The 144,179-nt window shown below is 44.3% G+C and overlaps 3 protein-coding genes and 1 pseudogene across 10 annotated transcripts; 3 read left to right on the top strand and 1 right to left on the bottom strand.

Annotated features, from left to right (window-relative positions):
- The first annotated feature begins 31,099 nt into the window (after nucleotides 1-31,099).
- On the top strand, nucleotides 31,100-33,331 carry LOC118938093 (annotated as a pseudogene).
- Nucleotides 33,332-50,787: 17,456 nt separating this feature from the next.
- On the top strand, nucleotides 50,788-77,046 carry LOC110486774 (small G protein signaling modulator 3). 4 transcript variants are annotated; one of them, XM_036941464.1, is made up of 21 exons: nucleotides 50,788-50,970; nucleotides 60,346-60,438; nucleotides 60,799-60,884; nucleotides 61,175-61,238; nucleotides 62,624-62,823; nucleotides 65,492-65,614; nucleotides 65,915-66,058; nucleotides 66,567-66,762; nucleotides 67,096-67,241; nucleotides 67,478-67,741; nucleotides 67,803-67,985; nucleotides 69,069-69,224; nucleotides 70,684-70,738; nucleotides 71,419-71,468; nucleotides 71,596-71,748; nucleotides 71,827-71,897; nucleotides 72,005-72,053; nucleotides 73,586-73,671; nucleotides 73,760-73,882; nucleotides 74,210-74,270; nucleotides 74,713-77,046. In XM_036941464.1, the coding sequence occupies exons 2-21, from the start codon at nucleotides 60,432-60,434 to the stop codon at nucleotides 74,794-74,796; spliced, it is 2,301 nt and encodes a 766-aa protein (XP_036797359.1). In that variant the 5' UTR covers nucleotides 50,788-50,970; nucleotides 60,346-60,431; the 3' UTR covers nucleotides 74,797-77,046. The 4 variants fall into 4 exon arrangements, with proteins under 4 accessions (XP_036797359.1, XP_036797361.1, XP_036797360.1 ...); XM_036941466.1 differs by having other exon boundaries at nucleotides 67,508-67,741; XM_036941465.1 differs by having other exon boundaries at nucleotides 65,492-65,599.
- LOC110486776 (GTP-binding protein 1) lies at nucleotides 75,615-86,792 on the bottom strand. Of its 5 annotated transcripts, none has more exons than XR_005035595.1 (15): nucleotides 86,316-86,513; nucleotides 83,815-83,926; nucleotides 83,485-83,665; nucleotides 82,976-83,159; nucleotides 82,630-82,794; nucleotides 82,141-82,264; nucleotides 81,815-81,929; nucleotides 81,565-81,709; nucleotides 81,296-81,478; nucleotides 80,740-80,875; nucleotides 80,447-80,625; nucleotides 80,003-80,167; nucleotides 79,466-79,516; nucleotides 76,634-79,164; nucleotides 75,615-76,459 (listed from the first exon to the last, which is right to left on the bottom strand). XR_005035595.1 is itself a non-coding variant. In XM_036941468.1 (14 exons), exons 1-14 carry the CDS (start codon nucleotides 86,511-86,513, stop codon nucleotides 79,051-79,053), a joined length of 2,052 nt encoding a protein of 683 aa, XP_036797363.1. In that variant the 5' UTR covers nucleotides 86,514-86,792; the 3' UTR covers nucleotides 75,615-79,050. The 5 variants fall into 5 exon arrangements, 2 of the variants coding, with proteins under 2 accessions (XP_036797363.1, XP_036797364.1); XR_005035593.1 differs by having other exon boundaries at nucleotides 75,615-76,575; XR_005035594.1 differs by having other exon boundaries at nucleotides 75,615-76,393; nucleotides 76,518-79,164.
- An 8,292-nt stretch (nucleotides 86,793-95,084) lies between these two features.
- leg (Beta-galactoside-binding lectin) lies at nucleotides 95,085-99,154 on the top strand. The gene is given in 4 exon segments (NM_001160662.1): nucleotides 95,085-95,143; nucleotides 97,946-98,025; nucleotides 98,284-98,455; nucleotides 98,636-99,154. Coding segments are annotated over 4 exon segments (405 nt in total). The 5' UTR covers nucleotides 95,085-95,137; the 3' UTR covers nucleotides 98,783-99,154.
- Nucleotides 99,155-144,179: the final 45,025 nt, after the last annotated feature.

Below are 144,179 nucleotides of genomic sequence, written 5' to 3' on the forward strand. Positions count from 1 at the left end.
TGTGACACCCTCCTGGGTATGTAAATCTAGTCAGAGAAAGCTCAAACATCAATATGGATGATGGAGATCAATTATTTAAAATGACATTAGCATGCTAAGCATGTTTGTTTGTTCCTATAATGGCGCCGAAGGAGATGGCTGCCATTTTACGGTCTCCTAACCAATTGTGCTATTGTGTGTTTTTTTATCACGTTATTTGTAACTTATTTTGTACATAATGTTTCTACCACCGTCTCTTATGACCGAAAATAGCTTCTAGATATCAGGAGAGCGATTACTCACCTCTATTGGATGAAGACTTTTTCATTAACTATTCGGACGCCTAGAATTTACTTCAGACAGCCAAAGCCAAGGCCCAAAGAGACAGAGATATCAGGGAGGTAGGACTGGGTGCCTTGTAAGGATTTGACGGCGAGTGGGTAATCTGCCTCTACCATCAGTCTTATTAGCCAACGTACAATCATTGGATAACAAAATAGACGAACTACGATCACGTATATCCTACCAACTGGACAATTAAAACAGTGATGACTTATGTTTCACCGAGTCGTGGCTGACCAAAGACATGAATAACATACAGGGGTTTACGCTGCATCAGTCTGTGTTTATTTGTAAACAACATCTGGTGGAAGAGGTGGCCAAAGGAAGAATTGGCTTTGGGGGTGACCAGAGAGATATACCTGCTGGAGCGCGTGCTACGGATGGGTGCAGCTATGGTGACCAGTGAGCTGAGATAAGATGGGACTTTACCTAGCAGGGTCTTGTAGATGACCTGGAGCCAGTGGGTTTGGCGACGAGTATGAAGCGAGGGCCAGCCAACGAGAGTGTACAGGTCGCATTGGTGGGTAGTATATGGGGCTTTGGTAACAAAACGGATGGCACTGTGATAGACTGCATCCAATTTGCTGAGTAGAGTGTTGGAGGATAATTTGTAAAGCACATCGCCGAAGTCGAGGATCGGTAGGATAGTCCGTTTTGAGGGTAAGTTTGGCAGCATGAGTGAAGGATGCTTTGTTGCAAAATAGGACTCAATTCTAGATTTAACTTTGGATTGGAGATGCTTAATGTGAATCTGGAAGGAGAGTTTACAGTCTAGCCAGACACCTAGGTATTTATAGTTGTCCACATATTCTAAGTCAGAACCGTCCAGGGTAGTGATGCTAGCTGGGCGGGAAGGTGCGGGCAGCGATCGGTTGAAGAGCATGCATTTTGTTTTACTAGCATTTAAGAGCAGTTAAAGACCACGGAAGAGTGTTGTATGGCGTTGAAGCTCGTTTGGAGGTTAGTTAACACAGTGTCCAAAGAAGGGCCAGATGTATACAGAATGGTGTCATCTACGTAGAGGTGGATCAAAGAATCACCCGCACCAAGAGCGACATCATTATATATACAGAGAAAAGAGTTGAGAATTTAACCCTGTGGCACCCCCATAGAGACTGACAGAGGTCTGGACAACAGGCCCTCCGATTTGACACACTGAACTCTATCTGAGATGTAGTTAGTGAACCAGTCAAGGCAGTTATTAGAGAATCCAAGGCTGTTGAATCTGCCGATAAGAATACGGTGATAGACAGAGTCGAAAGCCTTGGCCAGGTCGATGAAGACGGCTGCACAGTACGGCCTTTTATCGATGGCGGTTATAATATTTTTTAGGACCTTGAGCGTGGCTGAGGTGTACCCGTGACTAGCTGGGAAACCAGATTGCATAGCGGAGAAGGTACGGTGGGATTCGAAATGGTCTTTGATCTGTTTGTTCACTTGACTTTTGAAGACTTTAGAAAGGCAGGGCAGGAAGAGATAGGTCTGTAACAGTTTGGGTCTAGAGTGTCTCCCCCTTTAAAGAGGGGGATGACTGCGGCCGCTTTCCAATCTTTAGGATTCTCAGACAATACGAAAGAGAGGTTGAACAGACTAGTAATAGGGGTTGCAACAATTGCGGCAGATCATTTTAGGAAGAGAGGGTCCAGATTGTCTAGCCCAGCTGATTTGTAGGGATCCAGATTTTGCAGTTCTTTCAGAACATCAGCCTTCTGGGCTTGGGTGAAGGACAAGCGGGGGGTGGGGGACTTGGACCAGTTGCTGCGGGGGGTGCAGAGCTGTTGGCCGGGGTTGGTGTAGCCAGGAGGAAAGCACGGCCAGCAGTAGAGAAATGCTGATTGAAATTCTTGATTATCGTGGATTTATCAGTGGTGACAGTGTGGTGCAGTGGGCAGCTGGGAGGAGGTGTTATTATTCTTCATGGACTTTACAGTGTCCCAAAACTTTTTGGAATTAGTTTTGCAGGATGCAAATTTCTGTTTGAAAAGGCTAGCTGACTGTGTGTATTGGTTCCTGACTTCCCTGAAAAGTTGCATATTGCGGCGACTATTCGAGTGGTGCAGTCCACCACAGGGTGTTTTTGTGCTGGTCAAGGGCAGTCAAGTCTGGAGTGAACTAAGGGCTAAATCTGTTCTTAGTTCAACATTTTTTGAATGGGTCATGCTTATTTAAGATGGGATAATGTTGTTAATGTGATCCATGACCAGCCTTTCAAAGTACTTTATGGATACATACGTGAGTACTACGGGTCGGTAGTCGTTTAGGCAGGTTACCTTAGTGTTTGTGGGCACAGGGACTATTGTAGTCTGCTTACAAGGAATCCCTCAGACAAACAGTCAAACAGGCAAAGCAGGACTAAGACTGAATCGTGCTACACTAGTTCAGACGCTCGTTGGATGTGGCAGGGCATGCAAACTATTACAGACTATCAAGGGAATCACGGCTGCAAGCTGCCCAGTCACACGGGCCGACCAGACGAACTAAATTACTTCTATGCTCGCTTCGAGGCAAGCAACACTGAAGCATGCATGAGAGCATCAGCTCTTCCGGATGACTGTGTGATCACACTCTCCGTATCCGATGTGAGGCCCTGGGACAGACGGATTACCAGGAGGTGTACTCTGAGCATGTGCTGACCAACTGGCAAGTGTCTTCACTGACATTTTGAACCTGGCCCTTACTGAGTCTGTAATACCAACATGTTTCAAGCAGACCACAATAGTCCCTGTGCCCAAGAACACTAAGGTAACTTGCCTGACTACCGACTACCGACTAAATGACTACCGACCCATAGCACTCACGTCTGTATCCATGAAGTACTTTGAAAGGCTGGGCATGGCTCACATCAACACCATTATCCCAGAAACCCTAGACCCACTCCAATTAGCATACTGCCCCAACACATCCACAGATGATGCAATCTCTATTACACTCCACACTGCTCTTTCCCACCTGGACAAAAGGAACACCTATGTGAGAATGCTATTCATTGACTACAGCTCAGCGTTCAACACCATAGTGTCCTCAAAGCTCATCACTAAGCTAAGGACCCTGGGTCTAAACACCTCACTCTGCAGCTGGATCCTGGACTTCCTGATGGGCTGCCCCAAGGTCGTAAAGGTAGGTAACAACACATCTGCCACACTGATCCTCAGCACGGCGGCCCCTCAGGGGTGCATGCTCAGTCCCTTCCTGTACTCTCTGTTCAGTCATGACTGCATGGCCAGGCACGACTCCAACACCATCAATACATTTGCCGATGACACAAAAGTGGTAGGCCTGATCACAGACAATGATAAGACAGCTTATAGGGAGGAGGTCAGAGACCTGGTCGTGTGGTGCCAGGATAACAACCTCTCTCTCAATGTGATCAAGACAAATGAGATGATCATGGACTACAGGAAAAGGAGGACATTCTCATCCATGGGGATGTATTAGAGCAGGTTGAGACCTTCACGTTCCTTGGTGTCCACATCACCAACAAACTATCATGGTCCAAACACACCAAGACAGTCGTGATGAGGGCACAACAAAACCTATTCCCCCTCAGAAGTCTGAAAAGATTTGCCATGGGTCCCCAGATCCTCAAAAGTTATACAGCTGCACCATCGAGAGCATGCTGACTGGTTGCATCACTGCCTGGTATGGCAACTGCTCGGCCTCTGACCGCAAGGCACTACAGAGGGTGGTCCGTATGGCCCAGTACATCACTGGAGCAAAGCTTCCTGCCATCTAGGACCTCTATAACAGGCGGTGTCAGAGGAAGGCCCAGCTACCCTAGTCATGGACGGTCTCTCTGCTACCGCACGGGAAGCGGTATCGGAGTGCCAAGTCTAGGTCCAAAAGGCTTCTTACCAGCTTCTACCCCCAAGACTACTGAACATCTAATCAAATGCCCCACCCCCCTTTTTACACTTCTGGCACTTTCTGTTAATTATCTACTTTCACTCTACCTACATGTACTGTACAGTTGTGGGCAAAAGTTTTGAGAATGACACAAATATTAATTTCCACAAAGTTTGCTGCTTCAGTGTCTTTAGATATTTTTGTCAGATCTTACTATGGAATACTGAAGTATAATTACAAGCATTTCATAAGTGTCAGAGGATTTTATTGACAATTACATGAAGTTGATGCAAAGAGTCAATATCTGCAGTGTTGAGCCTTCTTTTTCAAGACCTCTGCAATCTGCCATGGCATGCTGTCAATTCACTTCTGGGCCACATCCTGTGTGATGTCAGCCCATTCTTGCGTAATCAATGCTTGGAGTTTGTCAGAATTTGTGAGGTTTTGTTTGTCCACCCGCCTCTTGAGGATTGACCACAAGTTCTCAATGGGATTAAGGTCTGGGGAGTTTCCTGGCCATGGACCCAAAATATCAATGTTTTGTTCCCCGAGCCACTTAGTTATCACTTTTGCCTTATGGAAAGGTGCTCCATCATGCTGGAAAAGGCATTGTTCATCACCAAACTGTTCCTGGATGGTTGGGAGAAGTTGCTCTCGGAGGATGTGTTGGTACCATTCTTTATTCATGGCTGTGTTCTTAGGCAAAATTGTGAGTGAGCCCACTCCCTTGGCTGAGAAGCAACACCACACATGAATGGTCTCAGGATGCTTTACTGTTGGCATGACACAGGACTGATGGTAGCGCTCACCTTGTCTTCTCCGGACAAGCTTTTTTCCGGATGCCCCAAACAATCGGAAAGGGGATTCATCAGAGAAAATTACTTTACCCCAGTCCTCAGCAGTCCAATCCCTGTATCTTTTGCAGAATATCAGTCTCCCAGATGTTTTTCCTGGTGAGAAGTGGCTTCTTTGCTGCCCTTCTTGACACCAGGCCATCCTCCAAAAGTCTTCCCCTCACTGTGCGTGCAGATGCACTCACACCTGCCTGCTGCCATTCCTGAGCAAGCGCTGTACTGGTGGTGCCCCGATCCCACAGCTGAATCAACTTTAGGAGACGGTCCTGGCACTTGCTGGACTTTCTTGGGCGCCCTGAAGCCTTCTTCACAACAATTGAACCGCTCTCCTTGAAGTTCTTTATGATCCGATAAATGGTTGATTTAGGTGCAATTTTACTGGCAGCAATATCCTTGCCTGTGAAGCCCTTTTTGTGCAAAGCAATGACGACGGCACATGTTTCCTTGCAGGTAACCATGATTGACAGAGGAAGAACAATGATTCCAAGCACCACCCTCCATTTGAAGCTTCCAGTCTGTTATTCAAACTCGATCAGCATGACAGAGTGATCTCCAGCCTTGTCCTCGTCAACACTCACACCTGTGTTAACGATGAAGGCTGCTATTGGAAGTTTGGGGAGACTTGAAAAGGGAATTCACTCTCACAACTGGGAAAAATCTCTTGCAGGTGCAATTGATGTACAACATAATACATGCCAACCTTTTAGGTCGCAGTACGCAGAGGCTCTCATCCCACCCATATGAGTGTTGAACGTTACAGTATGCAAGCTATTTGTCCCTTGATTTATCCTAAGCTAATGCATAACGCAGTTAACCTAAACAGAAGTGTATCCACTTTCAACTGCATTTATTTGTAATGGGATATTTGATGTACAGTGATTGGATCTTATAGGGTGGCATGTCTTTGAAATCAAATCAGTCTTTGTATTAAATCTACAGACTGTACAGATCATACACAAGGCTTTAATATAATGAGCTCAATTCCTTCTGAGCACAATGATATCAACAATCCCAGTGTGAAGCAAACCTGGGTTCCAATAGTATTCAAAATGCTTTCATTGTTTGCTTTAGCCTGCCTGGAGTGCCTGATGGTGGGGTTTATACTTCTAGACATTTCTATTGATTACATTACAACAGGAAAGCTCAATTAAGCACAGATACAGTGTTTGAAATTATTTCCGAATAGTATTTGAACCCAGGTCTGGTGTGAACGAACAAGCAGGGTGAGGCTGGCTATCCTGTGGGACTCTAACCCTCCTGAAAGGTAATGACTTTGACTGTATCGACTGCTGCCAGTGATGCTGTAAGGCTAGATGAATGGATGGACAGACACTCACCAGCACTGTGATCGTTACAGCACTAATCCCCTAATTGCTTTTGGAAATTTGATTTGAAGGCACACACCCAAGCACACACACACACATACACACACACACACACACACACACACATGGCTGTGTGCATGCACACACACACACACACACACACACACACACACACACACACACACACACACACACACACACACACACACACACACACATAGACACACATAGACACACAAACATATCTTGATTCATATTGTGGAGGTGGGAGGGAATTTGAAGTGGCAGACCCTCATGTTGCTTTTTCAATTAGCGCCCACTCAGTCAAGCGGCTGTGTGGCCGTACATTTTACTGGGCCATTTCACTGCCATAAATATGCGTAAGGAGACAGGCTGGGACGCTCTCTGTTTTGTTCAAAAAAGATGAGTAACAGACTAACTGTTGTCTTATTCAATATTTTTACAGCACAGGTGTTAAATACTGTGGCATACATGCAACACACACAGAAACACACAAATATACACTCTCTCTCTCTCTTTCTCTCGTCGTCTCTCAACCTTCCTCGCGCTCTCTCTGTCTAATAGTGAATAACATAGACTGTGAGAGCCTCACCCTGAATGAGGAGAAGAAGGAATTGAAGGAGGAGCTGAAGAACGTGTGGCACATTCTCCCCTGCAGCTCCATGTTTGTGACTGTACAGATGCACCCGTAAGTCAGGCCCTGAAACAAGGAACATGTTGGCTCTCATTTATCTTGCTTATATTATATGCAGTATAACAATGCTGGGATTCACCCTCTGTACACTACTGCAACAAGTCTTATCGATTCTGGAGTCTAGAGACATTATGTAAGTGAGTAGCATGAATATATGATAACAGACATATTTGGTGAGGTTGTCCCAGACAGCCAGGGAACTTCACTGACATTAATACCAGAGCTAGTCTTCTCCACAAGTTAGTCAGACAATCTCCCAGTGTCTTTATCTCCCACCATTTGAGGATCCATGAAATCCATGAAATGATTGACTGTCTGTCAAATTTGCCACTAAGGGCCTTGCTGGCTTTGAAGACATGGAAACTCTTCATCATGTTTTTTTTTGTTCGACTGGTGCTTGTGTGTGTGTGTGTGTGTGTGTGTGTGTGTGCATCATGAGCATGCGTCAGTGTATCTGTTTCGGAGGTGTGGTGTGTGTGCATTCGTGTGCGTTTATTCAAGCATGGGTTTGTGTTCCCTTGACAGATTGAGCTATTGGAAAGTTGGAGGGGTTCCTGTTGCTATTCAATGGAGCCTGCTGTCAAGACTATTTACAGAAAACCAAGGATTCGGAAAGTCTCAAAGGAACATTGCCTGGTTTAAGCCAATACAGGCATTCACATGGCTGAAATTGTATGCTAGATTTAAAGTGAGAACTTGGATCAGGGGCCATAGCGCTGTGGGGGTAGAAGCCACTGAACCCAGGAATGAGCACTTGTTCTGGGCATCACAATCGACCACACACACTGATGAGGTGCTGCAGCCTCAGAGCTCTGAATTAGACTGGAGTCTTTCTTATTCTACAACATACTCCATGAGCAGGGTATTCTATGAGCAGGATACTCCATGAGCAGGGTATTCCATGAGCAGGATATTCCATGAGCAGGATACTCCATGAGCTGGATACTCCATGAGTAGGGTACTCCATGAGTAGGATACTCCACGAGCAGGATACTCCATGAGCAGGAAACTCCATGAGCAGGAAACTCCATGAGCAGGATACTCCATGAGCAGGAAACTCCATGAGCAGGATACTCCATGAGCAGGATACTCCATGAGCCGGATACTCCATGAGCAGGATACTCCATGAGCCGGATACTCCATGAGCAGGATACTCCATGAGCCGGATACTCCATGAGCAGGATACTCCATGAGCCGGATACTCCATGAGCAGGATACTCCATGAGCAGGATACTCCATGAGCAGGATACTCCATGAGCCGGAAACTCCATGAGCAGGATACTCCATGAGCAGGATACTCCATGAGCAGGATACTCCATGAGCAGGGTATTCCATGAGCAGGATACTCCATGAGCAGGATTCTCCATGAGCCGGATACTCCATGCTACATTGCATCTTGCAAAATCCCCACATTCATCAGGAAGCAATATCCCGGTCTGGGACCTCTGTTGTACCTTTTGCCTGGAGAGGTTTCATTCCTTTCATTATGGCTTGGTGACCTTAACACTTTAATTCTTCATTATCTCTCCTTATCTTCCCTCTCTCACCATTCTCTCTCTATTTTTGTCCACTTTTTTTGCTAGTTGTATTGTTAATTTCTCTCTCTCTCTCTCCCTCTCTCTCTCTCTCTCTCTCTCTCTCTACCTTATTTGCTCATTATCTTGTCAAGGTTTTTCTAAGGTTTTGATCAGTAACCATGGTCAAATAGTTAGCCACTGTGGACTGTCAATTTAGGGCCAGATAGCATTGCATTTTGCTTTGTGTTTGGGCTTGTGTTTTCCAATAAGCAACGTAGTTTTGTTTTGACTCTGTTGTAATTTGGTTTATTCTGATTGATTGGATGTTCTGGTCCTGAGGCTTCAGTGTGTTATTAGAACAGGTTTGTGAACTCAGCCTCGGGACCAGCTCTTGGCATTACAGGCTCTCCCTCTCTCCCCATTCTCTCCCCGTTCTCTCCCCATTCTCGCTCTCTCTCTCTGTCTACCTTATTTACTCATTATTTTGTTCATTTCTCCCTCTCTATCCCTCTCCCCCATTATTTATTTATTTATCTCTCTCTCTCTCTCTCCCCATTCTTTCTCTCCCCATTATTTTTCTCTCTCTCTCTCTCTCTCTCTCTCTCTCTCTCTCTCTCTCTCTCTCTCTCTCTCTCTCCCCATTCTCTCTCTCTCTCTCTCTCTCTCTCTCTCTCTCTCTCTCTCTCTCTCTCTCTCTCTCTCTCTCGCTCTGTCCTCTATTTCCACTTGGAGTCACATAATAGCATCATGTCTGATCAATGATATTGATATACTAGTCTTCCTCTAGTCTTCCATTCTCTAGGACGCGCTATGGTGTTAATGCACTGAGGTATGCAGTCAAACACCAGCTAATCTCTTTCTGCCTCTACTGAAATGTAGTAGCTGGTGGGTGTGTGCGTGTGTGTGTGTGTGTGTGTGTGTGTGTGTGTGTGTGTGTGTGTGTGTGTGTGTGTGTGTGTGTGTGTGTGTGTGGGTGGGTGTCTCCTAGATTTCCAACAAGTTGCTTGATATCCTAGCACCCCCATGTCCCTGTTTTTATTGGATAATCTGGGACAGAAGTACAGAAGTACAGTGATGAGAAACAACTGATTGAACATGCAACGCTTTTTAAAAACTTCTACAAGATTCTAGTGATGACATCACAAACACAACTCTTAAAGGAATAATGGAGCAATTATTTAAAAAGGAAATTGAGTTTACTATAAGTAGAGTAATGGTGTCCATTATCCAACATGACTGGAGAGGTTAAAGAAAAGGTTTCCCTGTAGTCATATTACAGTAATGTCACATTGTTTAATCACAGGAAGTAAGGAAGAATTCTTCCCATCCCTCAGTGCAGTATGACATCTTTATGTATCCATAGAAGCAGATAGACTGTGGGAGTTTGTGTCTTCATTGTGTGACATTAAAAAACATGAGCTGGCGCACACCCAGAATAATAGTTTGTGTGAAGGTGCTGACTAACGGCGAATAAACTACAAACTATCAAAATAAAGTAGCACACTCCATGTATAAACTCCCAGCAAGTGAATGGGTATTTATCAATGTTTCGGCATCACTGTGCAGGGTGAAGACGTCAAAACGTTGGTAAATACCCATTACATTTCTGGGAGTTTATACATGGAGTGTGCTACTTTCTTTATTTTGATAGTTCATTGTGTGACATGACACATCTCCTTTGTCTTCCCCTTCTCCCTCTGTAGCTGATGGTCATTAGTCGGGATGTGGGACATGACACATCTCCTTTGTCTTCTCCTTCGCCCTCTGTAGCTGATGGTCATTAGTCGGGATGTGTCATGACACATCTCCTTTGTCTTCCCCTTCTCCCTCTGTAGCTGATGGTCATTAGTCGGGATGTGTGACATGACACATCTCCTTTGTCTTCTCCTTCTCCCTCTGTAGCTGATGGTCATTAGTCGGGATGTGTGACATGACACATCTCCTTTGTCTTCCCCTTCTCCCTCTGTAGCTGATGGTCATTAGACGGGATGTGGGACATGACACATCTCCTTTGTCTTCTCCTTCTCCCTCTGTAGCTGATGGTCATTAGTCGGGATGTGTGACATGACACATCTCCTTTGTCTTCCCCTTCTCCCTCTGTAGCTGATGGTCATTAGTCGGGATGTGTGACATGACACATCTCCTTTGTCTTCTCCTTCTCCCTCTGTAGCTGATGGTCATTAGTCGGGATGTGTGACATGACACATCTCCTTTGTCTTCTCCTTCTCCCTCTGTAGCTGATGGTCATTAGTCGGGATGTGTGACATGACACATCTCCTTTGTCTTCCCCTTCTCCCTCTGTAGCTGATGGTCATTAGACGGGATGTGGGACATGACACATCTCCTTTGTCTTCCCCTTCTCCCTCTGTAGCTGATGGTCATTAGTCGGGATGTGTGACATGACACATCTTCTTTGTCTTCTCCTTCTCCCTCTGTAGCTGATGGTCATTAGTCGGGATGTGTGACATGACACATCTCCTTTGTCTTCCCCTTCTCCCTCTGTAGCTGATGGTCATTAGTTGGGATGTGTGACATGACACATCTCCTTTGTCTTCTCCTTCTCCCTCTGTAGCTGATGGTCATTAGTCGGGATGTGTGACATGACACATCTCCTTTGTCTTCCCCTTCTCCCTCTGTAGCTGATGGTCATTAGTTGGGATGTGTGACATGACACATCTCCTTTGTCTTCCCCTTCTCCCTCTGTAGCTGATGGTCATTAGTTGGGATGTGTGACATGACACATCTCCTTTGTCTTCCCCTTCTCCCTCTGTAGCTGATGGTCATTAGTCGGGATGTGTGACATGACACATCTCCTTTGTCTTCTCCTTCTCCCGCTGTAGCTGATGGTCATTAGTCGGGATGTGTGACATGACACATCTCATTTGTCTTCTCCTTCTCCCTCTGTAGCTGATGGTCATTAGTCGGGATGTGTGACATGACACATCTCCTTTGTCTTCCCCTTCTCCCTCTGTAGCTGATGGTCATTAGTCGGGATGTGTGACATGACACATCTCCTTTGTCTTCCCCTTCTCCCTCTGTAGCTGATGGTCATTAGTTGGGATGTGTGACATGACACATCTCCTTTGTCTTCCCCTTCTCCCTCTGTAGCTGATGGTCATTAGTTGGGATGTGTGACATGACACATCTCCTTTGTCTTCCCCTTCTCCCTCTGTAGCTGATGGTCATTAGTCGGGATGTGTGACATGACACATCTCCTTTGTCTTCCCCTTCTCCCTCTGTAGCTGATGGTCATTAGTCGGGATGTGTGACATGACACATCTCCTTTGTCTTCTCCTTCTCCCTCTGTAGCTGATGGTCATTAGCCGGGATGTGTGACATGACACATCTCCTTTGTCTTCCCCTTCTCCCTCTGTAGCTGATGGTCATTAGTCGGGATGTGTGACATGACACATCTCCTTTGTCTTCTCCTTCTCCCTCTGTAGCTGATGGTCATTAGTCGGGATGTGTGACATGACACATCTCCTTTGTCTTCCCCTTCTCCCTCTGTAGCTGATGGTCATTAGTTGGGATGTGTGACATGACACATCTTCTTTGTCTTCCCCTTCTCCCTCTGTAGCTGATGGTCATTAGTCGGGATGTGTGACATGACACATCTCCTTTGTCTTCCCCTTCTCCCTCTGTAGCTGATGGTCATTAGTCGGGATGTGTGACATGACACATCTCCTTTGTCTTCTCCTTCTCCCTCTGTAGCTGATGGTCATTAGTCGGGATGTGTGACATGACACATCTCCTTTGTCTTCTCCTTCTCCCTCTGTAGCTGATGGTCATTAGTCGGGATGTGTGACATGACACATCTCCTTTGTCTTCCCCTTCTCCCTCTGTAGCTGATGGTCATTAGACGGGATGTGGGACATGACACATCTCCTTTGTCTTCCCCTTCTCCCTCTGTAGCTGATGGTCATTAGTCGGGATGTGTGACATGACACATCTCCTTTGTCTTCTCCTTCTCCCTCTGTAGCTGATGGTCATTAGTCGGGATGTGTGACATGACACATCTCCTTTGTCTTCCCCTTCTCCCTCTGTAGCTGATGGTCATTAGTTGGGATGTGTGACATGACACATCTCCTTTGTCTTCTCCTTCTCCCTCTGTAGCTGATGGTCATTAGTCGGGATGTGTGACATGACACATCTCCTTTGTCTTCCCCTTCTCCCTCTGTAGCTGATGGTCATTAGTTGGGATGTGTGACATGACACATCTCCTTTGTCTTCTCCTTCTCCCTCTGTAGCTGATGGTCATTAGTCGGGATGTGTGACATGACACATCTCCTTTGTCTTCCCCTTCTCCCTCTGTAGCTGATGGTCATTAGTTGGGATGTGTGACATGACACATCTCCTTTGTCTTCTCCTTCTCCCTCTGTAGCTGATGGTCATTAGTCGGGATGTGTGACATGACACATCTCCTTTGTCTTCCCCTTCTCCCTCTGTAGCTGATGGTCATTAGTTGGGATGTGTGACATGACACATCTCCTTTGTCTTCCCCTTCTCCCTCTGTAGCTGATGGTCATTAGTCGGGATGTGTGACATGACACATCTCCTTTGTCTTCCCCTTCTCCCTCTGTAGCTGATGGTCATTAGTCGGGATGTGTGACATGACACATCTCCTTTGTCTTCCCCTTCTCCCTCTGTAGCTGATGGTCATTAGTTGGGATGTGTGACATGACACATCTCCTTTGTCTTCCCCTTCTCCCTCTGTAGCTGATGGTCATTAGTTGGGATGTGTGACATGACACATCTCCTTTGTCTTCCCCTTCTCCCTCTGTAGCTGATGGTCATTAGTCGGGATGTGTGACATGACACATCTCCTTTGTCTTCCCCTTCTCCCTCTGTAGCTGATGGTCATTAGTCGGGATGTGTGACATGACACATCTCCTTTGTCTTCTCCTTCTCCCTCTGTAGCTGATGGTCATTAGTCGGGATGTGTGACATGACACATCTCCTTTGTCTTCCCCTTCTCCCTCTGTAGCTGATGGTCATTAGTCGGGATGTGTGACATGACACATCTCCTTTGTCTTCTCCTTCTCCATCTGTAGCTGATGGTCATTAGTCGGGATGTGTGACATGACACATCTCCTTTGTCTTCCCCTTCTCCCTCTGTAGCTGATGGTCATTAGTTGGGATGTGTGACATGACACATCTTCTTTGTCTTCCCCTTCTCCCTCTGTAGCTGATGGTCATTAGTCGGGATGTGTGACATGACACATCTCCTTTGTCTTCCCCTTCTCCCTCTGTAGCTGATGGTCATTAGTCGGGATGTGTGACATGACACATCTCCTTTGTCTTCTCCTTCTCCCTCTGTAGCTGATGGTCATTAGTCGGGATGTGTGACATGACACATCTCCTTTGTCTTCTCCTTCTCCCTCTGTAGCTGATGGTCATTAGTCGGGATGTGTGACATGACACATCTCCTTTGTCTTCCCCTTCTCCCTCTGTAGCTGATGGTCATTAGACGGGATGTGGGACATGACACATCTCCTTTGTCTTCCCCTTCTCCCTCTGTAGCTGATGGTCATTAGTTGGGATGTGTGACATGACACATCTCCTTTGTCTTCTCCTTCTCCCTCTGTAGCTGATGGTCATTAGTCGGGATGTGTGACATGACACATCTCCTTTGTCTTCCCCTTCTCCCTCTGTAGCTGATGGTCATTAGTCGGGATGTGTGACATGACACATCTCCTTTGTCTTCCCCTTCTCCCTCTGTAGCTGATGGTCATTAGTTGGGATGTGTGACATGACACATCTCCTTTGTCTTCCCCTTCTCCCTCTGTAGCTGATGGTCATTAGTTGGGTTTTGTGACATGACACATCTCCTTTGTCTTCCCCTTCTCCCTCTGTAGCTGATGGTCATTAGTCGGGATGTGTGACATGACACATCTCCTTTGTCTTCTCCTTCTCCCGCTGTAGCTGATGGTCATTAGTCGGGATGTGTGACATGACACATCTCATTTGTCTTCTCCTTCTCCCTCTGTAGCTGATGGTCATTAGTCGGGATGTGTGACATGACACATCTCCTTTGTCTTCCCCTTCTCCCTCTGTAGCTGATGGTCATTAGTCGGGATGTGTGACATGACACATCTCCTTTGTCTTCCCCTTCTCCCTCTGTAGCTGATGGTCATTAGTCGGGATGTGTGACATGACACATCTCCTTTGTCTTCCCCTTCTCCCTCTGTAGCTGATGGTCATTAGTTGGGATGTGTGACATGACACATCTCCTTTGTCTTCCCCTTCTCCCTCTGTAGCTGATGGTCATTAGTCGGGATGTGTGACATGACACATCTCCTTTGTCTTCCCCTTCTCCCTCTGTAGCTGATGGTCATTAGTCGGGATGTGTGACATGACACATCTCCTTTGTCTTCCCCTTCTCCCTCTGTAGCTGATGGTCATAAGTCGGGATGTGTGACATGACACATCTCCTTTGTCTTCCCCTTCTCCCTCTGTAGCTGATGGTCATTAGTCGGGATGTGTGACATGACACATCTCCTTTGTCTTCCCCTTCTCCCTCTGTAGCTGATGGTCATTAGTTGGGTTTTGTGACATGACACATCTCCTTTGTCTTCCCCTTCTCCCTCTGTAGCTGATGGTCATTAGTTGGGATGTGTGACATGACACATCTCCTTTGTCTTCCCCTTCTCCCTCTGTAGCTGATGGTCATTAGTCGGGATGTGTGACATGACACATCTCCTTTGTCTTCCCCTTCTCCCTCTGTAGCTGATGGTCATTAGTCGGGATGTGTGACATGACACATCTCCTTTGTCTTCCCCTTCTCCCTCTGTAGCTGATGGTCATTAGTCGGGATGTGTGACATGACACATCTCCTTTGTCTTCCCCTTCTCCCTCTGTAGCTGATGGTCATTAGTCGGGATGTGTGACATGACACATCTCCTTTGTCTTCCCCTTCTCCCTCTGTAGCTGATGGTCATTAGTCGGGATGTGTGACATGACACATCTCCTTTGTCTTCCCCTTCTCCCTCTGTAGCTGATGGTCATTAGTCGGGATGTGTGACATGACACATCTCCTTTGTCTTCCCCTTCTCCCTCTGTAGCTGATGGTCATTAGTCGGGATGTGTGACATGACACATCTCCTTTGTCTTCCCCTTCTCCCTCTGTAGCTGATGGTCATTAGTTGGGATGTGTGACATGACACATCTCCTTTGTCTTCCCCTTCTCCCTCTGTAGCTGATGGTCATTAGTCGGGATGTGTGACATGACACATCTCCTTTGTCTTCCCCTTCTCCCTCTGTAGCTGATGGTCATTAGTTGGGATGTGTGACATGACACATCTCCTTTGTCTTCCCCTTCTCCCTCTGTAGCTGATGGTCATTAGTCGGGATGTGTGACATGACACATCTCCTTTGTCTTCCCCTTCTCCCTCTGTAGCTGATGGTCATTAGTTGGGATGTGTGACATGACACATCTCCTTTGTCTTCCCCTTCTCCCTCTGTAGCTGATGGTCATTAGTTGGGTTTTGTGACATGACACATCTCCTTTGTCTTCCCCTTCTCCCTCTGTAGCTGATGGTCATTAGTCGGGATGTGTGACATGACACATCTCCTTTGTCTTCTCCTTCTCCCGCTGTAGCTGATGGTCATTAGTCGGGATGTGTGACATGACACATCTCATTTGTCTTCTCCTTCTCCCTCTGTAGCTGATGGTCATTAGTCGGGATGTGTGACATGACACATCTCCTTTGTCTTCCCCTTCTCCCTCTGTAGCTGATGGTCATTAGTCGGGATGTGTGACATGACACATCTCCTTTGTCTTCCCCTTCTCCCTCTGTAGCTGATGGTCATTAGTCGGGATGTGTGACATGACACATCTCCTTTGTCTTCCCCTTCTCCCTCTGTAGCTGATGGTCATTAGTCGGGATGTGTGACATGACACATCTCCTTTGTCTTCTCCTTCTCCCTCTGTAGCTGATGGTCATTAGTCGGGATGTGTGACATGACACATCTCCTTTGTCTTCCCCTTCTCCCTCTGTAGCTGATGGTCATTAGTCGGGATGTGTGACATGACACATCTCCTTTGTCTTCCCCTTCTCCCTCTGTAGCTGATGGTCATTAGTCGGGATGTGTGACATGACACATCTCCTTTGTCTTCCCCTTCTCCCTCTGTAGCTGATGGTCATTAGTTGGGATGTGTGACATGACACATCTCCTTTGTCTTCCCCTTCTCCCTCTGTAGCTGATGGTCATTAGTCGGGATGTGTGACATGACACATCTCCTTTGTCTTCCCCTTCTCCCTCTGTAGCTGATGGTCATTAGTTGGGTTTTGTGACATGACACATCTCCTTTGTCTTCCCCTTCTCCCTCTGTAGCTGATGGTCATTAGTTGGGATGTGTGACATGACACATCTCCTTTGTCTTCCCCTTCTCCCTCTGTAGCTGATGGTCATTAGTCGGGATGTGTGACATGACACATCTCCTTTGTCTTCCCCTTCTCCCTCTGTAGCTGATGGTCATTAGTCGGGATGTGTGACATGACACATCTCCTTTGTCTTCCCCTTCTCCCTCTGTAGCTGATGGTCATTAGTCGGGATGTGTGACATGACACATCTCCTTTGTCTTCCCCTTCTCCCTCTGTAGCTGATGGTCATTAGTCGGGATGTGTGACATGACACATCTCCTTTGTCTTCCCCTTCTCCCTCTGTAGCTGATGGTCATTAGTCGGGATGTGTGACATGACACATCTCCTTTGTCTTCCCCTTCTCCCTCTGTAGCTGATGGTCATTAGTTGGGATGTGTGACATGACACATCTCCTTTGTCTTCCCCTTCTCCCTCTGTAGCTGATGGTCATTAGTTGGGTTTTGTGACATGACACATCTCCTTTGTCTTCCCCTTCTCCCTCTGTAGCTGATGGTCATTAGTCGGGATGTGTGACATGACACATCTCCTTTGTCTTCCCCTTCTCCCTCTGTAGCTGATGGTCATTAGTCGGGATGTGTGACATGACACATCTCCTTTGTCTTCCCCTTCTCCCTCTGTAGCTGATGGTCATTAGTCGGGATGTGTGACATGACACATCTCCTTTGTCTTCCCCTTCTCCCTCTGTAGCTGATGGTCATTAGTCGGGATGTGTGACATGACACATCTCCTTTGTCTTCTCCTTCTCCCTCTGTAGCTGATGGTCATTAGTCGGGATGTGTGACATGACACATCTCCTTTGTCTTCTCCTTCTCCCTCTGTAGCTGATGGTCATTAGTCGGGATGTGTGACATGACACATCTCCTTTGTCTTCCCCTTCTCCCTCTGTAGCTGATGGTCATTAGACGGGATGTGGGACATGACACATCTCCTTTGTCTTCCCCTTCTCCCTCTGTAGCTGATGGTCATTAGTCGGGATGTGTGACATGACACATCTCCTTTGTCTTCTCCTTCTCCCTCTGTAGCTGATGGTCATTAGTCGGGATGTGTGACATGACACATCTCATTTGTCTTCCCCTTCTCCCTCTGTAGCTGATGGTCATTAGTTGGGATGTGTGACATGACACATCTCCTTTGTCTTCTCCTTCTCCCTCTGTAGCTGATGGTCATTAGTCGGGATGTGTGACATGACACATCTCCTTTGTCTTCCCCTTCTCCCTCTGTAGCTGATGGTCATTAGTTGGGATGTGTGACATGACACATCTCCTTTGTCTTCCCCTTCTCCCTCTGTAGCTGATGGTCATTAGTTGGGATGTGTGACATGACACATCTCCTTTGTCTTCCCCTTCTCCCTCTGTAGCTGATGGTCATTAGTTGGGATGTGTGACATGACACATCTCCTTTGTCTTCCCCTTCTCCCTCTGTAGCTGATGGTCATTAGTTGGGTTTTGTGACATGACACATCTCCTTTGTCTTCCCCTTCTCCCTCTGTAGCTGATGGACATTAGTCGGGATGTGTGACATGACACATCTCCTTTGTCTTCTCCTTCTCCCGCTGTAGCTGATGGTCATTAGTCGGGATGTGTGACATGACACATCTCATTTGTCTTCTCCTTCTCCCTCTGTAGCTGATGGTCATTAGTCGGGATGTGTGACATGACACATCTCCTTTGTCTTCCCCTTCTCCCTCTGTAGCTGATGGTCATTAGTCGGGATGTGTGACATGACACATCTCCTTTGTCTTCCCCTTCTCCCTCTGTAGCTGATGGTCATTAGTCGGGATGTGTGACATGACACATCTCCTTTGTCTTCCCCTTCTCCCTCTGTAGCTGATGGTCATTAGTCGGGATGTGTGACATGACACATCTCCTTTGTCTTCTCCTTCTCCCTCTGTAGCTGATGGTCATTAGTCGGGATGTGTGACATGACACATCTCCTTTGTCTTCCCCTTCTCCCTCTGTAGCTGATGGTCATTAGTCGGGATGTGTGACATGACACATCTCCTTTGTCTTCCCCTTCTCCCTCTGTAGCTGATGGTCATTAGTCGGGATGTGTGACATGACACATCTCCTTTGTCTTCTCCTTCTCCCGCTGTAGCTGATGGTCATTAGTCGGGATGTGTGACATGACACATCTCCTTTGTCTTCCCCTTCTCCCTCTGTAGCTGATGGTCATTAGTCGGGATGTGTGACATGACACATCTCCTTTGTCTTCCCCTTCTCCCTCTGTAGCTGATGGTCATTAGTCGGGATGTGTGACATGACACATCTCCTTTGTCTTCCCCTTCTCCCTCTGTAGCTGATGGTCATTAGTTGGGATGTGTGACATGACACATCTCCTTTGTCTTCCCCTTCTCCCTCTGTAGCTGATGGTCATTAGTCGGGATGTGTGACATGACACATCTCCTTTGTCTTCCCCTTCTCCCTCTGTAGCTGATGGTCATTAGTTGGGTTTTGTGACATGACACATCTCCTTTGTCTTCCCCTTCTCCCTCTGTAGCTGATGGTCATTAGTTGGGATGTGTGACATGACACATCTCCTTTGTCTTCCCCTTCTCCCTCTGTAGCTGATGGTCATTAGTCGGGATGTGTGACATGACACATCTCCTTTGTCTTCCCCTTCTCCCTCTGTAGCTGATGGTCATTAGTCGGGATGTGTGACATGACACATCTCCTTTGTCTTCCCCTTCTCCCTCTGTAGCTGATGGTCATTAGTCGGGATGTGTGACATGACACATCTCCTTTGTCTTCCCCTTCTCCCTCTGTAGCTGATGGTCATTAGTTGGGATGTGTGACATGACACATCTCCTTTGTCTTCCCCTTCTCACTCTGTAGCTGATGGTCATTAGTCGGGATGTGTGACATGACACATCTCCTTTGTCTTCCCCTTCTCCCTCTGTAGCTGATGGTCATTAGTTGGGATGTGTGACATGACACATCTCCTTTGTCTTCCCCTTCTCCCTCTGTAGCTGATGGTCATTAGTTGGGTTTTGTGACATGACACATCTCCTTTGTCTTCCCCTTCTCCCTCTGTAGCTGATGGTCATTAGTCGGGATGTGTGACATGACACATCTCCTTTGTCTTCCCCTTCTCCCTCTGTAGCTGATGGTCATTAGTCGGGATGTGTGACATGACACATCTCCTTTGTCTTCCCCTTCTCCCTCTGTAGCTGATGGTCATTAGTCGGGATGTGTGACATGACACATCTCCTTTGTCTTCCCCTTCTCCCTCTGTAGCTGATGGTCATTAGTCGGGATGTGTGACATGACACATCTCCTTTGTCTTCTCCTTCTCCCTCTGTAGCTGATGGTCATTAGTCGGGATGTGTGACATGACACATCTCCTTTGTCTTCTCCTTCTCCCTCTGTAGCTGATGGTCATTAGTCGGGATGTGTGACATGACACATCTCCTTTGTCTTCCCCTTCTCCCTCTGTAGCTGATGGTCATTAGACGGGATGTGGGACATGACACATCTCCTTTGTCTTCCCCTTCTCCCTCTGTAGCTGATGGTCATTAGTCGGGATGTGTGACATGACACATCTCCTTTGTCTTCTCCTTCTCCCTCTGTAGCTGATGGTCATTAGTCGGGATGTGTGACATGACACATCTCATTTGTCTTCCCCTTCTCCCTCTGTAGCTGATGGTCATTAGTTGGGATGTGTGACATGACACATCTCCTTTGTCTTCTCCTTCTCCCTCTGTAGCTGATGGTCATTAGTTGGGATGTGTGACATGACACATCTCCTTTGTCTTCCCCTTCTCCCTCTGTAGCTGATGGTCATTAGTTGGGATGTGTGACATGACACATCTCCTTTGTCTTCCCCTTCTCCCTCTGTAGCTGATGGTCATTAGTTGGGTTTTGTGACATGACACATCTCCTTTGTCTTCCCCTTCTCCCTCTGTAGCTGATGGTCATTAGTCGGGATGTGTGACATGACACATCTCCTTTGTCTTCTCCTTCTCCCGCTGTAGCTGATGGTCATTAGTCGGGATGTGTGACATGACACATCTCATTTGTCTTCTCCTTCTCCCTCTGTAGCTGATGGTCATTAGTCGGGATGTGTGACATGACACATCTCCTTTGTCTTCCCCTTCTCCCTCTGTAGCTGATGGTCATTAGTCGGGATGTGTGACATGACACATCTCCTTTGTCTTCCCCTTCTCCCTCTGTAGCTGATGGTCATTAGTCGGGATGTGTGACATGACACATCTCCTTTGTCTTCCCCTTCTCCCTCTGTAGCTGATGGTCATTAGTCGGGATGTGTGACATGACACATCTCCTTTGTCTTCTCCTTCTCCCTCTGTAGCTGATGGTCATTAGTCGGGATGTGTGACATGACACATCTCCTTTGTCTTCCCCTTCTCCCTCTGTAGCTGATGGTCATTAGTCGGGATGTGTGACATGACACATCTCCTTTGTCTTCCCCTTCTCCCTCTGTAGCTGATGGTCATTAGTCGGGATGTGTGACATGACACATCTCCTTTGTCTTCCCCTTCTCCCTCTGTAGCTGATGGTCATTAGTCGGGATGTGTGACATGACACATCTCCTTTGTCTTCTCCTTCTCCCGCTGTAGCTGATGGTCATTAGTCGGGATGTGTGACATGACACATCTCCTTTGTCTTCCACCTCTCCCTCTGTAGCTGATGGTCATTAGTCGGGATGTGTGACATGACACATCTCCTTTGTCTTCCCCTTCTCCCTCTGTAGCTGATGGTCATTAGTCGGGATGTGTGACATGACACATCTCCTTTGTCTTCTCCTCCCGCTGTAGCTGATGGTCATTAGTTGGGATGTGTGACATGACACATCTCCTTTGTCTTCCCCTTCTCCCTCTGTAGCTGATGGTCATTAGTCGGGATGTGGGACATGACACATCTCCTTTGTCTTCTCCTTCGCCCTCTGTAGCTGATGGTCATTAGTCGGGATGTGTCATGACACATCTCCTTTGTCTTCCCCTTCTCCCTCTGTAGCTGATGGTCATTAGTCGGGATGTGTGACATGACACATCTCCTTTGTCTTCCCCTTCTCCCTCTGTAGCTGATGGTCATTAGTCGGGATGTGTGACATGACACATCTCCTTTGTCTTCCCCTTCTCCCTCTGTAGCTGATGGTCATTAGTCGTGATGTGTGACATGACACATCTCCTTTGTCTTCCCCTTCTCCCTCTGTAGCTGATGGTCATTAGTTGGGATGTGGGACATGACACATCTCCTTTGTCTTCCCCTTCTCCCTCTGTAGCTGATGGTCATTAGTCGGGATGTGTGACATGACACATCTCCTTTGTCTTCCCCATCTCCCTCTGTAGCTGATGGTCATTAGTCGGGATGTGTGACATGACACATCTCCTTTGTCTTCCCCTTCTTCCTCTGTAGCTGATGGTCATTAGTCGGGATGTGGGACATGACACATCTCCTTTGTCTTCTCCTTCTCCCTCTGTAGCTGATGGTCATTAGTCGGGATGTGTGACATGACACATCTCCTTTGTCTTCCCCTTCTCCCTCTGTAGCTGATGGTCATTAGTCGGGATGTGTGACATGACACATCTCCTTTGTCTTCCCCTTCTCCCTCTGTAGCTGATGGTCATTAGTCGGGATGTGGGACATGACACATCTCCTTTGTCTTCCCCTTCTCCCTCTGTAGCTGATGGTCATTAGTCGGGATGTGTGACATGACACATCTCCTTTGTCTTCCCCATCTCCCTCTGTAGCTGATGGTCATTAGTCGGGATGTGGGACATGACACATCTCCTTTGTCTTCCCCTTCTCCCTCTGTAGCTGATGGTCATTAGTCCGGATGTGGGACATGAAACATCTTCCCTCTCTCTCAATCTCTCATCTCTCCCCAACCCTTTGTTTTTAACGTTCGTTAGCTGATGCCATGACGGGTCATTAGCAACGTCGGCTAACGGTTACAGCTCTACCCGGAGGGGATGCAGGCAGAGGGTATGGAGATGAAACAAGCCATCGGAAGCTAACACTAGCCTAGCGTTAGCGCTGTGGCTAATTACATCAGACAGCTGCCTGACAAAACAGAAACAGAAAACAGCACTTCTCTCTTCTAGCTGTCTGTCTGTCTGTCTGTCTGTCTGTCTGTCTGTCTGTCTGTCTGTCTGTCTGTCTGTCTGTCTGTCTGTCGGCTACTGCTACAGCACCTCTCTTTTTCTTCCAGACTTGTCCTCTTTTCTCTCCTCTGCTCCTGGCCTTTCACATATCTCTCTATCTTAAACACCTCTGTAGTCTACTGTAGCAATCTCCAATAGAATCCATTTCATGTTTCTCCATCTGTCTTTTCGCAATCTGTCTGCTCCTTATTGAGGCCGCAGTTTCACCTTGTTTTAATGCTGGCCTTGAGATCAATAATTCAGACCTCCCTGCAGTGAAGGCAGCTTGACAGACTGATTAAGCATGAGAGGGAGAGAGATGGAGTGTGGGAGGGGCAGAAAGAGGAAGTGCAGGGTGCTGTAGAAACAGGGGATATAGAGAGAGAAGGAGAGAACAGTGGGAGTGTTAGAGTGAAACTGGAGGGATATACACTGAGTGTACCAAACATTAGGAACATCTTAATAATATTGAGTTGCACCCCCTTGTGCCCTTAGAACAGCCTTAATTCATCGGGCATGGACTCTACAAGGTGTCAAAAGTGTTCCACAGGGATGCTGGCCCATGTTGACTCCAATGCTTTCCTCAGTTGTGTCAAGTTGGCTGGATGTCCTTTGGGTAGTGGACCATTCTTGATACACACAAGGAACTATTGAGTGTGGAAAACCACAGAACCTGGCACCTACTACCATACCCCGTTCAAAGGCACTTAATTATTTTGTCTTGCCCATTCACCCTCTGAATGGCACACATACACAATCCATATCTCAATTGTCTCAAGGCTTAAAATCCTTATTTAACCCGTCTCCCCCCTTCATATACAATAATTTGAAGTGGATTTAAAAAGTGAGGGATCGTAGCTTTCACCTGGATTCAGCTGGTCAGCCTATGTCATGGAAAGAGCAGTGTTTTATCCACTCAGTGTAAAACAAGGTACGAAAGGGAGGTGAAGGGAGAGGGAGAGAGAGAGAGAGAGAGAGAGAGAGAGAGAGAGAGGACAAGAAAATGGGCAGAGGGAACTGGGAGTGAAAAAGTAAATGTTAAGAATGGAGAGAGGAGGTAATGAGGAAGAGAGGGAGAGAAGGAGAGTGACTAAGGGGAGAGAAGGAGAGTGACTAAGGGAAGAGAAGGAGAGTGACTAAGGGGAAGGCCGAGGGAATTCCGCAGAGAAAAGATGAAAGATGGTGAGAGCGACAGAGAGAGCAAAAGAAAGAGCTATAGAGAACAGGTTGATGAGGGATGGTGAGAGCGATGGAGGGAGTGAGGGAGAGAGGTGGGGGAGAGGAGCGTTTGTGGGGATGATTTACAGTAGCAGGGTAAAAGCTTATCTTGGTCTATAATGGCCACATATGACACTGACCTTTCCAGAGGTCCCAGTGGGGAGTTGTGTTATTATCAACAGCAAGAGTTGTGGAAAACACCTGTGTTTACCAATTAAATTCTTACAGTGACACACACACACACACACACACACACACACACACACGCATGCACCTACATACTAATACACACACATTGTGACCAACCAGCCGTTATATATGTGAATGTTATCTTTCATCTTTCATCGCCTCACAGTCCTTTCTGTACAACACACTCACAAATGAACTAAGAGTCATTATAGACTGTAGAATCTAGACCTTCTCAAAGAACCCTGGCAGGACTGATACATCACTGACAATCACAGATGTTCTGTGAGTGTCTCAAATGAAACTCAACTGGACTGAATTACAATGGCAGAGAGATTATGAGATAGAGAGAATAAAAGGCAGAGAGAATAGAAGGCAGAGAGAATAGAAGGTAGAGAGAATATAAGGGAGAGAGAATAGAAGGTAGAGAGAATAGAACACAAAGAGAATAGAAGGTAGAGAGAATAGAAGGTAGAGAGAATAGAAGGTAGAGAGAATAGAAGGCAGAGAGAATAGAAGGCAGAGAGGATAGAAGGCAGAGAGAATAGAAGGTAGAGAGAATAGAAGGCAGAGAAAATAGAAGGGAGAGAGAATAGAAGGCAGAGAGAATAGAAGGTAGAGAGAATAGAAGGTAGAGAGAATAGAAGGTAGAGAGAATAGAAGGTAGAGAGAATAGAAGGCAGAGAGAATAGAAGGCAGAGAGAATTTAAGGCAGACTGAGTAGAAGGCAGAGAGAATAGAAGGGAGAGAGAATAGAAGGTAGAGAGAATTATAGGTAGAGAGAATAGAAGGCAGAGAGAATAGAAGGCAGAGAGAATTGAAGGCAGACTGAGTAGAAGGCAGAGAGAATAGAAGGCAGAGTGTAAGGGATTTCCTCCTCTTCTTCCGAAGAGGAGAGGCGAAAAGGATCAGAGGACCAATATGCGGCGTGGTAAGTGTCCATACTTCTTTTAATTCGAAAATGTACACATGAACAACTGAATACAAAAACAATAACCGTGGAATGAACGAAACCCAAAACAGTACCGTGTGGTGAAAAACACAGACACGGAAACAAACACCCACAAACACACAGTGAAACCCAGGCTACCTAAGTATGATTCTCAATCAGAGACAACTAATGACACCTGCCTCTGATTGAGAACCATACTAGGCCGAAACATAGAAATACCCAAATCATAGATAAACAAACATAGACTGCCCACCCCAACTCACGCCCTGACCATACTAAATAATGACAAAACAAAGGAAATAAAGGTCAGAACGTGACACAGAGAGAATAGAAGGGAGAGAGAATAGAAGGCAGAGAGAATAGAAGGGAGAGAGTATAGAAGGTAGAGAGAATAGAAGGGAGAGAGTATAGAAGGTAGAGAGAATAGAAGGCAGAGAGAATAGAAGGTAGAGAGAATAGAAGGTAGAGAGAATAGAAGGCAGAGATAATAGAAGGCAGAGAGAATAGAAGGCCGAGAGAATAGAAGGTAGAGAGAATAGAAGGCAGAGAGAATAGAAGGTAGAGAGAATAGAAGGGAGAGAGAATAGAAGGCAGACTGAGTAGAAGGCAGACTGAATAGAAGGGAGAGAGAATAGAAGGGAGAGAGAATAGAAGACAGAGAGAATAGAAGGGAGAGAGTATAGAAGGTAGAGAGAATAGAAGGCAGAGAGAATAGAAGGTAGAGAGAATAGAAGGTAGAGAGAATAGAAGGCAGAGATAATAGAAGGCAGAGAGAATAGAAGGCCGAGAGAATAGAAGGTAGAGAGAATAGAAGGTAGAGAGAATAGACGGCAGAGAGAATAGACGGCAGAGAGAATAGAAGGTAGAGAGAATAGAAGGCAGAGAGAATAGAAGGCTGAGAGAATAGAAGGTAGAGAGAATAGAAGGCAGAGAGAATAGAAGGGAGAGAGAATAGAAGGGAGAGAGAATAGACTGCAGAGAGAATAGAAGGCAGAGAGAATAGAAGGGAGAGAGAATAGAAGGCAGAGAGAATAGAAGGGAGAGAGAATAGAAGGTAGAGAGAATATAAGGCATATAGAGTAGAAGGTAGAGAGAATAGAAGGCAGAGAGAATTGAAGGTAGAGAGAATAGAAGGCAGAGAGAATAGAAGACAGAGAGAATAGAAGGCAGAGAGAATAGAAGGAAGAGAGAATAGAAGGCAGAGAGAATAGAAGACAGAGAGAATAGAAGGCAGAGAGAATAGAAGGGAGAGAGAATAGAGGGTAGAGAGAATAGAAGACAGAGAGAATAGAAGGCAGAGAGAATAGAAGGTAGAGAGAATAGAAGGGAGAGAGAATAGACTGCAGAGAGAATATAAGGGAGTGAGAATAGAAGGCAGAGAGAATAGAAGGCAGAGAGAATAGAAGGGAGAGAGAATAGAAGGGAGAGAGAATAGAAGGCAGAGAGAATAGAAGGCAGAGAGAATAGAAGGTAGAGAGAATAGAAGGCAGAGAGAATAGAAGGCAGAGAGAATAGAAGGCAGAGAGAATTGAAGGCAGAGAGAATAGAAGGTAGAGAGAATAGAAGGTAGAGAGAATAGAAGGCAGAGAGAATAGAGGGTAGAGAGAATAGAAGGCAGAGAGAATAGAATGTAGAGAGAATATAAGGTAGAGAGAATAGAAGGCAGAGAGAATAGAAGGTAGAGAGAATAGAAGGTAGAGATAATAGAAGGTAGAGAGAATAGAAGGCAGAGAGAATAGAAGGCAGAGAGAATAGAAGGTAGAGAGAATAGAAGGCAGAGAGAATAGAAGGTAGGGAGAATAGAAGGTAGAGAGAATAGAAGACAGAGAGAATAGAAGGTAGAGAGAATAGAAGGCAGAGAGAATAGAAGGTAGAGAGAAGGCAGAGAAAATAAAAGTATGAAACACTAAACCGGGTGTACCATTCAGAACTAACAAACAGTTCATCATCATGGCCAGATTTGAAATGAGATAAACTGCTATCAAACAAACACAAATACAATCAGACCACAGGAGGTTGGTGGGACCTTAATTGGGGAGGACGGGCTTGTGGTAATGGCTGGAGCGGAATGAGTGGAATGGTATGAAACAGATGGTTTTCAGGTGTCTGATGCCATCCGTTCCAGACATTATTATAATTCGTCCTCCCCTCAGAAGCCTCCACTGAATCAGATACGCTGTGTGTAACAGTGCAACTATTGGACTGTGACAGTGTTTAAATAACTGAACACTCCATCCTCTCTGAATCCATACACCCCCCTAGGGTATGTTTCTGACAATATACAATCTAATCAATAATTCATAATGAATTGTGTGAAGGGATAGATGGAAAGAAGCAGCATTCCCAGCAGCATTCCCCAAGTGAGGATGGCTTTCACTTCAGCAGTAATAAATTCATGAACTTCTTTGAGGAAAAGATAATAATTATTAGAAAGCAAATTACGGACTCCTCTTTAAATCTGCGTATTCCTTCAAAGCTCAGTTGTCCTGAGTCTGCACAACTCTGCCAGGACCTAGGATCAAGAGAGACACTCAAGTGTTTTAGTACTATATCTCTTGACAAAATGACGAAAATAATCATGGCCTCTAAACCTTCAAGCTGCATACTGGACCCTATTCCAACTAAACTACTGAAAGAGCTGCTTCCTGTGCTTGGCCCTCCTATGTTGAACATAATAAAAGGCTCTCTATCCACCGGATGTGTACCAAACTCACTAAAAGTGGCAGTAATAAAGCCTCTCTTGAAAAAGCCAAACCTTGACCCAGAAAATATAAAAAACTATCGGCCTATATCGAATCTTCCATTCCTCTCAAAAATTTTAGAAAAGGCTGTTGAGCAGCAACTCACTGCCTTCCTGAAGACAAACAATCTATACAAAATGCTTCAGTCTGGTTTTAGACCCCATCATAGCACTGAGACTGCACTTGTGAAGGTGGTAAATGACCTTTTAATGGCATCAGACCGAGCCTCTGCATCTGTCCTCGTGCTCCTAGACCTTAGTGCTGCTTTTGATACCATCGTTCAACACATTCTTTTGGAGAGATTGGAAACCCAAATTGGTCTACACGGACAAGTTCTGGCCTGGCTTAGATCTTATCTGTCGGAAAGATATCAGTTTGTCTCTGTGAATGGTTTGTCCTCAGACAAATCAACTGTTTATTTCGGTGTTCGTCAAGGTTCTGTTTTAGGACCACTATTGTTTTCACTATATATTTTACCTCTTGGGGATGTCATTCGAAAACATAATGTTAACATTCACTGCTATGTGGATGACACACAGCTGTTCATTTCAATGAAACATGGTGAAGCCCCAAAATTGCCCTCGCTAGAAGCCTGTGTTTCAGACATAAGGAAGTGGATGGCTGCAAACGTTCTACTTTTAAACTCGGACAAAACAGAGATGCTTGTTCTAGGTCCCAAGAAACAAAGAGATCTTCTGTTGAATCCGACAATTAATCTTAATGGTTGTAGTCGTCTCAAATAAAACTGTGAAGGACCTCGGCGTTACTCTGGACCCTGATCTCTCTTTTGACGAACATATCAAGACTGTTTCAAGGACAGCTTTTTTCCATCTACGTAGCATTGCAAAAATCTGAATCTTTCTGTCCAAAAATGATGCAGAAAAATGTATCTGTGCTTTTGTTACTTCTAGGTTAGACTACTGCAATGCTCTACTTTCCGGCTTCCTGGATAAAGCACGAAATAAACTTCAGTTAGTGCTAAATACGGCTGCTAGAATCCTGACGAGAACCATTTTTTAAAATCATATTACTCCAGTGCTAGCCTCCCTACACTGGCTTCCTGTCAAGGCAAGGGCCGATTTCAAGGTTTTACTGCTAACCTACAAAGCATTACATGGGCTTGCTCCTACCTATCTCTCTGATTTGGTCCTGTCGTACATACCTACATGTACGCTACGGTCACAAGACGCAGGCCTCCTAATTGTCCCTTGAATTTCTAAGCAAACAGCTGGAGGCAGGGCTTTCTCCTATAGAGCTCCATTTTTATGGAATGGTCTGCCTACCCATGTGAGAGACTCAAACTCGGTCTCAACCTTTAAGTCTTTACTGAAGACTCATCTCTTCAGTGGGTCATATGATTGAGTGTAGTCTGGTCCAGGAGTGTGTAGGTGAAGGGAAAGGCTCTGGAGCAACGAACCGCACTTGCTGTCCCTGCCTGGCCGGTTCCCCTCTTTCCACTGGGATTCTCTGCCTCTAACCCTATTACAGGGGCTGAGTCACTGGCTTACTAGTGCTCTTTCATGCCGTCCCTAGGAGGTGTGCGTCACTTGAGTGGATTGAGTCACTGATGTGATCCTCCTGTCTGGGTTGGCGCCCCCCCTTGGGTTGTGCCGTGGCGGAGATCTTTGTGGGCTTTACTTGTCTCAGGATGGTAAGTTGGTGGTTGAAAATATCCCTCTAGTGGTGTGGGGGCTGTGCTTTGGCAAAGTGGGTGGGGTTATATCCTTCCTGTTTGGTCCTGTCCGGTGGTATCATCAGATGGGGCCACAGTGTCTCCTGACCCCTCCTGTCTCAGCCTCCAGTATTTATGCTGCAGTACTTTATGTGTCGGGGGGCTAGGGTCAGTTTGTTATATCTGGAGTACTTCTCCTGTCTTATCCGGTGTCCTGTGTGAATTTAAGTATGCTCTCTCTAATTCTCTCTTTCTCTCTTTCTGTCTCTCCCTCGGAGGACCTGAGCCCTAGGACCATGCCTCAGGACTACCTGGCATGATGACTCCTTGCTGTCCCCAGTCCACCTGGCCGTGCTGCTGCTCCAGTTTCAACTGTTCTGCCTGCGGCTATGGAATCTTGACCTGTTCACCGGACATGCTACCTTTCCCAGACCTATTATTTGACCATGCTGGTCATTTATGAACATTTGAACATCTTGGCCATGTCCTGTTATAATCTCCAACCGGCACAGCCAGAAGAGGACTGGCCACCCTTCATAGCCTGGTTCCTCTCTAGGTTTCTTCCTAGGTTTTGGCCTTTCTAGGGAGTTTTTCCTAGCCAACGTGCTTCAACACCTACATTGCTTGCTGTTTGGGGTTTTAGGCTGGGTTTCTGTACAGCACTTTGAGATATCAGCTGATGTACGAAGGGCTATATACATACATTTGATTTGATTTTATTTGAGAGAAGTTCCCTCAAGGGAAAAATCTAGTTATTCTACTTGATTCTGTAAAATTATATTATATTTTAATATATTCTATTAATTTATCTTCTATCCTATTCTATTGCGTATATGGATGTGATTGAAAGGATTACAGTAGCTAGAATGTGTAATGGCGTAGCTGACTTAACTATGTTTTAGAATGTTGAAGAAATAACATTGGAGAGGATGGGAGGTTCTTGGGAGAACAAAAACCGGTGCAGTTTTAAAAGTATAGAAATGGTATCAGAAAGCTTTATGTTAGTATTTTTGTACCCTAACCTTGCTGATGGAAGCACACTAATAAAGTGGAAGGAGAAACAAATGTAAAATGTTGTTTTGATAGATGACATTCTTGATACACACTCTTTATGACATCACAAAGTGCCTGTGACATAGGGGTTCCAGAATCAAACTTGTTGACATCTCATGTGCTGGAACACTCATTTGTCTTGCATGCAAGGTATCTATCAAACTGTTTTACTGAGAAGATATTAGACTGTCAAATTTGTTAACCCTTGTATGGTCAACATGGACATGAGGGTGCCTTTGGTCTCCTTATATGTAGGTCATTTACATATTCTTACGAATGAACATACTTTATTCCATAAATTCAGTCCAAAAGGGACAATCCACTCAATTAAGGTCTACGAAGACAGGAAGACCCAACGATCCTTGGGATATACTGTAGATATATCAACTTTTACCAAAAGGATGTTGAGTCTGCCTTGGACAGTATGAAATGGAATGTGACTCATGTGGAATCAACAAGATCCTTCTCTGAAAAGAGCATCGTTGTGAATATTATCGTCAAGAATCTGGATAAGCCAAGCATTAGGGGACACATTTTATATTCTGTCCTCTAAGGTTGTTTGTGATACTAAGGGCATATCCCGAGGGTACGGTTATGTAGATTGCACAACCCAGGACGCTGTTGAACGAGCCAAGAGATTGAATGGTAAGATGTTGGCTGATGAAATAGTGAGCATTGAACCATTTAAATCATGTAAACAGCGAGAGGCTGAATTTGGATCCAGGGCCAAGGAGTTCACCTATGTGTACATCAAGAACTTTGGCATCAACATGGACGATGACAAACTGTGAGAAATGGTTGACATGATGAGTGTTTGTCTGATGTGTCTTGTGTAGCCTACTGTTGTATATTCTCTTCTTGTTTCGTGTCTGTTTAGTTGACCTTTTTATTGAGTTGAGGACGATTCTGTCCTTTTCAGCTCCAGGGACTGTCATGGTTGATCACAGCATGAAATCTAGAGGATTCGGCTTCCTCAGTTTCAAAAGGAAGGAGGATGCACAGAAGGTGAGAGAGGTCATCCATTATTGTCAGTGTCTAGATGTGTTACGGAGCTCAGTGTCTGGGAGACCAGTGTGTCATTGGAGTGCATCTGATTTTGTCAGGCTGTGGATCAGACAAATGAGAAGCAGGTGAACAGGAGGTGGATCTATGTGGGCCACAGCCAGAAGAAATGCGCAACAAGCTCTCACAATCTCATGTCAGAATTAGACGTTTATCCATGTTTCTCAAACGTCAGATTTAGAAGTTGTTCCAAACTTAAAATTTAGAAGTGTTTAAAGGTTAAGTTTAGGCATTGACTCTGAATTTTTAAGGATAGGCATTAACTGTGAATGGTTAAGGTAAGTGTTAAGGTTTGAGATAGGCTTAAAACAAAAATCCAAAAAGTGGCCAGTTTCTACATCATCTCCCGACATCCTCAGATATGGATGGACATCTAATCCTTGTATCACCGGTGACCTGGCTGGAAATGCAAGTGCCAGACGTTGCTAATGAATAATATGGATGATAGCTGGGACGGTCATCATCTCCAGAAAGAGCTTTGCCACTTCGGAACAATCACAAGCACCAAGGTGATGATGGAGCACGGTCGAAGCAAAGGCTTTGGATTTGTTACGCCACCAAGGCTTTGTCGGAGATGAATAGTCGCAGAGTGACCAACAAGCCGCTATCTGTGGCTCCAGGCCCAGCACAAGACCCTACAGCAGGCGTATCTGAAGAACCGCTGACTGCAGAGGATGGCTAGCGTCATGGCCGTCCCAAACCCAACCATCATCAACCCCAACCAGCCTGCACCCGCCATTATGCATGCATGCAACATGAGTGCCTCATCCTCCTATCAGATGAGGGAGTATATCTGATGATGCAGCATACAGTGCCTTGCGAAAGTATTCGGCCCCCTTGAACTTTGCGACCTTTTGCCACATTTCAGGCTTCAAACATAAAGATATAAAACTGTATTTTTTTGTGAAGAATCAACAACAAGTGGGACACAATCATGAAGTGGAACGACATTTATTGGATATTTCAAACTTTTTTAACAAATCGAAAACTGAAAAAATGGGCGAGCATGCCTCAGAAAACCTCTCAGCAGGAAATGAATGCCCTGCTTCAGGTCCACATGCAAAAGCCTGCTGTCCATGTCCAGGAGCCTCTGACTGCTTCCATGCTGTCAACCTTATCCCCTGAGAACCCAAAATAAAGTATGTGTGAGTCTGGCATCCATCTCTCTTTTCAATTCACTTCCTCATTCAAGAACTTGTGACCATCCATTCCATGGTCCTTTCTGATGGTTTATTTTATTCTCCCTCCCTCCAAGACAGACACTTGACCTCCTGATCCAACCCCCCAATCTGGCTCCAGAAATCACATGCATGCTCGTGGAGCTGGAAAACTCTGAGCTGCTCCACATGCTGGAGTCCCCACAGACCCTGCACGCCAACCTAGACTGAGGCACAGACACGGTCTCAATGGGGATAGTCAGCTCAGCCTCGATCTATGTTGAGCAAAACAAAACATTGTGGTGTTTGCTTTAGCAATCTTACTGGAATAAACACCTCCTCAATTCCTGTCATTATTGAAAGAGATTGTGATATCTCACATCTCAAAATAGGGTTACTTAATGTTAGATCCCTCACGTCCAAGGCAGTCATAGTCAATGAACTAATCACTGATCAAAATCATGATGTGATTAGCTTGACAGAAACATGGCTCAAGCCTGATGAATTAACTGTTAAATGAGGATTCTCCTGGTTACACTAGTGACCATATCCCCTGGGCATCCCGCAAAGCCAGTGGTGAGGCTAACATTTATGACAGCAAATTTCAATTTACAAAAAAATTAAATACATTTTTATTTTGAGCTTCTAGTCATGAAATCTATGCAGTCTATTCAATCACTTTGAAGAGCTACCATTCCTCACGGAGTTCCCATAATTTCTATTCGACCTTGTAGTCATGGCAGATAACATTAACATTTTTGGTGACATTAAATATTCACATGGAAAAGTCCACAGACCCACTACAAAAGGCTTTCGGAGCCATAATCGACTCGGTTGGTTTTGTCCAACATTTCTCCGGATCTACTCATTGCCACAGTCATACCCTGGATCTAGTTTTGTACCGTGGAATAATTATTGTGGATTAAATGTTCTTCATCATAATCCCTGACAATCGGACCACGATTTTATTACATTTTCAATAACAACAAATAATCAGCTCAGACCCCAAACAAGGATCATCAAAACCGTGCTATAAATTATAAAATTCTCGGACAACCCAAAGATTCCTAGATGCCCTTCCAGACTCCCTCCACCTACCCAAGGACATTGGAGTACAAAAATCGGTTCACCACCAATCTGAGGATTTTAATTGAAAATTCCGTAATACCTTAGATGCAGTCGCACCCCTAAAAATCTGGACCCTGATCTCTCTTTTGGTGAACATATCAAGAATATCTTCGTAACATTTCAAAAATTATAAACTTTTTGTACCAAAATTATACAGAAAAGCTAATCCATGCTTTTGTCACTTCTAGATTAAACTACTACAATGCTCTACTTTCCGGCTACCCAGATAAAGCACTCGATAAACTTCAGTTAGTGCTAAACAAGGCTGCTAGAATCCTAGAACAATTTATAATTTTACTCCAGTGCTAGCCTCTCTACATTGGCTTCCTCTTCAGAACTAATTTCAAGGTTTTACTGTTAACCTACAAAGCATTACATGGGCTTGCTCCTACCTATCTCTCCGATTTGGTCCTGCCGTACATACCTACATGTACGGTCACAAGACGCAGTTCTCCTTATTGTCCCTAGGATCTCTAAGCAAACAGCTGGAGGCAGGGCTTTCTCCTATAGAGCTCTGGAATGGTCTGCTTATCCATGTGAGAGACGTAGACTCAGTCTCAACCTTTAAGTCTTTACTGAAGACTCATCTCTTCAGTAGGTGCTATGATTGAATGTAGTCTGGCCCAGGGGTGCGAAGGTGAACGGAAAGGCACCGGAGCGACGAACCGCCCTTGCTGTCTCTGCCTGGCAGGCTCCCCTCTTTCCACTGGGAGTCTCTGCCTCTGACCCTATTACGGGGGCTGAGTCACTAGCTTACTAGTGCTCTTCCATGCCATCCCTAGGAGTGGTGCGTCACTTGAGTGGGTTGAGTCATTGACGTGATCTTCCTGTCTGTTGATATCCCTCTAGTGGTGTGGGGGCTGTGCTTTGGCAAAGTGGGTGGGGTTATATCCTGCTTGGCCCTGTCCGGAAGTACCGTCAGATGGGGCCACAGCGTCCCCTGACTCACCCCTGTCTCAGTCTCCAGTATATGTCCTGCAATAGTCTATGTGCCGGGGGGCTAGGATCAGTCTGTTATATCTGGTGTAATTCTCCTGTCTTATCTGGTGTCCTGTGTGAATTTAAGTATTATCCCTCTAATTCAATTCAATCCCAGAGCTTTATTGACATGGGAAACATGTGTTAACATTGCCAAAGCAAGTGAAGTTGATAATAAAGAAAAGAGAAATAAACAATACAAATGTACAGTAAACATTACACTCACAGAAGTTACAAAAGAATAAAGACATTTCAAATGTCATATTATGTCTATATACAGTGTTGTAATACTGTGCAAATAGTTAAAGTACAAAAGGGAAAATAAATAAACATAAATGTGGGTTGTATTTACAATGGTGTTTGTTCTTCACTGGTTGCCCTTTTCTTGTGGCAACAGGTCACAAATCTTGCTGCTGTGATGTCACACTGTGGTATTTCACCAAGTAGATATGGGAGTTTTTCAAAATTGGGTTTGATTTCAAATTTCTTGTGGATCTGTGTAATCTGAGGGAAGTATGTGTCTATATTATGGTCATACATTTGGCAGGAGGTTAGGAAGTGCTGCTCAGTTTACACCTCATTTTGTGGGCAGTGTGCAACATAGCCTGTTTTCTCTCGAGAGCCAGGTCTGCCTACGGCAGCCTTTCTCAACAGCAAGGCTATGCTCACTGAGTCTCTAAATAGTCAAAGCTTTCCTTAAGTTTGGGTCAATCACAGTGGTCAGGTATTCTGCCACTGCGTACTCTCTGTTTAGGGCCAAATAGCATTCTAGTTTGCTCAGTTTTTTTGTTAATTCTTTCCAATTTGTCAAGTAATTATCTTTTTGTTTTCTCATGATTTGGTTGGGTCTAATTGTGTTGCTGTCCTGGGGCTCTGTGGGGTATGTTTGTGTTTGTGAACAGAGCCCCAGGACCAGCTTGCTTCTCCAGGTTCATCTCTCTGTAGGTGATGGCTTTGTTATAGAAGGTTTGGGAATCGCTTCCTTTTAGGTTGTTGTATAATTTAACGGCTCTTTTCTGTATTTTGATAATTAGCGGGTATCGGCCAAATTCTGCTCAGCATGCATTATTTGGTGTTATACATTATACACGGGTGAAATTTGTTGCAGAATTCTGCATGCAGTCTCAATTTTGGCGACTGGACCTTTTTTGGAACACCATTATTTTTGTATTACTGCGATTTACTCCAGGGGCCCAGGTCTGGCAGAATCTGTGCAGAAGATCTAGGTGCTGCTGAAGGCCCTCCATGGTTGGTGACAGAAGCACCAGATCATCAGCAAATGGTAGACATTTGACTTCAGATTCTAGCAGGGTGAGGCCGGGTGCTCCCTCCGCTCCCGGAGGAACTGAGCCCTAGGATCATGCCTCAGGACTACCTGGCCTCATGACTCCTGGCTGTCCCCAGTCCACTTGGTCATGCTGCTGCTCCAGTTTCAACTGTTCTGCCTGTGGCTAGGGAACCTTGACCTGTTCACCTGACGTGTTACTTTTTCCTAGACCTGCTGTTTTCGTCTCTCTCTCTCTCTCTCTCTCTCTCTACCGCACCCTCTGTCTTGACCTCTGAATGCTCGGCTATAAAAAGCCAACTGACATTTACTCCTGAGGTAATGGCCTGTTGCCCCCTCTACAACCCCTGTGATTATTATTTGGCCCTGCTGGTCAACTATGAACATTTGAAGAACAATCTGGACTTAAACGGCAATGTACTCTTATAATCTTCACCTGGCACAGCCAGAAGAGGACTGGCCACCCCTCAGAGCCTGGTTCATATTTAGGATTCTTCCTAGGTTCCTGCCTTTCTAGTGAGTTTTTCCTAGCCACCGTGCTTCCACATCTGCATTGCTTGCTGTTTGGAGTGTTAGGCTGGGTTTCTGTTTCGCACTTTGTGACATCTGCTGATGTAAAAATGCTTTTAGAAATACATTTGATTGATTGAAGGTGGAGGATGCATCCGCTGTCTACGAAACGTGGCCCAAGCCAAAACACCTGCCCCAGTGGCTTGAACATTCTATATGGCATTTCATTTTGCAAACATGACAAGCATTGGACAATAAACAATGTATTTGAAGTGAATACATGATTGACTTTGTCTTGTCTAGAGGAGGTTAAATTGAAGTTTAGCTTAAAACGTTGAAGAGTAGTAGGAGCCAGAATAAGAATGTGTGTGTGTTTGCTTTCCTGTGTGCATGGTGCCATAGCCCTTCTCTGACAGCCCTGTGGTCCTGTATCCACTCCTCCAGTTCCTGGGACAGATGTAACTACCTCCAGCCTCCAGCACTATTCTCTATTACAGCAGATCTAATTAGCCATCCGTATCAAAGGAGATGTCAGAGTGACGTTGCCGGCTGTTCTGTCAGACCAGCTTCCAGAACCGGGGCCTGAACTGTTGTCCTGTCGCCGTGGTACATAGCTAGCTATAGCTCTATAGTGGGCAAACATCCAGCTTCATAGTGGCATGGGTTGTGTCCCAAATGGGCCCTGGTAGTGCACTAAACAGGGAATAGGGTGCCATTTGGGCCACCATGCACAATGCTGTATCTGGGAGCGCTAAAGGAGTGGTTTAGTCTACAGTTTCATTGTGTGTCCCAGCCAGGCCTAATCTCTGTTAACCCAGAAGTCAACTCTTGAGTCATTTGTTCAGCTGCATGATCCCCCCCCCCCCCTCCCCCTCAGGGGACTAAAACCCTCAAAACAGTGACGAAAACCCTCAAACTGTGCCGAAAACCCTCAAACTGTGACGAAAACCCTCAAACTGTGACGAAAACCCTCAAACTGTGACGAAAACCCTCAAAACAGTGACGAAAACCCTCAAAACAGTGACGAAAACCCTCAAACTGTGCCGAAAACCCTCAAACTGTGACGAAAACCCTCAAACTGTGACGAAAACCCTCAAACTGTGACGAAAACCCTCAAACTGTGACGAAAACCCTCAAACTGTGACGAAAACCCTCAAAACAGTGACGAAAACCCTCAAACTGTGACGAAAACCCTCAAACTGTGACGAAAACCCTCAAACTGTGACGAAAACCCTCAAAACAGTGACGAAAACCCTCAAACTGTGACGAAAACCCTCAAACTGTGACGAAAACCCTCAAACTGTGACGAAAACCCTCAAACTGTGACGAAAACCCTCAAAACAGTGACGAAAACCCTCAAAACAGTGACGAAAACCCTCAAACTGTGCCGAAAACCCTCAAACTGTGACGAAAACCCTCAAACTGTGACGAAAACCCTCAAACTGTGACGAAAACCCTCAAAACAGTGACGAAAACCCTCAAACTGTGACGAAAACCCTCAAACTGTGACGAAAACCCTCAAAACAGTGACGAAAACCCTCAAACTGTGACGAAAACCCTCAAACTGTGACGAAAACCCTCAAACTGTGACGAAAACCCTCAAACTGTGACGAAAACCCTCAAAACAGTGACGAAAACCCTCAAACTGTGACGAAAACCCTCAAACTGTGACGAAAACCCTCAAACTGTGACGAAAACCCTCAAAACAGTGACGAAAACCCTCAAACTGTGACGAAAACCCTCAAACTGTGACGAAAACCCTCAAACTGTGACGAAAACCCTCAAACTGTGACGAAAACCCTCAAAACAGTGACGAAAACCCTCAAACTGTGCCGAAAACCCTCAAACTGTGCCGAAAACCCTCAAACTGTGACGAAAACCCTCAAACTGTGACGAAAACCCTCAAACTGTGACGAAAACCCTCAAAACAGTGACGAAAACCCTCAAAACAGTGACGAAAACCCTCAAAACAGTGACGAAAACCCTCAAACTGTGCCGAAAACCCTCAAACTGTGACGAAAACCCTCAAACTGTGACGAAAACCCTCAAACTGTGACGAAAACCCTCAAACTGTGACGAAAACCCTCAAAACAGTGACGAAAACCCTCAAACTGTGACGAAAACCCTCAAAACAGTGACGAAAACCCTCAAACTGTGACGAAAACCCTCAAACTGTGACGAAAACCCTCAAACTGTGACGAAAACCCTCAAACTGTGACGAAAACCCTCAAAACAGTGACGAAAACCCTCAAACTGTGACGAAAACCCTCAAACTGTGACGAAAACCCTCAAAACAGTGACGAAAACCCTCAAACTGTGACGAAAACCCTCAAACTGTGACGAAAACCCTCAAACTGTGACGAAAACCCTCAAAACAGTGACGAAAACCCTCAAAACAGTGACGAAAACCCTCAAACTGTGCCGAAAACCCTCAAACTGTGACGAAAACCCTCAAACTGTGACGAAAACCCTCAAACTGTGACGAAAAGCCTCAAAACAGTGACGAAAACCCTCAAACTGTGACGAAAACCCTCAAACTGTGACGAAAACCCTCAAACTGTGACGAAAACCCTCAAAACAGTGACGAAAACCCTCAAACTGTGACGAAAACCCTCAAACTGTGACGAAAACCCTCAAACTGTGACGAAAACCCTCAAAACAGTGACGAAAACCCTCAAAACAGTGACGAAAACCCTCAAACTGTGCCGAAAACCCTCAAACTGTGCCGAAAACCCTCAAACTGTGACGAAAACCCTCAAACTGTGACGAAAACCCTCAAACTGTGACGAAAACCCTCAAAACAGTGACGAAAACCCTCAAACTGTGACGAAAACCCTCAAACTGTGACGAAAACCCTCAAACTGTGACGAAAACCCTCAAAACAGTGACGAAAACCCTCAAACTGTGACGAAAACCCTCAAACTGTGACGAAAACCCTCAAACTGTGACGAAAACCCTCAAACTGTGACGAAAACCCTCAAAACAGTGACGAAAACCCTCAAACTGTGACGAAAACCCTCAAACTGTGACGAAAACCCTCAAACTGTGACGAAAACCCTCAAAACAGTGACGAAAACCCTCAAACTGTGACGAAAACCCTCAAACTGTGACGAAAACCCTCAAACTGTGACGAAAACCCTCAAACTGTGACGAAAACCCTCAAAACAGTGACGAAAACCCTCAAAACAGTGACGAAAACCCTCAAAACAGTGACGAAAACCCTCAAACTGTGCCGAAAACCCTCAAACTGTGACGAAAACCCTCAAACTGTGACGAAAACCCTCAAACTGTGACGAAAACCCTCAAAACAGTGACGAAAACCCTCAAACTGTGACGAAAACCCTCAAACTGTGACGAAAACCCTCAAACTGTGACGAAAACCCTCAAAACAGTGACGAAAACCCTCAAACTGTGACGAAAACCCTCAAACTGTGACGAAAACCCTCAAACTGTGACGAAAACCCTCAAAACAGTGACGAAAACCCTCAAACTGTGACGAAAACCCTCAAACTGTGACGAAAACCCTCAAACTGTGACGAAAACCCTCAAAACAGTGACGAAAACCCTCAAACTGTGACGAAAACCCTCAAACTGTGACGAAAACCCTCAAACTGTGACGAAAACCCTCAAACTGTGACGAAAACCCTCAAACTGTGACGAAAACCCTCAAAACAGTGACGAAAACCCTCAAAACAGTGACGAAAACCCTCAAAACAGTGACGAAAACCCTCAAACTGTGCCGAAAACCCTCAAACTGTGACGAAAACCCTCAAACTGTGACGAAAACCCTCAAACTGTGACGAAAACCCTCAAACTGTGACGAAAACCCTCAAAACAGTGACGAAAACCCTCAAACTGTGACGAAAACCCTCAAACTGTGACGAAAACCCTCAAACTGTGACGAAAACCCTCAAAACAGTGACGAAAACCCTCAAACTGTGACGAAAACCCTCAAACTGTGACGAAAACCCTCAAAACTGAACTAATTGAACAGATAGAACAGTAAATGCTATATTCTACAGGCAGATGATAGATTAAGTTATTCTGGTCATATTTTGTGGTTGTTCTGCAGACTGGATAACACACTTGTATGACATACACACACGTGAAAAGATAGAAGCACACACACACGAATGAATGCGAGTGCACAGACACAAGCATACACGAACGGACACACACACACACACACACACACACACACACACACACACACACACATGAGACACAGAGAAAAGGGGTGAGGGGGAGAGAGAATTACATCACACACATCCATGATTTATGTTCTTCACAGACACATAATGTAAGGAATGGAGGCACTGAGCTGTAAAGCTCCCTGAAGGCTATGATCATCACTTGGTAATGGGATGGTTCAGAGGTTGGTAACACAGCCTGACCCAGCCGCTAACCCAGGACCCAACTTAAGCAAAGTCTGGAGAAAAAATATTTTGATTTATTGTGGCGTTAAGTTGCCTTTTGCTTTAACCAGTCAGCTCTTTTTATGAAAATATGAATTCAAAAATATATTCATGCTGGGCAAGAAGAATTACGTTTTGATTTAATTGAGTATCCCATTTTTAGCTTAGAACCCCTACTGTTTCTGCAAAAGTCATAGTGCTGCATCAAATTATTCCAGACTGTTTGGCAAGATACACACATGCAGAAACAAATACACAGGCTATAGAACCGCAGTTACCAAGATTGATTGAAGAAACACTCTGTGGTGTTGACAGAACTAAGGGTCTGGGGGTTGAAGCAATAAGGCCGAAGCACTGAACTGCTTCTCACCTCAATATCCATATTGCTATGATATCAGCAATACAGTACAGTCCCAGCACATGGCATGATAAACATGAATTATAGAGACATATGATGGATCGGTTGCTACAGCTGTTACCATAGTGACCTGATGTGGCAACCGGACTGGAGAGTGTCTCTGTCTATCTGTTGGTCTCTCTCCCTCTCTCTCTTTACCTCTCTCGCTCTGTCTCACTCTCTCTCTTTTGGTTCCTCTCTCCCTCTACATCATTCTCCGCCTGCCTATCTGTCTCTGTCCTGAACATTACTCTCTTTCTCTCTGTAAATTTCTGCAGTTGTATATCACTCCACACCATCTCCCTTTCCTTCTCTCAATCATTTTCTCTCTCCCTTTTTATTTTGTGCCTGTCTGTCACTCCTTGCACTCCTTCTCCTGCATGTGCACCCCCTACCTTCTCTTACGCTCCTTCCCTTCTGTCCTGCTCCCCTCCATCCCGGTCTCTCCCCTTGCTCTCCTTTATCCCACTCTCTCTCTCTCCCGTTTTCTCTCATTCCCTCCCCCCTCTCTCTCTCTCTCTTTCTCTCTCTCTCTCCCTCCATCTATCTCTATGACAGATAGCTCAGTGTCTCTACACACCAGTAGAACTGAGAGAGAGAAAGAAGGAAAAAAAGAGAGAAAGAGAGGGGTTTGACTTACATGAGCCTGTTAAAGTAAAATAGATACCCCCCCCCCCACCCCCCAGAGATCAACCCACATCAAAAGCCATCACCATTTAAAACACAGTCACACTGCTTTATTTGAACATGTTTTACCTCTTTTACAATAATGGTGAAATAAACATGATGTTATACTAGCCACTTGCCCAGCCTTGTGTACCTTCCTTGTCCAAACACCAAGTCAACCACTGGGCAGGATCATAGAACCATAGCATCTTACAGCAGCCCCTTACATTCAGCCTTCATACCAAAGGAGAGGGTCTCCAGAGTGGGGCAACAGAAGAATTAAAGGCCCCTGGAGACTGGAGCTAGCATTGCCTGCATGTGAATGATGTAACGTGGCCTCCAGGCAAGACTTCATCATGCATGTTACACAACTCCGAACTATTTGTCCCTCCTGGGATCTGGTCTCTGGGCTTGGTGGGGGGTCCAGTGGATATGTGAAATCATTAGCCTATGATGTCCTGTCTATGGACATCTTCAATGGTTCTGTGCTGGTTTCTGTGGAGTGAAGATCAAAGATAAAGATACACAGTGAACAGTGTTGTAGTCAGAGGTTTACATACACTGAGCCAAATACATTCAAACTCAGTTTTTCACAATTCCTGACATTTAATCCAAGTAAAAAATACCCAGTTAGGATCACCACTTTATTTTAAGAATGTGAAATGTCAGAATAATAGTAGAGAGAATTATTTATTTCAGCTTTTATTTCTTTCATCACATTCCCAGTGGGTCAGAATTTTACATACACTCAATTAGTATTTGGTAGCATTGCCTTTAAATTGTTTAACTTGGTTCAAATATTTTGGGTAGCCTTCCACAAGCTTCCCACAACAAGTTGGGTGATTTCTGACCCATTCCTCCTGACAGAGCTGGTGGAACTGAGTCAGGTTTGTAGGTCTCCTTGCTCACACACACTTTTTCAGTTCTGCCCACAAATGTTCTATAGGATTGAGGTCAGGGCGTTGTGATCGCCACTCCAATACCTATACTTTGTTGACCTTAAGCCATTTTGCCACAACATGATGCTGCCACCCCTGTGCTTCACAGTTGGGATGGTATTCTTCGGCTTGCAAGCCTCCCCCTTTTTCCTCCAAACATAATGATGGTCATTATGGCCAAACAGTTCTATTTGGTTTCATCAGACCAGAGGACATTTCTCCAAAAAGTATGATCTAGTGGTTGAAAAACGAGTTCTAATGACTCCAACCTAAGTGTGTGTAAACTTCTGACTTCAACTGTATACACAAACATACACATGCACAAATTTACACACACACACACACACACACACACACACACACACACACACACACACACACACACACACACACACACACACACACACACACACACACACACACACACACACACACACACACAACCCCTACACACAACCTAATAATCTCTCTTTCTCAACTACAGCACACAGACTCACAGATTCGTCACACATTTCCTCATTTATCCAAAGGCGCTCTCTTCTGTCCAATAAAATAACTGCATGACTGCAGCGAATTGAATCTGTGAGAGAACTGAACACTAAGATGTTCTTCTCCCCTCTGTCATTTCATGTGAACATAACCTGCTGATTCATCCTAATGAATGGGATCTATTATGACCATGGTCAATATGACCGTAATCAATATGACCATGGTCAGTGTCAGTGTGCGTGTTCCCACAGCCCTCTCACGTCCACAAGTTGACATGGTACCCTGCACATCGACTCTGTACAGGTAGACATGTTCTTTTTTACTCCTTATTGTTATTTGTTATTCCTCGTGTCTACTTCTCAATTAAAAAAAAAATATATGCAGTATATCTTCAACTCTGCATTGTTGGAACAGGTAAGCTTTTCACTCCACACCTCTTGTTTACGAAGCATGTGACAAATACATTTTGATTTGTTCTATTAGAATGGAAAACATCCCAAAACAAACCCTGTGAACCCTGTCAGCCTGACTCTTCCCTTCCTCTCCTCTCTTCTCTCCCCCTCTCTCTAGCACCGCCGTCTTCCCCTCTCTGACGTCATAGCAACTGCAGTCGAATAGAAGATCGAGCAGAGCAGAACATCATACATCTCTCCATCTGTCTGGGGGCTAGTTATGGACAAAGGGGGATCGGAGAACGGAATGAGGAGGGGGAGGCGGAGGAGAGGTGTGTACTAAACTCAGGCTCTACAGATCACGTCAAAGAGACGCTAGAATAATATTCCCTATAATCTGTCTTTAAACAGACTGGCTGCTACCAGGCTCTGTATAAGTTCCCCTGAGAAGAAGTAAAGTTATTCTATCAGTCACATTTCTATGTCTGACTCACCCCACCACTGCTGCAGAGGACCAAACATGAACCTGCAACAGGACCAGCTAATAGACAGACCAACTTCATAGAAACATGTCAGAGAAAGAGGGAGAGAGAGGGAGAGAGAGGGAGAGAGGGGGGATATATGGGGAAGGGGAAGAAGAGTGAGAGAAAGAAATGTTGGACATAGAGAGGAAGAGAAGGAATGAAAAGAGAGAAGGGGGGAGGAATGGAGAAAGATGGGAAAAGAGAGACGCCAGAGGGAGAGAGAGAGAGAGAGAGAGAAAGAGAGAGAGAGAGAGAGAGAGAGAAGGAGGGGGGTGCAGGTGGAGAGAAACGCTAAGTGATTAGCATTCCAAAGGGATTGGCTGCTGACTCAGGAGACTGTGCAACGCTGCTCTTTCGCAGCCACACACACACACGCAGGCACACACACATTCATATCCTTATCCATGAGCATGCACATATACATTAACAATTACAATGTGTAAACAAACATGGACCTGCACATTTACAATCCAGCTAATCCTTTACAAATCACACACTCTTGATCATACTTTGTTTCATTTACTTACAGGACTCCCTCCCACCCTCACACACAGATAACCACTGCTAGATTCATACACACCTACACACACGTGCATAAACACATGCAAGCACACACACACACACGCACTAACTCACGCAATCTCAATCACTCACGCATGCACAAATGCACTCACACACACACACACACACACACACACACACACACACACACACACACACACACACACACACACACACACACACACACACACACACACACACACACACTCACACCAATAACCAATGCTATATTCAGCTGGAGGTACTGAGATGAAATACGACCTCCCACTGTGCAGATTTTCCAGCCGTATCATTAAAACATATATAAAGGTTGTGCCTGGAACTTCCATGACAGAATAAACTGCTGATAGGATCATTTGGCTTCAAAACCCCTCTTGACTACTTCCATTTCCTTACAGACATGTAAAACACAAAAAAAACTTCATGAAAATACAGATAGAAATGTAATGAATAGAGATTACATGATTCCTTACTCTACATATGCGCTTTGAGAATATTTTCTCTAATGAAAAGTTCTACACAAGTTAAATCAATTATTATTATTATTATTTTGGAGAGGCAAGTCAACTTTCCATAAAGACCAGCAAGGGACCACTAGGGGACATTGTGAATGTCCTGAGGACATCCCCAACCTGGTCTTAGAGCATTTCCTATTATTTAGTATGTAAATCCGAGATACTCTATTGAGTAAGATATGTTACGTTTAGTGTGATATGTATTCATTTGTGGATGTCCATCTCTCATTTTGCATGATATGTTGATGAATTACAATTCGTATTATATGTTGTGAATTTGCAAACTGTACAAAATATTACGGCTTTGCAAAACGTACAATATGTTACGAATTTGCGTGCTCTGTATGATACACAGTGGCGACCCGTCACTCAGCCCCATCTTTTTAGTCTGTTACCACATTGCCAGTGGGTCAGAAGTTTACATACACTCAATTAGTATTTAGTAGCATTTCCTTTCAATTGTTTAACTTGAGTCAAACGTTTCGGGTAGCCTTCCACAAGGAACGTGGTGCCTTCAGGCGTATGGAAAAAGGATGAACCAAACATTTTTTTCTGAGGTCTAGGCTGATTTCTTTTGATTTTCCCATGCTGTCAAGTAACCATCTGTCTTATGTAACCATACCAACATAACATATTATCAGTGGTGTAAAGTACTTAAGTACTATTTAAGTAGTTTTTGTGTATATCTGTACTTTACTTTACTATTTATATTTTTGACAACTTTTACTTTTACTCCACTACATTCCTAAATAAAATAATGTACTTTTTACTCCTTACATTTTCCCTGACAGTCAAAAGTACTCGTTACATTTTGAGTGCTTAGCAGGACAGGAACATTGTCTAATTCACACATTTATCAAGAGAACATCCCTGGTCATCTCTACTGCATCTGATCTGGCAGACTCACTAAACACAAATGCTTCGTTTGTAAATTATGTCTGAGTGTTGAACTGTGCCCCTGGCTATCCGTGAATTAAAACAACTAATTAAAACAGTCTGGTTTGCTTATCATAAGGAATTTTAAATTACTTACACTTTTGATACTTAAGTACATTTAAAACCAAATAATTTTAGACTTTTACTGGTGGTATTTTACTAGGTAACTTTTACTTTTTTATTGAGTCATTTTCTTTTAAGGTATCTTTACTCTTACCGAAGTATGAAAATGTGGGTATTTTTCCACCACTGCATATTATACAATTTTTTATATCTAACGTGTTGCGTCTAGTCTATGAGACCAGGCTGACGTTCCCGGTCCAAGGTCTATTCTACACGATATTTACATCTGAAGGAGGCTTGTTCGCCTCCAGGCTCCCCTTGCTCAGCTCTAATACCTGCCTCCACATTAAGTTCCATTCTGAGGCTGTCCCTTACCGTGATGAACCATAGAGAGTTTCGTCTTTGAGGGCAGGCTGCCAGATCTGGCATTGACATGCAGGGGGTAAATATAGGGAAGGGCGACACCGTGTGGTGATGAAGATAAGTGCTTTATTGAAACATGTTATAAATCCAGCTCTAGCCACAGGTTTATGTTAATTTTATTTATTTTTATGTAACCTTTATTTAACTAGGCAAGTCAGTTAAGAACAACTTCGTAGTTACAATGACGGCCTCCCAGAAGGTAAAAGTCCTCCTGCGGGGACGGAATTGTGATTAAAAATAAAACATAAAATAAAATTATAGGACAAAACACACAAGACAAGAAAGACACCACAACATAAAGAGAAACCTAAGACAACAACATAGCATGGCAGCAACACATGAAAACACAGCATGGTAGCAACACAACATGGCAGCAGCACAACATGGTAGCAGCACAAAACATGGTAGAAACATTATTGGGCACAGACAAGAGCACAATGGGCAAGGTAGAGACAACAACAATACATACAACTGTCAGTAAGAGTGAGTGAGTCTTTGAATGAAGAGATTGAGATAAAACGGTCCAGTTTGAGTGTTTTTTTCCAGCTCGTTCCAGTCACTAGCTGCAGCGAACTGAAAAGAGGAGTGACCCAGGGATGTGTGTGCTTTGGGGACCTTTAACAGAATGTGACTGGCACAACGGCTGTAGTATGTGGAGGATGAGGGCTTCAGTAGGTATCTCCGGTGGAGGGAGTGAGGCCTAAGAGGGTTTTATAAATAAGCATCAACCAGTGGGTCTTGCGACGAGTATACAGAGATGAACGTTTTCCATAGAAGCAGTTTACGCTTCTCCTAAATCTCAAGCAAATCAAATGTAATTTGATTGGTCGAATACACATATTTAGCTGATTCAATTGCGGGTGTAGTGAAATGCTTGTGTTCCTAGCTCCAACAGTGCCGTAATATCTAAAAATACACAACAACACACACAAATCTAAAAAAGCAATAAAATGGAATTAAGAAATATAGAAATATTAGAACGAAAAATGTCATACATATGTATGTATGTATGTACTGTGTATATATATATATATATATATACAGTGCCTTGCGAAAGTATTCGGCCCCCTTGAACTTTGCGACCTTTTGCCACATTTCAGGCTTCAAACATAAAGATATAAAACTGTATTTTTTTGTGAAGAATCAACAACAAGTGGGACACAAGCATGAAGTGGAACGACATTTATTGGATATTTCAAACTTTTTTAACAAATCAAAAACTGAAAAATTGGGCGTGCAAAATTATTCAGCCCCTTTACTTTCAGTGCAGCAAACTCTCTCCAGAAGTTCAGTGAGGATCTCTGAATGATCCAATGTTGACCTAAATGACTAATGATGATAAATACAATCCACCTGTGTGTAATCAAGTCTCCGTATAAATGCACCTGCACTGTGATAGTCTCAGAGGTCCGTCAAAAGCGCAGAGAGCATCATGAAGAACAAGGAACACACCAGGCAGGTCCGAGATACTGTTGTGAAGAAGTTTAAAGCCGGATTTGGATACAAAAATATTTCCCAAGCTTTAAACATCCCAAGGAGCACTGTGCAAGCGATAATATTGAAATGGAAGGAGTATCAGACCACTGCAAATCTACCAAGACCTGGCCGTCCCTCTAAACTTTCAGCTCATACAAGGAGAAGACTGATCAGAGATGCAGCCAAGAGGCCCATGATCACTCTGGATGAACTGCAGAGATCTACAGCTGAGGTGGGAGACTGTCCATAGGACAACAATCAGTCGTATATTGCACAAATCTGGCCTTTATGGAAGAGTGGCAAGAAGAAAGCCATTTCTTAAAGATATCCATAAAAAGTGTTGTTTAAAGTTTGCCACAAGCCACCTGGGAGACACACCAAACATGTGGAAGTTGAAAATTGAACTTTTTGGCAACAATGCAAAACGTTATGTTTGGCGTAAAAGCAACACAGCTCATCACCCTGAACACACCATGCCCACTGTCAAACATGGTGGTGGCAGCATCATGGTTTGGGCCTGCTTTTCTTCAGCAGGGACAGGGAAGATGGTTAAAATTGATGGGAAGATGGATGGAGCCAAATACAGGACCATTCTGGAAGAAAACCTGATGGAGTCTGCAAAAGACCTGAGACTGGGACGGAGATTTGTCTTCCAACAAGACAATGATCCAAAACATAAAGCAAAATCTACAATGGAATGGTTCAAAAATAAACATATCCAGGTGTTAGAATGGCCAAGTCAAAGTCCAGACCTGAATCCAATCGAGAATCTGTGGAAAGAACTGAAAACTGGTGTTCACAAATGCTCTCCATCCAACCTCACTGAGCTCGAGCTGTTTTGCAAGGAGGAATGGGAAAAAAAATTCAGTCTCTCGATGTGCAAAACTGATAGAGACATACCCCAAGCGACTTACAGCTGTAATCGCAGCAAAAGGTGGCGCTACAAAGTATTAACTTAAGGGGGCTGAATAATTTTGCACGCCCAATTTTTCAGTTTTTGATTTGTGAAAAAAGTTTGAAATATCCAATAAATGTCGTTCCACTTCATGATTGTGTCCCACTTGTTGTTGATTCTTCACAAAAAAATACAGTTGTATATCTTTATGTTTGAAGCCTGAAATGTGGCAAAAGGTCGCAAAGTTCAAGGGGGCCGAATACTTTCGCAAGGCACTGTATATATGGACAGTATATGGATAGAATATATAGTATAGCTGAAGAATACATAGGATAGAATAGTATATGTACAGCAATAGTTAAATTAGGATAGGCCTTGAGTAGAATACAGTATATACATATGATGTGGGTAAAATAGTATGTAAACATTATTAAAGTGACTAGTGTCAATTAAAGTGATCGGTGTTCCATGTCTGTGCACAAGGTAAGCACACACACATACACATACTCCCTCTCACTTCCCACTCTTGTGTTCCCATTGTTTATTCTATGTCAAGGGCCAGGCACTCTGTCTGACCACAGCTGAGAATAACACAAACAATAGATGAATAGGAGAGTGCTAGAGGGAGAAATAAGGTGGAGTGGTGGAGCTGGAGAAAAAGAAAGAGGGAGGAGTATATATATCTGAACAACCTTATCAATCAGCCATTATCTATCATCCATCCCATAGTTAGCTAATCACTCACTGGTAATGGGCTGTAATTTGCCATTGCAAGGTCAGTGGATTGACAGGCAAAGAGCAATCCGCTAATGCGTCTGTTTACATTGAGCAGATGTCAGAGAATGTCTGAACAGGAATTTCAATGCCTATTCTTTCGATACTCACTTTATTTCTCTCAAATATCGACATTCTTAATCTTTAAATGTATTCATATATGTTCTTGGACTGAATCACTTTCAAAGTATACATTATATCATTTAAATAAAGACATTGATCCATATTCATTCATGTCAATCCACACTCCACGTCATTAATCGAGTCCAAGGCGGAAGGATATGGAAACAGATTACGTTACGTACTGTAGTTCCGGGATCTGGGACTACTTTTCATATTGGAAAACATTGGAGAAGCGCAGTGATACCAAAGAGAAACGCACCGCAGACAGGTGCATGACGCAAAACAGAAACCCCAGTAGTAGCAGATTTGGCTATTTTTACAACTAAGAAACGCCATCGGAAAACATTGGACAGCCTTTGTAATTGTACAGAATGACAATAAGGTAAGATGCTAGCTATTGTAATGTAGTCACTGAACTTGTTGAGGCCAGAGCCATATTTAACATATGGTTAGCTACCTAGCTAGCTATTAGTTCGCCAGTTAGGTAACATTAGCGTTGTTATCAAGCAAGCTAGAACTGTAACTTACTAGCCAGGCTTCATGCATGTTCATTGAATCTATCTATCATGATTGGCAATGTAGCTAGCTAGCATGTTCTGAACAGCATATTAGTAAGCTGAAGTTTAGCTTGTTAGGTAGCCAATACAATCACGAATCAAATAATATGTTCATGTCAAGTGATGACGAACGATAAAGGTTTCCATCCATCCAAGTCGTGACATGGTTGGACTGTTGGCATCAATATAACGTTAATGTGTTGCTGCTACAATGGAATATGATCATGTTATTTATAACCGACAAATTAAAGTTAACTAACGTTAGTATGGCGAGTTCATTGATGAGGATTTGTGATCGGTGCCATGGCATGGATGATGGTGGTTACTAGGTTTTTCCACACATGCACACTTGTTTGTAGACCCGCGGATATTTGATTTTTTAAATTGTTTTTAGGAACTCAGTTGGTCTTAACTTACTGAGTTAGCATAGTAGAAACACAAGGTACAATTTCGAAATGTGGTTGTGCATCAGTAGTTTTCTCTTATGGCTGTCACAGATGGTCACTCAATTAGCCCATGTCAGCAAAACATTTTTAGATTGGTTAATTTGTCTACCCAGCTGTCTAAACTTGTTGTAATCATGGTCAAATGAGCGACCAGGGGCCCTTATTCAGATATCACTCAGATATCATATTAACTTCAAACATTTCTCTACATCCTATGGCAACGTTTAGAATTGCAGGAAATTATCTGAAAAACTACTAGTGCTTAGTGGTGGGGAGTCGACTCCAAAATAATAGTCAGATAGTCGAGGGGCAGATAGTCAAGGAATCTATCTGCCCCATTCTCTGACATCTGCTCCTCTTGGAATCAACTCCAAATATTCATTATTTTTGCGACGGTGGAAACTATTTGCCATAGTCTACTTCGAGAACACAAACTCTTGCATCTTTCACAGCAAAGAAAGAGCCAACTCCAAGGGAGAGAGTGATGGGTGGGAGCACAGCCAGGCATAGGTAGGTGTGTCGGCCACTAGGCTGACAGCCAGAACCATGTGCATAGGTTATATTTTGGTCATCTGTATCCAGCAATGTCTTGTCTATTAATGCCTCGTAAATTCATCAAATGTATATAAAAGTATAGGGTGAGTATTGTTAAGCAGGACACCTGGCAAAGTGGGAGATGTAAGCTTTGTAATGGATATCCTATACATTTGTACAATAACAATCAATGCCTGTGTGTTATTGCGAAAATATGAGACTGATTAAAAAATTGGTTCAATGGGCATCATTGTGGGCGTGGCATCCCGTGTAATGACATGTCTAGAGGCATAATGGTAAGTCAAATGACATAGGGTTTCTGAGGTAATTGATGTTAAGGTTCTATTGTTTGTTTTTTCACTAAGAAAGGATATTCATTACATATTTTGTAATGGGATGTACATCTAAATGACTGTGCACAGCCTTGATGGGCCCCTTGGTGGACCCTACCTTTTTAGAATAGTGACATTGACAGTATCCCTATCACCTACTGTCGAACTGGGACACTCCTCTATGCCATGGTAATGCAGACAAAATATTTTGTTGATTATGAAATGCATGTTTTCTTAACACAAATCGGTTTTCTAAATGGGACCAAATGTTTAATTTAATTTTCCTTAAGTCTGCTAACTTGCTAGCCTTATCAGGGTAGATTGTGCCATGTCATTCCATGGGGTCCATCAAGGCTGCACACAGCAGATATATCACAGAAATATTCTAGCTCCTACACGTCACCTAGTCCTTTTATAGGCTAAGTTGATGAGCAAAGGGGCAGCATCATGCTCATGTCAGTCCTCTAGAATGCAAATGCAGTCTTCCTAGTAGGACTCAGCAATAATGTGGTGTGTGCGCATCCGTTTCAGCGTATTTTGGAGTCGAGCAAGAGGCGACTCCAACCACATTAGTCGCGCACCACTACTGGTGCTTAAGGATTTAACTGAAGTGTCGGTTGTTTTTCTGTTTTTAAACAACTAGCTAATTATTTAAATCCTTTTTTTTTTCTTTTTTTCTGTCAATGTACTGCAGTTTCTGTAGAGAAATCGGATCATGTCTGAAATGTACGATGTTTTAGTTTCCAACTGGCCAATGTTCTACATAGTTTAGTGCAGAAAACATGATAATGAACTACATTGACCTATAATCCATTGCTCGGCTGCTTGTCCGTTCTGTTTCTTTTATGCCTGCTACTAAGCTACAGATGAATGCAGGAGCAAGAGGGGATACACAGAGAGCAGTTGCTTTGAGGTATTGGTATTCAGCAGTCATAAGTCTGCCTTATTTACTCTGAACTACTAAAATAGTGATTTTTGTCAGACAGCGTAGGCAGCAGCTCTATAGAGATAATGACTTGGAATGAAATGATAGTAATCAAATAAAACAAATGTAATGTACACAACTGAAATATTAAAGTCATGTGAATAACTGATGGTTAATAAGTGATAAGCAGTCACTACCATCGTGGGAATTGTATTAATAGGTTTTTTTTCTGTTACTGCATTCAACCCGCATAATGCGTTTAATTTAACAAAAATCTGCCCCGTGGCAAAAGGAGTAGAATTGCATGAAATTTGTAATATAACCATACATACATACATACATACATACATACATACATACATACTGAAATTAATGGTACCATCTTACTGGCTCCACCACACACTCTGCCTTTAACACCTGTTGGTTAAAGACCACAGTGTGACGGATGCTGTTGGATACTGTGTTCGTTTGGATCAGAGGCAGAGCCTGTTTCCTCAGTAGGGAGTGAGTGATGTGATGACATTTAAGTTCCCTCTAAGCTCCTTGGAAGGCTGTGGATTTATGGAGCTTTCCCCAGAATAGTATTTGGGATTTCAGAGAAAGTGGCATTTCTCGTTGCCGTGTCTCACATGTCTGTGTGTTGGAATAGGTGTGGGAACCTGTGATGGGGCGTTCATGCCACTGTTTGTGTGCGGTGCGACGCAAGCATGCCAAAGAGAATGGGGCCTGCTGATCATAATTTAGCTGTTGAGCAGAGTGGTGTTCGTGGCAGCTAGTCTCTTGCATTGTGTGTGTCCAATGATATAGCCTGCTGTGACTCACCATTTGCTGACGTGACTGTCTGGCTCTGGGGGGACCTGCTGGAGGGAGAGCCAGGGAGTAAGGAGATGGATTAAGGATTTTGAGCAGAGAACAGGTCACTTTAACCAGAGTCTACCGCAGCAGAGAAGGAGAGGGCCCATCGCAGCACTTCCTTTAAGAGCATTGGGCCAGTAACTGAAAGGCAGCTGGTTCGAATCCCAGAGCCGACTAGGTGAAAAAATCTGTCTGTACCCTTGAGCAAGGCACTTAACCCTAATTGCTCCTGTAAGTTGCTCTGGATAAGAGCATCTGCTAAATTACTCAAATGTCAAATTTAGCTGCCATTTAATAATAATACATTTAAACAAATATGTTGTATAGCACCTTTCAATACTAGCAACAGTGCTTCACATCATAAAACAACACAATAAATAAGTACTAACAAAGACAGGAGGAAGGACAAAGAAACTAGATGGATAATTAAAATCATGCATTAAACACATTGTTATAAAAATGTCTTCAGCGGGGATTTAAAAAGGCACTGAATCTGCAAGCCAGATCTCCTGCTCTGGTGACTCAGAGGGCTCACACACAGGGCACTCCCAGCCCACACAGCAGGATCTTCATTGTGTAAAGTGTAGGTAAACACAGGATAGCCTCGCCTTAAAATCTGCCCCTCCATCTCTCTTTTATCTTGCTTTCTTCCAGAATTGTCTTTAAGAATGTAGAAAAGGGATACATTTGCGCTATAAATGTGTAATACCAATCCAACAAATGACTGTGTAGCCTACATGTTGCCCTGTACCCCCGAAGCAGGAAAAACACAAGGACTAGTCTAGGACTGCTCTGGCCATCCTCCAAACCACCAATTGATTTCTCAAGTCCCAAATATCCTCTTCATATGCTGATACTCCATGTCTGGAGGAATGACTGCTTTGTTGCCATGGTGGTTGGCCTGATATGCTTGGCTGGCTGGCTATAGCTATTATGCTAATGTAGTCTGTTTATAAGGAGGTGATAGTGGGGCTGTTTACTGTGAATGAATGGTCTTTAGGAAGTTGTAACAGAAGAGCGAGCCTCCTGCTGTTTAATCATTTCAAGGTGGTCATGTTGTTGCCGCAACGTTTGCTTTCCGACAGTGTCTGTTGAAGCTGTCGTTGTCCATGAAGCTGTCGTTGGTTACCATGGTATAGTTGCCGGGAGTGATTGTCACAGTTCAGCAAGCTAAACAGGTTTGTAAAAGATCTCCTGGTGTTGTAAAATGCATCTGGAAAACTTAGTGGTGTGTGTGCTTTTTTAAATTTTTCTGTGTGACCTGTCCCCACATCACTTCCGGTCAACAAGTCTGGCTGTCGCTGATTACAACTTCAATAGGCTAAGTACTGTTTGTTAACATGGACACTGTTACTAGGGCCCAGGGGCGCTGTAATGTGTTTTTGTCATAGTGATTAGAGAACATGACTTGTTGGCTCAAAGGAATGGCAAACAAACATCTTCTAGGTTACACAGCTCATAAGACTTGAGTGAGCTTTCCTCCCAATCCAAGATTAAGAGACGACACTGTCTCCGGGGGAAACTGTCTCCATGGGTAACCAACTAGGTGTTCTTTTGGCCTGTGATGAGGTAACTGTGTTTGTCTGTAAGCTCTATCTTTACTCGCTGTGATATGAGTCTGGGTATGAACTGATAGGGACACTACTGTGTGTGAGTTGTGTGTTATCGAGTGGGGATTTTCTACTGACTGCATTGGCTGCAGAAGGGTTTCTCTTTCACTCACTCACTCACATGATTGTAGGCTTCATTATTCATTCACCAGATAGTCTAACGCCTGTTGATTTGTCCTTGCAAACGCACATACAAACATACACACAAGCATGGGTAATTCTCACACAACTGACATTTGACCCAAAGAATGATCGTGTTATTTTTCATGACATTTCCTCTTGGATCACTGAGATATTTATATTATTATTAGGATACATTTTTTGATCAGATATGCATTTTTCCACAACTACCAATGCAAAAACTTTCCTTATTGCAACCGTTTTCAAAGTCCCAAAAAGTCGTACCCAAATCTATTTCTAATACTTTGTAACATTGCTCCCCTAATGACAAGGCCTGAGTTAATCACACTGAAATTAAAAATATTCCAAATGGAACTTTTTTCTCATTTCTCATTAAAGTAACAAAACTTTTAAAAGGTTTTTGTCATCACTTGTGAATACAGTTACCAATTTGGAGGACCGAAAAAAGCCAATACCGATTAATCGGTCGATTTAATTAATTAATTTGTAATAATGACAATTACAACAATACTGAATGAACACTTATTTTAACTTGATATAATATATCAATAAAATCAATTTAGCCTCAAATAAATAATGAAACATGTTTAAATAATGCAAAAACAAAGTGCTGGAGAAGAAAGTAAAAGTGCAATATGTGCCATGTAAGAAAGCTAACGTTTAAGTTCCTTGCTCAGAACATGAGAACATATGAAAGCTGGTGGTTCCTTTTAACATGAGTCTTCAATATTCCCAGGTAAGAAGTTTTAGGTTGTAGTTATTATAGGACTATTTCTCTCTATACCATTTGTATTTCATTAACCTTTGACTATTGGATGTTCTTATAGGCACTTTAGTATTGCCAGTGTAACAGTATAGCCTCCGTCCCTCTCCTCGCTCCTCCCTGGGCTCGAACCAGGAACACAACGACAACAGCCACCCTCGAAGCAGCTTTACCCATGCAGAGCAAGGGGAACAACCACTCCAAGTCTCAGAGCGAGTGACGTTTGAAACGCTATTAGCGCGCACCCCGCTTACTAGCTAGCCATTTCACATTGGTTACATAAGCCTAATCTCGGGAGTTGATAGGCTTGAAGTCATAAACAGCGCAATGCTTGACGCACAACGAAGAGCTGCTGGCAAAACGCATGAAAGTGCTGTTTGAATGAATGCTTATGAGCCTGCTGGTGCCTACCATTCCTCAGTCAGACTGCTCTATCAAATCATAGACTTAGTTATAACATAATAACACACAGAAATACGAGCCTTAGGTCATTAATATGGTCAAATCCGGAAACTATCATCTCGAAAACAAAACGTTTATTCTTTCAGTGAAATATGGAACCATTCCATATTTTATCTAACGGGTGGCATCCATTAGTCTAAATATCCCTGTTACATTGTACAACCTTCAATGTTATGTCATAATTACGTAACATTCTGGCAAATTAGGCGGCCCAAACTGTTGCATATACACTGACTCTGCGTGCAATGAACGCAAGAGAAGTGACACAATTTCACCTGGTTAATATTGCCTGCTAACCTGGTTTTCTTTTAGCTAAATATTCAGGTTTAAAAATATATACTTCTGTGTATTGATTTTAAGAAAGACATTGATGTTCATGGTTAGGTACACATTGGAGCAACGATATGCACCGCATCGATTATATGCAACGCTGGATAATATCTAGTAATATCATCAACCATGTGTAGTTAACTAGTGATTATGATTGTTTTCTATAAGATAAGTTTAATGCTAGCTAGCAACTTACCTTGGCTTACTTCATTCGCGTAACAGGCAATCTCCTCGTGGAGTGCAATGAGAGGCAGGTGGTTAGAGCGTTGGACTAGTTAACTGTAAGGTTGCAAGATTGAATCCCCCGAGCTGACAAGGTGAAAATCTGTCGTTCTGCCCCTGAACGAGGCAATTAACCCACCGTTCCTAGGCCGTCATTGAAAATAAGAATGTGTTCTTAACTGACTTGCCTAGTTAAATAAAGATTTAAAATAAAGGTGTAAAAAAAAAAAAGATTGTTTATGAAAACTTGAAATCGGCCCTAATTAAATCGGCCATTCCGATTAATCGGTCGACCTCTAATTTGTAATGACAATACTGAATGAACACTATATTTGAACTTAATACATAAATAAAATCAATTTAGTCTCAAATAAAGAATGAAACATGTTCAATTTGGTTTAAATAATGCAAAAACAAAGTGTTGGAGAAGAAAGTAAAAGTGCAATATGTTTAACTTGTTAAGGCTGGGAGCAGTATTGTGTAGCTTGGATGAATAAGGTGCCCAGAGTAAACTGTCTGCTACTCAGGCTTGATTACCAACAACGACGAGACGGCCTACAGGGAGGAGGTGCGTGCCCTCGGAGTGTGGTGTCCGGAAAGTTCAATAACCTCTCACTCAATGTCAACAAAACAAAGGACAGTAATGGAGAAGGTGTAAAGTTAGTTTTTTATTTTATTTTCACACAAACTCACACAAACTGAAATAGTCCACCCACACAGACAGCGTGGTGAAGGCGCAACAGTCCTGTCGGACTGTATCACCACCTGGTACGGCAACTGCGCAACCCTCAACCGCAAGGCTCTCCGGGGGGTGGTGCGGTCTGCACAAAGAATCACCGGGGGCAAACTACCTTCCCTCCAGGACACCTACAGCACCCGATATCACAGGAAGGCCAAAAAGATCATCAAGGACAACAACCACCCGAGCCACTGCCTGTTCACCCTGCTATCATCCAGAAGGCGAGCTCAGTGCAGGTGCATCAAAGCTGGAACCGAGAGACGGAAGCTGTTTTTCAATCTCAAGGCCATCAGACTGTTAAACAGCCATCACTAACAAAGAGAGGCTTTTGCCAACATACAGACTCAATTCTTTGGCCACTTTAATAAATTGACTTAATGGTATCACTAGTCACTTTAAATAACAACACTTGAATAATGTTTACATATCCTACATTACTCATCTCATATGTATATACTGTATTCTATACCATCTACTGCATCTGGCCTATGCATCACTGCCATCGCTCATCCATATATTTATATGTACAGATTCTTATTCATCCCTTCACATTTGTGTGTGTAAGGCAGTCATTGTGAATGTGTTAGATATTACTACATTGTCTGAACTAGAAGCACAAGCAATATCGCTACACTCGCATTAACATCTGCTAACATGTGACCGATCAAATGTGATTTGATTATATTGTTCTATATTGAGTTCTGTTGCTACATTGACTTTGACGTGGTGCGACTGCTAGCTTGAAAAACCTATTTTCAATTGGTAATAGTAATTAATACACGTTGTATGCTATCATGTGCATATATCAACACATTCATCTCCTATTTATATTAAGTATGATCAACTGAGGTACTACTAAAAATATCAGAAATGTTATTATCAGAGTCAGTTTTTTTGCAGCTTTGAAATTGGCCACTAGTTCGAACTGTCCATAATGAATAATAAAACACCTGATTGCCTTAGAATAACTGGTTGAAACATTAAATAGCAGAACATTTGTCTTTTTCTACTTTGAATCCAAAGATGGAAGTGGTCTTAATGGGTACACTTAACTGCTGCTCATTCAAATACACTGAGGTCAAATGCTGCTGCCAGCCCCCCCTTCTACTCCCTGAGGAGCTAGGCATGTCATGGGTTTACTTTCAAGACAATAACACTCTTATAGTGTGTGTGTGTTTGTGAGAGAAGCCAAGGAAGGGCAATATTTACAGTATGAAGAGCAGCAGCCATGGTCACGTTGCCATTATTATTGCATGAGAACAGTTGGTGCTTCAGAGTTGTATCCCTCTTTCTTCCTCCTTCACACACCCCCAGTTCTTTCTTTCTCCCACTCGCTCCCTCTCTTGCTCTGATCATCTGTTCTTCCTCCATCTCTCACTTCAATCTCTTTCCTCATTGTATCTCTCCATCCTGACCTCCCTCTCTTGTTCTATCACTTTTGATCCTGACTGCACGGTGCAAGAATAGGTCATGTTAGTGTCTTCTGTTTTGTTTGTTTTCTATAAGGAAGAGGTGTGTTCATGAGAGAGAGGCTGTTGCTCCAGTAGTTCTACTGCTTCACATGGAGAAGGGTTAAGCTCTTATTGTGTGCTCTGTCTAGTGTCTGTAAATGTGTTTGAACTGACCCCTCCTTACTAGGGGAGGGGAAGACTGATTACGAAAGGATGTACTGATGCTGGCTACCTTGCTACATGGAATTGAAGACCAAACTGAACATGCAGGAGCTCTTCTGCCACTCTTGGATTCAAAAAGGAGTTAACTAAAGGGGGACTAATCTTTGGGACATTAGTGTGAGTGAGTTATTGGGTCAGACAGGTAATTTGTCTGTTTTCTCCTTCCAGAGTCGGTGCTAGTATCTGATCTCCCTCCTTTCCCAGAGTGGTTGTCTACACCAACACACACCTTATTCATTCTGCTCTCCTCCGGCATGTCAGGTAAGGGCTCCCATCCCTCTCTTCCCCTATTCCCTCCCTCAATCCCTCCATCCTCTTCCTTTTCTTTCCCTTATGCTTCCCCTTTCTGATAGTGCTGTTGATTATCCTTCTGCCAGTTTCTCCTCTCACCCCCCTATCATTTTCCATTCCGTCTTTCTCTCAAACTTCTCTGTCAGGGTTTGATTTTCCCCCTGTCAGTCTATTCTCATTCAGTCCTCTGTCATCCCACCTCGCCCCTTTCCCTTCATGTTTCCTCTCTTGTCCTTCTATTTTCTTTATGTCCCTCACATTATTTTGACTCACAATCAGTTTATCTTCTATCTCCCTCTTCTCTCATTCCTTCCCCCCTCTGTGTTCCAGGTGGTTACACTCCAGCCCCTGGGGGCCCCTTCTCAGCCCTGACCTCCAGTATGTGGCCCCAGGACATCCTGGCCAAGTACTATCAGGTACAGACTGACCTGACATCTTTGTACTGCTAGGTTAACACTGAGGAGAGGGAGCCTCTAGCTTAGTACTGTGGTTTTCTAGGCTATTTCTGGATTTATTGAATGTGAATGTTTTTACCACACCTGCCCATATTCAATTTTTTTTGCCATTAATTCTTGTAGCGTCTTGTTTGCACTCATTGACCTATAAAGGTACTGCTTAACCCGTAGTGTTTACTGTGATTTATCTTGTACTTTAATATAATATGTCATGGGACTTGTTGTATGGCTCTTATTGTCTCCGTTTACAGAAGGACCCAACAGAGGAGGCAGAACTGCAGTATGATGAGTTTGGCTTCAGGCTGGACAGTGATGGTAAGAAGAAAACAGGACTCAAACCTTCATCACAGATATATCACTCATTGCATGCATCAATTTTAATGTGATTTGCTTCTTTTAAACGATATTGGTCTTTACTCACCCAGCAATATGTTAGCAGTCATTCAGTAGATTAAGAGTTGACTACCGTGGTGGGTTGTGTTATTCCATTTATAAAATGGTCAGATACATTTTTTTAGCTAGTCTTTGTTAAAAATATATTATCCAATGGATGATGCATTTCTGGTAAAAAGAAAAAAAGTGTAGGTGCAAAATCCCGTTTCCACGCCCCATTTTAATTTGCTCCATGGCTCAGGTTGACAAGTGGACACAAGGCTGTTTGGCTCATCTCAGTCTTGAAAATGAATAACACTGCACCTGTTTCTGATGAATAAACAGTGGCATGCTGGTTGGTGATAACACCCAAATAAAACCCAGCCCTGAAATGTAACGTAGGCTGAAAATGTGTGTCATATATCATAGGAAAAGACCGCATTTCGGATTTGTCATTTCCCAACTATTCCATACGTTGACTAAAACTGACTTGTTGCGTAACGATTTTATTCAACATCATGGGTAAGCTCTGGCCATCGTCTTTCAGATTTTTTCAGCCATAGCTGTACAGTTACAGTATGCAACGTGTGACCGATCAATTCAATACCTGTGATCAGTTCACAGGCATTGAATTGGGGCCTCCCGAGTGGCACAGCGGTCTAAGACACTGCATCTCAGTGCTAGAGGTGTCACTACAGATCCTGGTTCGATTCCAGGCTGTTTCACAACCGGTCGTGATTGGGAGTCCCATAGGATGGCGCACAATTGGACCAGTGTCATCCGGGTTATTTATTTTTTATTTTTATTTAACTAGGCAAGTCAGTTAAGAACAAATTCTTATTTTCAATGACGGCCTGGGAACAGTGGGTTAACTGCTCAGGGGCAGAACGACAGATTTGTACCATGTCAGCTCGGGGGTTCGAACTTGCAACCTTCCAGTTACTAGTCCAACACTAGGCTACCCTGCCGCCCCTGGTTAGGGTTTGGCTGGGGGAAAGGCAGTCATTGTAAATAACAATGTGTTCTTAACTGACTTGCCTAGTTAAATAAAGGTAAAAAAGTGACTTGCACTGCTTGCTGAAATCCTATTGACCTGTTGCTGATACTGTAGACATAGTCCACTGTAAAGGAACTGAGACACAGCTGAACACTGGGGCTGTTGTTGGGCCCATGTCTAATGGGTTAAAACAGGGGAAACAGACCTTAGTGGTGGAGGAGGAGAAATCATTAAAACAGGGGAAGCAGACAGTGCCAAAGTAACAGGAATGCAGGAGTATAACCCTGAACAACGATAACTGAAGTTGAACACCATCTCTCTCCCCCTCCAGATGGTGTAGAGCCAGAGCCGAGGCCAGAGCCCCAGAGAGAGGACCCCCAGCAGAGGCTGCGCTGGCAGGCCCACCTGGAGTTCACCCACAACCACACCGTAGGAGACCTGACCTGGGACCTCATCTCCCCCGTCCTGCCCCACTCTGAACGCCTCCGCTCCCTGGTGCTGGGGGGCATACCACACAGCATGAGACCACAGGTAAGGGGGCCTAGAGGGGGGAAACACAGCAGTAGAGATTTTAACAAATGGAAAAGGCAGAATGAGACCACAGACCAGTAAGGGGGCCTAGAGGGGAGAAAACACAGCAGTAGAGGTTTTAACAAAGGGAAAAGGCAGAATGAGACCACAGACCAGTAAGGGGGCCTAGAGGGAGAAAACACAGCAGTAGAGGTTTTAACAAAGGGAAAAGGCAGAATGAGACCACAGGTAAGGGGGCCTAGAGGGGAGAAAACACAGCAGTAGAGGTTTTAACAAAGGGAAAAGGCAGAATGAGACCACAGACCAGTAAGGGGGCCTAGAGGGAGAAAACACAGCAGTAGAGGTTTTAACAAAGGGAAAAGGCAGAATGAGACCACAGACCAGTAAGGGGGCCTAGAGGGGAGAAAACACAGCAGTAGAGGTTTTAACAAAGGGAAAAGGCAGAATGAGACCACAGACCAGTAAGGGGGCCTAGAGGGAGAAAACACAGCAGTAGAGGTTTTAACAAAGGGAAAAGGCAGAATGAGACCACAGACCAGTAAGGGGGCCTAGAGGGGAGAAAACACAGCAGTAGAGGTTTTAACAAAGGGAAAAGGCAGAATGAGACCACAGACCAGTAAGGGGGCCTAGAGGGGAGAAAACACAGCAGTAGAGGTTTTAACAAAGGGAAAAGGCAGAATGAGACCACAGGTAAGGGGGCCTAGAGGGGGGAAAACACAGCAGTAGAGGTTTTAACAAAGGGAAAAGGCAGAATGAGACCACAGACCAGTAAGGGGGCCTAGAGGGGAGAAAACACAGCAGTAGAGGTTTTAACAAAGGGAAAAGGCAGAATGAGACCACAGACCAGTAAGGGGGCCTAGAGGGGGGAAAACACAGCAGTAGAGGTTTTAACAAAGGGAAAAGGCAGAATGAGACCACAGGTAAGGGGGCCTAGAGGGGAGAAAACACAGCAGTAGAGGTTTTAACAAAGGGAAAAGGCAGAATGAGACCACAGACCAGTAAGGGGGCCTAGAGGGAGAAAACACAGCAGTAGAGGTTTTAACAAAGGGAAAAGGCAGAATGAGACCACAGACCAGTAAGGGGGCCTAGAGGGGAGAAACCACAGCAGTAGAGGTTTTAACAAAGGGAAAAGGCAGAATGAGACCACAGGTAAGGGGGCCTAGAGGGGAGAAAACACAGCAGTAGAGGTTTTAACAAAGGGAAAAGGCAGAATGAGACCACAGACCAGTAAGGGGGCCTAGAGGGGGGAAAACACAGCAGTAGAGGTTTTAACAAAGGGAAAAGGCAGAATGAGACCACAGGTAAGGGGGCCTAGAGGGGAGAAAACACAGCAGTAGAGGTTTTAACAAAGGGAAAAGGCAGAATGAGACCACAGACCAGTAAGGGGGCCTAGAGGGAGAAAACACAGCAGTAGAGGTTTTAACAAAGGGAAAAGGCAGAATGAGACCACAGACCAGTAAGGGGGCCTAGAGGGAGAAAACACAGCAGTAGAGGTTTTAACAAAGGGAAAAGGCAGAATGAGACCACAGACCAGTAAGGGGGCCTAGAGGGAGAAAACACAGCAGTAGAGGTTTTAACAAAGGGAAAAGGCAGAATGAGACCACAGACCAGTAAGGGGAGATAAAGTGGTCAAAGGGCCAACTCCTACTACGGTGTATAACCTGATTCAGAGATGTCTGTTGTAGAGGTCGACTGATTAATCGGAATGGCCGATTTAATTAGGGCCGATTTTCCAAGTGTTCATAATCTGTAATCGGCATTTTTGGACACCGATTATAGCCGATTACATTGCACTCCACAAGGAGACTGCGTTGCAGGCTGACTACCTGTTATGCGAGTGCAGCAAGAAGCCAAGGTAAGGTGCTAGCTAGCATGAAACATATCTTATAAAAAACAATCTCTAGTTAACTACACATGGTTGTTGATATTACTAGTTTATCTAGCTTGTCCTGCGTTGCATATAATCAATGCGGTGCCTGTTAATTTATAATTGAATCACAGCCTACTTCGCCAAACAGGTGATTTAACAAGCACATTCGCGAAAATAGCACAATAGTTGCACCAATGAGTACCTAACCATAAACATCAATGCCTTTCTTAAAATCAATACACAGGTATATATTTTTAAACCTGCATATTTAGTTAATATTACCTGCTAACATGAATTTCTTTGAACTAGGGAAATTGTGTCACTTCTCTTGCATTCTGTGCAACAGAGTCAGGGTATATGCAGCAGTTTTGGCCGCCTGGCTCATTGCGAACTGTGTGAAGACCATTTCTTCCTAACAAAGACCGTAATTAATTTGCCAGAATTGTACATAATTATGACATAACATTGAAGGTTGTGCAATGTAACAGCAATATTTTGACTTAAGGTTGCCACCCGTTAGATAAAATACGGAACGGTTCCGTATTTCACTGAAAGAATAAACGTTTTGTTTTTTCAAAATGATAGTTTACCATATTAATGACCTAAGGCTCGTATTTCTGTGTGTTTTTATATTATAATTAGGTCTATGATTGATTGATTGATTTTTATATATATATCATCTCAAAGGTATTGTGTTTTTTTGGTCCTCCAATAATCGGTATCGGCGTTGAAAAATCATAATCAGTCGACCTCTCGTCTGTTGTCTGACTGCCCCCCCCCTCTCTCTGGTCGTGCTAGTTGTGGATGCGTCTGTCTGGAGCTCTGCAGAAGAAAAGGACTACAGAGATATCCTACAAAGAGATCGTTAAGAACAGCACCAACGACGAGACCACTGCTGCCAAACAGGTACTGGATGCTGAGGTACTGTACATCCAGATGACTCCAGGTGGAGGGGTGGAATGGTACTGATGATGTAAGATGTTTCTCTCCCTTGATGAAAATCTGTGATTGAGGATCAAACATTGTTAACCTGTTTTAAAAAATATAAGTGATTTACAAGGGGATTTATTAATGGTTGATTATTAATTTATATATGCTAATACATCTGTAAACTCTTACAACACATTGGTTGAAAAACAATATTTCCCCCCTCTCTCTGTCTTCCCTCTATCTCGCCACCCCTTCTCATCCCACTCCGTCCATCTCTTCCCCCTCTCTCAGATAGAGAAGGACCTGTTGCGGACCATGCCCTCCAACGCGTGTTTCTGCAGCCTGCAGAGTGTGGGTGTTCCCAGGCTGAGGCGGGTACTGCGGGGCCTGGCATGGCTCTACCCAGACATTGGCTACTGCCAGGGCACAGGCATGGTAAGGAGGACGTTCACTGTGCTCTATTGTGTAGTTACGATCTATACACTTTCCTCTGTCTGGTAAAGACCTGGCATATTACCATCCAGGTTAATACACTTTCCTCTGGCTGGTAAAGACCTGGCATATTACCATCCAGGTTAATACACTTTCCTCTGGCTGGTAAAGACCTGGCATATTACCATCCAGGTTAATACACTTTCCTCTGTCTGGTAAAGAGCTGGCATATTACCATCCAGGTTAATACACTTTCCTCTGTCTGGTAAAGACCTGGCATATTACTATCCAGGTCCCTTTCTGCACGTTTTAAATAGTATTTTAAATATTACTTTGATCTTGTGTTCTTGATTAACTCTTTAATCTAGGGAGTTTGTAATACCTCTACTGTAATGTGTATATGTTTGTATCTGCCCAGACTCTGTATTTTCGCTGCAACCGAATTGCCCAACGGGGACAATAAAGATCTAATCTCTTCTGTTTCTTTTCTCCACGCTCTCCCCATCCCCAGGTGGTGTCATGTCTGTTGCTGTTCCTGGAGGAGGAGGACGTGCTGTGGATGATGTGTGCCCTGATCGAGGACCTGCTGCCACCCTCCTACTTCTCCTCCACCCTGCTGGGGGTCCAGACAGACCAGAGGGTCCTCAGACAGCTCATAGTCCAGTATCTACCAAGCCTGGACAGGCTTCTGCAGGAGCACGACATCGGTGAGAGAGATGGGGGGGTTCTTTACACTTTAACACTCGTCTTATCCTACTTTGCTGGATCCTACTTTATGGAGGAAAATGAACTGTGGTTGTCTCACATAGCTAACTTAAGATTGAATGCACTAGTGTAAGTCACTCTGGATAAAAATGTCTGCTAAATGACTAAGCTGTTAATGTGAATAGGGATCATGGGAGCTACAGGGAAACTGCAATAAGGCTTTTAAAGTCTGGTGTTTAGAGGCCACAAACATTGCTAAGAATGTCGGGTGTAGTGTAGGAGACCAACCTGCCTGTGTGTCCTAACCCTTTTCTTCATCTCCTCTCCTCCCCCAGAGTTGTCTCTGATCACGCTGCACTGGTTCCTGACATCGTTTGCCAGTGTGGTGGACATCCGCATCCTGCTGAGGATCTGGGACCTGCTGTTCTACCAGGGCTCTGTGGTCCTCTTCCAGGTCACACTGGGCATGCTCAAGATCAAGGTGGGATAGTTGTTTCTCATTGGCTGGCTGGTTGCTGGTTTGATTTTAAACCAACCCCTACTCCCTAGACCTGTGTAGATCAGAAAGGATTGGATTGGTATTGAAAATCATACAGTAATAACTCCACCTCTTTTTCTTACATCTATCCAACCCTTTCAGATCTAGAGGCCTACAAGTGTCTTGGGGATTTGGGATTGGTCATTCCCCTGTTTAACCCTCTCCTCTCCCCCCTACAGGAGGTTGACCTTCTCCTCTCTCCCCTACAGGAGGAGGAGCTGGTGTCCTCTGAGAACTCTGCGTCCATCTTCAACACGCTGTCCGATCTGCCCAGCCAGCTGGGTGACGGGGCTGCAGTACTGGGGGAGGCCATGAGGCTGGCGGGGGCGCTGTCCCAGGACACACTGGAGGCCCAGAGGAACAAACACCTGGCTTACATCCTCAATGAGCAGGCCCAGCTCAACACCAACAACTCCCACACACTCAACAACAACCTCAATAAAGTGAGTGGTCTGATAGAAATGTGTGTGTGTGATAGCATGTCTAACCAGAGTGTGTCTATAGGTTGTGAGGAGACAGTCGCTACGTAGGAAGTCCACTCTGAGCTCTCTGTTGTGGGGTGAGGACGAGGCGGAGGCTCTCAAGTCTAAGAACATCAAGCAGACAGAGCTGGTAGCAGCGCTCCGAGAGGCCATCACCCGCACCGCTGAACACTTCCACTGTCTGGACCCCCGACACACCAGCACTGTGAGTCTCACTACTGAATCATATAGCTGTCTGGACCCCCAACACACCAGCACTGTGAATCTCACTACTGAATCATATAGCTGTCTGGACCCCCAACACACCAGCACTGTGAATCTCACTACTGAATCATATAGCTGTCTGGACCCCCGACACACCAGCACTGTGAGTCTCACTACTGAATCATATAGCTGTCTGGACCCCCGACACACCAGCACTGTGAGTCTCACTACTGAATCATATAGCTGTCTGGACCCCCAACACACCAGCACTGTGAATCTCACTACTGAATCAGGTTACTGAATCATATAGCTGTCTGGACCCCCAACACACCAGCACTGTGAGTCTCACTACTAAATCAGATTACTGAATCGACTCAGTTTCACTGACCCCGCGTTTAAGAGAGAAGCTGCCTTGTAGTAAGAAGTAGCTGAGCTCTCCCTAAATACCATGCACAATGTCACCTTAGCCTATTTGGCATGGTGACAATGCTATGGGTAGGGAGTCCGTCCCTCCTTCACCTGGTTATCTTGTGGTCGCCTTGCTGATAATCTGCAGAAATCTGTGACTTTCCGGTCTCTGAGCTCAGTCGCTGGCCGTTAAGTCGCTGAATGTATGCATCTCTTGTCCTCCCCCATGCTGGTGCTGAAGACCTGGATGTCAATTTAAGGCAGCCCTCTGCCCCTCTCTGATTCAGAGGGGTTGGGTTAAATGCAAAGACACATTTCAGTTGAATGCATGGTTGTACAACTGACTAGGTTATCCCCCTTTCCCATGACTGATCTCCAGTAGAAGGCTTTAGGTAGTGCCTGGTGTAATCGTGGCATGAGTCATATAATTGAATTCTTCCCCTGACACAGCAGCACCGTGAGTCATGTTACCCAACAATGAGTCACTCGGTCATTAAATCAAATCACTGAATCAATGGTGCTTCACACTGCGACACAGTTAGGAAATAGTGGAGTCATTCTGATTGACATGTTTGATGTACATTCTGAGCTAATTTGATTAGATTAATCTATGTCCCTCCCCCTCTCGCCTTCTCTTCATCTTTCTCTCTCTCCCTCCCTCTGTCCCTCCTCTCAGGACCTGACTCCAGACTACTCCATGGAGAGCCACCAGAGAGACCACGAGAACTTCCTGGTTGTGTCTCGTAACCGACGGAGACGGGCCAAAGCCCTGTTGGACTTTGAGCGCCATGACGACGACGAACTGGGCTTTAGGAAGAACGACATCATCACAGTGAGTGGACAGAACACATACATGTAATGGAGTTAAGTGCTGTAATTTCACTCCACAGCTTGCTTTAAATGTTGCCATGTATTTGTGTAGCTCAATCCGTTGGTACATTGTCAAGGAAGTTGGTCACGTGTGTTTGTGAGCAGAGTAGCACTAGTTAGAGCCCGGTATGGTACAGGGACAGTGGGAAAGCTATACTGTTAACACAGTGGGAAAGCTATACTGTTAACACAGTGGGAAAGCTATACTGTTAACACAGTGGGAAAGCTATACTGTTAACACAGTGGGAAAGCTATACTGTTAACACAGTGGGAAAGCTATACTGTTAACACAGTGGGGAAAGCTATACTGTTAACACAGTGGGAAAGCTATACTGTTAACACAGTGGGGAAAGCTATACTGTTAACACAGTGGGGAAAGCTATACTGTTAACACAGTGGGGAAAGCTATACTGTTAACACAGTGGGGAAAGCTATACTGTTAACACAGTGGGGAAAGCTATACTGTTAACACAGTGGGGAAAGCTATACTGTTAACACAGTGGGGAAAGCTATACTGTTAACACAGTGGGGAAAGCTATACTGTTAACACAGTGGGGAAAGCTATACTGTTAACACAGTGGGGAAAGCTATACTGTTAACACAGTGGGGAAAGCTATACTGTTAACACAGTGGGGAAAGCTATACTGTTAACACAGTGGGGAAAGCTATACTGTTAACACAGTGGGGAAAGCGATACTGTTAACACAGGGGGAAAGCTATACTGTTAACACAGGGGGAAAGCTATACTGTTAACACAGTGGGAAAGCTATACTGTTAACACAGTGGGAAAGCTATACTGTTAACACAGTGGGGAAAGCTATACTGTTAACACAGTGGGAAAGCTATACTGTTAACACAGTGGGGAAAGCTATACTGTTAACACAGTGGGGAAAGCTATACTGTTAACACAGTGGGGAAAGCTATACTGTTAACACAGTGGGGAAAGCTATACTGTTAACACAGTGGGAAAGCTATACTGTTAACACAGTGGGGAAAGCTATACTGTTAACACAGTGGGAAAGCTATACTGTTAACACAGTGGGAAAGCTATACTGTTAACACAGTGGGGAAAGCTATACTGTTAACACAGTGGGAAAGCTATACTGTTAACACAGTGGGAAAGCTATACTGTTAACACAGTGGGAAAGCTATACTGTTAACACAGTGGGAAAGCTATACTGTTAACACAGTGGGAAAGCTATACTGTTAACACAGTGGGGAAAGCTATACTGTTAACACAGTGGGAAAGCTATACTGTTAACACAGTGGGGAAAGCTATACTGTTAACAGCACACTGACTTTGTTTTTGCAAACACAGCGTGTGAAATGTATGTGAAAACATACGTGTAAAAAAAAAAAAAGTTTTACAACAGTGACTAACTCACTCCTCCATCTCATCCCTCTGTTTTTCTCTTTCTCAGATTTTTTCCCAGAAAGATGAGCACTGTTGGGTGGGAGAGCTCAACGGGCTGAGAGGTGAATGAGAACACCCCATCTCTGTCCCAATCTCCCCTCCACACGTCCTGTAGAATGGCCATCTCTGTCCCAATCTCCCCTCCACACGTCCTGTAGAATGGCCATCTCTGTCCCAATCTCCCCTCCACACGGCCTGTAGAATGGCCATCTCTGTCCCAATCTCCCCTCCACACGTCCTGTAGAATGTCCATCTCTGTCCCAATCTCCCCTCCACACGTCCTGTAGAATGTCCATCTCTGTCCCAATCTCCCCTCCACACGTCCTGTAGAATGTCCATCTCTGTCCCAATCTCCCCTCCACACGTCCTGTAGAATGTATATCTCTGTCCCAATCTCCCCTCCACACGTCCTGTAGAATGTCCATCTCTGTCCCAATCTCCCCTCCACACGTCCTGTAGAATGTCTATCTCTGTCCCAATCTCCCCTCCACACGTCCTGTAGAATGTCCATCTCTGTCCCAATCTCCCCTCCACACGTCCTGTAGAATGTCTATCTCTGTCCCAATCTCCCCTCCACACGTCCTGTAGAATGTCTATCTCTGTCCCAATCTCCCCTCCACACGTCCTGTAGAATGTCCATCTCTGTCCCAATCTCCCCTCCACACGTCCTAGAATGTTGTAGTCTATGTTTTCCTAACACTCTGGGGAACCTTCTATCTCATGATCTGTTCTCTTACTCAAGGTTGGTTTCCAGCCAAGTTCGTAGAAATCCTCGATGAGCGGAGCAAAGAGGTTTGTCAGTGAATTATTGTGTAGTCAGTCTAGTAAAAAGACTTAAATTTGTCAGTGTTATTTTAGTGGATATATCCAGTCTATGGGTTTGTCAGTATTGTATGTATAACTGGTCTGCTGTCCCCAGTACTCTCTGGCGGGTGATGACTCGGTGACTGAGGCGGTGACAGACCTGGTCAGAGGGACGTTGTGTCCTGCCCTGAAGGCCATCTTCCAACACGGTTTGAAGAAACCCTCCATACTGGGAGGACCCTGCCACCCCTGGCTCTTCATAGAGGAGGTAGGAGACAGACGGCTGGGTTCAGTGTCTGTCTGACGGTGCCTTACCTGACTGTTCTTTTGTCTGTTTTCTCCTCAGGCAGCCAGTAGAGAGGTGGAGAGGGACTTTAACTCGGTCTACTCCAGACTGGTGCTGTGTAAGACGTACAGGTAACTTAGACACACACAGACCTCTGTACCATATGAACAGCTAGGATTCCTACACAGTTGTCTTAGTTGTGTGGTGCAGTCCATCAGTTCTCTCTCTCTCCCCCCAGATTAGACGAGGATGGCAAGGTTCTCACACCAGAGGAGCTGCTCTACAGAGTGAGTCCTTTTGTAAATGTTATCCTATAACAAGCCTGTTTACTTCCTCACACCCTGCCACTAAAGACTTCCTCACACCCTGCCACTAAAGACTTCCTCACACCCTGCCACTAAAGACTTCCTCACACCCTGCCACTAAAGACTTCCTCACACCCTGCCACTAAAGACTTCCTCACACCCTGCCACTAAAGACTTCCTCACACCCCGCCACTAAAGACTTCCTCACACCCTGCCACTAAAGACTTCCTCACACCCTGCCACTAAAGACTTCCTCACACCCTGCCACTAAAGACTTCCTCACACCCTGCCACTAAAGACTTCCTCACACCCTGCCACTAAAGACTTCCTCACACCCTGCCACTAAAGACTTCCTCACACCCTGCCACTAAAGACTTCCTCACACCCTGCCACTAAAGACTTCCTCACACCCTGCCACTAAAGACTTCCTCACACCCTGCCACTAAAGACTTCCTCACACCCTGCCACTAAAGACTTCCTCACACCCTGCCACTAAAGACTTCCTCACACCCTGCCACTAAAGACTTCCTCACACCCTGCCACTAAAGACTTCCTCACACCCTGCCACTAAAGACTTCCTCACACCCTGCCACTAAAGACTTCCTCACACCCTGCCACTAAAGACTTCCTCACACCCTGCCACTAAAGACTTCCTCACACCCTGCCACTAAAGACTTCCTCACACCCTGCCACTAAAGACTTCCTCACACCCTGCCACTAAAGACTTCCTCACACCCCGCCACTAAAGACTTCCCGCCACTAAAGACTTCCCGCCACTAAAGACTTCCCGCCACTAAAGACTTCCTCATTCCATCTCCAAGATCTGAAAGAACTGTGTAATATGGGACCTAGTTCTCTATTGAATTTACAGTATCTGAGCCTCCTGAGTGGTGCAGCGGACTAAGGCACTCCATCACAATGCTAGAGGCGTCACTACAGACCCAGGTTCAATCCCGGGCTAGACTGACTATACAATAATTCACTGACAAACCTCTGGGAGGCCCATGAGGCTGTGCACAATTGACCCAGCGCCGTCCAGGTTAGGGGAGGATTTGGCTGGCTGGGATGTCCCAGGCCATGCGTCTGCACGCTGACTTCAGTCGCCAGGTGTATGGTGTTTCCTCCGACACATTGGTGCGGCTGGCTTTTTGGGTTATGCAAGCAATGTGTCAACAAGCAGTGTGGCTTGGCGGGGTCGTGTTTCGACCTTCAACTCTCCTGAGTCCGTACAGGAGTTGCAGCGATGGGACAAGACTGTAACTACCAATTGGATATCACGAAATTAGGGAGATAAAGGAGGAAAAAAGTACAATTTAAAAAATGATACTTAGTATCTGCATTTCAGGTGCTTTCAAAGGGGGAATGAGGAACTGCCTAGTGGTAGGGGCCGATGGGCTGTGAAGGTTGTCTGTTAGAAACATAGGCCTTAGGCTACAGATAGTTTTACACTGAATGTTTTATTCATAAGCATTTGTTTCAGTGATGCTTCAGCGCCCTCCGTCTGTTTCTTTCAGGCGGTGCAGTCTGTAAATATGAGCCACGACTCTGCACACGCTCAGATGGACGTCAAGTTCCGCTCGCTCCTCTGCGTGGGCCTCAAGTGAGTCACACAGATTCTCTCACTCAGAGATCCTGGCTGTCCCTCTTATCAGTGAACACTCCCTAACCACATCTCTCTCCCCCCACAGTGAGCAGGTGTTACACCTGTGGTTGGAGGTGTTGTGTTCCAGTATGCCTGCAGTGGAGAAGTGGTACCAGCCCTGGTCCTTCCTATGCAGCCCAGGATGGGTCCAGATCAAGTGTGAGCTCAGGTAAAAGATGGAGACAGATGTCCACGAGAGAGACAGAGTGGGAGAGATTAAGAGAGAATGAGAAGAGATTGGAACGAATGATTGAGAAATAAAACAAAGGAGAGATTGGAGTGAAACTGTGAGATCACAAGTGAGAATGAATGCGAGAGCGACGCACACAAGACGGTGCCAGCAGAATATTACAAGATTAAATCTCGCCATTCAAGCGTATTAACAGCTAGATTATTTTTGAAAGACTTAGAGGCCAGGATGAAGTGAAATGGATATAAAATGGTGTATGTGTGGAAAGGATGGTGGTGTGGTTTTAAAAAGGTGATTTTTCCTTAGGGTTCTCTCAAAGTTTGCCTTCAGTCTCTCTCAGGACTGTGAGCTGCCTGCCAAGAAAGAGGTATGTATGTGTGTAAAACACACACCCTGTGAACTCATACCTGTGTGTGGCTGAATTCTGCAAAACCATTCTCAAAGAAGGGGTTGCAGATGTGTTGGTTGACCATTACCTCTTTAGTTGGGATCTCTAGGGAAACTCTGATCTCTGGTCAATGTAGTTGGTCTAGTTACTCAACTATGGGTTTAGGGACTAGAATAGGAAACTAGAGTTATCTAAACAACAAGCTGTTCCTGGTTCAGTTGTTGGAGAACGTAGCTGGTGATGGCTAGTGATAGTAGAATAGTGAACATTGGGGAAAACCATCCCAATGCGCACACCTCACCCATAACCCTTTGACCTCCATTGTGGACATTTTAAACTGCACCCAGCAACTGCTGTTCCTTATACACCCCTTAAACAAACAGCCTCTTTCACTCTTTATTCCCCCCCCCCCTCCCTCCAGGAGAAAGATCAGAGGCCACTGAAGGAAGGAGTCCAAGACATGTTGGTGAAGCATCATCTCTTCAGCTGGGACATCGATGGCTAGAAACACACACCCAAAGCCTGCAAAAAACTCCCCTGCCCAACACATGCTGTGTCTACCAGAGTGATCTTTCTGTTTCTTTCATATTGACTGCTATGTCAGAACCCACTACTAGTGTTTCCATCACTACCTCTCACTAGGAAGTATTGTAATGTTCAGACATTTGATCATCATTCTACAAACACATTGATATGCATCGTGGTTTCACTTCCTCGTCTCAACTAAACTGCATCCGAAGCCTTTCTACTGAGGATAGTACACTATAGGGGGCGCGTTCATCAAGACGCAACTTTATGGAATGTTCAGATAGAAATAAGCATTGTAGAACAAAGATGCTTCTGACATGTAGAATAAGGAATAACATCAGCTCTATTCATGGCATTTCTATCTGCAATGTTTGGCAACTTACCGTGGCCAGGTTATCATTTGAGACACCAAAAGACTTTCCATGTCTATCAACGAATTACATTTACTTTCTGAGCTTGCTAACAAATCAAAGGTCTTTTGATGTGTCTATTAAGGAAGCAATTAGTATGTAACCAAGGTTGATAGTCCTCTCTGTCACCATGGCTGTTAGTTCTTGGGTGAAGCTACTGTGTATGTTGTCCACACCAGTGTTTCTGATACTTTAGATCAGGTGCAGAAGACTAGGAATATACAGAAAGTGCTGATTGTAGCATTCCTTAGGTACAGAGTAGTCACCTCTACTGTGCCATATGAAGTACTTCCTCAGACTCAAGGACTGGGGTGTATCACTAAGAACCAAACCGGGAGGAATGTACCTGAATTTGTCCCAGAGAAACTTGTTTTTGTTGTGAAACGTTTTGCTACAGTGGGCACTGATCTGATGTCGTAGTAGCACCTGTGTCCGTGTGTCCTGCTACCAGTACTGTAGTAGGATGTGCTGATTGAGAAGTGGAACGTACTCCTGTGTCCGTGTGTCCTGCTACCAGTACTGTAGTAGGATGTGCTGATTGAGAAGTGGAACGTACTCCTGTGTCCGTGTGTCCTGCTACCAGTACTGTAGTAGGATGTGCTGATTGAGAAGTGGAACGTACTCCTGTGTCCTGCTACCAGTACTGTAGTAGGATGTGCTGATTGAGAAGTGGAACGTACTCCTGTGTCCTGCTACCAGTACTGTAGTAGGATGTGCTGATTGAGAAGTGGAACGTACTCCTGTGTCCGTGTGTCCTGCTACCAGTACTGTAGTAGGATGTGCTGATTGAGAAGTGGAACGTACTCCTGTGTCCTGCTACCAGTACTGTAGTAGGATGTGCTGATTGAGAAGTGGAACGTACTCCTGTGTCCTGCTACCAGTACTGTAGTAGGATGTGCTGATTGAGAAGTGGAACCTACTCCTGTGTCCGTGTGTCCTGCTACCAGTACTGTAGTAGGATGTGCTGATTGAGAAGTGGAACGTACTCCTGTGTCCGTGTGTCCTGCTACCAGTACTGTAGTAGGATGTGCTGATTGAGAAGTGGAACGTACTCGTGTGTCCTGCTACCAGTACTGTAGTAGGATGTGCTGATTGAGAAGTGGAACGTACTCCTGTGTCCTGCTACCAGTACTGTAGTAGGATGTGCTGATTGAGAAGTGGAACCTACTCCTGTGTCCGTGTGTCCTGCTACCAGTACTGTAGTAGGATGTGCTGATTGAGAAGTGGAACCTACTCCTGTGTTCTGCTACCAGTACTGTAGTAGGATGTGCTGATTGAGAAGTGGAACGTACTCCTGTGTCCTGCTACCAGTACTGTAGTAGGATGTGCTGATTGAGAAGTGGAACCTACTCCTGTGTTCTGCTACCAGTACTGTAGTAGGATGTGCTGATTGAGAAGTGGAACCTACTCCTGTGTCCGTGTGTCCTGCTACCAGTACTGTAGTAGGATGTGCTGATTGAGAAGTGGAACCTACTCCTGTGTTCGTGTGTCCTGCTACCAGTACTGTAGTAGGATGTGCTGATTGAGAAGTGGAACCTACTCCTGTGTTCGTGTGTCCTGCTACCAGTACTGTAGTAGGATGTGCTGATTGAGAAGTGGAACGTACTCCTGTGTCCGTGTGTCCTGCTACCAGTACTGTAGTAGGATGTGCTGATTGAGAAGTGGAACGTACTCCTGTGTCCTGCTACCAGTACTGTAGTAGGATGTGCTGATTGAGAAGTGGAACGTACTCCTGTGTCCGTGTGTCCTGCTACCAGTACTGTAGTAGGATGTGCTGATTGAGAAGTGGAACGTACTCCTGTGTCCGTGTGTCCTGCTACCAGTACTGTAGTAGGATGTGCTGATTGAGAAGTGGAACGTACTCCTGTGTCCGTGTGTCCTGCTACCAGTACTGTAGTAGGATGTGCTGATTGAGAAGTGGAACGTACTCCTGTGTTCGTGTGTCCTGCTACCAGTATTGTAGTAGGAGGTGCTGATTGAGAAGTGGAACCTACTCCAACCACGCTGTCGATCTGTGTTGGTACCCAACAATCCCATTCTACTCTGCATTCCATCCACTATTGTCTCCAAATGTTTAGTGCCAACATGGCTCTCCGTTGTGGGCTACTAAACAGTGTATCTGTAGTAGTCACTTTGCTGACTGGGAAGAACTATGTAAACTTTTATTTCAGTTAATTTCTTTATATTACAATGGATGTGTCCATCCGCCATCGAACTAACCTCCATCTTGGTGTGTAATTACTGAAGAAAAGCCACTTGACTCACATCACCTTGCAGTAATATTACACTATATACATAAGAAAATAAACTCAATCTCCCTGCTGTGCTCTGATATTAAATGAAAGGTAGTGTATTTAACCATCAGAAAATGGTGGTATACTATCCCAGTAACTTGTATTCATTCCCCTCATCTTAACCCGTAGCAATGCTACCGTACCTATAGACTTCTGTCATACTGCACAGACAAATGGTATCAGTTCAGACTCACTAACCTCACTGAAACTATACACAACGTTAACCCTAATTTCAACCCCTATGCCTATAGTTTTCACTGTTTAAATATAAATTCATTTCATGTACAACAGTTGACCAATCAGAGATCAATAAAGCCTGTTTTTATTGGTGAATGTCAGAAGCAAACAGAATTCCACAACTATGTAAACAGTGATGGTCCAAACAGCACTGCAACTATTATTACAATCAATGTCTCACTTAAACAGTTGCTAATCAAGTGTACATTATATTCTTAAATAAACCTTATTTTCAGTGTAAATGGAATCATTTTAGACAGGACAAGTTGCCTTCAACTCCTCTCGCCTCCTGAAAAATGACGAACGTGGATAAATGACGACTCCTCTGCTCAGGAAAATTACAGGTGTGATCCCAAAATAAGTGTAAAGTGAAATGCATTTACATTTATTTAGACAACAGCTGATTCACAGGGGTGTAGTATAGTTGTAAACTCTTCAAAGAGGAAGATACACATGACTGTCCTCCATGAAAGGTGGCTATCGAGGAGAGGAGGATATTTTTCCATTTCACCCACAAACACTCAATCCCTTTCTGGGCCATGGAGGACGGACTTGAGAAAGGGTGTGATGATAGTCAGACAAACCCTGGCTTTCCTTTCGGTCATAAATGGCCAATTAAACATCTTATCTACAATATTTCACTCATAATGAAGGCCCACTAAAATGTACCATTCACTATGTCAGTTGTGACCTTACTTCCTTTCATTAATCTTCACATTTTAGTATAAAATTAAATAGAAAACATGCTTCATTATGTCATATTGGGGGATTCTAGTGGTAAATAGGAAATGAGAGTAACTAGTATGCCTGCTAAACAGTGAAACAATGAGCTATAGTGCATGGAGCTGGGTTACTCTACTGTAAGGGAATAGCTGCCCATGTGGCTTCGGGCCCATGATTAACTATACACAGTATTACAGTGATTCTCACCGTAGACCCAATGAAAGAAGGCATATCAGGTTCATATACTGTAAATATAAGGATGCTTTCTAAACTAATCAGAGATAAGATGAGGAGAGTGAGGAGGCAGAGGTAACCATCTACAAGCACAGAGCTGGGAGCTGCTTTTCACCTAGACTTTCTCTGGTGTGAGTGATAAAGACAAGATAAGATAAGGCGATAGATAGATGGGTGGTATAGAGGGAGAGGGGTTGGGAAAGGGACATTTTATGACCCCATTTTTTTTGACAGGGGTTTGTAGTGGAGTAGTTTTGGGAAGGGGGGGTAGTTGTCTGCTGAAACAGGTGGATGGAGGAAGTACTGTAGTTTGGGGGCTGAGAGGGGTGTCGTTTAGGAACCTCCTGTGCCTGCTGATGACGGGGCTGCTGTGGTGGAGCTGCTCTGGTTTGATTTGCCTTTATGTCTCTGTCCTCCTCGTCTCCTGCTCCCTCCTCCTGACTTTGTCTGTAGAGAACAGATCACAATCAGACAGACGGAGAACAGAAACAACTGGGTTAACAATGAGGTTACCATTCAAAATCACTTCCAGCTAAGACTGATGTTATCAAACTGAACTACATGCTGTGGACACATCTCTAGAAGATTCATGTTTGGTTCACATGAGGCATGCATTGTTTCAGGATATTTACAGAAGTTACTGGACAAGACTCATTTCCCACGACTCAATTGTTACTCATTTGACCTAATTATCTTGTTTACCTGCCTGGTTCCCATTGTTTATCTTGCTCTGTTTGTTTCTGTTTACCTTGCTCTCTTTGTTTCCCTCATTACTCTGAGGGTCATCCTCCCCCTCTGTCTGAGGAAGCAAGCAAAGCACCAACACAGAGAGAGGAGAAAGAGGAGGAATGGAGGGCAAATCAAGGATGTAGTAACGTTGTAATGCACAAAGAGGACGAAGAGCAGATGAACGTGGAAATTGAAAAGAATGAAACAGGGTGAGAGGAAAAGAGACAGGGTGGCAGGTGGAGTAATCAGTAAATGAGAATAGCGATGAAAAGGAAGGAAACAGTAGGGTGTGAAAACATGAAGTGGAGAAGAATAGTAGGAAAGGAGAGGTGTTAGGCAGATCAGACAGACACAGCTACAGAAGCAAACATTCTAGAAGCAGTAAAGCAAGTTAAGAGGAAAGCTTACGCACCACACACACACACATAAGTTAAACACTTACACCTATTCAACTGCCCTGAAACTATTACTTTCACGACTCGACCCGCCATCTAACCATCCCTTCCACTCCCTTCATCCATCCTTTCAATTTGTTCCTTCACTTTCTCTCTCTCACCAGTTGTTGTGATTGGTGCGGACTGTCTGGTCGGGCTGTGCTCGCTTCGTCCTCATTGGCAGGCGTGGTTCCATCCTCTCTGCGGTACGGGGCCTTTTTCGTAGACTGCATTTTGATTTGCGGGGGTTTGAAGTTTGACGGCATATTATTGGTCGACTGCAGCAGCTGTAAACACCCACCCACCAATAAGATTAATGCATGAGGGAAGTACTCTGCATGCAGGTACTCTGGTGTCTTTATGACCTTTCGTAAACCATTCAGAACCATTCATAAGCCTTTAAGTCCAGACCTTGGTGATGATACCCACAGCCTTGGTGTATCCCTCTGAACACCAGTCTACTCTCTGGTCTATGTGGAGGAACTCTGGGGTCTTCATGAGCATGATCCTTCATAAACCCTTTCCAACCATTCATAAACCCTTCATAAGCCTTTCTAACCCCTGACCTTGGTGATGGTGCCCACAGCCTTGGTGCGTCCCTCTCTGAACACCAGTCTCTGGTCTGTGTGGAGGTACTCGGGGGTCTTGATGAAGCGGAAGTGGACCGATGCCTTGTCCCCTGTTCGTAGACAGTCTCTGTTCATGGTCAGGATAGTGGCTGTCTGCCTGATGCTGCCACAGTGCACTGTGAAGGGGGAGAAAGAGGAATGACGAGAGAAGGAGAGATATATAGTCAGACATGAGACAGCTGTGTGTGTGTGTTTCTCTCTGTGTGTGTGTGTGTGTGTGTGTGTCTCACCCATGGCCTGGTAGCGGGGTGATATCGTAGTTGGGTGGTGCAGAACCAGAATCTCAGCCATAAATTCCCATGATGCCTGTGGGTTTAACCTGGGGGACACCATCACCATGCCTTTCCTTATGGATGAACGCTTGATCTAAGCAGGGAGAGAGAGCGGGAGGGGAGGGAGAGGGAGTGGGAGGGGAGGGAGAGGGAGTGGGAGGGGAGGGAGAGGGAGTGGGAGGGGAGGGAGAGGGAGTGGGAGGGGAGGGAGAGAGGGATGGGGAGGAGGGAGAGAGGGATGGGGAGGAGGGAGAGAGGGATGGGGAGAGAGGGATGGGGAGGAGGGAGAGAGGGATGGGGAGGGGAGAGATGAGGTAGAGAGAGAACATGGAGAGAGGGAGCGGGAAGGGAGGGGGTAGAGAGGTAGGGGGAGGGGAGAGAAACAGAGAGACTTGAGGTATTGACTCCTATTCACTGCAAAAAACATTCAGTTCAACTAAACATTAATCTATGCATCAGAAAAGTGTTGTAATACCAAACATCTCCAGCAGGGGACACTAAAGAGAAAACATACCTTTTTGAGGGCGAAGGAGGCAGTCTGTCCACCTCTCACCTCCTTGACTGGCATCCTCTTCCTGTGGATAGATTTGACTGCAATGGGGAGGAAACTGCCCAGTGGGTCTGGGCCTAACAACATTGTGTCATTCAGACGTATCAATCCACGTAAAGTAGTCCCTGAAACGACTGTGCCTACACCCTGACGGAGAAGGTAAACATGGTTAGAGAGGTGTGTGTGTGGCATCAATATGCATGTGTAGCAGCTGCTTTGTGTGTGTGACTAACCGGTACTGAGTAGGTGTCATCTATCTGGAACTCTGCAGGTTCGTCTTCTCTGTAGGAGGTTTTAGAAGACAGCAGGTTGAGGAACATCTTCAGCAGGTCCATGTTCTCTCCTGTCACATTGGAGATCTGGAAGATTGGACACATCCTACACACACAAACACACTGAATTATGGTCCCCTATAATTGAAGCAAAATCCAGTTTATAAAGAGTGTGTGATTGTGGCTACAAAGTGTGTGCCTTAACGTTTACCTCTCAGAGCTGAAGTTGGAGGCTGTGACGATGACGTCATCTTTGTTTTGGACCAGAACAGGGATCTTTCTGCAGCCTGGGGACTTTAGTAACCTCTGGAGCAGCTTTAACGTCTCTGTTACAATAACACAACCAGTAAAGTCAGGTTTTGTGATGACTGTCAATACTCATCACTAAATCTAAGAGAAAGCAGTATGGTGGGGTAGAGGGAATATAGTTTCACCTGTATAATTATTTCATATCAGTGCAGATGTGGGGAAGGAGTCCAGGAAAGGAAGCAGATTTAGACTTGAGATGCACCCAGAAAGAGAAAGAAAGGAACTGACCTTGTAGGATGTTGGCAGGACACATGTCTATCTTGGTGACCACTACGAACACAGGCACATTGAGGGCCAGGGCCAGACCTAGATGCTCCTTAGTCATCCCTACAATACCTGCATTACTGCCCACCTAGAGAGAGGATGGGAGAGAGACAGGGAGAGGGGGTAAAGAGAGTGAGGGGGGTAGAGAGAGTGAAGGGGGAGGGTAGAGAGAGCGAAGGGGGAGGGTAGAGAGAACGAGGGGGGGGGGGGGGGTAGAGAGAGCGAGGGGGGTGGGGGTAGAGAGAGCGAGGGGGGGTGGAAGGAGGGAGGATGGAAGGAGGGAGAGAGCAAGGGAGGATGGAAGGAGGGAGAGAGCAAGGGAGGATGGAAGGAGGGAGAGAGGAAGGAGGGAGAGAGAGACAAATAACATGGTGAAAGATTCATCATTGGTGCTGTTGATGGATAGTAAAGTCAGAAAAAGCACCAAGGCCCACACGCTACCCCCTCACTCACCATGAGCATGCAGAAGTCAGGCAGGTGTCCAGTCATTCCAAACACTGTGGTCTTGAGATACTTCTCATGTCCAGCTAGGTCTATGAAGGTGATGACCTTAGAGGACCTCTCACAGATCTTAGTCCAGTCTAGACTGCCACCATGGCTGTCTGGCTTATTCACCACCTAGGATACAGGGACAGAGATTACACACAACAACAACTTCATGTCTCCATCTATAAAACCAATTCATCAACACAATTATCAATGAAGCAGGCCTTACATTGTCATCTCTCAAGTGTCATGTCAATGTTATCCCAGTGTAATATCCATCACCTATAAGCCCCTCCTATGTCATCTCCCTCACCTGTCCCTTCTGGTCGAAGCCCAGGATGTCATTCCCCACACTGCTGGTCCTGCCACTCTCCATTTCGTGTTTGTGCCTGAAGAGTTTCTGGCGGGCGAACCCCCTGCCGTTGTCCAGTTCCCCGTGGGTCAACACCCCCAGCAGGGTGCTCTTACCTGCATCCACGTTACCCACCACTGCTACCCTGAGAGGGGAGGGGGGGGGGAGAGGGGGAGGGGGGGGGGGGGGGAGAGGGGGAGGGAAGAGAGGGGAGGAGAGATTTGACATTTGGGACACAAGATCAGATGAAGATGAAGAGGAGAGGGATGAAAACAGAGTATTGCTCGTGTGTTGCTTTGACAACACTGGATTTCCCCCCTTTATGTCAACGTCCCCTTAAGCTTTTTTGAATTTAAATTGCATTTGAGAGACATGCTAGTCCTCGTCAGCCCAGGTCTAATGTCAAAACACGTCTAATTGTTGATCAGGTCAGCCTTTGACCCCTGACACTTGACCTTCCCCCAACTCACCTGACCTCCAAGAAGTCTTGATCACCCACGCGTCGGCGGATGAGGTAGTCGCGTACCTGCCCCCCAGCTTCGATACGCTCCCTCAGCAGGATCAGCTCTGACTCGGTCTGCTCACACAGGGACTGAACTGTGGCTACAGACGCCTCCATGTCTCCCTCATCCAGACCATAGTCACCTCCGTCTGATAGAAAGGGGTGAGGGTTGAGGGGGTTTATCGGTGTAAAATGTCACTCGCTACAGTAAGTGACTGATTCTGTGAGCTAGTGAATGTAGGAGCAAATCAGTGCATACTGTATAGCCTCATTAAGTGAGTGAGTGAGGCTGACTTACCTGAGCCCATCCCAACAACGTAGATGGTCTCCCCACAACCCTCGTCCATCCTCTCCCGGAGTTGTCGTAGTAACGAGTCATACTGCTCTCCATTAGGGCTGACCAGGGCCACCTGACAGGGGAGGGAAGGAGAGACAGAAAATGGTTGATGTAGGCCTGGGTATCCTACAACATAGCCATGGTGGAAAGCCTACACATATTTCCATTGATATAGGCCTAATTGTACTTTATCAAAAGCTATAGGGCTATTCATCTTGTATTGTCCTCTATCTGGGTAGAGTTGTGAATGCTACACCATTTCTGTGAAAAATGGATTATTAATCTCGTCTAAAAACATTTGACTATCTGGGAACTCAGATTTGGCTGTAGATTTACCTTACAAGCTTGCTTTCAGTCCAAATCAATCTCTATACAATGTTCTCAGCTTAGGGAACCCTGATAAAGACAATTTAGAGTTGTGAATTCCCCATTTATGTGAAAATAGATTAATTTAAACAGTGAGCGAGTTCGTTTTGCATCACTCGGGCCCCGGTGGGCGGGGTTTGCACATTTAAGACCATTCCATCGGTCCTAAACTGAAATCTCTACCCACCCAGAGCACCCAGCCACGGAAAAAGAAATCGCCCAATCAAAAGCAGGTGAACTTGCCTGACAGCTTTCTGTTACTGAGTGTTGCATCAGAAGAAGACTTATTTGGCTTTTTCGAGACATACATTGATGGCAGATTTTTAAATCATCATAGTGGTTTCATAATAATGAGTTAAAGTCATTATTACTCAAAGCTGCAGGCTAAAGTTAAATCTAGACTTGGTTTCCTCTATCATAATCGCTCCTCTTTCACCCCAGCTGCCAATCTAACCCTGATTCAGATGACCATCCTTCCCATACTAGATTACAGAGACATCATTTATAGATCGGCAGGTAAGGGTGCTCTCGAGCGGCTAGATGTTCTTTACCATTCGTCCATCAGATTTGCCACCAATGCTCCTTATAAGACATCACTGCACTCTATACTCCTCTGTAAAATGGTCATCTCTGTATACCCATCGCAAGGCCCACTGATTGATGCTTATTTATAAAACCCTCTGAGACCTCACACCTCCCTATCTGAGATATCTACTGCAGCCCTCATCCTCCACATACAACACCCGTTCTGCCAGTCGCATTCTGTTAAAGGTACCCAATGTAAACACATCCCTGGGTCACTCCTCTTTTCAGTTCCCTGCAGCTAGCGACTGGAACGAGCTGGAACACTCAATCTGGACAGTTTAATCTCAATCTCTTCATTCAAAGACTCAATCATGGACACTCTTACTGACAGTTGTAGCTGCTTTGTGTGTATTGTTGTCTCTACCTTCTTGCCCTTTGTGCTGTTTTCTGCCCAATAATGTTTGGACCATATTTTGTGCTGCTACCATGTTGTGTTGCTACCATGCTGTTGTCATGTTGTGTTGCTACCATGTCGTGTTGCTACCATGCTGTTGTCATGTTGTGTTGCTAGCATGCGGCGTTGTCATGTGTTGCTGCCTTGCTATGTTGTTGTCTTAGGTCTCTCTTTATGTAGTGTTGTCTGTGTTTTGTCCCATATTTATATTTGATTTATTTTTTATCCCAACCCCCATCCCTGCACAGGGGTAGGCCATCATTGTAAATAAGAATTTGTTCTTAACTGACTTGCCTAGTTAAATAAAGTTTCATAAAAAATAAACACACACACACCTAGCCTATTTGTTCTGTAGTATTGACACCAAAAAGTCCTAGAAGTATTGCATCTTTCTGTTTATTCTAGTTAATTTCTCTCTGTTGATACTGATCTTGATATGGATGAGTGCCAAAGATGGAGGGAGATGAGTTTCCTGTCAGTCAACAACACACTGATCATTGTTCAGCTCTGTAAATTGAGCCTGGCCCATTTGCCAGAAACACTTCCTTCTGACACACACCATTTCCCTATTGCCCTGTGTTTCATCAGGCCAAGTGGTGGCACAGTATGTATAAGGACTCATCAACCAGAGAAAGAGAGTCATGCCCATGGCTGTGGTTTGTGAGTCACACTGCTGCTGGAGTGTCCTCTCTCTAGCCAGTAGTTACATCAGCCATAACACATTCAAGACCCATTCAAACCACATCTGATATGCTTGCTAAAGCCTCTTAAGGATCCGCACCTTTATTTCAATTTTCTTGTTACTTACAACCTTCATGCTAATTGCATTAGCCTACGTTAGCTCAACCAAAGCTTAAGGTGACAGAGTCAGTAGGACATTTAAAACCACAAACTTTTGCCACAAATATAGTTCTGAACTTTTAGATATGCAATTCTGCATAACATTTTAAGCAAGATGGGCACTCAGCTAGATTGATTAGTATATAGCGCAATCGTTATTCTAACTAGCTAACTTAGCTTGCAATACAGCAGCCAGAATGACAGCAAGTTTAGGCATAATAAATGCCAATTTGAAGATGATAAACACAGCCCCGACTAGCGCGGCCTAGCTAACTACCTTGCTAGTGAAGTCAATACCGAGATCCCCGGTCTCGCCGTTGAAGAGGTCGCCGTCCTCGAGGCACTCTTCCCCGGCGTCATGATCTCCACAACCTCCTCCATCCGGAGCGAAAATGCTCGCGGGCATCAGAGCGTCTGCGAGGACTGGTATGGAATTTGGGCTTATATTCGGCTCGTGTGCAGCCAACGATGCCATTATGTCAGCTTTGCAGTAACGATTGCTATATTGTCTTCTTGCTGTCTCTTGTGTTGATTATTATGACAGCTAGCTAGCTTCAGACCACTAAACAGCTGATATATGTGCAGTTATTACACAGAACTGAGAAACAAAGCAATTGTATGATACAGGCAGAATACAACAATTATCTCGTACGTTTTGGCTATCTGCTTTCTGTGTAGCTAGCAATAAAACATATGTTTACAATCCTCCAAGTGGCAACAGAAAATTGCGGAGACGTAAATTAAAAAACATAAGGGGGTTGGTTCAAAGTGTTTTTTTTGCTGACACACCTTCTTATCAAAAATCTAACCAATTGCGCGCCGAATACCCAAATAATATTCCAGAATAAACCAATCAGAGCAAGTGAGTGCTTCACATATAATTAGAAAAAACGTCCAGCGTGGTTAAAATATCGGCGTGGTTGATATCAGCAATGCGTCAACTCATTGTATCAGGATTGGTTCCTGCTCATTCATTGAATAAAGATAAAGTCGCTTTAACGGAATGATGCAAAGAGGTGCAAAACATGCCTGACATGCCTAACGTTATTCCCAAACAAGCCATAGGTCAAGTAAGTAATAACCAGTCATCGAGGGGAAATCTGCAAACAGGGGGAGACTTCCTTGTGAGATGCCAATGTGATATGTTGATGATAAAGTGGAAACAGCAAGAGCTGTGACGTAGTTAGCTTAGCATTTGATGATTCTGATGGGACATTGGTATAAACAGACCACGAAGCTATAATGTAGCCTGCCAGCGAGTCAGCCAGTGTGCAATCATGGGGCAGGCACACTACACTAGTAACGTTAGTCTATGACACATATAGATAATGAGTGAGCGTAATGTTTACTGTTCATTTTTGTTTATTTCACTTTTGTATATTTTCTACTTCACTTGCTTTGGCAATGTTAACATATGTACCATTCCAATCAAGCCCATTGAATTAAAATGAGTGAGTTTCATACAGGAAGGTACAGGGGCTAAATACAGTCCAGGGAGGTTTCATACCCAAGATAATATTTTTTCCATGGAAATTAAATACAATTTTCTCCCTACTCAAGTCTACCTACTTAATATGATTTAGTAATGATCAGTGCCGCTCAGTCTGACTGACTGATATGTAGGCTGGATGATGGCCTATGATGTGTATGTTGGCAACGATTTCCTTTTTAATTCGGCACATTTGATTTTACTTTTTAACTCTACATTTTTAGGAAAGGGCTCGTTTCACGGTAAAGTCTGCACCTGTTTTATTCTGCGCGAGTGGCAAATAAAATGTGATGTGAACTTGGCATATATTGTAGGCCGATATTATGGTTTCTGTTGCAAGTGTACTACCCAGTGACAACACACGAGAGCAGTATAGATGAGGGAGGAATGGTTTATGTGGATAACGTTATTCAGATGCCATGTGCACAGTTTCCAGTAACTGGGTGTGCCCAAGCCTGAGAAATAGTGTGCTGGTGACCAACATAGATATTACGAATGATAGTGGGCAAATCCCCCAACCGACAAGGTGAATCATTTGTCGATGTGCCCATGAGCAAGGCACTTAACCGTAACTGCCCCATGGTCGCTCGCCACTGATAATGGCAGACCCTGGCCATGACCCCACTCTCCGAGGGTTTCTCAGGAAGAGAAGGATATGCAAAAAAACACATTTCCAATAACCACATGTGTAAAATACACACTTGTACATGACAAATATAAGAAGAAACCAAATTATTATAATAAAATTATGTTGTGTAAAGATCTGTTGGACTACTTTACGTGACTGGAACATTGTCCTCTATATCTAACCCAGTGTACAGTTTGCTGTAGAAGAAGTATCAGTTATGCAGCTGTTTCCTCTGTCCATCCAGCTCTGGTTTCTGTGTTGTAATTGAGTCTTATGACTGTCTCAAGACCAGCCCAGGGGAACTGAGTCTGTGCTACACATTGAACTCTTACACCACATTTAGCAACACACAATGTCATCTGAATTTGGCCTGATACTGTGCTGGTATGTGGGTATGTGTGCATGAAACCACAGAACCATAGAATGATCATGGAAAACGTCTAATTCTCTGGAGGGTGTGTGTGTGCTACTGAATGGAGGATATGTTTTTTGTAAACAGTAGCAATGCAGTCCAAAGTATATTAAATGTGGGCTATCCTGACTTCAATAGCAATGCAGTCCAAAGTATGTTAAATGTGGGCTATCCTGACTTCAATAGCAATGCAGTCCAAAGTCTATTAAATGTGGGCTATCCTCACTTCCCACAGCTGTGCATCGCCTCGTTATTCCCCACTAATTGTGTTCTATTACATCATCATCATGGCTCATGTAGGCTTCCCCCATGTTCCTAGAGAACAGGGACAGCTTGGCCTTGGCAGAATAACACTTCAAGAACAGCTCCTCGATTACAGATGATGAGATGCTGATCTATCGGCCTCCATCTCCAAATTCACAGAAAAGCCACATCCTGTGCCACAGCCTACTGTTGTTTGTCACTGCTTATCTTGGAGTTCCTTTTAGGTAACCACTGTGTCTTTGGTGTTACAGATAAGGATTAGATTTGACTGTATCTTAGGCTAGGTTGAGGAGTGATATTGCAATGAGGAGGAGTTGAAGACAAGGTTTCCAGTTCAGAGTATTGATTAACTAACTAAAAAAGCATAGCACAAAGACACTGGAGCATATTGGGGATAGTATCGAGATATGGAATAGATTTTAAGGTCGGTAGGTATGGTTGTGTGATACAAGTTGTGGTTTTTAGTCAGGTCACGCACAACAAAAGGAAATGCAAAATAATTGGGCCACCTCATAGTTGGGTTGGTTATTTCTAGCAACAAAATGGGCGTGTGCCCAATCATAGCCGCGATAAGTAATTTGGGGTGGGGGTGCTGCAATTTGTGGGCCAGTATATCGGTCCGCTAATACAGAACTAGTAAGGGCCCAGCACACTACTTTTGTGAAAAAACTAAATGTATTTGAGAATTTACCAGCATTTGTATCTTGAGTCTGATAATTATCTGCAAAAAACAGTTGATCTGAAAATAGTTGCTTGATGTAGTGAGCGCATACATTTTCATAGTGGCCCTCTGTGGGAATCAAACCCACAACCCTGGCATTGCAAGGGCCGTGCTCTACCAACTGAGGCACATTATCACATCACATAATCACAAACCCCTTGATTTCTCGATGTACTCAATCACTGTATTGTGCATTTTCTTCTTCGTGTTTATGGAAAGTCTACAGGTACAAACCTAGATGACCAGCCTAGGTACAATACAGTAATGTACATTTACATTAAGTGGTCTGTAAGGATGTTAAATTAATAATGCACAAAAAGTGGTTATTTGATCAAGAAAAATATTTGATTTGATGTGGATGTTTTGTGTCTTTGCCCATAACTTTGCTCCTTTTGATGTGAATGTTTGAGAACAGGGTTTAGCTCTTTCTGGACTCCATTAGAATGACATCACAGAGAAGAGGAAAAGACGGGGCAACAACTCTTACAATTCCAACTATTGAAACCTGCAAGATCCTGTTCTTAATTATACAACTACCTTTCTTCAGCAAAGCAGAGATGCTGAAATTTTTTTGGGGCCCCCACTACAGACATCTATATCAGTCCGATAATACTAGTAAACGCCCAGTGCTGTCACGCCCTGACCGTGGAGATCCTTTTATTCTCTATGTTTGTTTGGTCAGGGTGTGACTCGGGTGGGAAACTCTATGTTCTGTGTTTCTATGTGTTGGCCGGGTATGGTTCTCAATCAGGGACAGCTGTCTATCGTTGTCTCTGATTGGGAATCATACTTAGGCAGCCTTTTTTCCTTTTGTATTTGTGGGAAGTTGTCTTTGTTAGTGGCCTGTATAGCCCTAGTAAGCTTCGCGGTCGGTTTTGTTGTTTATTGTTTTGTTGGCGACATTTATAATAAAGAAAAATGTACGCTCACCACACTGCACCTTGGTCCGGTCATTTCCACGAACGACGGCGATCGTGACAAGTGCACTACTTTTATGAAAAAAATATTAGATTTTTCAGGGGGTGCTGCAGCACCCTCAGCACCCCTACTTTCCATGGCTATGAGTGTAAATATGGGGCAAAACAGACAAGGTTGGATTAGATTGTTGACAACATGTAAACTATATTTAATCTCCAATGTTTATTGAAAACAAATACATTTGTACAATGAACAATTGCTGTCTCTCAAATACATTGTTACAGTTGTTAGCCAGCTAGCCATTTATTTGCCACATTAGCACAGACATGACATCAGTCAAAACTCAAAACAACATAAAACTAGCCTACGATTCCCCATATGGCAATTTCTTGTCATTATCACTAGTTATCTGGCCAATCAGAATCACAACAACTCATGGACTTCTGCCCCATTGAAGCTTGCACATCATTTATGTGACATTGTCTGTTAAATGGTCTATGTTGCCACAAACACTCAACTAATACTGAGGTAAAACAAGCTGCTTTATATACCAGAGGAAGGGAGAGGAATGGTGATTAGCAGTGAGTTCAAAGGTAAGTTCAGTTCGCTTGAACGTTTGCTACATTGTGGAGCAGTTTGTACGATGCCTACAGTGAAAAGCCTACAAGAGGAATATCCTCTGTGTGGACACGTTTTCATATTGTATTGGACTAAGATGAGAATAACTTTGGAGCAGCCAAATGCAGGCTGCTGTGAAACTCACTATTCAGGTAGATTGCAATTTTGGAATTTACATTTATTTATTTTTGTATTTGTAATTTGTTTTATCATTATTGTTATTGTGTATCATGGTTATTATTGTTAGCCTATTTATTAATCAAAATAAGTTATTTAAATATGCCAAATTTTGACATTTTCATTGGCTAAATTTAGTTGTATCTGTCTTTTTTATTGTGTGATCCTTATTTAGTTTAAGATAGATTATAAGTAGGCCTGTTGTAAAATAAATAACAGTAGGCTATTGCTGTCATGTGTTGGGTATGGTAGGCACTAGCGTTTTGGGGTAATTGCTGCAATATAGCCTGTTCAAAACATTTGTGGTGTCATGACTCTCCTGTGAGGATCTGAAGGATCAGGTTACAGTGGGTCCGCTCTACAGCTCCCTCTCTCTCCCACAGAGGTGGAGGGGGCCGCTTTATGGCGCTCGTAAAGTACTCTGCTTCTGGGCTCTGTAGTATCGAGATTGGAATGTCTGTGGAACACAGAGAGACACTTGGTCATCAAAAGGTTGAATAATTCAACAGTATTTCTGTATTCCAAGCAGTTGGAGTGGTCCGTGGACACTTAAGGACAGTCAAGTCTAGTTTCATTTGGTGACCTCATGAAGGATAGGAGACACATATTACTGTTTCTTTGTTTGTATACACTTCTCAATTATGGGGGATGCATCTGAATATTGTATAAAATAAATTATTGAGTATAGAAATACTTTTGGAAAGATAACAATGTGATCTTAGTCTTCTAAATGAGAATTGTTTTTCATAGTAACTTAGGATCAGTCAGTGGCCACGCCCCCATGAGCACAGACATTACATGGCGTCATGGAACGCCCCCTTTTCTACTAAGTATAAAACCCACTTCCGACAAAATTTACATTAGACCAGAAAACATGGAGCTGCCGCTACATGTTGAAATGGTTGGCAACTTTACCAAAGGACAAGGCCAGAGAACGTGGAGATCATCCCCATGCTGAAATGGTTATTAAGAAATCTACAAACTAAAGACCAATTATTCATGCTGCAGCTGTTTAAATTCTTTAGTCTGGGGACAACAGGGACAACAAAGGCATACACTCATAAATATGTGAATTGCAATTTACTTTCAAATGAGTGGTTGTTCATGTTCAAAGTATAAGCATTCCCATGAGTGTAGTGTAGTCGACGTAGGTCCACTCTGAGTTTCCCGCTCTTGAGCTGGCCCCACCCCTTTCCTTTGTCTACCAAGCCATCATATCGGCATAGCCCACTAGGGACTTTTCAGTGTATCATGTCAGTGTATATCAAACCATGTATAACTATTGTGTGTGTTTATGTATTTCTGTGATTGATTAGTTAGTTAGTAAATAAGTAATTAAACCAATTTGTATATCGCTGATTCATGATTTCAGATGCTAGGGTTTGTGCAGAGATCCAAGGGTTTGCGGCATTCGGGAATGAGACTGATGAGGTAATAATACATTAATAGAAGACTGTAATTGATAAGATAATAAAATATCTGTAGAGTTATATTTGAAATTGCAACTCTATAAACAACATTTTCCCGTGGTGCCCCGACTTCCTAGTTAATTACTTGATTTGATAATATAACAGTCTTCACATTTAACGATAGCAAACGTTACGACAGTGGCTAAAACCAGTTTGCAAGTGTTCTGTTTCATTCTGTTGAGACATTTTCTTTGGCCAATTTAAGTTCTAACTGTAATTCTGTGTTTGCGGCAACATAATAGCGTACTCATATTTTCCCTATAAACATTGGCCTGACTTAGTTTTGATATTACCTTAATAAGTTTAGAAGCATTTCTGAAGGTTTGGTGTGGTGTGGCTATAATGAGGCTTTAGCTACTACAGGCCTATGATATGAAGGCAGTGGCTGGGCTCCAACTGTCTTTGACATTTGAACTTGAGGTCAGGAAGACGTTTAAGGCCTACCAGAGTTACTCCGATAATCTAACAATATAATGCTTATCTTTATACAAAATATTCTGATCGAAAATGAAGGAAGTAGCCTCCTTCTGTAGGTCTTTTATCTGTATATTAGACGCAGTAGCTGTCTGACATAAAGACATGCATGTTGGTGTTGCAGCATGGCCGCTGGCATCTCTCTCTCTCTCTATCTCTCGGGGCGAGTCCTAAGATTCTCTTCCTTTATATATATTTTATGTTATTATTTTTTTGTAATATCATACAGTGGACATCTAAGCCTATAGGCCTATGCATGCAATGCCCTGATGTATTTAGTGGTCGCAACTCTGACAGCTGAACCATGAGATGGACAATTATTGTTTTAAGAAAGTACAAAATAAAACAAAAAATAGGCTATAAAACCCTGGCACATACCCTGGCAAATATGTTCTGTAAGGCAGGCCGACACTGGAATAAGTTGCTGAATGATACTATGAGGGCTTTGCAAAGCGGCTTTGTTGCATTATTTGTGTGACAAAAACAAAATTCCCGGATTTTTTACCTATTCCCATGATTTTAAAATAAAGGTTCTGTTCTGGAACAGTATAGATCACGTTAGTTTGCGGTTCTGATTCTGTTCCTCAAAAAAAAAAAATGGGTTATCGGTTCTGTTCCCTGAACCGGTTCCAACCGCTGGTTTGTACTGAACATCACGTTTCCCCAAAACGTTCTTGTAAGTTCTTGAACAGACTTTGAGGTATGTTTGCTCCCGTTTGGTGGGTGTGGCGAATTGTGGCTTGAAACTTGACAGCGTTCCCCAACCCCCAACCAAACCCCTCCCCATATTTCAACTGGTCGTTCAGTACAGCACCGTTTCCGTTCAATTGAACATTCCAGAACGTAAAAACGTACTGAACACAGCCCATATTTTCTGATAACTGTGGACTCACAGGGACATTGTCAAAATTATATATATGATCATTGTGTGTTGAGTAGGGAATATGAGTATTATTTGATTAGATTTTTATTACCTGTGTTCTGGGTTGATTATTTGTGTGTGGCCGCGTGCATGAGGTCAGTGTGTATGCAAGAGAGAGAGTCTTGTTGATTATTTATATGAGTGATGTGTAAACAGAGCCCATTGCTGAGATACAGCCTAATTAATCAGTCTAGTGCTCAGTCCACCTATATTCACATAAACAAACCAATGGTCCCACCTCTCTCTCCCTGCGTCCTACACACACGCCAGAGCATTCTCACACTCACCTCACAGATGCCCCACCACCGCTGGCCAAAGTCACAGATAGACCACTTTACCCCCAACAAGCTAGTCCAGGAAATGTACTCTGTGTTGGGGAAATATCATGCCACCTTTTGACTAATAATAAGCATTTCTGCTTTATTGCCCCTTTGATGGGGGCCTGCTTCCAAAATGCAATACTGTAAGACGATATCAGCTTGTGACTACACTTTTTTCTTCCATATCGTCCTACATAAAACTTGATCAATGATTTAAAACCAATTTTCAACTAAAAGCTACAATTTATTTTCCCCTAGTCAAAAGCTACAAAAGTTTGTCTGGCACCAAATATTTTGCTGTCTCCCAGGCAACAAGAAAGTGATCTGTACTTGTGTCTCTGGTCTTGTGGTCATCTACATCCTTTCCTCTGACTCACCCAAATATATTGTTATTATAAATAGATCATAAATAAACTTTCATTAATTATCTTCTCACTCTCAATCACCTTCAACTATGGACGTTTTATTTTCGTCCTCTCTTGCGTGCTAAATAGTTTATATCGCTTTTTAAAACTTATCTGTGATTGGTCCGTTTTTTGAGCGCCTATACTCCTATTGGTTTATCATAGCGTCACTCACATTTGGCTAGCGCACTTGACCATATAAGCTCGCCTGCTTGGTTCTACTGCAGTCTGAAGCCAGCTAAGCATTCTTCAGCTGTGAACATTTGCGGTTTGTACTGTCAAGATGAGTGTAAGTACAACGTTTTATTTTACTGGTTTACAATGTCTGATATGTTAGTTCATTTGATTGTTATCTGAAAAGTAGCCTACATGCAGTGCAAGTTCATAACGGTTCATGTTGGCGCTTTAAAACAGCTGTTGGGAAAATAATTATCCGATTTTAATAGCCTATGTTCTGTAGCCCAATGTAATAGAGCAATGTCCTCTCTAACAATGCCCTTTTATAGTCAACCTTATTGTCGATGCGTCTAAGAAGACTAATCAGACTTCTGGCACGGTAGATGGTAGACTGTCTTGTTCAGGCTAGGTTTTATGACATAGCACTTTTTATTTTTCTGCAGTGACTACAGATGAGAAGGGTGTCTCATTGCAATATCATTTAGTTATATCGTTTGCAAAAGTTAATTTTATTCTCTCAATGAATTATTTAAACTTTTTGAAACTACTACTGATAACAGAGGTTGTGGACATAGGGCCTGGTGGGGCAGGCATGTAGAAGACAGACAGACAGACAGCAGTGATATGTTTGTTTTGGGGATTAATAAGATCCATGTGTCTTCTAAATAGTTCCTTATACTCTTAATACCTTCCATGTGATCTTTAGATATGATGATCTAATCCGTATGTACTAATTCAAGTTATCGTAAACAGAAGTCAGAATAGATCGAGTAGCAGAGTGATGTTATATCCAGTGAGCCAGTATGATCTTCCCCAAGCGGAGCTATAGGATATACCTACAGTAAACGTCAGGTTAACAAGGGTTAGATTGGCTGTCATGTCCTGAGTTCAGTTGGTAGAGCATTGTGCTTGCAACTCCAATGTTGTTGGTTCGATTCCCACAGGGGAAAAATATGTACAGTTGCTCTGGGTAAGAGCGTCTGCTATTTAATGACTATAATGTAAATGTCAGTCAGGTAAGCTTGATAGTAAGTAACGTATACAGCCAGGAGTTATCATGTGGATTTCCGAACTATGTATATCCATTCTACCCATTCTATTTCTGCATTGCCTGCAGCTGCAGCCCCAGCTGTCCTGTGTCTCTCAAACAGTGTGGAGAGGTATGTCTCACACTGGGATGGGAACTGCAGTCTGAAGTAGCACTGGGCTGCATGTAGCCAAGTCCAGCTAGCGCCATAGATTTTGCACACAGTTTACATTAAGGGGGGAGGACTAACACGGAAATAATGAAATACTTCACTATCGCCCCCTCTCTCTTTCCTCCCCTCTCTCCCACTCTCTCTCTCTGAACTTTATACCACTTTCCCTATTTCTCATTTTTGTAACTTTTCTCTCTCTGTCGGTCTCTTCCACCCTCTACCCCTCCCTTTCTGCTCCTCTCTCTTTATTTCTCTCTCCTCTCTTTATTTCTCTCTCCTCTCTTTATTTCTCTCTCCTCTCTTTATTTCTCTCTCCTCTCTTTATCTCGCTCTACTCTCTTTATCTCTCTCTCCTCTATCTCTCCTCTACATTCTCTCGCTCTTTATTTCTCTCTCCTCTACATTCTCTCTCTCTCTCTCATTTCTCTCTCCTCTACATTCTCTCTCTTTCTCTCTTGTCAGAATGTAGTCTTCTAGTCTGTGCCACACTAATAGAGCTCTAATGTTATATTATCCTGTTGTTGTATTTCTGGATTGGATGTCAATGGGTTTGTGTCTGGCTCTGGACTGTTAAAGGCTTAATACTGAGTCCTACTGTGTATGTCTTGTAAGCAGTGATTTGGTACTTACTGTACGTTCAAAGTTACACGGAAAGCATTAAGTACACACTCCTATCCCCCAGTGACTTACAAGAAGTGCATTCAAGTAAGAAAGCTAAAACACATGTTCAGGGGTAAGGTGTGCCAGTTGTTCTTGTCCAATGCCCACTGTTATGCTGACAGAAACAAAACCGAAGTACAAATGTTGATGTAATTTCCCTTTGAGGTTCCTGTTTGATTAGCTGCTGTTGTCCAGGGTTATACAGTATCTTATCGACCTGGTTTCTAGCTCAACTGGTTAACTGTCTTCTGTCAGAGAAGGAACAGGGAGTTGCCAAGTGACAGAAATGGGTAACATTTACTACACACCACGGCCAATAGATGTCATATGGAAAGAAGGGCAACAATAAGAGGTCTATATGCAGCTCATTAAGAAGACTGTATATGTGCAGACAAACATCTAAACACCATTTCCCCTGACACATGTAAAGATCACTCAGTACTTTGATTCTGTGCCGTGCCCAACCTCCATTGGTCCCATGTTGGCTGCCCACCATAATATGGACCCTGCGGAAAATGTGACTTCACTTAAGCCTTACTGAGTGTAACCCAGCCTTCCTTCCCCCATCATTTATGGACAGATTTAGCCTCCCCCTCCAAATTCCAAATCACTGCATGGAAAATGGGAACGCTGTCCAGGACTGGGATTTATAAAAAATCGTTGGGCCGTTCCATAGATGGAAAAGCTTTAATTAGAGACAGATGTTGTATTTGTTAGACTGACGGGTCTAGGATAAAAGTACAGGAAAGAGTTTAGCAAAGTGTAGCCATACTCTATAGCTCTCTACACCAGAGCCACGTCCATCTACATTATACCCACTGAACACACACTGGTTGAATCAGCGTTGTTCCACATAATTTTAATATGGATTATACATTGAATTGACATCTGGGTACTTACTATAACAATGCTTTGATAGAACCATCTTTGTTTCAGAAGTTATAGGCCATAACTTATGGCCAATTACGTATTAACTATCAGCTAATTGCACCTTTAATGTTTTTCAATTGATGTATTTCTCTCTCTCGGTCTCTCCCTTCTCTCTCTCCCTACAGGGTGTTGTGGTAAAGAACATGTCCTTCAAGGTGGGCCAGACCCTGACCATCACAGGGATCCCCAACTCTGAGGCAACACAGTGAGTAGCTAACCACCATTCAGACACAATTCATTGTCACTCCACTTCTCAGTCAGCAGCCTAGAGACCTCCTAGAGAAACTAGTCACTGTTTCACGAGAATGATCCGTTCATATTCACAACATATATTATCAAACTACAATGAAAGTAGATAAGATAAGCTGTTTGTGTAATTATCAATCCATACCCTCTTGTCCTGTAGGTTAACGGATGTTCCTTATCCCTTCTGTCTGTTTGCTCTCCTCTTCCTTTCCTGTAGTTTTGTCATCAACGTGGGCAACAGCGAGGATGACCTCGCCTTGCACATGAACCCTCGCTTCGACGCCCACGGAGACACCCGGGCCGTGGTGTGTAATTCCTACCATGGAGGCAAGTGGTGTGAGGAGCACAGAGAGGGAGGATTCCCCTTCAACCAGGGAGAGAAGTTTAAGGTGAGAAATTACATTGTGTGTGTTTCCAATTTAACCCATGCTGATGTGAATGTCCTCCTCTCTTCCCATATGTATAAGGGAGTTCTACTGGGGACCTCTGGTGGCAATAACTTGCAATCACTGCATCCTAAATACCTAAGCACCTCTTTGGATAAAAATGTGTAATTACCTCTGTCTCAGATAAATATCACCTTCACCAAGGAGCAGTTCCTAGTTTCTTTTCCTGACGGCTCTGAGATCCACTTCCCCAATCGCCAAGGAGACGAGAAGTATAAATACATGCACTTCGAGGGCGACGTCAGGATCCAGGGCGTCGAGATCAAGTAGACCAGTCGGAGTGGAGAAGAATCCTCCTCAATTGGATCTTTAGCTTTCTTGTCTGGCTACTCATTGGCTTTCCAGAGGTCCACACACAACAAGCCTTATTCTCTGTTTTTTTACTCACTCACCATAGTTTTAAGTTAGTTTTAATGCTGCCATTCCTAACCAATGGATGGAGCCACTAACAGTGAAACCTGCAAGTAAAATAGACATTTTACAATAGCAGCACATTACAAGCTTGGAAGTGTTGAAATGGTTTTATTGAAGATAAATGTGTCTTTCATTAATGTGGAACAATCATTCCAGATCATTCCAGAAGTGGATTAAGAAAAGTGCAAAGTATTTGTTCATTAAAATGATCTTTTTATGAACTATTTCAGATTGTTTCTTCCTTTGTGAAAATGTGATTTTTAATCAGCAGGTTCTCTTTTTGTACATGTCTGTGTAGCTATCAATGTTAGAGATCGTTTCTGCATAATAGCACTTTGGATAGGCTAGTATTCTTCAGTGACTTTATTACAAGATGTCAGGCTACAGATTCATTCATGCAGCCTAATTACTAATGAATTAAATCAGCGATGCAACTCCTGTGCAGTTACAGTTGAAGTGGGAAGTTTACATACACCTGAGCCAAATACATTTAAACTCAGTTTTTCACAATTCCAGAAAAAAAACCCTGTCTTAGGTCAGTTAGAATCACCACTTTATTTTAAGAATGTGAAATGTCAGGGAATTTTCTCCTGCAGGAGGGACTGGTGCATTTCACAAAATAGATGGCATCATGAGGTAGGACAATTATGTGGATATATTGAAGCAACATCAAGACATCAGTCAGGAAGTTAAAGCTTGGTCGCAAATGGGTCTTCAAAATGGACAATGACCCCAAGCATACTTCCAAAGTTGTGGCAAAATGGCTTAAGGACAACAAAGTCAATGTATTGGAGTGGCCATCACCTCAATCCCATAGAATATTTGCTGGCAGAACTGAAAAAGTGTGTGCGAGCAAGGAGGCCTACAAACCTGACAGTTACACCAGCTCTGTCAGGAGAAATGGGCCAAAATTCACCCAACTTATTGTGGGAAGATTGTGGAAGACTACCTGAAACGTTTGACCCAAGTTAAACATTTTAAAGGCAATGCTACCAAATACTAATTGAGTGTACGTAAACTTCTGACCCACTGGGAATGTGATGAAAGAAATAAAAGCTGAAATAACTCCTTCTCTCTACTATTATTCTGACGTTTCACATTCTTCAAATAAAGTGGTGATCCTAACTGACCTAAGACAGGGAATGTTTACAAGGATTAAATGTCAGGAATTGTGAAAAACAGTTTACATGTATTTGTCTAAGGCATATGCAAATGTCAAACTGTAGATACTTTTATACCTGTTTCCTCCATTATCGTCACAAGATCCGTTGCCGTTTTCTGGGATTGATTTGCACTTTTTGCACCAAAGTTTGTTCATCTCTAGGAGACATAACGCATCTCCTTCCTGAGCGGTGTGACGGCTGTGTGGTCCCATGGTGTTTATACTTGCGTACTGTTGTTTGTAAAGATGAACGTGGTACCTTGAGGTGTTTGGAAAGTGCTCCCAGACTTGTGGAGGTCTACAATTATTTTTCTGAGGACTGATTTCTTTTGATTTTCCCATAATGTCAAGCAAAGAGGCACTGAGTTTGAAGGTAGGCCTTGAAATACATCCACAGGTACACCTCCAATTGACTCAAATGATGTCAATTAGCCTATCAGAAGCTTCTAAAGCCAAGACATTTCTGGAATTTTCCAAGCTGTTTAAAGGCACAGTCAACTTATGGAAATGTAAACTTCTGACCCACGGAATTGTGATACAGTAAATTATAAGTGAAATAATCTGTCTGTAAACAATTGTTGGAAATATTACGTGTCATGCACAAAGTAGATGTCCTAACCAACTTGCCAAAACTATAGTTTGTTTAACAAGAAATTTGTGGAGTGGTTGAAAAACGAGTTTTAATGACTCCAACCTAAGTGTATGCAAACTTCCGACTTCAACTGTATATAGTCATTTGTAACTAATTGTCAAACCCATCCTGGTCCTCAATACACATTTACTGGTTAAACAGCCAGCTGTATGTGATTATGATACTGAGAATAACCATGTTTTAGCATTGCAGCATTACCTTTCTATGCTAGTTAATTAAACCACATGGTAGATGAATTATCAACCTCTTCAGCCTATGACGATGAGCTCATGCCTAGCTTAAGAGGTGTTGAGTCATGTCACATTTAATGCATGTATGTAAATACATACAAGATATGTGAAAGAAATCCACTGCAAATTGCACTGTTCAATAGAAAAATGTACATTAATCAAATGAGTTCACCTGTATTTGATTGGTCGAGCAGTGGTGAGTGAATTGGCTCATGATCCAATCACAGTTCGTGTCAATAAAGTTGGAAAATCGCAACACTTAGAGTGAAAACACTGCCTGTACCAAGCATTGTGTTTGACCTGCAGTTTTGAAAGATTTCTACTGAAATGCCTAGCAAATAAAAGCTTTAGTAACAAGACATTCATCCTTCCGTTCTTAGAGTGCCTGGATGAGAAAAATAAGCCCAAGGATCAATGTTGCTTTTTGCTTTACTAAGTGGTGGCCATTATCCCCTTAGTTTTTCTGCCAGTCCATAGACTACCCTTTTCCAAAGAGCACTGTACCCCATGGCCTATTGGCCTTATGGTTTTAACCCATTTGACTGCACCAGCACATAGTTTTTCTGCCAGTCCATAGACTACCCTTTTCCAAAGAGCACTGTACCCCATGGCCTATTGGCCTTATGGTTTTAACCCATTTGACTGCACCAGCACATAGTTTTTCCCTAAAGACTCACTTCGGTTTTAGGCACAAGATATAGCCAGTATACAGGTATATACACACTTTTCAACACATATGGCTAACATAGGAACTACAATGGGGCATCAGGAACATTGTTTTTTTGTCTTACAGTGCATTTCCACAAAATGATGAATCGGATAGTCACCCTTATTTTGGTTTAACCTTTGTGTGGTGTTCTGTTCTGTGGAACCCATTTTCAATATTTACTAAAAGAAAAACTATACAATTAATTATTTTTTCAACCTGAGACTCATTGGCCTTGGCTCATTTTATGTGAAGAACATGTAAAATAACACCTTTTCATTGAGTGCACACTGTTCACCCCCCTACACATTATTATTACATATGTGGTGTTCGGGTCCACCTGCACAATGTTACTACAATAAATTATTGCGATACATTGTATAAAAAAATATAAAAAATTCCCACACTCTACCCCAGCCAGGGGCAAATTGGGGGAAGGACACAACAAATAAACAGCTGTGCATGTGTCCTGAGCACAATCAATCAGTATGGCAAAAAATTATCTCTGCTTAGAGGGTCTTAGAAATGCTTTTTTGCAGAGAGAGAAGCTAGTGTGGAAGGAGCGATATGAAGATCATGTCTCTGTCAATTCGGAATCTGACAGCGAGTTGGAAAAAGAGGATGAGATTGACCCTCAGCCAGGATCAGCCCGTCAACAGCCAACCCCAGGATAAGCCCGTCAACAGCCAACCCCAGGATCAGCCCATCAACAACCAACCCCAGGATCAGCCCGTCAACAGCCAACCCCAGGATCAGCCCGTCAACAACCAACCCCAGGATCAGCCCGTCAACAGCCAACCCCAGGATCAGCCCGTCAACAGCCAACCCCAGGATCAGCCCGTCAACAGCCAACCCCAGGATCAGCCCGTCAACAACCAACCCCAGGATCAGCCCGTCAACAACCAACCCCAGGATCAGCCCGTCAACAGCCAACCCCAGGATCAGCCCGTCAACAACCAACCCCAGGATCAGCCCGTCAGCAGCCAACCCCAGGACCAGCCCGTCAGCAGCCAACCCCAGGACCAGCCCGTCAGCAGCCAACCCCTATTGGATGCAGAAACTGGCAGAGAACTTTTCAGTACAACAATGTCTCTGGAAAACTTCCACATTATTTCCAGGATTATCTGCTTTGATAACTGAGACACCAAACCAGCTTTGCGGCAGAGAGACAAGCTAGCTGCAATCAGGTCAGTGCAGAGAGACAAGCTAGCTACAATCAGGTCAGTACAGAGAGACAAGCTAGCTGCAATCAGGGCAGTGCAGAGAGACAAGCTAGCTGCAATCAGGTCAGTGCAGAGAGACAAGCTAGCTGCAATCAGGTCAGTGCAGAGAGACAAGCTAGCTGCAATCAGGTCAGTGCAGAGAGACAAGCTAGCTACAATCAGGTCAGTACAGAGAGACAAGCTAGCTGCAATCAGGTCAGTGCAGAGAGACAAGCTAGCTACAATCAGGTCAGTACAGAGAGACAAGCTAGCTACAATCAGGTCAGTGCAGAGAGACAAGCTAGCTGCAATCAGGTCAGTGCAGAGAGACAAGCTAGCTGCAATCAGGTCAGTGCAGAGAGACAAGCTAGCTGCTATCAGGTCAGTGCAGAAAGACAAGCTAGCTGCTATCAGGTCAGTGCAGAGAGACAAGCTAGCTGCAATCAGGTCAGTGTAGAGAGACAAGCTAGCTGCAATCAGGTCAGTGCAGAGAGACAAGCTAGCTGCAATCAGGTCAGTGCAGAGAGACAAGCTAGCTGCTATCAGGTCAGTGCAGAAAGACAAGCTAGCTGCTATCAGGTCAGTGCAGAGAGACAAGCTAGCTGCAATCAGGTCAGTGCAGAGAGACAAGCTAGCTGCAATCAGGTCAGTGCAGAGAGACAAGCTAGCTGCTATCAGGTCAGTGCAGAAAGACAAGCTAGCTGGTATCAGGTCAGTGCAGAGAGACAAGCTAGCTGCAATCAGGTCAGTGTAGGACAAGTGGGTGACCCACCTTCCCCTGTTTTACAACCCTGGGCCCACCGTTACTGTTGATGAGCAGCTTATGCCATTTAGGGGCCGCTGCCTCTTCAGGCAGTACATACCGTCTAAAGCCACACCATATGGAATCAAGATCTGGGCTGCCTGTGATGCTGCTTCATCATATGCATGGAAAACATTTTTTTTTTCATGGTACGTATTGCTTTTTTGTTATTACACTTACTGATAATTTAAAAATAATATTTCAATTCTCCACCCATTTCATTTTATGGATAAAGAATCTTCCATGAAAGATAAACAAATTAACAATGAAAGATAAATCAGGGTCAATATCGTTTGGATCAAAATAAAACATAATATCAGAGTCTCAGAGTCTTAACATTAATAGTTGTTTATTTTCAAATAAAATCTTACTCACTTCAAAATCTTCTGACATAAGAACAGTGCCAAAATAAATGGTCAAGAGTCTCTGGGTCTCAACCACAAAATACTAATTTGTTATCAGTAGCTAATTTGAATATGTGTATAATATTAGGTATTATAATATTATTATATATTATAATATATATATATATAATAGGTATTTTTTTATTTAACCAGTCAGTTTTGCTTACAATGACAGCCTATCAGGGAACAGTGGGTTAACTGCCTTTTTCAGGACCAGAACAACATATTTTTAGTACCTTGTCAGCTCGGGGATTTGATCCAGCAACCTTTCGGTTACTGGCCCAATGCTCTAACCAACCGCCAGGTAGATTCTATGAATGATTCTATGAATGAGTTTGTATGATACAATATTTGCCAGACAACAACGAGATTATGTTCCAGTTCACTTGTCTTAGGGCTGCAAAGCAGAGGGAAAGGTAACATATTGACATAGTTCTTATGTTATAGTAGTTAGAGTTTAAAATGTACATGTCTTCTAGCTGTATTGAGGCTACAAACTCCTCAACAGTTGCACTTGGAGTCATGTTATTTTCTCCTAAAAGAAGAATAGCACCTTTAGGGACAGCTCTAACAACTATTAGAAACTCCTCAGGAGTGAAAGTAACATTGTGTGTTCTCATACATTCTGAATAATCATATTGTTGTCCATCATCAATCATTTTTTAACTCAAATAATGCTGTTGTCAAACCAGTTCTGGTGTGTTGTATTTATGTCTTTATTATTCCAGATTGTATATCTATGTTGGGAAAAAACATGTTTGTACATGAAGTTCCAAGTTAGAAGTACCTGTTAATGAAAGTTAGCAAGCTTAATAGGCATCCATGTCAAAGTTGCATGTGAGTAAGAATTCTAGACCACCAATCTGTTGAAATATTAAATGAGGGATTATATTCCAAATGCAATTCTTATTTCTCAAATAGTTTTGTATCCATTTGATCTTAAAGATGATATTATTGGTTTTAATATCCAGAGCATTCAACTCTCCCTCACTTTGGGTGCTACATATTACCGCTTTTCTTAAATAATTAGGTTTATTCCTCCGTATGAAGTTAAATAATTTAGTATCAACCATTTTAGTTACTGACAGTGGAACATCCAAGGCAAGGGAGGTATAAACTAATCTGGACCTTCAGATTGATAAAAGTACATGCCCAGATAAAGACAGATCTCTTAATAACCAGGAGTTAAATCTCTTTCCAATGTCCTCTACAATAGGAGAGAAGTTTAAGTTGTCCCTTTCTGTAATACCAAGATATGTGATCACATCTTTTACAGGGATATCATTTAAAAAAATAATAATAATAATTTAACTAGGCAAGTCAGTTAAGAACAAATTCTTATTTACAATGATGCCCTACACCGGCCAAACACTAACCCAGACGACGCTGGGCCAGTTGTGCTCCGCCCTAGGGAACTCCCAATCCAACTCCAACTCCCAAGGCCGGTTATAACACAGCCTCAAATTTAACCAGGGTCTGTAGTTACACCTCTAGCAGTTATTCACCCATAGTTAGTGTTTGGTTTACCAGTTCTCAAGTCAGCCTTTCCTCATTCAAGTGTTTGTGTAAATTCTTCACAATAAAAGGCTGTTTTTCACCTGCAATTAGGCAGTGTTTAGGCCTCCCAGTTCTGTCCGAGTTAGACTCTGGCTCTCTCTCAAATGTTCTGATTTGGCCGCATTTCTTTCCCATCGATGGTCACTCTTGCACTGACAAAAAAAAATCAGTTTCGAGCTGCAGCTGCCATCGGCCACAGTCCCTCCCGTGTCACTTTGACCACCGAGGTCAGATCCTCTGTGAACCTCCATTGTTGCGTGATGAGGAACTCACAGTTCTTCGCTCGCCTAAAGAGAAGATCCCGTGTAGATCTGTTGGTGAACCAGATGATGGTTGTCCTGGGTCTCTTGTCATGATTCCTGAGTCCCGAAACGATGAACGGGAATGACAGCTTCACAGATGTCAACAACTCCTCATTTGATGTCGTCACCCACCTGTTCTGGAATTCCATGGATCCTCAGGTTTCACCAGGCCTGGTATCTCTCCTGCTCATTCACCTTTTGCTCGAGTTCAGCCACCTTCTTTTCATTTTCCTGTCAGATAACTTCCGTTTTCACTTTTGATGGTTTTCACTTCTCCAGAGATAAAGTCAACAAAAAAAATGTTAGCATCAATTTTCATCGTATTCACCCGAACCATGTCCTCCAAGCCATTTGCCCTTTCATCTATCTTTGCTGTCAAAAGCATCACAACAGAGTGTAAGCCTCATAAAGCCTCATAGAATGGAATCCATGCAGGACAATGTGGGAACTGGAGGTCCACATCGACATTAAAGAGAGAAGTAGTAAGAAGTTGGCGAGGTTTCTCAGGTGAGCAATCATTTTAAACCGAATTTGAAATGATGGATTTATTGGTGATTCATCAACTATTGTCGATAAAACCACTAGGAGGAGCCAAGCGACTAATAATGAAAACAAATACACCAAAAATAGTTTTTCTCATAGTTCGGTGCTATCAGCTATTTCTTAAAATGGATGTTTGGACTAATTTGCAGAACTGAAACAAACAGATATCCGTCTAAATGATCAAGGTAGTAAATAAATATTGCTATTTGATTGAAAATCAGTTAGTACATTGTTTGCTACCTCATTCAGGGGATGAACCATTTTAGTTTCAGTGACCCAATATTTTGGATAAAATATTTACTCAATATTTTTGCTATTCTTTGAATTATCAACACATCTGACCACACATTATACAGACTGTCTGGTTTTGGAATGGATATTATTATAGGCCTAATTCAGAGATGTTTTTCCCAACACTAATACTATCTATGTTGTGACTGTTTTATGTACTGTAACTACAGTATGTGATTCGGGGCTTTGTCAGTAGACAGACAAGTCAACGTGTAGCAAAGGGCTGTTTTGGTTTTATCACAAACTGTCACATTCCTGTAGGCTGTCCGTGGTGCTGATCACTAATCCTCTGTTTGCCACTCCAGTAAGATGAAGTGAGAGACTGTGACAAGCGTGCGTGTGTGTGTGTGTGTGTGTGTGTGTGTGTGCATCTCTCACCTCTTTTCTTCCCCTCTCTCTTTGTCCCCTCTTTCTTCTTCCCTCTCTCCACCTGTGTACGCACACACACACAGAGCCATAGGATATGGTTAACCACACAGGAATGTCACACGGAATAGCATTATGTGTTATTCAAATTTGATCTGATGTAATATAATGTGATTGGTCTGAAAGAGTTCTGAGGAGAGATAAGGAGAGCAGTGGAAAGCAACCCTGTCTTTCAGATGTCATCTTTGGCAAGACTGTAGCAGGCTATGAGATCATTTAAGGTGACCTGCCACTTTCCTGACAGAAATCCTGTGTGTCTGTGTGTGTTCTCTCTAGTTGATTGACGTATTGTTTGAGAGTGTGTGTGTGTATGTGTGTGTTTTAAAGTGTGTGTGTGTAAGAGTGAGTTCTCAGTAGTTGATATATGAAGATCCTCCATGCCCTGTGTGTGTGTATGTGTGTGTGTGTGTGTGTGTGTGTGTGTGTGTGTGTGTGTGTGTGTGTGTGTGTGTGTGTGTGTGTGTGTGTGTGTGTGTGTGTGTGTGTGTGTGTGTGTGTGTGTGTGTGAGCAAGAAAGAGACAGAGTGAGTTTTCTGAAGTTGATTAACGGTATATTTTAGGGCTGGTGTATGTGAGTGTGTTTACTTCTCTAGCTGATTGGCAGTATTGTTTGGGAGTGTACGCATGCATGCATGCATGTGCATATGATTGTAGTGTATGTGTGTGTGAGATTGCTGTGGTGGACACAGGCTCTGCCTGAACTGTTGTTTATCCCTCTGCTCTAGAGTCCCAGGTGTGTGTCTGTGTATGAGAGTGTGTGTGGTAATCAGCTCTCAGTCGGCACCAGCGCTGTCAGAGGTTGTTTCCCTGGAGAGGAGAGAGCAAAGATTTGGATACCATGACGACCAGTTTTATGTCAGACTCAGTCTCGGCTCTCCCTCCGCCTCTCCCCCCTCAATCTCTCTCTCTGATTTCTCTCTGCTCTTCCTCTTCTTATCTTTAATTGAATTGGTGTGTGTGTGTGTTTTTCTACATGTTTCTGCCCATGTGTGTGTGTGTGTGTGTGTGTGTGTGTGTGTGTGTGTGTGTGTGTGTGTGTGTGTGTGTGTGTGTATGTTTGCCTACATGTGTTTTTATGCGTCTGTGCCTAGTGAATGCGTCTGATGGTTCGGCGTCCGTGTGGATATTTTTAGCAGGGCTGGAGACCTGCCCTCCCCTCAGCTTCATTGATCACTCTTTCTCTCTCATTCAGTTGGTTTCTCTCCTTCAATTAGCTTCCCTGCACTATGCACTTTGAGAGAGAGAGAGAGAGAGAGAGAGAGAGAGAGAGAGAGAGGTATAGAGAGAGAGAGAGAGAGAGAGAGAGAGAGACTTGACCATCCCCATCAAGTTAGAGGAAGAGCGCTATAAATGACCTGAAGATAGACGCTATCCACACATAGACTGAGTGAGGGAGGGAGGGATGACCACCGCAGTGAGTGGTCCCTCTGGGAAATGGATGATAGGTTCTCAGAGACAAACCACCCCTTTCATTGGACTGATGAGGCTGATGTCTGAGTTCATTGCAGTTCACACAATCATAATGAGTGTTGGGGGGTGGGAGTGTGTGTGTGTGTGGTGAGGGGGTTTAAGCATGCAAAGCACACACACACACACGCTCACACGCACCTGTCTAATCTATTTTGTTAGGGCTTTGATTAACACCCTCTAATTACCCTCATCAGAGTAGTCTCTGAGGAATACACACAAGTGCGCGCGCACACACACATATACACTTGTTATGTTCTTCTATCCTCGTGGGGACCTAATATGTAATTTCCATAAAAAATCATATTTTCCCTAACGCCTACCCTAACCCTAATTCTAACCCTAACCCTAATTCTAACCCTAATTCTAACCCTAATTGTAACTTTAACCCTAATTGTAACCCTAACCCTAATTCTAACCCTAATTCTAACCCTAATTGTAATGCAAACGCTAAACCTAACCACTAAGTTTAAAATAGCCTTTGATTTTTTCCTTGCTTTACCATTCTTGTGGGGACATTTGGTGATTTTAGGTGAGTAAAAAACAGAGAATAAGGTGTGTGTATATGTGTGTGTCCTGCCTGGTGTGTATACAGGGATTTTGCTCTAGATTGAAGACTAAGTTAGATGTCCATCCAGGTCCCATGAACGTCTAGAATTGCCTTCAAAACCGGCCACGTGATTGTTACTAGTTTCAAGTAGGCTGGCTGAGTGTAAGGGGCTTGTAGATGGGGATGGTGGATAAGTGGTAAAGCCACTCTCCGGTGCCAAGGTTTGCATGTTCAATCCCATAGCTAGGGGATAATGTTTTGTTTTTCTGCTTTCCTAAACTTTAACCCTTAACTTAATCACTCTGAATTCATTTCTAAACCTAACCCTATTTTAATCCTATCCCAAACTGTAATCCTTAACTTAACAAGAAGTGAAACCCCTAGCCCAATGCAAGTGTTTTTGGTTAGGTGAGTGTCTCAACTTAAACATCAAAAACCAACGTTTACATTGAGATCACCCATAGACGTGGACAAATGTCAAATTTCGAAGTTAAACAGTGATACATTGTTGGTGTATATACATGAATAATTCATCTCATCATGTGAGTGTTTGCTCAGACCGTTATGTGATTCCCCATAGTGTTGTTATTTTGGCATGTCATATGTCATCATTAAGTGTGTGTGTGTGTGTGTGTGTGTGTACACTATACAGTATACAATATGCTGTATGTGTGAGTGAGAGAGGAGGAATGTGTGATTCACCTAGCCTTACATAAAGCTGATCTCTAAATATAGCAGCAGGCAGCATGCATGACTCCAGATTTCTGCACCAAAGCTATCGGCTACATTGATATGTGCGTGGGCCCCACACAGCTGACTGCTCTCCTGGCTCACTGGCTTAACACACTGCACCATCCCCTTAGCTTACCTCAGCTGGAGACACTAGCATTAGTTTAGCTTAAACCAGCATCTTCCCCCATACCATACCTTAGCTAGAGGCTAAAGTTAGCTTAGCGTCATCCTCCCACTTTACATCATGTAGAGCAGGGGTGTCAAACTCTTTCCATGGAGGGCCTAGTGTCTGCTGGTTTTTATTTTCTCCTTTCAGTTAAGACCTAGACAACCAGGTGAGGGAGTTCCTTACTAATCAGCTGACCTTAATTCATCAATCAAATACAAGGGAGGAGAAAACCCACAGACACACGGCCCTCTGTGGAACTAGTTTGACACGTGATGTAGAGACACTAGCGTTAGCATTCATTAGCTTAGCTTAAGTCATTCATCATCCCAATGCTTTCCCTTAGCTAGAAATTAGCTTTAGTTTAGTATCTGTATCTAGTTGTATTGTTGAAGTGTGTCATGGTTAAGATGAGAAGCTGCTCTCATAGCATCCTTCCAAACTGCTGTGAGATGTATGCTACTAGAAGTGTGCAGAGAGAACATAACGTAGCCGAAGCCACAGTAAGTGTAACTAATGTACAAACTAAACATTTGAATAGCTGGTGACTTACGAGACCTGCGCTGGTAACAAGTCTAGTGAATCTGAACGGGCCTTTTTAATGGGGCTTTAACCACAAGATGGGGGCTGCCGGGTCTCTGTGAGAGTGGTGATGGAACTGCTGTCAAATTGGCTTTAATTGGCAATTACTGGTGAGTGTGTTTTTATGTGTGTGCGCGCAGGGGCAGACTGGGACAAGGATTTGGCCCTGGCATTTTATCCACACCAGCCGACATCACTGCACATGCTGCCAACTCACCCCCACCAAATCATGAGTAATAATTTTATGTAATTCATAGTACTTTATTAAGAAGTGTTATGATTGGACTACTGAGGTATTCAATAAATGTTGTTGCATCTATCTAAGCAGGAATGCATGATTCAAGATACACTACGTGGCCAAAGGTATGTGGACACCCCTTCAAATGAGTGGATATGGCTATTTCAGCACCACTCGTTGCTGGCAGGTGTATAAAATTGAGCACACAGCCATGCAATCTCCATAGACAAACATTGGCAGTAGAATGGCCCGTGCTGAAGCGCTCAGTGACTTTCAATGTGGCACCGCCAAATGATGCCACCTTTCCAACAGGTGAGTTTGTCAAATTTCTGCCCTGCTAGAGCTGCCCCGTTCAACTGCAAGTGCTGTTATTGTGAAGTGGAAACTTATATTAGCAACAACGGGTCAGCCGCAAAGGAGTAGGCCACACAAGCCCACTACCGAGATCCAAACTGCCTCTGGAAGTAACGTCAGCACAAGAACTGTTCGTCGGGAGCTTCATGAAATGGGTTTCCATGGCCGAGTAGCCGCACACAAGCCTAAGATCACCAGGAGCAATGCCAAGCGTCGGCTGAAGTGGTGTAAAGCTCACCGCCATTGGACTCTGGAGAAGTGGAAATGTGTTCTCTGGAGTGATGAATCACCAGGAGAATGCTACCTGCCCGAATGCAGAGTGCCAACTGTAAAGTTTGGTGGAGGAGGAATAATGGTGTGCGGCTGTTTTTCATGATTCGTACTAGACCCCTTAGTTACAGTGAAGGGAAATCTTAATGCTACAGCATGCAATGACATTCTGTATGATTCTGTGCTTCCAACATTGTGGCAACAGTTTGGGAAAGGCCCTTTCTTGTTTCAGCATGAAAATGCCCCTGTGCACAAAGCAAGGTTCATACAGAAATGGTTTGTCGAGGTCGGTGCGGAAGAACTTGCCTGACCTGCACAGAGCTCTGACAACAACCCCATCGGACACCTTTGGGATGAATTTGAATGCCGACTGCAAGCCAGGCTTAATCGTCCAACATCAATGCCCGACATCAAATCCATATCAAGGCCCGTGTGTGTGTGTGTGTGTGTGTGTGTGTGTGTGTGTGTGTGTGTGTGTGTGTGTGTGTGTGTGTGAAGGTCACTGTGCCCAGTGTCAAATGTTTTATAGTACCAGCCTAGTGACACACATAGGTCGGATGGAATTGCCCCTGTAAGCACTAATGAGTTTTGCCTGTTAATTCTTCATGGATAAGAAAACTATAGCAGTGGTTCAAGTAAGGATAGCATTGTGCAAACTGCCCAAACTGCTCTGTGGGTTTAAATTACCATGAGGCACAAATCAATGAGTTCTACCTTTTTACCTCCTTTTGGATAACACTACACTAAGATTAGATCAAGTGAGCTATGATAGGGAAGGGAATGGCAAGCTGCCCAGTCAGGGACTCTTGATGTAGGTTTCAATTAACACTAAGTGTGTTTTACTTTTTAACCTCCTACATTGAATACGGCTATATAGGATTGGGTGAAGAGAGGGACGTGATAGGGCAAGCTGCCCAGATCCTGTTCCATAAAACCCTGTAGTGGATCAGTAGATCAGTAGGACAGGGGTAAACCACGGGGCCAGTGGTGTGTTAGACTGTGGCTCTTATCCAAAGTTGACTCACTCTGTTGTTCATCCTCACTACTTCAGTCACCATTCATTTTCAATGATTTTTCATTTAGATCAAAAGAAATCCAAATTGTCTTTTTAGTAACAAACATTATCCTCTTTTAGGGAGTTCTGTTTTGTAACAAACCTGTGTTGTTATAAACTGACAACAAGACACTGCACATGAAATTGATTTGAGGACTTGCTTTGTCCTGATAAAACACATTTTGAATGTGATACAAATGACAACATCAGCAACTCCATTGTAAACAGAGCACTTCGGGTAACTGAACAGGGCCAGAACTCCCAACCCTTTTAAAATGTATTCTGGTCCATATTCAGCTCTGCTTTGTCTCTTCCACCTCTTCCACAATGTCAACCTGAAGGGCTCCTATTGAGAAGCTACAGTACTTCGGTTCATTAGCAACACTAAATGGACCACTGTAAGGCTAATACTGTAGCCATATGCTAGCATGACATCATTGAGCCTTCACTGACTCTCTGCATGCATACCAACAGTCTAACAAGGCTTCCTAGCCTCATCTCCTCTCTCCTCTCCTTGTATCCTCTCCTTATCTCATATTTTTGTCTCCTCACCTTCATTCACACTGATTGGAAAAATAGACCATGGAAGAAAGTCCACAGCCATATTGCCTTTACCTATCGTATGGTTTAAGATCAGTGCAGCTGAAGGAGAGGTGAGGGGAGGAAGCCACTTCAGATAAAGATGCACCCCCAGACTCAGTATAGTAAACTCCCTGGAGATAAAGTCACTACAGGTCATTACTCTTCAGCAGCTGTTTTATTTACCCAATGTGATTAAATGACAGCAGGGGAATCAGCATTACCAGTCTTGTCTGTTGTTATGGCTGCTTATAATAAGGCATTCTGATCAAGGTCATGATGTAGACACTTCAAAGGGTTTTTATATACTGAACAAAAATATAAACACAACATGTAAAGTGTTGGTCACATGTTTCATGAGCTGAAATAAAAGATCACATAAATGTTCCATACTCACAAAAAACGTATTTCTCTCCTATATATCTCTCATATACTGTATAAAAGCTCATTTCTCTCATATAAACACATTTGTTTACATCCCTGTTTGTGAGCATTTCTCCTTTGCCAAGATACTCCATCTGCCTGACAGGTGTGGCATATCAAGAACCTGATTAAACAGATCATTACACAGATGAACCTTGTGCTGGGACAATAAAAGTCCACTCTAAAATGTGCAGTTTTGTCACACAACACAATGCCACAGATGTCTGAAGTTTTGAGGGCTCGTGCAATTGGCATGCTGAATGTCCACCAAAGCTTTTGCCAGAAAACTTCGTTTTAGAGAATTTGGCAGTACATCCAAACGGCCATACAACAGCAGACCACGTGTATGCACTCCAGCCCAGGACCTCCACATCTGGCTTCCTCACCTGCGGGATCATTTGAGACCAGCCACCAGGACAGCTGATGAAACTGAGGAGTATTTCTGTCTGTAATAAAACCCTTTTGTGGGGAAAAACTCATTCTGATTGGCTAGACCTGGCTCCCAATTGGGTGGGCCTATGTCCTCCCAGGCCCACCAATGGCTACACCCCTGCCCAGCCATGTGAAATCCATAGTTTAGGGCCTAATTCATTTATTAAATTGACTGATTTCCTTTTATGTACTGTAACTCAGTAAAATAGTTGAAATTGTTGCATGTTGCACTTCTATTTTTGTTCAGTATATTTCAGTCAGAAGTTAACTCAAGTTCCAGTGCCTTTATCTTTCAAAATGTTCTTGTGGCTTTCTGTTCGACCTGAATTTTGTGCTAGTTGATACGCTACTGTTCTCCTGCTGAATGATGGCATCCTGCTCCATGGTGTGATCACACGCTCCCATGTTCCTGTGAAACATGCTGCGAGCGTGTCTCTAACTCTGCGGTCACTGACACACACTACACTCTTAGAAAACAGGGTTCCAAAAGTGTTCTTCGGCTGTCCCCATAGGAGAACCCTTTTTGGTTCCAGGTAGAGTCCTTTTTTGGTTCCAGGTAGAACTCTTTTGGGTTCCATATAGAACCCTCTGGGGAAAGGATTTTACATGGAACCCAATAAGTTTCTACCTGGAACCGAAAAGGGTTCTTCAAAGGGTTCTCCTATGGGGACTGCCGAAGAACCCAGGGGTTTCTCCTGGGGTGGCAGGTAGCTTAGTGATTAGAGCGTTGGACTAGTAACCAAAAGCTTTCAAGATCAAATCCCTGAGCTGACAAGGTAAAAATCTGTTTTTTCTGCCTCTGTTCCTAGACCATCATTAAAAATAAGAATTTGTTCTTAACTAACTTGCCTAGGTAAAAAAAAGGTTCAAGACAGCAGCTTTTTTACAAAGAGTGTAGGGATCGCCTGTCCTTTTGTATCTCTTCCCCCTTTCAACGGATACCCATATATACAGTATATTTCTTATTTCTCCTATCCTTCTAGACTACTAGGGGTATCTCATGTTATTAGTTATTCTCATCGACTACTGTGACTGCCACACCAGGGGTATCTCATGTTATTAGTTATTCTCATCGACTACTGTGACTGCCACACCAGGGGTATCTCATGTTATTAGTTATTCTCATCGACTACTGTGACTGCCACACCAGGGGTATCTCATGTTATTAGTTATTCTCATCGACTACTGTGACTGCCACACCAGGGGTATCTCATGTTATTAGTTATTCTCATCGACTACTGTGACTGCCACACCAGGGGTATCTCATGTTATTAGTTATTCTCATCGACTACTGTGACTGCCACACCAGGGGTATCTCATGTTATTAGTTATTCTCATCGACTACTGTGACTGCCACACCAGGGGTATCTCATGTTGTTAGTTATTCTCATCGACTACTGTGACTGCCACACCAGGGGTATCTCATGTTGTTAGTTATTCTCATCGACTACTGTGACTGCCACACCAGGGGTATCTCATGTTGTTAGTTATTCTCATCGACTACTGTGACTGCCACACCAGGGGTATCTCATGTTATTAGTTATTCTCATCGACTACTGTGACTGCCACACCAGGGGTATCTCCTGTTGTTATTTATTCTCATCGACTACTGTGACTGCCACACCAGGGGTATCTCATGTTATTATTTATTCTCATTGACTACTGTGACTGCCACACCAGGGGTATCTCATGTTATTATTTATTCTCATCGACTACTGTGACTGCCACACCAGGGGTATCTCCTGTTGTTATTTATTCTCATCGACTACTGTGACTGCCACACCAGGGGTATCTCCTGTTATTATTTATTCTCATCGACTACTGTGACTGCCACACCAGGGGTATCTCCTGTTGTTATTTATTCTCATTGACTACTGTGACTGCCACACCAGGGGTATCTCATGTTATTAGTTATTCTCATCGACTACTGTGACTGCCACACCAGGGGTATCTCATGTTATTAGTTATTCTCATCGACTACTGTGACTGCCACACCAGGGGTATCTCCTGTTGTTATTTATTCTCATCGACTACTGTGACTGCCACACCAGGGGTATCTCATGTTATTAGTTATTCTCATCGACTACTGTGACTGCCACACCAGGGGTATCTCCTGTTATTAGTTATTCTCATCGACTACTGTGACTGCCACACCAGGGGTATCTCATGTTATTAGTTATTCTCATCGACTACTGTGACTGCCACACCAGGGGTATCTCATGTTATTAGTTATTCTCATCGACTACTGTGACTGCCACACCAGGGGTATCTCATGTTATTAGTTATTATCATCGACTACTGTGACTGCCACACCAGGGGTATCTCATGTTGTTATTTATTCTCATCGACTACTGTGACTGCCACACCAGGGGTATCTCCTCTCTTCATTTTTAGACCTTGGTGACCTGAGGTTCCACCATCTTCTCTACTCAGCTATATACTGTATCTGTCCTCAGCCCAGCTCTTCTCTTCTCAGCTATATACTGTATCTGTCCTCAGTCCAGCTCTTCTCTACTCAGCTGTATACTGTATCTGTCCTCAGCCCAGCTCTTCTCTACTCAGCTATATACTGTATCTGTCCTCAGCCCAGCTCTTCTCTTCTCTACTCAGCTATATACTGTATCTGTCCTCAGCCCAGCTCTTCTCTATTCAGCTATATACTGTATCTGTCCTCAGCCAAGCTCTTCTCTACTCAGCTATATACTGTATCTGTCCTCAGCCCAGCTCTTCTCTTCTCTACTCAGCTATATACTGTATCTGTCCTCAGCCCAGCTCTTCTCTACTCAGCTATATACTGTATCTGTCCTCAGCCCAGCTCTTCTCTACTCAGCTATATACTGTATCTGTCCTCAGCCCAGCTCTTCTCTTCTCTACTCAGCTATATACTGTATCTGTCCTCAGCCCAGCTCTTCTCTACTCAGCTATATACTGTATCTGTCCTCAGCCAAGCTCTTCTCTACTCAGCTATATACTGTATCTGTCCTCAGCCCAGCTCTTCTCTTCTCTACTCAGCTATATACTGTATCTGTCCTCAGCCCAGCTCTTCTCTACTCAGCTATATACTGTATCTGTCCTCAGCCCAGCTCTTCTCTACTCAGCTATATACTGTATCTGTCCTCAGCCCAGCTCTTCTCTTCTCTACTCAGCTATATACTGTATCTGTCCTCAGCCCAGCTCTTCTCTACTCAGCTATATACTGTATCTGTCCTCAGCCAAGCTCTTCTCTACTCAGCTATATACTGTATCTGTCCTCAGCCCAGCTCTTCTCTTCTCTACTCAGCTATATACTGTATCTGTCCTCAGCCCAGCTCTTCTCTACTCAGCTATATACTGTATCTGTCCTCAGCCCAGCTCTTCTCTACTCAGCTATATACTGTATCTGTCCTCAGCCCAGCTCTTCTCTACTCAGCTATATACTGTATCTGTCCTCAGCCCAGCTCTTCTTAAGCATGTTTGAGTCCCACTCAAAATGGCTCAGTTTTTAAAGCTATCACTTAATAACAGTGGAGTTTTTTGTATCTGTGTTGAACACTTTCAGGTCACAGTTTACATCCCAAACGTCCATTTGAATTGGTCCAGAACTCTAGACTCAGGACTACACACACACACACACACACACACACACACACACACACACACACACACACACATATCCTGTCTTTAACCTTCTGCTTGCTCTCTCTCTATTTCTCTTGCCCTATCTCTCTTTCACACACATACACACCATGTCACTCTTTGAGATATTTAGTCATGGCTCAGTGTCTAGGTGGACTAGGGCCAGACATGCCCATCTCTACCCAGCCATGGTGGCCTCTGCTCGGGGGAACTTAAGCTCTTGCTGCCCCCTCTCCCCTGGATCTCTGGATCAATAGCACCACAGAGTAGTGTAATAGAATGTGATCCTAATGGAAGTACAAACTAGCTTCTATTACTGTCTCTTCAAATCCCCTCCCATGGGACCCTAAGGGGGCAGGGGAGACTGAGGTTTCATCACAAATGGCACCCTACATAGTTCACTACTTTTCACAGGAGCCCAATGGGCCCTTGTCAAATGTAGTTAACCAAATAGTGAATACGTAATAGACTTAAGAATGACACTCTGGCGCCAGGCAGGTAAACACAACCATGTTTGTTAAAGAGAATAAAGCCAAATGGATTGGAGGGTTTAACATCTCTGTAGACGCAAACCGACGGCTGGTACAGAGGGTTCTGACTGACGTCTTGAACAGCCAGCTGGGGGGAGTTTACACTGGCTTACAGTCTCAAGCTGGGCTTGGACCCCTGCCAGATCACTTGCATTAGCGGACTGTAGCTCATACTACTTTAGCTGCAGTCAGCAGATTTCTGCAAACTCAGTTGGATTCGGATTGGACACCATATTGACACCAAAAGTTCCCATTACATTGCAGTTTGGCATATGAGACTATTATTGTATTTGAACACTTTGGTGGTGAATTAAGGATAGTTGGCAAACCTTTGTGTGTGAATGGCTCTGTGCCAAAGTCATTGAAACCACTGTGGCTGGTGTTAAGTGAAACACAAACCAGAGAAGCACACTGACTCACCCACTAACTGTGTCTTGTAGCTAATAGAGCCACTGTGTGTAACTCACACACACTAGCCTTGTCCTGTCAGTGTCTTGTCACTCTCTCTGTCCCTCAGTCACTTTCTCCTCCAGAGAGAGGCTATGGAGTGATAGGATCACAGTGGGAAAGACAGGACAGGACAGCTCAGAAAGGACAGGACAGACAGGAAAGGACAGTTCAGACAGAACCAACAGAACAGGACAGTTCAGCCAGGACCAACAGGACAGGACAGGACAGTTCAGACAGGACCAACAGAACAGGACAGTTCAGACAGGACCAACAGGACAGGACAGCTCAGCCAGGACAGACTGGACAGGACAGCTCAGATGAGACAGTGAATGATTGATGTGACGCTGAGCAGATTGGTGGAGAAGCCTCTCTCTTATCCGCACAAAAGCAAACACATGTACAGGCTGTAGAGACTGCTGAATGTTTCATAACCCCGATGGCTCAGGTTACAGGTTCAGCTGTGTGTGTGTTGTCTCATCTCACCCCTCTCCAGAGGGACAGGGCTGTCTGATGTTAGACTGTGACACTGAGGCAGAAGGTATCGGCTTACGTGGGTGTGGAGTTTCGGTTTTCACCCTGTTAACTTTTCTCTTTCAGGGTCAGTGGCTAGGCTCTTTGGGAGGGTAAAGTGTGTGTGTGTGTGTGTGTGTGTGTGTGTGTGTGTGTGTGTGTGTGTGTGTGTGTGTGTGTGTGTGTGTGTGTGTGTGTGTGTGTGTGTGTGTGTGTGTGTGTGTGTGTGTGTGTGTGGTTGTGGTTGTGCATGTGTAATAGGAAGAAACATTGTGGATGGAGTTGAGGGGGTGCCAAGAGCAGGTTGTTTTAGCAGGACCTCCAGAGGCCTAGGGGATGAATCACTGTAATCTATGCTCAGGGAGAGAGAGCACCTGTGGGCACCGCTCCACTCACACCACTTCCTGGTCCCGGATCATGGCTGGCTAGAATCAGTCTGCCTGGAGATGTTGCCTACCTTAACAACAGGCCTATGGTCATACCCTCTGGGGAGACACAGAGGTTGTGTCCCAAATGGCACCTTATTCCCTATAGTCCACACGTTTCGGAGTTAAAAGTAGTGCACTATATAGGAAATAGGGTACCATTACCAGTCACAGTCCCACAGGGAGGTTAGCCAAAGTTAAAGCATATACACTCAAAGTTTATACACCCCACCTGGGCTTCCAGCCAAGGAAGTGTCCAGGGGAATTCAGACTGTTTAGCCAAAAGGTTTCAGATTATTATGTGTTAGCAGTTACTTGTCCTTCCTTTACCTCCATGTACTGCAGATCTAACATATTGAATCTGACCCAAATTACCCACTTGTGGATTGTTGTGAGGAACCATGGGATTTCCATTATCCTCTAAGAGACAGGTGAAGACGAAGATAAATGGTTCTTCATGAGAACATAGATTTCACACGTTTTCCTTTTGGCCCTTTATTTTCCAAGCCTGGTCCCAGATCTATTTTTTCTATCAAGCCTATCCTGTCAACTCCGGAAAAACATGATGCTTGGCATGAGAAGGAGTGGCACGATGATCCAAACAGACTGGTACCCAATCTGAAGTTAAAATGTAATTCATAAACAGTGACATCTGTTGACAGGTGGTTCCTCTCCCTGTTCAGGCGGTGCTCGGCGGTCGGCGTCGCCGGCCTACTAGCCATCACCGATACTTTTTTCCTTTTCTGTTTGCTTTGTCTTTGGTTCTTTCACACCTGGTTTCATTTGCTTTAATTTCTGTGTGTATAATTACCCCTGTTGCCTGCTAAGGTTTGTGCGGGATTATTCGTGTCATGTTTCTTGTTGAGGTTGTGCCTTGTTTATTTTCACGTTTTATACCGAGTGTGTGTATCAGTTTAAGGAGCGTTGTTTTCCTCCTTCCGTGAGTAATTAGTTTTTATTTTTTGTCGAGAGAGTTTATTTTGGTAAATAATTAATTAATTATTAATTAAAAATAAATGCTACTCGGAACAGCTCTGCTTTCCTGCGCTTGACTCCTTCACCTACTTCTAAACACAGTCTCGTAACAACAGTGTCATTTTGTAAGTAATAGTTCAGAGTATAGGCCTAGTTGTTGTAACTATGTACTAATTGTTCGGCTCTGCCCTATCTCTCAAAAGAGAAGAGAAGACATGACTTGGCGCAGAGTCAGCAAAGTCCACACCGCTGTTCAACCCGACTTGCTTACCTCAATTATTCACATCTTATGAATAACGCACATTACCAGAGATGGCGACAGGGATATTTTTATACGAAACGGCTTGAATTAGTCATGACTTTACAATGGCAAAGATATCATTTTCATATCTTCCGACTACTTTGTGTGGGGAAAAAAGCTAAAGAAATAATTTACTCTAGTCGTCAATAAGTGAGTTCCCTGTGCTGGTACTGAAACTGCATCATGTGTGTTCTTCACAAATGTTGTCTGAGGAGCTTTCACTGATATTCCTTCAGTCCCGATGTGAAATAATGGTGTTTCATATTTAAATGATCCCTATTCCCTATTCCCTGATCTCTGAATCTCCACTGCTATAAGCAATAACTCTGCATTGTACAATATTCATTTAAAGATGCCTTTAAAAAAAGGTTGGGGCGTGGATCAGAAAACCAGTCGGTATCTGGTGTGACCACCATTTGCCTCATGCAGCACAGAGTTGATCAGGCTATTGATTGTGGCCTGTGGAAGGGAGTGAAATGTTATCCCACTCCTTTTCAATGGCCGTGCAAAGTTGCTGTCTATTGGCAGGAACTGGGACACGTTGCTGTACACGTCGATCCAGAGCATTCCAAACATGCTCAATGGGTGACATGTCTGGTGAGTATGCAGGCCATGGAAGAACTGGGACATTTTCAGCTTCCATGAATTGTGTACAGATCCTTGCGACATGGGGCCGTACATTATCATGCTGAAACATGAGGTGATGGAGGTGGATGAATGAAACGACAATGGTCCTCAGGATCTCGTCATGGTATCTCTGTGCATTCAAATTGCCATCGTTAAAATGCAATTGTGTTCATTATCCGTAGCTTATGCCTGCCCATACCATAACCCCGTAGCCACAATGGGACACATCAACAAACCTGCCGTCTGCCCGGTACAGTTGAAACTGGGATTCATCCATGAAGAGCACTTCTCCAGCATCCCAGTGGCCATCGAAGGTGAGCATTCGCCCTCTGAAGCCAGTTACAACGCCAAACTGCATTCAGGTCAAGACCCTGGTGAGGACGACTAGCACGCTGACAGATTGTGCAGAAATTATTTGTTTGTACAAAACCACAGTTTCATCAGCTGTCCAGGTTGCTGGTCTCAAACAATCCTTCAGGTGAAGAAGGATTCACCTGGAGGTCCCAGGCTGGTATGGTTACAATTGAGGCGGATTGGACGTACTGCCAAATTCTCTAAAACAACATTGGAAGAGGCTTATGGTAGAGAAATGAACATTACATTACATTATCTGCCAACAGTTCTGGTGAACGTTCCTGCAGTCAGCATGTCAATTGCAAACTCCCTCAACTTGAGACATCTGTGGCATTGTGATGTGACAAAACTGCACATTTTAAAGCGGCCTCTTATTGTCCCTCATGTTGTTTAATTAGCTTCTTGATATGCCACACCTGTCAAGTGGATGGATTATCTTGGCAAATGAGAAATGCTCAGGGATGTAAACACATTTCTGGAGAGAAAAAAATGTAGAGAAATAAGCTTTTTGTGCACATGGAACATTCAGCTCATGAAACATGGGACAAACACTTTACATGTTGTATATTTATATTTTTATATTTATATTTTTATATATATATATATATATTTTTTTTTTCAGTGTAAATATCATTTGCAGACAATGTGAACATGTTAGTCTGTCTGCCATGATCTAAAATACCTTTGCTCTGGACTCCGTGTTTAGATGGTGCAGTTAACGCATGATACTTCATGCTGCGCTGGCTGTCCGCCTGTCTGACCATGTGAAGGAATTTCACTTGATTATCTAACAGTCAGTCTGCATCCCGCAGGTCCAAATTCCGCGTGTGTGTATATGTTCGTTCATGCATGCGCCTGCGCCATTTCTGCGTCTCCCTCTCTTATTTACACTATCAGGGAGTGTGAGGGAGAGCGTTGACGAGATGACACAATACTTAACGCAAAATAATATTTCCCAACAATTTCCATTTCTCAGTCTCCCCCAACTAAAATACATTCCATGTAGCGAAACCATTAGGCTACTCACTTTCCCACAAAAGATAAATCCATGACATGGGAGAATCGCGTCGCCTCGAACGCCGAGGGAAAAACGGAAATATTCCTAACGTGTGCACATTCAGCGTTGCGCCACTTCACGCAAGCCGAATCACGATGCGCTCACAGTCCCAGTCTCGTGAGATGCTGGTGAGCAGGTCGGTTGTCCGTTGACGCTCTCCAGCCTTTCCCAATAACCGTTCCTGAGCCCTTTTCACCGGCAAGATGTTTTGTTGACTTGCCACCTCAATGAATAGCCATAGGAGGCGATACGGTGAGAATATTATACCTGCTTGAGCTGTGAAGCATTTCTGAGATGCGCAAGTGAACATCAAATAAGTTCTCATTTAGTGGAAAATAGGTTCAAAGCGTTTTTCATCACAATTGAACGGAAGTGTTGTGTGTTTTCTTAGTGGACCAGAAAGGGTTGGTCCATTATGCATTATACTTCAAGTGTACGACGACAACTGGAGGAGACTCGATGTGAAGCCCAAATCCATGCGCTTCCATGTACAATGTGACAATTCGATAACTGTTTTCCTACTATTGGAATATACGCCATTGAAAACGTTTTGGATGTTTTTAGGGAAGCACTCACCATTTTTCTGAGACAAGGCAGAAAGAGGGAATGTATTTAATTTGAACTGAAAGAAATATTCGGACTCATATGATTATTTCTAGAAGTCCTTCTCGTGGATCTACAATGCGCCGAACGTGACGGAGGAAAAATTAAATGTTCCGAACTGATCTCCTGAATGGAATTCAAACTCTGTAATAACGTTTCAGATGTTTTGGGGTTGCGAATTTCCAACTGGTATTCCTACTTTTTTATCAACTTGATATACAGCAGTTGGTGAGGTGGAATTAACATCCAACTGGAGCGCGGAAAGAAAACACCGTTTGCTTGCTCTGTCGAAATGTGAATCTTGCAGCCCGCTAGAGCCCAGCTCACACTCAGAGTTGCCAAGGCTACAGAGCTCCTCTCGAACCAGCTAAACCGTATTTCGGTTCCTAAGTTATTTGGGCAATTCCTCCGCAATACATCAGTTGTGTAGCTTAGCATCTAAATATTGATTATGCATCTTGATTTAACCGGAATAATGCGTCTGGAAACATTAAGACGTTTTTCGACTCGTGGATATTGATTTTTCCTCTCAGGTCTTTTTGACAAGCGAATCGCCAGACGCCGCTATTGTTCAGTGAGCCTGGACACACCTTTTTGATGTCAGCCAAGGTAAGTTTCCACAATACTTCAGACTCTTGTGATTGGTTATGTCGATACGCACAGAATTCTCATATTGCACGCATCTCAACCATTTGCATCTCGGTGGAAACAGAATGGCGCGATCGCTTCTGTACGGATGGGAACATGGGAATTAGAAAGCTGAAAAGAGCACTGTAATATTAGCTATAGGCTACGTACTGTATACAATAAGAACATATTTATTGTAGCTAGTCTATTTCGTTTAACTGTGTGGCTCAGAAACAATAATGAAATATTCCGAATACAATTTAAAATACACCTCGGAAAAAACAAAGAACATTGACTAGGATGAAAGCACCTAGGCTATTAATAATAATCATTTATTACATTTGTAAAGCGCTTTTCATTATACAGAACATTATCGAAGTGAATAAAATAAAAAACAAATATAAACATTAGGCTGCCAATTCCTTCCCAATGTCTTTATCCAAATCCTCGACATTTGGCTTATATAAATATATCATAACCAATGCGTAGCCTGCTGAAATTGATCACTTAACTATTTCCAATGTAGGCCTATTCTTAATGGCCATCAGACTACAAGTAATGCTATAATCTGATGACGTCTGCCTTATACAGCAATGAACTCATGCATGGTCATGTTTATGCATCCATCCAAGATAATAGGCTATTAGATTGTAGGGGCTCCAAACCTGGGTGGTTGGTTTAAGGAGCCCAATCAGAGCCATTTTTCTCACAAGAGGTCACCTTTAGAAACAACGCAACAAGAAGATGGATGGTGGCATTGGCCACAATTGATCAACAATTAATGTGTCATCGTGTAAAACTCTGGCCTGAATTGATAATATGGGAAGATAGTTTTTCATACCAGGCTAGTTAGTTTACCTTAGTCTGGTATCAGGTGTATGTTCAAGATAGCTTCATTTTAATGGGCATGCTACTGAACAGTGCATATAAGTCCGTGTGGCTCTGTGGGTAGATTTATACTCACTTTCTAAGGCGTTACCTTGCGTACGTCTAAAGCGCTGTCCATGGTGCTGAAATGGGAAATAGTTATGTGCTGTGTTTACAGCTGTTTCTCTGCACGCACACACTGTCCCCGCTGCAGCAGCCACCAAGCAATCAGCGCATGAGGGATACCAGCTGTTCTAACGTTCCATCAAGAGCGACACCTCCGCATTGTCGGATATGTCTCCCTGTTCCCCGTTTCCCGGTCCGACCTAAAGTTCAGATGTCCATCTCCGGCCGCATATTAGCGGTCTGACTGGCCGCCAACGCTCCAGCTCGCGCTCCTCCTCTGGCTAAAAATTATGTCTTCACAGACAAAGCAGCCACACAACACAACAGCCGTCATGGCAAGCAACACTTGATGCAGGCCTATATGGCTCGTTATTGATGTGTAGATTTTCTCACCCCTCAGCTGGGTTGAACTTTAAAATTGAAAGGAATCATCGATTCAGTTGCACTTTAGCTGGATTTGACATATCATGTTGATGGGGATGTCAACGATATAGATGATGATGATGATGATTAGCTTTTTCATTGAATTTCAATGTTAAAATGTAACACTAAATGACTATTCAGAGCGGTTGGGTTAAATGCGGAAGACACATTTCAGTTGAATGCATTCAGTTGTACAGCTGACTAGGTATCCCCTTTCCCTATTTAGGATATTTGACAGAAAGCATGCATCTATAACAGCAATGCTTTCAAACAGACTGTTAGGTATACTCTTATTATCCTAGTTCAGGGCTCATATACATAAAGCTTCTTACAGTATGGGGGTGCTGATCTAGGATCAGTTTAGCCTTTTAGATTATAATGAATGGACATGGGGACTTGATCCTAGATCAGCACTCCTACTCTGAGACATGAATATAGATAGACCTATTCTAGTGAATGAGTATAACCCCAGACCTCACATCCTGACCTAGAATAACAAAATGTGTACTGGGTCAGCACTCAAAAAGATGCTGCATGAAGCTTCATTCTCCGATGTTTGTATCATTTTCACTGCATCAGGGATAGTGTACAGAGATGTCTTCTACAGTGTGTAGGTACAATTTTCCTTTAACTAAAAACAGCATTTATAGGGAACAACCGATGAGCAGCAGGTGCTTCTAATCAGGGTTGCCACTCATCTGCCAATCAGAGATGGCTTTTCTGGTCAAACTATATACAAGTTAGCCACAGTGCGGACCAATTACACCTGTGTCTCAGTGTGCAGGTTTTACCCAGCAGCTAAGCTGCTGAGAGAGTGTGATGGTCCCCTTTTGACCTAGAATAACCACAGACCTCACAGGTTGACCTAGGCTGTGCTCTATAAGGCCTGCGTATAATAAAGTGTCTAGGAGGCCGGCTGGCGCAGGGTGTAATTGTGTTACCTGAACTCTGACCCCTAAAGCAAGCACTAAATAAGCCCATTGACTGATAGCTGCCCTGTAGGGCCCCAGAGGTGCAGATGTGTTTGTGTCCCTTACAGAAAAATCACATTTTCACATGAAATGTCAAGTTTTTTGGAACACTTGACATGTTCACATGTAAAGTTCATGTTTTTTTTTATTCGTACGTGGTGTGTCTGTGCCTGGCCTTGATGTGTGCGTTGTTTAAAAGTGCAGTTTTGTCAATATTATTTTAGGAATCAGCCTATAGTAACCTTCTGAATGGGAAGTCTCACCTCAGGCTGGTGTTACACAATGCAACTGGCAGGCAATCGCAGTGTTAAGCATTTGAATATACCATGTGTGATTGTTTCACTTCCTGTATGCCATTGTATTGTTCTAATTGGGATAGCAATGGGGCGCTATGAGAAAGGAAAGTGGACAAGTAAAACATTAAGGAAAGTGAGAGGAGGAAACAGTATAGTGCTTAGAATGACCATTGTTTATCTGTCGTCCCCCCCCCCCCCCCCCCCCCCCCCACACACACACATGTTACAATTGTTCCTCTGCAGATAGTCTTGTGTGTATATGACCCCAAACTGGCTGTGACTCCACAGTGGGAGAAGTCATAATGCTCTGCTCTACAGGGGACCAGGCAGGGCATTTGGACTGCTTTGTGCAGCTCACTCACAATAGACTAAAAGTGATGCTGGGTGGCACTGTTAGAGAGGGAAAGGGAGGGATGAAGGGAGGGAGAGAAATGGATGGATGGAAGGAAAGGGAGAGGGAAAGGGAGGGATGGATGTATGAAGAAAGGGAGAGAGGAGAGGGATGGAAGGAAGAAAAGGTAGGGAGGGAGAGAGGATGGGATTGAAGGAGGGATATGGGGAAGAGATTGAGAAAGAGGGGATTGAAGGAGACAAGAGGGAGAGGGAGAAAAAGCGGTGGAAGGTTAGGGAGGAAGTAAGAAATACAGGGAGAGAGAGATGGAGTGGTGGCGGCAGCATCGGGGGAAATGCTACTGATTTACTCAGTTAAACAGAACACTCTGCTTCTGGAGACAGAGGGTGGGCCAGAGAGAGACTTGACAGAGCCCTGTAAAGGCAAAGAATGAGCGTGCATACAACGAGAGAACCATGGAGATGGGGAGGGGTGAGGGAGAGATAGAGGAGAGAGAGAGAGGCTCTGAGGCACCGCGGAGGCAGCTGTCGATATTATGTGATGGAGAACAAAGCAAAGGGAAATATTGTGACGAGTGGAGGAGGAGAGAGAGAGGGAGGAGGAGAGAGAGAATAAAATACAGAGAGGGAGAGAGAATGACACAGAGGAAGAGAGAGGGTGAAGAAGAAGTAACTGAGGAGCTAGCTAGAGGACTCTCCACCTGTCCTCCAGAGCTGGGAGAGGCTGAGGTGGGAGGATTAGAGGCCAAGGAAGGGCTCTTTGTGTCCAGCCAGGTGTCCTTACAGCCCCTTACCATCCAGTCTCCTGTCCTGGAAGAAACATGACTCACTCACAATCTACCACCAGGCTAAGCTGCTGAGTCACGACCAGTGTGTATGTAAGTGTGTATGTAAGTGTGTGTATGTAAGTGTGTGTGTGTGTGTGTGTGTGGGGGGGGGGGGGTTAATCTAATGTTGGTGTTAATGGGCTGTATCATACGGCTGGAAGGCTAAACAGAACAGTACGAGTGAGTGTGTCTTCTGACTCGTCTCTCCATCAAGGCCAGATGCTATTAGACGACGTTCTACAGTAGTTTAATGCAACAGAATGCTGTTCTTGTGTTGCAGACCAGACTATCTTTCAAGTACTTTAAGCATTTGCTTTAGCCTGCCTGGAGTCCAACAAGGGCAGGTGTGGAGGTTTGGCTTTAGCCTGCCTGGAGTCCAACGAGGGCAGTGGTGTAGTTTGGCTTTAGCCTGCATGGAGTCCAAAAAGGGCAGGTGTGGAGTTTGGCTTTAGCCTGTCTGGAGTCCAACAAGGGCAGGTGTAGAGATCCAACGTTTTCTGTAAGTCTTCACAAGGTTTTCACACACTGTTGCTGGTATTTTGGCCGATTCCTCCATGCAGATCTCCTCTATAGCAGTGATGTTTTGGGGCTGTTGTTGGGCAACACGGACTTTCAACTCCCTCCAAAGATTTTCTATGGGGTTGAGATCTGGAGACTGGCTAGGCCACTCCAGGACCTTGAAATGCTTCTTACGAAGCCACTCCTTCGTTGCATGGGCGGTGTGTTTGGGATCATTGTCAGGCTGAAAGACCCAGCCACGTTTCATCTTCAATGCCCTTGCTGATGGAAGGAGGTTTTCACTCAAAATCTGACGATACATGGCCCCATTCATTCTTTCCTTTACATGGATCAGTCGTCCTGGTCCCTTTGCAGAAAAACAGCCCCAAAGCATGATGTTTCCACCCCCATGCTTCACAGTAGGTATGGTGTTCTTTGGATGCAACTCAGCATTCTTTGTCCTCCAAACACGACGAGTTGAGTTTTTACCAAAAAGTTATATTTTGGTTTCATCTGACCATATGACATTCTCCCAATCTTCTTCTGAATCATCAAAATGCTCTCTAGCAAACTTCAGACGGGCCTGGACATGTACTGGCTTAAGCAGGGGGACATGTCTGGCACTGCAGGATTTGAGTCCCTGGCAACGTAGTGTGTTACTGATGGTAGGCTTTGTTACTTTGGTCCCAGCTCTCTGCAGGTCATTCACTAGGTCCCCGGTGTGGTTCTGGGATTTTTGCTCACCGTTCTTGTGATCATTTTGACCCCACGGGGTGAGATCTTGCGTGGAGCCCCAGATCGAGGGAGATTATCAGTGGTCTTGTGTGTCTTCCATTTCCTAATAATTGCTCCCACAGTTGATTTCTTCAAACCAAGCTGCTTACTATTGCAGATTCAGTCTTCCCAGCCTGGTGCGGGTCTACAATTTTGTTTCTGATGTCCTTTGACAGCTCTTTGGTCTTGGCCATAGTGAAGTTTGGAGTGCGACTGTTTGAGGTTGTGGACAGGTGTCTTTTATACTGATAACAAGTTCAAACAGGTGCCATTAATACAGGTAACGAGTGGAGGACAGAGGAGCCTCTTAAAGAAGAACTTACAGGTCTGTGAGAGCCAGAAATCTTGCTTGTTTGTAGGTGACCAAATACTTATTTTCCACCAAAATTTGCAAATAAATCATTAAAAATCCTACAATGTGATTTTCTGGATTTTTTGTTCTCATTGTCTGTCATAGTTGAAGTGTACTTATGAAAATTACAGGCCTCTCTCATCTTTTTAAGTGGGAGAACTTGCACAATTGGTGGCTGACTAAATACTTTTTTTTGCCCCACTGTAGATATCAGTCACACATCTCCTCCCCTGATACTGCGTGTGTGTCAGTGTGTTTGTGTGTGCCACCGTGTGTGTGTCACCGTGTGGCGTCACCTCTCCCCCTCTCTGTCACCTCCTCTGGTCATAATGGCCTGTTTGTCTACTCTAGTCATCATTATTCCCGATATTTACCCACACTCCTCTGCTCTCTGTGTGGTTCCCAGCGCGCACAGGGATTATTCCCCAGGTGTTATCACACTGAGTGCTCAGGTGTGTGTTGTAGCTAATCCCTATTGACATCCTACTGTGTTGGTTCTGACTACCTGTCAAGGTACTGCCAACATAATGATACGTATATCTAACACACCGTAGGAGGGCTGGTACAGGGCTGCTGTGGACTGTAGTCTTTGTGTTTTGTTGCCCTGTTATGGCGTACTCTCTCTTCTTCTTGCTGCTTTTAAGCCCTATTGTAGCCCAGAATTCTCATTTCCTGACAAGGAGGCTCTCACAATCAATGTGATATTCTGAATACAATATAAAGTATTCAGGAGATATGACCCATGCAGGGAATTAAATCAAGAACTCGGTGCTTCTAATTACCATGGATTTGGTTTAAGTCCAGTTAAACTCAGCGGCATGGCACCAGCGGTATCTCATCACTGGTGCTGTGACACCAACAGGTTCCCAGAATGTCTGGTGTCAGTTTAGATGGCTCACTGAACGTGACTTCAGTGTCATAGAGATGGAACAGGGTGCCATGGTGGTGACAGTGCTGACAGGTGACAAGACAGCTGTGAGAAATGTGATCGTATCACCATTGGCCAGGGAGACACAGTGCTGACCCAGAGAGCATGGCAGAGGGAAAGACAGCTGTGAGAAATGTGATCATATCACCATTGGCCTGGGAGACACAGTGCCGACCCAGAGAGCATGGCAGAGGGAAAGACTACTGTGAGAAATGTGATCGTATCACCATTGGCCTGGGAGACACAGTGCCGACCCAGAGAGCATGGCAGAGGGAAAGACTACTGTGAGAAATGTGATCGTATCACCATTGGCCTGGGAGACACAGTGCTGACCCAGAGAGCATGGCAGAGGGAAAGACTACTGTGAGAAATGTGATCGTATCACCATTGGCCTGGGAGACACAGTGCTGACCCAGAGAGCATGGCAGAGGGAAAGACAGCTGTGAGAAATGTGATCATATCACCATTGGCCTGGGAGACACAGTGCCGACCCAGAGAGCATGGCAGAGGGAAAGACTACTGTGAGAAATGTGATCGTATCACCATTGGCCTGGGAGACACAGTGCCGACCCAGAGAGCATGGCAGAGGGAAAGACTACTGTGAGAAATGTGATCGTATCACCATTGGCCTGGGAGACACAGTGCTGACCCAGAGAGCATGGCAGAGGGAAAGACTACTGTGAGAAATGTGATCGTATCACCATTGGCCTGGGAGACACAGTGCTGACCCAGAGAGCATGGCAGAGGGAAAGACTACTGTGAGAAATGTGATCGTATCACCATTGGCCTGGGAGACACAGTGCTGACCCAGAGAGCATGGCAGAGGGAAAGACTACTGTGAGAAATGTGATCGTATCACCATTGGCCTGGGAGACACAGTGCTGACCCAGAGAGCGTGGCAGAGGGAAAGACTACTGTGACAAATGTGATCGTATCACCATTGGCCTGGGAGACACAGTGCTGACCCAGAGAGCATGGCAGAGGGAAAGACTACTGTGAGAAATGTGATCGTATCACCATTGGCCTGGGAGACACAGTGCTGACCCAGAGAGCATGGCAGAGGGAAAGACTACTGTGAGAAATGTGATCGTATCACCATTGGCCTGGGAGACACAGTGCTGACCCAGAGAGCATGGCAGAGGGAAAGACTGCTTAGTTCTACACCGGAAATATACATTTTTTTATTCAAACTAAACATTTTATTTATCCACCTGTAAGTCACGTTGGATAAAGAGTGTGCTAAATTGTTATGTTACAGCTGTACAGTATGTGTGTGTGTGCTGCGTGTGTTTGCGGTGTGTGTGTGCTGCATGTGTTTGCGGTGTGTGCTGTATGTGTGCTGCGTGTGTTTGTGGTGAGCGTGTGTGTTTGCGGTGTGTGTGCTGTGTGTGTTTGCGGTGAGCGTGTGTGCCGCGTGTGTGCTGTATGTGTGCTGCGTGTGTTTGCAGTGTGTGTTTGCAGTTATGTGTGTGTGCTATGTGTTTGCGGTGTGTGTGTGCTGTGTGTGTGTTGCATGTGTTTGCGGTGTGTGTGTGTGCTGTATGTGTGCTGCGGGTGTGTGTGTGTGTGTGCTGCTTGTGTTTGTGGTGTGTGTGCTGCTTGTGTTCGCTGCAGCCTCCCTCCCTTACCAATGTCAGGACTAGGGAACTCTTTAGTGTACTGTGTGAGTGTGTGAAATGGATTTGACCCCTCACTACGCACGCACACACATTCACACACAGATAGACACACACACAAACACTGCACCAGGTTATGATGAGTGTTGCTTGTAAACTAAAGGCTGGTGCCAGGGGGATGGAGGAGAGGAGGGAGAGGAGGGAGAGAAGGAGAGGAGGGAGAGAAGGAGAGGAGGGAGAGAAGGAGAGAAGGGGGGAGGAGGAGAGGAGGGAGAGAAGGGGGGAGGAGGAGAGGAGAGAAGGGAGAGAAGGGGGGAGGAGGAGAGGAGAGGAGGGAGGGAGAATAGGGGGAGGAGGAGAGGAGAGGAGGGAGGGAGAGAAGGGGCAGGAGGAGAGGAGAGGAGGGAGAGAATGGGGGAGGAGAGGAGAGGAGGGAGAGAAGGAGGGAAGAGGAGAGGAGAGGAGGGGGAGGAGAGGAGGGAGGGAAGAGGAGAGGAGAGGATGGAGAGAGAGAAGGAGGAGAGGAGAGGAGGGGGGAGAGGAGAGGAGAGGAGGGAGAGAGAGGAGAGGAGAGGAGAGAAGGGGGAGGAGAGGAGAGGAGAGGAGGGAGAGAGAGAAGGGGGGGAGGGAGAGAGAGAAGGGGGGGAGGAGAGGAGAGAGAGATGGGGGGAGGAGAGGAGAGAGAGAAGGAGGAGAGGAGGGAGAGAAGGGGGAGGAGAGGAGGGAGAGAAGGGGGAGGAGAGGAAGGAGAGAAGGGGGGAAGAGAAGAAGCAGATGTAAAACAAACAGTCTCTGGCTCAAAGCCAGCTGCACTCAGACTCTGTCTGTCTCTCTCTGTCTCTGTCTCTCTGTGTCTCTCTGTCTGCCCCTGTCTGCCCCTGTCTCTCTCTCTGTCTCTCTCTGTCTGCCTCTCCCTCTGTCTGCCTCTGTCTCTCTCTGTCTGCCTCTGTCTGTCTCTGTCTGTCTCTGTCTCTGTCTCTCTCTCTCTCTCTCTCTCTCTCTCTCTCTCTCTCTCTCTGTGTGTCTCTCTGTCTGCCCCTGTCTGCCCCTGTCTGCCCCTGTCTCTCTCTCTCTGTCTCTCTCTGTCTGCCTCTCCCTCTGTCTCCCTGTCTGCCTCTGTCACTGTCTCTCTGACTCGCTGTCTCTCTCTCTGACTCGCTGTCTCTCTCTGTGACTCGCTGTCTCTCTCTGACTCGCTGTCTCCTTCTCTGACTCGCTGTCTCCTTCTCTGACTTGCTGTCTCTCTCTGACTCGCTGTCTCTCTCTCTGACTCGCTGTCTCTCTCTCTGACTTTCTGTCTCCTTCTCTGACTCTATGTCTCTGTTTCTGACTCTATGTCTCTCTCTGTCTCTGGGTCTGTCTCCAACTCCGACTCCATCTCTGCCTCTGTCTTTCTCTCTGTCTCTTTGTCTCTGTCCAGGTTTGTACCAGTACTCTTACTGGACTTCTTTCCTCCTCTCCTTAACTTCACGACTGCAAAGCCAGGTGATCGCTCACAAAACCAGGTGATCTCTCACAAAGCCAGGTGATCGCTCACAAAGCCAGGTGATCTCTCACAAAGCCAGGTGATCTCTCACAAAGCCAGGTGATCGCTCACAAAGCCAGGTGATTGCTCACAAAGCCAGGTGATCTCTCACAAAGCCAGGTGATCTCTCACAAAGCCAGGTGATCTCTCACAAAGCCAGGTGATCTCTCACAAAGCCAGGTGATCTCTCACAAAGCCAGGTGATCTCTCACAAAGCCAGGTGATCTCTCACAAAGCCAGGTGATCGCTCACAAAGCCAGGTGATCTCTCACAAAGCCAGGTGATCTCTCACAAAGCCAGGTGATCGCTCACAAAGCCAGGTGATTGCTCACAAAGCCAGGTGATCTCTCACAAAGCCAGGTGATCTCTCACAAAGCCAGGTGATCTCTCACAAAGCCAGGTGATCTCTCACAAAGCCAGGTGATCTCTCACAAAGCCAGGTGATCTCTCACAAAGCCAGGTGATCTCTCACAAAGCCAGGTGATCTCTCACTGACAGGTAGATAGACACCTGACCTGCAGTGTCCTAATACTCTTTTGGACTCCTTTTCTTGCCTCCTTTACTTTTACAACTACTAAGCTGGGGATCTAGCTGATTGGTAGACAGACACCTGCAGTGTCCTATTACTCTCACAGGACTCCTTTCCTCATCTCCTTTCCTCCATAACTCAACCTTCCTTATCTCCTTCACTTCAAGACTACAGTACAAAGCCAGCTACTCTCTGACTGTGTCTTTTTCTTGACTGGTCCCAATGGCCTGATGTGCTTCCTTTCCTTAGTGACTGATGAAATGAATGTAAAAGGCTTACTGTACACAACTGTGCTTTCAACTATCAAGCCCCAGGATCATAACCACGCATTCCTTTTTACCCCCAGTCCCCTCTTTCCCCCCGCCTGATCTCTCTTTTCCTGCCCTGTGCTAGTTTTGTCCCTTATGGGTACCCTTACAAGCTGTGTCTGTCCTTCCAGCTTCCTAGAGACTGCCAGTCACATGATTTACCCTTAGATTCTCACACTCACACACACCCACTCAGTCAGATCCCGAGCCTCAGTGAGAGAAGGGAGAGACAGTGATGTCATGTCCAGAGTGTGGCAGATGTATTGCCTGGGTCCCTGGCTGTTGTAAATGTCAGCTCTCTGTCTGCAGCCGAATCTGATTGATCACAGTACAGGGAGATGGTCCTCTCTGCACACAGACAGACCAGACAGACCAGACAGACCAGACAGACCAGGACAGACCAGGACAGACAGACAGACAGACAGACAGACAGACAGACAGACAGACAGACAGACAGACAGACAGGCACTACATGCCACAGATGGACTGGGTCAGCATGTACTGTATGTATGGGCAGTTCTGCTGCTGTTCTTTTAAGAACCTGTTTGGAATTCACTAATACATCTAACTGAAGTGTTAGGGAATGTGTAGCTGTATGCTCATCGGTAATCATGAGGAAATGAAGATGTGTATATATATTTAAAAATGGACTTAATCCTAACCTATCAGTTGTTATAACATTCTATGTCATGTCCCATTGGGTTCCAGTGGCTAATAGTTAATAATGACTGACAGGCCTGTCACATCCCTGATTTAGAACCAGCCTCATCCAGTCAACCACTCAGCTGAATGTCCTCTGATGTCACTGACATGTCAGGAGGACATAAAAACGCATTAGACTACAGAAGACTGAAGCCTGCAACAACATGAGAAATGACTCTTCTGGCTGCATCTTAAATGGAACCCTATATAGTGTACTACTTTTGACCAGAACCCATAGGGAAACCCATTGGGCTCTGGTCAAAAGATGTACACTGTATGGAATAGGGTGCCATTTGGGACACAAACCCTATGAATAATCAGAGGAACCCTAGAGGACCTGTGCCATCAGTTGTACAGAAGATGGATTGAGTTGGAAAGTAAAGCGGTTTGGAGGGTAAACACACAGAGTGGATGTGGATAGATGATTGAGAAGGTAGGTGGAGTTAGTCTCTAGGCCCCTCACTCTCAACTCTGGACCTGGAAGCCTTTTCCAACACGGCATTGTTGCCCTCTAATCAGGAACTGGTTTAGACCTGGGACACCAGGTGGGGGATTCCCCTCTAATCAGGAACTGGTTTAGACCTGGGACACCAGGTGGGGGATTCCCCTCTAATCAGGAACTGGTTTAGACCTGGGACACCAGGTGGGGGATTCCCCTCTAATCAGGAACTGGTTTGGACCTGGGACACCAGGTGGGGGATTCCCCTCTAATCAGGAACTGGTTTAGACCTGGGACACCAGGTGGGGGATTCCCTCTAATCAGGGACTGGTTTAGACCTGGGACACCAGGTGGGAGATTCCCCTCTAATCAGGAACTGGTTTAGACCTGGGACACCAGGTGGGAGATTCCCCTCTAATCAGGAACTGGTTTAGACCTGGGACACCAGGTGGGGGATTCCCTCTAATCAGGGACTGGTTTAGACCTGGTACACCAGGTGGGGGATTCCCCTCTCATCAGGGACTGATTTAGACCTGGGACACCAGGTGGGGGATTCCCCTCTAATCAGGGACTGACTTAGACCTGGGACACCAGGTGGGAGATTCCCCTCTAATCAGGAACTGGTTTAGACCTGGGACACCAGGTGGGGGATTCCCTCTAATCAGGGACTGGTTTAGACCTGGTACACCAGGTGGGGGATTCCCCTCTCATCAGGGACTGATTTAGACCTGGGACACCAGGTGGGGGATTCCCCTCTAATCAGGGACTGACTTAGACCTAGGACACCAGGTGGGAGATTCCCCTCTAATCAGGGACTGGTTTAGACCTGGGACACCAGGTGGGGGATTCCCCTCTAATCAGGGACTGGTTTAGACCTGGGACACCAGGTGGGGGATTCCCCTCTAATCAGGGACTGATTTAGACCTGGGACACCAGGTGGGGGATTCCCCTCTAATCAGGGACTGGTTTAGACCTGGGACACCAGGTGGGGGATTCCCCTCTAATCAGGGACTGGTTTAGACCTGGGACACCAGGTATGTGCAGTGAATGATCAGGTAGAACAGAAAAGCAGCAGGTTCCGGACCTCATAGGGTCCGAGTTGAATACCCCTGCTCTAGGGGAATACTGATGGACAGTTTTAGGCCATGGATACGGATCATCTCCAGGACAGATGCCAGTTATAGCATCATAATGAGTACCGGTGATGAGTACTACTAGTGGTTGGCACTTCTTAGGGCTGTGTGTGTGTGTGTGTCCTCTGTGTGTGTGTGTGTGTGTGTCCTCCATAGTGTAGTACTGTCAGGGATGTATCAGACGGCCAGTCCCAGTGTGTTGGGACAGCGTGTTGTTGATGGGGCTGTGTGTGTGTGTGTGTGTGTGTGTGTGTCCTCTGTGTGTGTGTGTCCTCCATAGTGTAGTACTGTCAGGGATGTATCAGACAGCCAGTCCCAGTGTGTTGGGACAGCGTGTTGTTGAAGGGGCTGTGTGTGTGTGTGTGTGTGTGTGTCCTCCATAGTGTAGTACTGTCAGGGATGTATCAGACGGCCAGTCCCAGTGTGTTGGGACAGCGTGTTGTTGAAGGGGCTGTGTGTGTGTGTGTGTGTGTGTGTCCTCCATAGTGTAGTACTGTCATTGATGAATCAGACAGCCAGTCCCAGTGTGTTGGGATAGCGTGTTGTTGAAGGGGCTGTGTGTGTGTGTGTGTGTGTCCTCTGTGTGTGTGTGTCCTCCATAGTGTAGTACTGTCATTGATGAATCAAACAGCCAGTCCAAGTGTGTTGGGACAGCGTGTTGTTGATGGGGCTGTGTGTGTGTGTGTGTGTGTGTGTGTGTGTCCTCCAAAGTGTAGTACTGTCAGGGATGTATCAGACGGCCAGTCCCAGTGTGTTGGGACAGCGTGTTGTTGAAGGGGCTGTGTGTGTGTCTAAAAAACGGGCTGTCCTGCTCACCCTCATGGACTCCAGTAATTTAATTCCCTCAGGCCAAGTCTCTCAATTTCACCCTTTTAATAGGGTGTATGTGTGTGTGCACAATAGAGTGCGTGCACACACACACACACACACACTTCATTATGATGGTTCCACAGGTCGTTGCTTGTTGCTCAGTAGCAGGGTTGTGCTGCTCTAGTAATACATTTTCTATTCTGGCTTCCATGCCTCATTTACTAATCAATTCCTCTGTTGTTTTACAAATTCAATGAGAGTGCTCTCCTCTCCTCTCCTCTCCTCTCCTCTCCTCTTTTATCCTCTCCTCTTTTATCCTCTCCTCTCTCCTCTTTTATCCTCTCCTCTTTTATCCTCTCCTCTCTCCTCTTTTATCCTCTCCTCTTTTATCATCTCCTCTTTTATCCTCTCCTCTCCTCTTTTATCCTCTCCTCTCCTCTTTTATCCTCTCCTCTTTTATCCTCTCCTCTTTTATCCTCTCCCCTCTCCTCTTTTATCCTCTCTTCTCTTTTATCCTCTCCTCTTTTATCCTCTCCTCTCCTCTTTTATCCTCTCCTCTTTTATACTCTCCTCTCTCCTCTTTTATCCTCTCCTCTTTTATCCTCTCCTCTTTTATCCTCCCCTCTTCTATTTATCCTCTCCTCTTTTATCCTCTCCTCTTTTATCCTCTCCTCTCCTCTTTTATCCTCTCCTCTCCTCTTTTATCCTCTCCTCTTTTATCCTCTCCTCTTTTATCCTCCCCTCTTCTATTTATCCTCTCCTCTTTTATCCTCTCCTCTTTTATCCTCTCCTCTTTTATCCTCTCCTCTTTTATCCTCTCCTCTTTTATCCTCTCATCTCTTCTCTTTTATCCTCTCCTCTTGTATTCTCTCCTCTCTCTTTTATTCTCTCCTCTTTTATCCTCTCCTCTCTCTTTTATCCTCTCCTCTTTTATCCTCTCCTCTTTTATCCTCTCCTCTGTTATCCTCTCCTCTTTTATCCTCTCCTCTTTTATCCTCTCCTCTTTTATCCTCTCATCTCTTCTCTTTTATCCTCTCCTCTTGTATTCTCTCCTCTCTCTTTTATTCTCTCCTCTTTTATCCTCTCCTCTCTCTTTTATCCTCTCCTCTTTTATCCTCTCCTCTTTTATCCTCTCCTCTTTTATCCTCTCCTCTTTTATCCTCTCCTCTCTCTTTTATCCTCTCCTCTTTTATCCTCTCCTCTTTTATCCTCTCCTCTGTTATCCTCTCCTCTTTTATCCTCTCATCTCTTCTCTTTTATCCTCTCCTCTTTTATCCTCTCCTCTTTTATCCTCTCCTCTCTCCTCTTTTATCCTCTCCTCCTATTTTATCCTCTCCTCCTCTTTTATCCTCTCCTCTTTTATCCTCTCCTCCTATTTTATCCTCTGCTCCTCTTTTATCCTCTCATCTTTTATCCTCTTTTATCCTCTCCTCTTTTATCATCTCCTCTTTTATCCTCTCCTCTCTTCTCTTTTATCCTCTCCTCTTTTATCCTCTCTCTTTTATCCTCTCCTCTTTTATCCTCCCCTCTCTCCTCTTTTATCCTCCCCTCTCCTCTTTTATCCTCTCTTTTATCCTCTCCTCTTTTATCCTCCCCTCTCTCCTCTTTTATCCTCCCCTCTCCTCTTTTATCCTCTCTTTTATCCTCTCCTCTTTTATCCTCTCCTCTCTTCTCTTTTATCCTCTCCTATTTTATCCTCTCCTCTTTTATCCTCTCTCTTTTATCCTCTCCTCTTTTATCCTCCCCTCTCCTCTTTTATCCTCTCCTCTTTTATCCTCTCTCTTTTATCCTCTCCTCTTTTATCCTCTCCTCTCTTCTCTTTTATCCTCTCCTCTTTTATCCTCTCCTCTTTTATCCTCTCTTTTATCCTCTCCTCTTTTATCCTCCCCTCTCCTCTTTTATCCTCTCTTTTATCCTCTCCTCTTTTATCCTCTCCTCTCTTCTATCCTCTCCTCTTTTATCCTCTTCTCTTTTATCCTCTCCTATTTTATCCTCTCTTCTCTTTTATCCTCTCCTCTTTTATCCTCTCCTCTTTTATCCTCTCCCCTCTCCTCTTTTATCCTCTCCTCTTTTATCCTCTTTTATCCTCTCCTCTTTTATCTTCTCCTCTCTTCTCTTTTATCCTCTCCTCTTTTATCCTCCCCTCTCTCCTCTTTTATCCTCCCCTCTCCTCTTTTATCCTCTCTTTTATCCTCTCCTCTTTTATCCTCCCCTCTCTCCTCTTTTATCCTCTCTTTTATCCTCTCCTCTTTTATCCTCTCCTCTCTTCTCTTTTATCCTCTCCTCTTTTATCCTCTCTTTTATCCTCTCCTCTTTTATCCTCTCCTCTCTTCTCTTTTATCCTCTCCTCTTTTATCCTCTCCTCTTTTATCCTCTTCTCTTTTATCCTCTCCTCTTTTATCCTCTCCTCTTTTATCCTCTCCTCTTTTATCCTCTCCTCTTTTATCCTCTCCTCTCTTCTCTTTTATCCTCTCTCTTTTATCCTCCCCTCTCTCCTCTTTTATCCTCCCAACTCCTCTTTTATCCTCTCCTCTTTTATCCTTTCCTCTTTTATCCTTTCCTCCTCTTTTATCCTCTCCTCTTGTATCCTGTCCTCTCTCCTCTTGTATCCTGTCCTCTCTCCTCTTTTATCCTCTCCTCTCTCCTCTTTTATCCTCTCCTCTTTTATCCTCTCCTCTTTTATCCTCTCCTCTCTCCTCTTATCCTCTCCTCTTTTATCCTTTTCTCTTTTATCCTCTCCTCTTGTATCCTGTCCTCTCTCCTCTTTTATCCTCTCCTCTTTTATCCTCTCCTCTCTCCTCTTTTATCCTCTCCTCTTTTATCCTCTCCTCTTTTATTCTCTCCCCTCTCCTCTTTTATCCTACCCTCTCCTATTTATCCTCTCCTCTTTTATCCTCTCCTCTTTTATCCTCTCCTCTTTTATCCTCTCCTCTTGTATCCTCTACTCTCTCCTCTTTTATCCTCCACTCTCCTATTTATCCTCTCCTCTTTTATCCTCTCCTCTTTTATCCTCTCCTCTTGTATTCTCTCCTCTCTCCTCTTTTATCCTCCCCTCTCCTATTTATCCTCTCATCTTTTATCCTCTCCTCTGTTATCCTCTCCTCTCCCCTTAGGGCTCTGGTCAAAGTGCACTAAATGGTGGATACCGAGTCATTTTGGACACAACCTAACACTCTGAATAAGAGGCCGGAAGTTCCATCATGGATGTGTTTTTCTCTATGCATAAAATAATGGTCAGAGCATGTCCATATAGAAGTGTATCAGAGAGACCATGTCAAGACAAGTTCACAACTTTTCTCCAGTCGATACTGTTGAGCCTACTGCTGCACAGTTGGTTGTTAATATCACATTGAGAATAGATGAAGTCAATTGGCATAGCCTTGGTGTGTTGTTTCAGTTCATTTATCAATTAGTGTGTGTGTGTGTGTGTGTGTGTGTGTGTGTGTGTGTGTGTGTGTGTGTGTGTGTGTGTGTGTGAGAGAGAGAGAGAGAGAGGGGAGAGAGATATGAAGAGTACACCTCTAGAGAGAGTTGGAGAGAAAGAGGGAGAGCGAAAGAGAGAGCACCTCACTCGAGAGAAAAGGGAGAGAGACAGAGAAGGGAGAGAGACAGAGAAGGGAGAGAGACAGAGAAGAGAGAGAGAGACAGAGAAGAGAGAGAGACAGAGAAGGTAGAGAGACAGAGAAGGGAGAGAAGGTAGAGACATAAGGGAGAGAGGCAGAGAAAGGAGAGAGGCAGAGAAGGGAGAGAGACAGAGAAGGGAGAGGGACAGAGAAGGGAGAGGGACAGAGAAGGGAGAGGGACAGAGAAGGGAGAGAGACAGAGAAGGGAGAGAGACAGAGAAGGGAGAGAGACAGAGAAGGGAGAGAGACAGAGAAGGTAGAGAGACAGAGAAGGGAGAGAAGGTAGAGACAGAAGGGAGAGGGACAGAGAAGAGAGAGAGACAGAGAAGGTAGAGAGACAGAGAAGGGAGAGAAGGTAGAGACAGAAGTGAGAGAGGCAGAGAAGGGAGAGAGGCAGAGAAGGGAGAAGGACAGAGAAGGGAGAGAGAAGGGAGAGAGACAGAGAAGGGAGAGAGACAGAGAAGGGAGAGAGACAGAGAAGGGAGAGAGACAGAGAAGGGAGAGAAGGTAGAGACAGAAGGGAGAGGGACAGAGAAGGGAGAGGGACAGAGAAGGGAGAGGGACAGAGAAGGGAGAGGGACAGAGAAGGGAGAGGGACAGAGAAGGGAGAGAGACAGAGAACAGAGAGAGACAGAGAAGGGAGAGAGACAGAGAAGGGAGAGAGACAGAGAAGGGAGAGAGACAGAGAAGGGAGAGAGACCGAGAAGGGAGAGAGACCGAGAAGGGAGAGAGACAGAGAAGGGAGAGAGACAGAGAAGGGAGAGAGACCGAGAAGGGAGAGAGACCGAGAAGGGAGAGGGACAGAGAAGGGAGAGAGACAGAGAAGGTAGAGAGACAGAGAAGGGAGAGGGACAGAGAGCGCACCTCATTCACCCTGGGGCAGAGGCTTTGGCTGTGATGTCTGCACTGTGTCCAACTGTGATGATAACCAGATACCATCTGTCACTACAGAACCACTGATAAAAAAAGGGAGATAGAGAGATAGATAGAACAATTGGTATTGACTATAGCGCTATATTTGAACAGACAAAGATGGAACCCGAGCCATTTGTCCAAATATGTCACAATTGTCATCATATTACTCTCCATTCCCATTAGTTATCAAATTGTGTCATCCATTCCTCCTCTCAACCTTTGATCAGTCCCTACGTCAGGGGTGCCCAAACTCATTTTACCTGAGGGCAGCATTCATTCTTCAATGAGGTTCAGAGGGCCGCACTGAAAATTGGTTATATTTCCTCGTCTGCAAATTATATCCATCGTTTTTAACATGTTCAATACTCCCTTACTGTCTATTTTGAATTTCTGAGATTATTAACGAGCTGAACAGTCAATAAACTATATGAATGTATATAAACTCAGCAAAAAAGAAACGTCCTCTCACTGTCAACTGTGTTTATTGTCAGCAAACTTAACGTGTAAATATTTGTATGAACATAACAAGATTCAACAACTGAGATAAACTGAACAAGTTCCACAGACATGTGACTAACAGAAATTGAATAATGTGTCCCTGAACAAAGGGGGGGTCAAAATGAAAAGTAACAGTCAGTATCTGGTGTGGCCACCAGCTGCATTAAGTACTGCAGTGCGTCTCCTCCTCATGGACTGAACCAGATTTGCCAGTTCTTGCTGTGGGATGTTACCCCACTCTTCCACCAAGGCACCTGCAAGTTCCCGGACATATCTGGGGGAATGGCCCTAGCCCTCACCCTCCGATCCAACAGGTCCCAGACGTGCTCAATGGGATTGAGATCCGGGCTCTTCGCTGGCCATGGCAGAACACTGACATTCCTGTCTTGCAGGAAATCACGCACAGAACGAGCAGTATGGCTGGTGGCATTGTCATGCTGGAGGGTCATGTCAGGATGAGCCTGCAGGAGGGGTACCACATGAGGGAGGAGGATGTCTTCCCTGTAATGCACAGCGTTGAGATTGCCTGCAATGACAACAAGCTCAGTCCGATGATGCTGTGACACACCTCCCCAGACCATGACGGACCCTCCACCTCCAAATCGATCCCACTCCAGAATACAGGCCTTGGTGTAACCCTCATTCCTTCCACGATAAACGCCAATCCTTTGCCTACCGTCTGTAAGCTGTTAGTGTCTTAACGATCGTTCCAGAGGTGCATGTTCATGAATTGTTTATGGTTCAATGAACAAGCATGGGAAACAGTGTTTAAACCCTCTACAATGAAGATATGTGAAGTTATTTGGATTTTTCCAAATGATCTTTGAAGGACAGGGTCCTGAAAAGGGGCTGTTACTTTGTTTAGCTGAGTTGATATTTTGAGTTGTTGTTGCTGGGTATGTTTCACACCACGGCTCTAGATGAAAATTGACTAATACAACACTGCAAGCAGCTTCCAGTTCCACTGACGTGTGTAGCCTTGTTGTCGTTTCACATGGAGAATGAACATGATAAAGAGCAGTAATATTAATAATAGCTGTAACAGGCAATTAGGGAAACAGTGTGATTTGTTGTCATCACAGAGCCATGGTTAAATAGACCAGAACAGGGTTTCTATTTGTGACGATGTTACAACCCCTAGGGATGGAACATCCAATGGATGGAAACACACATTCACACACACCAATGGCATATGCTTCCTGTGTTTGTGTTTTTATCACGTCTTCTTGATAGCACTCTCTTCTCCAACAAAGCGCCACAGCATCAATATTTACCCAGCAGCAGAACCCCCCCCTGTGTCACAGGATAAGCAGCCCCTTCACTATGGTGCGCTGCAGCTTTCTGGTACAAACCACTCCGCCAAGACAGGGTTGCTTTAAGAGTGCACTAATGAAAAACAGAATGGACATTTGTTAGAGTATTCTAACAGCATGCGTTTGGTACATTGTCCTTGAAGGGGCAATCAGCAGTCGCTACATATATTGTTGGACAAATAAATGAATATGTACCCAACTTATAAATGCCTCATGTGCTTAGTTCAATTG

Source organism: Oncorhynchus mykiss, chromosome 13, assembly GCF_013265735.2.
Source record: "Oncorhynchus mykiss isolate Arlee chromosome 13, USDA_OmykA_1.1, whole genome shotgun sequence".
Taxonomy (NCBI): Eukaryota; Metazoa; Chordata; class Actinopteri; order Salmoniformes; family Salmonidae; genus Oncorhynchus; species Oncorhynchus mykiss.

Coding starts and splice junctions, on each gene's coding strand:
- LOC110486774 (XM_036941464.1), top strand. Junction 66,763..67,095: donor TCTGCAGGAGCACGACATCG/GTGAGAGAGATG, acceptor CTCCTCCCCCAG/AGTTGTCTCTGATCACGCTG. Junction 73,883..74,209: donor CAGATCAAGTGTGAGCTCAG/GTAAAAGATGGA, acceptor ATTTTTCCTTAG/GGTTCTCTCAAAGTTTGCCT.
- LOC110486776 (XM_036941468.1), bottom strand. CDS start 86,513: ATGGCATCGTTGGCTGCACACGAGCCGAATATAAGCCCAAATTCCATA. Junction 80,876..81,295: donor CCTCCTTCGCCCTCAAAAAG/GTATGTTTTCTC, acceptor CTCCCTGCTTAG/ATCAAGCGTTCATCCATAAG. Junction 80,168..80,446: donor CTGTGGGCACCATCACCAAG/GTCAGGGGTTAG, acceptor GGGTGTTTACAG/CTGCTGCAGTCGACCAATAA.